Source organism: Colias eurytheme, chromosome 18, assembly GCF_061535395.1.
Source record: "Colias eurytheme isolate Ceu_HAF_F1 chromosome 18, ilColEury1 Martin Lab GWU primary, whole genome shotgun sequence".
NCBI lineage: Eukaryota > Metazoa > Arthropoda > Insecta > Lepidoptera > Pieridae > Colias > Colias eurytheme.
In genome coordinates this window covers 404,448-526,343 of record NC_142997.1, presented here as the reverse complement: position 1 = coordinate 526,343, position 121,896 = coordinate 404,448, and the positions used below count along the sequence as shown (strand labels likewise).

General features: G+C 32.5%; 1 protein-coding gene across 1 annotated transcript; it reads right to left on the bottom strand.

Annotated features, from left to right (window-relative positions):
• Nucleotides 1-1,242: 1,242 nt before the first annotated feature.
• On the bottom strand, nucleotides 1,243-83,406 carry LOC149900413 (neural cell adhesion molecule 1-like). Its single transcript, XM_090112487.1, has 17 exons — nucleotides 83,046-83,406; nucleotides 46,469-46,601; nucleotides 42,096-42,304; nucleotides 34,090-34,200; nucleotides 30,116-30,319; nucleotides 26,023-26,174; nucleotides 19,375-19,516; nucleotides 17,046-17,176; nucleotides 14,531-14,684; nucleotides 14,027-14,174; nucleotides 13,293-13,432; nucleotides 10,912-11,054; nucleotides 10,275-10,428; nucleotides 5,232-5,364; nucleotides 4,553-4,704; nucleotides 3,426-3,529; nucleotides 1,243-2,996 (listed from the first exon to the last, which is right to left on the bottom strand). The coding sequence occupies exons 1-17, from the start codon at nucleotides 83,191-83,193 to the stop codon at nucleotides 2,910-2,912; spliced, it is 2,445 nt and encodes an 814-aa protein (XP_089968613.1). The 5' UTR covers nucleotides 83,194-83,406; the 3' UTR covers nucleotides 1,243-2,909.
• Between the last annotated feature and the right edge of the window lie 38,490 nt (nucleotides 83,407-121,896).

The following is a 121,896-nucleotide window of genomic DNA, read 5'->3' as shown; positions in this document are numbered from 1 at the left end:
CCTTTGGAATAATTACAATAAAATAATACTGCATATCCGCGTAAAAAATAGGTCGTAATAATACAAAGGAAAAACACGTAAAAATATTTGTATGAATAATTAAAGTTCACAATATTTCAATTTGTAATATTATAATATGAACACAGAAATAATACCGTTTTCAAACAAACAAAAATTAGAAATTTTGTATTATACATTAAAAAAAAACCTTTTAACTCCACTTTGGACGCACCGACAATATTTAAACAATTCATATAATTATTAATTAAAATTGACAACGTGCAAGCATAACCTAAACATCTCAATATTCAAACAATGACTTAATATTATACACAATAACATATATTATTATATAAGTAATAAATAAAGGGAAAATACATACAATTACATTCATTAAAATCGATAAATTCTCACACATTGAACAATTATTAACAACGTCAATTGATATCATTGATATTATAAGAGCATTCAATTCTTATTTCTAGATAAAATATTCACATTACAACTGATTTCTTAAAATTCTTCATTAATTCACTTTACCTTAAATAATATTCAATTAAATGCACAATGAATAATTACAAAACTATTAAACTATAATAAATCAGCCTTTAATGTATTAAAATATATAAACATAATACGTACATATAACAGAAAAAGACCTGTGGCAGTCGTAGACTGCCGCGGTAAAGCTATTGCATAGCATAAAAAGTATCACCGCTTTGCCGGTCGGAGTGGGGAGTGTTAGGTTATTTCGTTACGGAATTTTTACATTCGGTCGCCGCGCTCAAGGCCCACGATAGAAGCTATGCAATAGCTTAATATTGAACTAAAATCTAATTCACAATCGAAAAAGAATTAATCGAATTTAGAAAACCTATTACAGTAGGCGCGCGATAATCCGGCGCTCGCCAATCCGGCACGCTCAGTAGTCCGGCACTTCGGGACTCAGAGAGCCCGCTCTATAATCCGGCATTTTACATAGCTGAACGCCGGATTACTGAACGAAAACGTCACAAATGATGAACCTAATATGTAATTTTAATACTTATTTAATTAATATTTTAATTAATTTATGTATTTTTTTATAATAAATTCAACTTATGTATTTTAAACTGAACTGTACTTACTTATTTTAAATATGAAGTCTTATTTCCTATACTAATTCGATAATCCGGCATTTCCGACAATCCGGCATAGAGGAAAAATCGCCGGTGCCGGATTAGCAAGCGCCTACTGTATTTTGAATAAAAATATTTTTTAAATGAATATACTTAGACCATTTATTTACATAATATATATACTATATAAATTGCCTATCTATCTTAAATTCAATTGTGAAATTATAGTTTCTTACCAACACAGTATGAAAAACTTGGACTCTTGATTTTTTGAGATTTCATCAAGAAAGATACATATTGGACATTGGCATTGCCATTAACTAATTTTGAAATACATATATACGAAAAAAAAAACGACAGGTTGTAAAAAAATGGGTAAAACTAGTTTTATCAGAAAAAAATACCAGAATTTTTTTTAACCCTATAATGCCGTACGCATTAAAAATTAAACATTTTATTTTCGACATTTCCTGTTTAACTGTATTTAATTATTTTGCTATTACCTTATTGCTTAATCCGGAAGAGATCTACTCGTATTAATTTAACCTGATCCCAAATGTTTACGAAAATTTAATTTCCCTAGAGATATTAATAGTAAGATTTAATATGCAATTATAATTATTTAAAATCTATCCCTTTGATATCTAGCTCACTAATACATCAAATTTAAAAGAAACCGCAAACAATAGGTAATTGACAAAATTAATTTGTTTATGAAATATAAGAGTATTTAAGCCATTCTTTTTAACAATAAAACTTAATTATCATACAATAATGCTCTTAAAGAAAAGTGATATAATTTTTATTCTTAGTGAATTTTTTCGCTTATCTACAAATACTATTTACAAATTTATCGAATAAAACAGAATTTGTAATTATTTTAATTTGTGTACTTATACCTGAATACATTTATAATATCTATAATATACTTACGTTAGAACCATGTTTTACATTTTGGCAATTCGTGCATGATAAGATAACACCTTTCTTGAGCAATTACAATCCGTGCATAATATGAAACTCCATGTAATCTATTTTTATTGTTACAGTTAAAACTCATTTTTCGTAACAACGCACTTTCCCCAGTTGGAACTAGTTTTAACTAGGCAAAATGCGTTTTAACTGTAACATATAGAAACAATCATAATTCGCATACATACATAGATCTTGTATGCTATGACGTCACTTAGGTTAAACTAACTTTACATACTATCATAACTACTAATGTACAGAATGTAGTTTTATTAAGTAGCGAGGAGGTAGGAAGGAGGTTAGGTGTGAATGATTTACAGCAACAGTACTGTACATTTCAAGGGAAAACGCACTTGAAAATTACAAATTACTTAATGGCAAAATATATAACACGAATTGATGAAAGAATCAAAATCACAAAGTCTTTCAAAACTGATATCAATAATCAATTCATGTGTACTATAATATAATATATCCCTATACCACTTTCCACATTTCCAATCCACGCTTCCTTATAATATGTTTCCTTTGAAAACTGCTATCAATATCCAAACCAGTATCTATTTTCCCATATTGAAAACCGTCTTGATTTTACTTTCGTAAGTTCCAGCCCAAAGCTTGCACGTAGTTGTTTTTTCTTTCTATCTGTACATATTATATCTTGGTAGGAATCAGGAGGGACCAATCCCATTTCCAAATTTTCCCATATTGCAGCAGTATATAATCCATATGCAGCTTTGGACAGGACCATCTGTCTGATATATAATGTTTTTGTATCTTTTCCCCATAATGTAGCAGTAAATCAATGTATAATAAGGTCTATATGCAGCTCTCTCTCACAGCAGGCAGAGCTGCAGCAATGGCGGCCGCTCGGGCGGTCACTCCGCGGTTCACTACTGATATGTTCTGTCGGAGAAATAGGGTTATGTTTGAGAATTAATTATTTGTAAGTTGTTAATGAACATAAATCATATGATACATCATAAAAAATTAAGCAAAATTAAATTAAAAGTTAACCCAATTTTGTGTATCGGCCATCTTGAATTTGACATAGTTAACAGTATATAAATAGTGAAATTCGTATTGATAAAATATTTAATATGACATTTTGTGGTGATCGCCATTTTTGACTGAGTTTCATCAAGCATTGCGATTAATCACCACATGCAAAATAAATCGGCCCATTCGTTTGAGAGCTACTACGATTGCACAGACAGACACATATTAAATATTTTGAAAATAAAATTTCTTATATATCTTATAACTTTTATTTCGCTCACTACACATACTACAGCAAATAAAATTAATTAACTAGGCTTAGAATACAATACTCACATAATTATTAGCTACACTATTAAAATCTCGATCGTTGTATATCCGCAACGTGTCGCTCTCCACTACACACGTCTTGTATTCTTCTATTTCTATTCTCTTCTTATCTATGACAATATTCATTTCATTAGAGCATTAATTACAAATTAAAACATATTCTAAACAGAAACCGATAGAGCAGTTACATCTAAACATAAATAAATAAAAACTAAAAAAAAAACGATCCTCAAAATTTTAAGTTATGTATGTAATACAAAATTGACTCATTCTGTGATCAATTGCCTATATTTTCATAAAATATGGCAAATTACTATCTAGAGTGTCATTAATTTTAATCATCAAAACGACATTCAAATTAGATCCATTTATTATAATAACTATAAACAATAAAACCATCCACGATGATACTTAAGAAGCTAGTATTAATTTAGGTTACCGCAATGCCCATATTCTATTGAAAAGGCCCTAAATTTCGACAATATTTGTTATCAATAGATTGTGTTATCCAAAAAGCTTTTCCAATTCAATTTTCCCCCAGTTCAATACTCTCCACTTTCTAAACGTAAGCGATACGCAAAAAGCAATCAAAACATTAATTGGCTATTATCTAGATGACCGCCACTTTGATTTATTCGTTGAAACGTTAGATTTACAACACTGGGTAAAGTTAAAAAGTTAAACAAATAAATTACAGTTTGATAAACACTTTTGATCAATTTGTTTTGAAAAATCTTTGGGATAAAAAATTGGTCTAATGCCAATCATATATTTTAAGAAAATTAATGGCAGAAGTTTTGAGGTTCTTAGTAGACATTGATAAGTCTTTAGGAAAAACTTTAAGGATTGACTATACGATAATCAGAAAAACTTAACATAAGAAACGCACATCAATTTATGTCAAATTTTCCTAGTTGAAAAATTCATTAGTAATACTACTACGACAAATTTAAATGTACCGTCTGCCTACCTTATAAAAATATTAATACATATTTTGCCTTATAATTTACCGGAACCTTCCTTTTACATAAGAACCTACGAACCTCAACCGGTTCGAAATATCGAATAATCAGACGAACCTACGTCTGTTTTTGGTAGAACAGAACAATTATAAATTTCTTATTACATCTTACCATAATGTACAGGAATGATATCAGGATCTTCATCCGGATCCAATTTGATCTCGAACTGGCTGCTGTAGTCGATCTTCGGGGATGCTGCGTACGAGTTGATGTGATCTCGCTTCGGGAACGAGTCGATACTGTCCTCTGTGTATAGCGCATTGCTGGGAGAGACAAATGTGAATTGGTATTTGGTAGAAAGAGGTTTATTTTGTATTGAAATATTTGATAGTATAACTATGATGGTGGTATTGGGAAGAATAAACGAATATATTCTAACCAAATAATTGGTGCCCTAATAACAATGTAAATTTTATGAATAATAAAGGAAATTAGGATGCATTGGAAACTAGTAGAAATAAAATTGCAAAGAATTTAGTGCTATGTCTGACTAAATACGACCAATTAAAAACATTTTCAGATTGAAGTTATTAGACACTCAGTAGCAATTAATCCTGTTACAATCAATAATATTACATTCCAAGCATTGACGATATTACGCCTATAGAATTGGATCGCGGACAAAATGAAGTGGAATGTATAAAGAATTGACGAAAGATATAATGGAAACGATTGGGAAAGATAAGGAAAAGGATACGGGCCTTTAGTATGTTTGTGTGAATGTGCTGTTTCGAGCGTTTTGTAGAGACTTTGGGTACTGTTCGTGTTGTGTTTACTGTGTTACACTCACTCGTTGGGCGGCTTGTCCCGCGCGCGGCGGCGGTACGCAGCAGCGAGCGCCGCGCACACGGCCGCGCCCAGCAGCGCGCTGCTCGCCAGCACACACACCACTACAGGCGAGAGGGACAGCGGGAGAGCTGTGTCTGGGTAAAAGACATTTTTTGTGATAAATGGCTTCATGGCTATACAGCCATGTAGCCACACACAGTTTCCTACCAATAATGTTATTAGTAGGAAACTTATGGCTTTGTCGAATAGAACGCTGCGCTACGGTGCCAGTAATGTACCGACAAATAAGCTAGCGACGTTACAGCGCCAGCAGGTTTGTAGGCAACGCTAACGCTCTTTTTGACGTGACAACGTCTTATAATTCGATAAAGCCGGATGCACGCACGAAAAAACATGACTCATGCTGCGTTACCTCGCTCTGAGGCGTTCCATGTACCTAAGGCTTAAAGTGCAAGCGAGAGCGCGGAACGAGCGATAAAGAAGCACAATCGGCCTTAAGACGTTGTCACGTTCAACTATCGTCAGTAAACCGACTTTACAGATAACCAATTTTTTTTCTTTATAGCTCCGTTCCTATTCCTATTTATGTTAGGTTGTGTCCTCGCGTTCTTTAAATAAATGAAACTAATCACACACTAAAATATTGTTACAATTTAAACTAACAGTTCCAGATAACCGCATTTTTCAATTAATCAATTAGTAGAGATAACTTCAAAAACGTGTGAAATTAAATACAAATTTGGATTTGAGAGAAACCATCCGTTTTTTGTTAATTTTGTCGTAAAATAATACAGTGTTTAATTTGTTTCTGAAAGAAATAACTTTTCCCTAAAAATATTTTTTAAATCCAAATAAAGTCGCGCGTTCCCCTTGGTACAGAAATAAAATTAATATACTTATGGAAACTCATCGGAAGTTTCCCGCTTAACGCAATTAATCCATATTAATAGCATACATAATACATTTAATATCCCCGTATCAGAATTTCATAAATATCAATTAATTTATGTAGATTTAGTCTCGCCTTAAGATGGCCGAGTGGAGGCCGAAAGGTCGGGAAAATTCCCCGACACTTTATATTTCGGGAGAAATTTCTAAATATATTGTTTTATTTTTATCTTTGCTGTTTATTATGTGTAATTTAATATTATGCTAATTTTTGCTTGTAATTTCCGGTGTAAAGTGGATAAATTGGATGAGATGGATGGTGAAACAGTATATTCGTTTTTTTAATATTAGATTCATTTATATTCTCAAAAAAAATGTTTGATTGGTAAATTTTCATATTGCGTATATTTTCTTGTATGATAATTCAGACCTAATTACGTAATAGGTACGTGGTGATCTATGTACATAAACTATGTGTAAGATTTCTATTCTATTTCATCTATATGCTTTAGCTTTTCATACCCTGCAAGCTGCAACACGGTAAATACCAATTCTTTACAAAACATATTTTAACAGCATAAATTATTATTATTTGACCCGAAAACTTAACCAATAAATCTCTCTCAAGCAAGTTATAGATTAGAATTAGATAGTAACACGGTTGAACCTCTTCAATATTTATCAAAGCCGAAACTCAAGTTATGATGTAAGCATCAAGTGGTTCAACTTAGTTCAACGATTAGCAACTCCTAAGTGCGACCAGCTACCAAACTTGCACCGTAACACAACTTATTCAATTTAAGTTTAGTTGCATTGAGATAACTTGTAATATCTTAGATTAATTGTTATAACATAAGTGTTAAGTACTATTGTTGTACTTAAGTTGGGATTTTTCAGTTACTTTCCGACAAATTTCTAAATGTTATTTCTAGATATATTTTAGACGCTATATTAGTTAACTCGTAACGCACATATTATAACTATATTCAGTTATTACAAATTATTTTTAAAGATGAAAAGGGAATGGACACGAATAAAAAGCATAATTGTAAAAAAAAATAACATTTACGAATTTTTTTAAATCACACACAAATTCTTTTGGAATATAGTTTCGACAACGTTCATTCAACTAACTACACTCGACCAAAATCATTAAAAACTATCAACCCAACAGTTGAACAAAGCCATAACAAAACTATATCCAAATCAAATTTTAGTTACATCTCCTAACATATATATCGCAGGCAAATTTTTTCCGTCCGCGTAGGCCCCCAGGGACTGCGCTACGCTTTGCGACTAACAATGGAAGAACTTTCGAGGCTTTACGTCCGAAATTCACACGCTATTGTTTTTATTCAGCTACCCGCTTTAAATTTATTGAAAAAACTGTGGTCTGTAGTTTGGAATGCATGGGGTATTGGGTGTGCCTCTAAATACACAAACAAAGCCTTCTTCTCTGATATCATTTTTCGCAGTTTCACTATCGTAACTCTGGGGTTTTGCTATCGGTATTGAAAAAGAAGTTATTTTAATAAGGACAGCTACTGATTTAAAACGTTATTTATCCATTATTTTAATGTCGATGCTTATTAGGCGATTTCATAGTATTGTTTATGAAAGCGCCTGATTTTTTATTTTAACTATTTTGAACATTTATTTTATTAAAATATGACCTATAATATCATGATGATAACTTGTTCTAAATAACCACATTTGTCCCAATAAATTACCCGCCGAACATACTTATGACAAATATTATTACATCATTATAGCCATTATTCTCTGGCAAGAAATCTGGTTTCAAACTAAAACCATACTCTTTAACTTTAATCCGCGGCAAAATGGCGCACGAGGGATAAATTCCGCGGACGGCATCAAGCCGGAAATCATGTTGTAATGAGATTTTATGAATACTCCAAGTGCTGTTGTTTATTTCATTTATCTATTCTTTCATCTCAATGTACAAACAACTAGCTCTCAACTGGATTGCTTCTACGAAAACGGAATGAATTTCAATTCGTTCGGAGAATTGGTAATTCTGTATGGTAAGTGCAAGTCGATGTAAATAGATCTGAATCTTGTTTGGATGGACTAATCAGTAAATATTATACATGTTAGATTTTGTGATTTCTTTTTGAAACTAATATAGAAAATGGTACAATACAATGCAAACAATTGAAAAGTGATTTATAGATTACTAGCTTACCGCCCGCGGCTTCGCCCGCTTTGTCTAAAACCTAATAAATTATATACTAAAACCTTCCTCTTGAATCACTCATTCTATTAAAAAAACTGCATCAAAATCCGTTGCGTAGTTTTAAAGATTTAAGCATACATACATAGGGACAGAGAAAGCGACTTTGTTTTATACTATGTTGTGATATTTTAAAGTTCTAAGTTAAATATTAATATAGCAACTCAATAAATTATTTATTTACTGTCATAATATAAACCATAACAAAAGCAAATAATAAGCAATTCAAGACTAAGATTGACAAGTTTCCATTAATACACATTGAATTTTACCAAACCGGAATTTCCGGGACAACTAAATTCACTTAAACATTACAGAACAATGAATATTTTACTTGATATGATAAGGATCGATGGAAATGTTTAATAATTAAAATGGGTAAACTAGATGCGTACCTAATAGTGAACAGGAATTTGCGAAACGTCTTAATAAACAGGAATTATAGCTTTAAACCGTTCTAACATTAGAAAATTTTTAGTTAGAAATAGATTAAAGATTAAACTAATTGTAAAATAAAATAATTACTAAAATTTAGTACCACATTTTATGCAAAGGCAACAAACTTTGAGATCGAGATTTTTGTGATAACAATATTATTATTTTGTGAAAATAAACTCTGGCGGGGATGATTTCATTGTATACCTAAAGGTTATTAAAAGTTACTTATGTTGAGAATTTGAGTAATTGATATGAATATGAAATAAAGCTTTTTTTACGCGAACGAAACACTTGCAATAATATGTCGAGTAGTTTTACAGAAGAAAAAGCTCAGGCTGCAGGGTCAGGAAAAAGATAGGGTTGCCCCAAGCTTTAGGGTTTGTACTTTTAAAAATTAAACACGGACAAAGCCGCGATCGTTCACTATTCATAGATAAGTTAAGAGGAAATTGAGGTATATTTAATCAATAATCACTCCTCGTGTGATCCATGAATGTAACCACACCATTACGTGGTCGCGTTATGAAACCGACGAACTATTATCGCATGTAATAAATTACGGTTCGGTTATCCGTAATATATGGTTTTGCATTTTGTACAGAAACTTGTGATTATGTGCCGGTGGTTACGGTTAAATAGATCAAAAGTGGTTTGATTCGTCATTTACAAACATCCAAGTTTTGTTAGATGAACGCGGTCCAAATGATGGACGACAAAATAATAAATTAGTATATTGATTTTGCAAATGATCACACACATCACACAGGCGATGCTATTTATAGTTTTTCTGTGACCATTTCATTTGTGACTGTCATTAGTGATATAATATCATTGATGTATAACATTAATTAAACTATCAGTGGACGGTTCAGAGCTGAATATGTTTTATTAAGCTAATATCTGCAAGTTAAAATACCGAAAAAAATATGGAAATTTACGTCAAAAACTATCAAACAGTGGGTGTTTGATAAGTCTACGGAGGCACATGTAAAACTTTCAAAATATATAAATCGGTTCACCCAGTTGAAACTTCTGAAGTTACAAAAATCTGTCAAATCGAGAACCTCCTCCTGTTTATGAAGTTGATAAACAATTAACATACCTATAACAAAGCTTTTAAGTAAAAAATATTCATCAAAATCGGTTCACACACTCAAAACTTCTGAAGTAACAAAACCAAAAAAAATACATTTAAAACCCTTAGTTAAAACCTCATTTTTGAAGTGAAAACTTCTTTAGCGGCGTTGAGCACTTTTTCTGTAATGGGTATAAAATCTTAAACTCGCGTCAGGACACGTGACCTGATCGAAAAAGCGTAAGACGGATACCATTCCAAAATATCAAACATGCTCAACGTTAATAATCAAGTTTTCACTTCTGCCGGCACTCCCCCAGTGCAACCCGTCTTTTTTTTAAAGTGAAACTTCTTACCCTCCTTTTCATAAAGTCGGTTATCAAACTCACCAGTATATCTATCAGGTGACACCACACTATACAAGGACAGCACTTCCCCGCGCCCCGCGCCGTTTGATGCATATACTCTTAGTAGCAGTCCCCCAGAAGTGGACAGGTTGGACACTGTGAATGTCGGCGTGTTTGATGTTATGTTCGCTTGTACCTGAAGGGGAAATGTTTGTTATTAAATTGTCGTAGTCGAAAATTTTATACAGGAAATACGTAGGTACCCACCACAGCAAAAATTGTTACGGGCATTTTAATCAAAACCGTATTTTAAATATTGTAAAGCTCACTGTAAATACAGATAAAATGGTGCCAATTTATTTTTCATAAACTTGACCGCAATTCAAAATAAAATATGAATCTGTAAATTTAGCCCCGTTGCTAACTATGCATTACGTTTTTACATTTTTACTGGGCTTTAATATCCAGTTAAATGTAATAAAAAAAAAACCATAAGATATAAATCCATAAAGACTTGTCAAGTTCTCAATACCGTTTGTCCAAATGTGACCATCATCCCCATACTAACAACGCTCCTAAGCTCTTGTTCACCATAGAGCAGTTGTGAAGCGGTGATATACCTTGGGGAAAAGATAAAGTTCCACCCGGAATCGACACCAAACATCACCCCCATACTCACAGTGAGCGTGTGCAGGTCCAGCACCTCGAGGTGGAAGGTCTGCAGCAGCCCCCCCCTACCGTCCCCTCCCGCGCCGCAGCGCACCGCCAGACCCTCCGCGCTCTGGTTCAGCACCGAGCAGTTGTGGAGCGGCTCGGGGACACCTTGGGGAAGGTTTCATATGGAGACAATTATTAAAGTCCAAAAAAATAAGACGTGGGTCACTCGGGGACTGCCGCGGTAAAGCTATTGCATGCTATGCCTTCAAGCCACACCTCCGTGCCCGTCAGAGTGGGGAGCGTGAGGTTTTCTCGTTACGGAATTTCTCGATTCGGTCCCCGCACTGAAGGCCCGCGATAGAAGCTATGCAATAGCTTAAAAAACGGAAAGTGATTTTTTTTTAAGACTTTAGACGTGACAGCAGCGTGGCAGTTGAACGCAAGGTTGAACGAATGTGGAGATGTCTAAATTTCATAGATGAGACGAAGTTGCGAGCGCAAATAAATATAAGAAATATATACATTTTTTTTTCTTGATTATGAAAGTAATCGAATAATTACTACCTACTGTTAAAATAATTACTACCTACTGTTAAAATAAGGATCGACAATGGAAATTTTGAAATAAATGTGCCACTCTGTTCTAACTAGAGTGCGCTTATCATGGTGAAGGAATATGTTTCTGCCCTGCTTCAGCTGTCGCGCTGCTCACATTGTTATAACTACAATTACTTTTTGTTTCAATTTACATACATAATATTTTGTTTTATTCTTTGTAACTTACTGCTTATGTCAAAACCTTTAAAATGTAAATATCCCACTTATTTTATTCATATTTAATCCGAACATTAAGTCACATCGTTCATTCGCAAAAACAGTATGTGGGTGTTACATTAAGGCACAAACGATAAAATAAGCATAAAATGTTTATTGAATATTTCATGTAATAAATCGAAAGCTTAAACAAAATGGTTTATCATAAATAACGCGCCATAAAACATTCAGATATCGCTTATATACAATTCTGTTTACTGCAACAGCACAAAATTAACTAAATAGAAGCGAAACTTGGAATTTGAGAGTGAAAACTATCTCGCAATTTGGACCATCTAGAAACTTTTATAATAAGTAGCATCTCCGCTATCCAACTCTTTTGGAAAGCATTTGAATTGTAATTTTTGAACAATTTACCGCAGTCGAGAAGTTGGCTGAGAATTCGAGGGAATTCAGTAAGAAACTTTACCTCAGTTGATGTATGCCAGAACTGTTATTGGAAAATGATAGTAATTTATACAGAAACTTCGATGAGAATCTATTGGGATGATAATGTTTCCGAATATTATAGTTATGTTTTTGAATTCAAGCGATGCGCTCCGTTTCTGCTACGTAAACAAACTTTTGTACTGTTAAGTTGTCATTCAGATAATTCAATGGGATGGTTAATTTTAGAGGTCATCAGCAAAATACGTTGTTTGGGGGGAAAATGAAGTTTGACGATTTAAGATCAGTGTGGAAGCGATCATATTTATACTAATAAGTTCACCGCGCTGTCGCGGCTTCAAGCCGTCGGTCTCAACTCTCAACTGCTTGCAGCGGGCCGTGTACGGCCGCCCTTAGCTCTACGTTGAATAAATCGAAAAATATAAAACAAAAAACTGTCAGTCATCCTACGTATGCCAAATAAGATTAGCTTTCAAAATAAAATTTCATTATGCATTCTACCGTAAAAACAAGGAAAAACCTATCCAACATGCATCTCTTTGAATATCTTTTCATTCGACCAAAACCAATAGAATATTCCTTTACAATTTCTGTGAATATTTATTTTATGTGAAAAATGTAGTGTAGCGGTCAGACAAATGGTCGCCGGCAATGAGGCGGGACACAGCTAGCGGAAACTATTTGTACTTTATTTTTCGTTTCTCGTTGGAATTATTTTTTGGTGGAGAATATGTTTTTTTGAATACTGACCATTAAACTTTGTTACAATAGGAGGATCGAAAATATAATCAGTTATGCAGGTAATTTCAAACTAAATAGGTATGTATGTAAGATTCAACTGAACCGTTGAAGTGAGATTTCTGAAGAGACAGGTAATTAAAAATAAAAGATATTGATTGCCAGAATAGTATATAGATACACCATACAGATACATAAAAATATGGTATCTACATATATTAGTGTCACGGAAAATTATAATACAACGAACTTAAATCTCGATATGTGAAAGGACAAACAAAGGATACACTTTCGCATAGTATTACTAAGTAAAATATTAGTCAGGAAAATATTAGTATAACTAAGGATAATATTAGTTATTAAATCGCATTATATTACTAAAGATTTTAGTGGTTACGAAAATTTAAATAAAAATAATAGAAGTAATAAATAAAGAATACTCACTAGCAGCCACAACACTAAACCAGCAGGGTTCACTCTGCACACCGGCCGCGTTGGTTGCTAGGCAACCGATAGACCCGAAGTCGGTCGCAGATCGCGGCGTGTAGCGGAGTGTCGATGTGTGACCCGATTGCTGGGATAGGCTATGGGAAATATAGTTTTAGTTTTAGTTTTTTTAGTTATAATTATTTTATGCAAAAAAAAAATAAAGCGAAATTGAATCGGAAACGGTCATCTTTCAAATAAAATTATATATATATATATATTATTATGTGATTTAAGTACATAATTATTTTGTAAACTAGGTTCACTCAGTCAATTATAGTCGATTATAGTGAACTTTACAATTTTCAATTATCAAAATAACTAATGAAACATTTTTATAATACCATGTATCTTATTAATTCACTTAATTAATATCAAGAAGATTAAATTAGTAATTTACATCCAACAATAAGCCAACAAAACAATCCAAAGATCAACCAATCAAACAATTTCACCAACCAACCAATCAAATTTTATTACTTCTAACTTCAGTATACCTACCAAGTACCAACAAAGTTTGCCTGGAAAAGATCGCTGTTTAGCGATAAGGCCGCGCTTCTGTACGTTTTTGAATTGACTGTGTCTTTTCGTATCGTTTCCTTGTTTTGGAACAAATAAAGTATTTTCATTCATTCATTCGACCAACTATTCACCAACCACTTCACCATAATATAACAATTAACATCACTTACCCAGGATCTATCTCTCTCCCCTCTGTACCATTAAGTGTCCACACAAAGCGAGCTGGTGCCGGGCTGCCGTCCACAATGCAACTTAGTTCCACTACATCATTGAGAACTGCTCCATATGTGTGGTTTGGTGACTTGCAGGAGGGGGGATCTGGGTGGAATATTTGTGAATCATTTTAAGAGTATGTACCACTAACACAGGAATAGTTAATGTGCTTGCTACGGGTGTGTTAGACTTGCCGAATAGGCATATAAACTTATTTTGATTATGATTCTGATTCTGGTTCGAATTTTGATTAAGGTTCAGATTAGTTTTACTTTTAATTCAGATGCTGATTCTGATGTCTATGCGTTGTTACGCAAATGTAATCCCCATCAGCACTACATTGTACATTATAATGCACCAACTTCTGTTCCAACTATCCCAACCCTGATATTTTTCCCCACTAACATAATCACTAACCAAATATCACTGACTATACTAAACTATAGACCTCTAGCACTCACACGCAACCTGCAAGCTGACAGTATTACTAGCGCTGCCTTCCTCATTACTTGCAGCACACGTGTAGTCCCCGGCTGCACTGCGCTGTACATTGTGAAGTACTAGTCTTTGTTCCCCAACTATTAGCCCGCTTGCGTTGTGAGATAGTTCTGTACCCTGGAGGAAAGAAGTCTTTTTGTAGGTATGCTTCGAAAAGTGCAGTGAAGAATTGGGATTTATATGTTTGTTCTCAGTCAATCTATTATCTACCTATCTGCATTAATTCTTAAAATTAAATAGATTGGATTGTTGGCAATATTTTAAGTACCTAATCTCTGGAATAACTAAACCGATTGAAAGAAATAAAAGAAAATAAGGAGTGTAGCTAGTGACATAAAGCAAAATTTTTCTTGTTGAAAATATGATAAAAGCGTGTGAACGCAGCGATAATTTAAAAAGTTATTTATTTAAGCGAGAGAAAGCATGGAAATTATGAAAATATTCTTCTGGAAAAGCAAGATTTAAACAATAACAACTGACAAACTTTTAAAGTGAATTCTTTTATACAACATAGGCATAATAATATATTCAAAAGTGCCAAAAACCAAATACTAAATAATAATTAATTTACTTATAACTTGAACTTGAACTCATAAAATAATTGTATTGTCACTGATCCCTTGATAAGTGGACAAAGTTTTAATTAAATCTGCCCTTTTCAAGTGGTATCACATACAAACAAACAAGTGAAGGTAACATCAAATAAACCCATAATGTTCTAATTCTAAACAGCGCAAGAAAAATCATAGAAGAAAATATCATGCACATTATAAAACATGAAATTTAATATTGTTATTATTTCATTACATTGGTATACTTTTGCTAAAAGGTTCTAGAATAAATAGTAACCTACGAACCAACTTTTACGTACATATCGTGTGGAAAGCTTTTAGCCAAACTGTAAATTGAATATAAGTACTGTGATAAACTAAATCAATGATAACATCTTTATTTAATACTAGCTTACCGCCCGCGGCTTCGCCCGCTTTGACTAAAACCATCTAAAACCTAATAAATTATATACTAAAACCTTTCTCTTGAATCACTCTATCTATTAAAAAAACTGCATCAAAATACGTTGCGTAGTTTTAAAGATTTAAGCATACAAAGGGACATAGGGAAATAGGGACACAGAAAGCGACTTTGTTTTATACTATGTATAGGTAGGTTTATTTTTATAATAACTTTATTATAATATTATTTTCCCGAAGCAAAGTTTATTTTTATAACGAAATTTTCGGAAAGTTAGAAAAATGTAATTATATATTATTAAGTATCGTTATGAACTTTTTTATCAGTTGAAAGAAAAATACGACACGACATTATTATAATATTCGTATCGTCCTATTTTTGTTATTTATAAGAAATATATTCGAAAGATATGAGAAATTTTTAATATTAATTTGCTTACGTTCTGAATAATATTCTATTTGTTCTTATATACTTTACGTAAATACAAAAATATAACCACTCTTCCGTTACTCTTTAACTTTGCAATATAAACCGGTAACCACTTACAGGTTACATCAATTAAAGGGTTAAAATAAGATAAAGGGTCGTTTATCACAAAGAGTAGTTGAGTGAAACTAAATCCAAAATATTGTATTAATTACAACGTAACTGTAGGCAAAACACGTGTTAGATCAAATAATAAAACCCATATGTTTATTTTTGTCCTTATCTCATAGAGGAAAATAAAATTCTCATGTGACAGTGTAAGTTGTCATAGTCGTACTTCTCGGAAACGGCTTGACCGATTTTAAGGAAGGTATATTCGATAGTTCTAAGAATATGTTGTAAACTATGGGTGTCCCTAAGTGACAAGTAAATGGCATGCCTAAAGTTTCCGGTTCTATTCTATAAGTGAATACCTACCTTACTTCGTTACATAATATTTTAAGGGGAAAGATTGTCAATCTGTCTGTAATGCTTTGACCACTCTACCACAGCTTCGGTGTGGTTGAAATTTGTATTAAAAATAGATATGATTGCTATTGACTTAAAGAGGACCTAAAGTTTTTCCTTTATTATTATAATTTAGCTTTAGTGCAATCACAATACATAACATTACTCATAAATTACGTTACGTGTTATTAGTTAAGCCTTCCATTACCAAATTTATAATACTCTAGAGAGTTCGTGCATAAAACTAAATATTATACTTGATTATTAGAAATTGAAAACCATTATGGATCATTGTTAATATGTTTTTTCTTCATTTACATAGAATCGTGCATATTTTATGTGTTTCTATTTATTGAGAAGTGAATGAAAGTTTTTTCTAAAGACAGTCCGTAACCAATCAAAAGGCTATGCAAATTTTATTTGTAGTGTTTCTTCAGCTACATAATATTGTGCAAAAGAACTAGAGAATGTTATGCTACGATAATTTGTTTTGTATGGTAAATTTGATAAACTTTTGGGTTAAAAAATCTTTACAATTTTTGTAAGTTATTAAAATGATTAAAATTAACTTACTTGTTTAAACCAAGTAAACTTATCGGGCCGCGGGTTTGCTTGCGCGCTGCATTCGAAGTAAACATCGTCTCCCTCCTTTATGTGTTCCGGACTCAGGTTCGATCCCAGTTTGAGACTCACGATTGGCACATCTAGGGAAATTATTATACAGATAAAACAAAATAAAAATTATACATATTTATAATAACATGTTTATACATTTAATTATTTCAATAAAAAAAGTAGTTTACGTTTTAAAATAGGGAAAAAATGGTATCTGTGATTTTATCACAATTTTATTGTTCAGCCTATTTGATCCAAAAATCTTTTTTTAATTAACAAAAACATAATAAACTGAAAAAAAATTATAGCAGAAAATACACTGAGAAAGTAGAAAATCGTAATTAATAGTTCTGAAACTTAAAATATTTTAGTATAAAATGATCGTATAGTTGCTTTTTATTTTTATCGCATTTCAACCCAGAGGCTACCGGGGCTAGTTGCTAGTACATTACACGAACACAATACAATAAGGATAATTTAGCATAATGCTACGAATGCAGCTGCACGTCAGAGAACTGTCGGAGCGACAGCTGCTGAATGCTGCTGACGTTTGAATGGCAATGTTCGGGAATATACATGAGATTCGTACAGTTAGCTGTGCTGGGCGGTTTCACCTGCGGGCATTACATGCTAATCCGCATTAGTTTGTTGATTTTACTGTTTATTGCGCGGGCCAAAGATTGAATTATTTCCAAACCTTTTTGTTTTCGAGTGGTATTTGAAAAATAAGAAGGCAAAACCAACAGTTATTACTTATTTTATAACAAACGTCAAAAAACAACATTTCTTGAGCGACCCATTTCAATTGTCCATTTATTATCTAATGAAGTAAAACAATGTTAATCTCTCTAAATTTAAACATAACTTCATCATACAATACACAAACCTCATTAAAACTAACAATCCACAAACCAAAATAGTTCCCCACAAAGTAAATACCAACCAACCAAAAATACCTACGGTTTATAATCATTATAGGTTCCCCCAAACCTTAATTATCGGCTGGTCGATTAGAGCCAACGTTGATGGACAGTTTCCCCCGACCTCCCCTCTCAATATATTGCAATTATTTACTCCCAATTTTGCTGAGAGCTTTCATCAAATGATATCGGTAATGGTATTAACTATTCAATATAGCGGTTTGCTTGTTATATTGAGCTTATATTTTATTCTTGTATAATTCTTAGTTACTAGCTGACCCAAGACCCCCGGCGGTATAAAAACGTATAGAATATATAGAAAAAAAAGGAACCTACGATGATCAAAAGATATACAACATAGAGAAGACAGAAGATTATGTTGCAGATTGTATTAATAATTTGCAAAAGGTGAAATAGAGCATGAGTGTCTATTAAGTGGGGTGACTAAGAAAAATAACAAAGGAAAAGCGCAATTAATCGCTGTCTATTAATATTAATAACAACAAGAAGAGCATTTATTAAGTATGTTAGTAAAACTAATACCCCCTCTATCATAATTTATTTCCCTAATATTATCCATACATAGTATTTAAAAAAAAACACATGTCAAATTGATTCACTCATTGTTTATTTTTTTCATAATTTACTTCTGATACAGAGATATTAAAAGAAAAAAAGGAAGATAGATTACTGTATCTATATTTTTATTACTCTGAATAAATATAATTTCTCATAATCGCGCTCTCTAGTAACCGCGAATATACAGAAAATCATCAAGCTTCCACGTGTAGCAAACTCTTTGATATTTATATATTTGTTGCGAAAATAATATTACATTACAAGTCAATTCCGTTCACAATGCCTTGAAATATAGACTAGTTAAATGTTATTTTCCCAGGCCTTTTTGTAGGGCAACGACCCTATAGAATTCGGATATTGTCTTCATTTGAGGCCTCAGACCGATATAAAGTATGCTCTTTTCATGCGGATATTATTAATTTAAATTTTACAATTATTTTTGACACATAAACCGGTTGTTGATAATTGAGCCTAAAACCACCGCCTTCTGGACACAGATTTTCAGCTAGTTGTTAAATGTACATTATGAGAAATAAGCTATAGCAATTTTGCCTGTATGATTGATTTCCAACTGTATTAATAAACTAATGTACCTATTATTTTTTAAATTGAAATAAAGAGTTTCACTTAAATTTTCATTCTCATCCTCAAATCTTCATCATCATCCACATAAAATGAACTAGCATTCTAACAAAAAGCAATATATATGTGTGTGTATGTGCGTTTCTTATTGAAATGAAATGAAAATATGTTTCTTATCGTAAATAATATCACTATATATAACTCACAATGCACATCCATCTTCCACGTATCTTCGAGCACAGCATCAGAAAGCCGCGGGTTCTCCGCGCGACAGCTCAGTTCAGCGCCATTATCCCGCGCTTCGGGGACGAACTGCAGCATACTGGTTGTGGAGTTGCTGTCGGAAAACTGTAGACAATGTTTGATATTAATTTTTAACACAGTTTTTATTAATAACGTATAGACAGGACACAATATTGTATATTGTATTGTTATGATATTAATTGCTGTTAAATGGCAATAATGTTATATATCATGTTATAAATAAATAATATATATTGTTATAAATCATGACATACAGATCTGTATTTGATATATTGAAGATTGATTATGAAAATATATCCCAGATACTCAAACTCAACCTACATAATTAATATTCAATTCTGGATACTTATATCAACGCTATAAGAAATAATAAACCAAAGAATATGTAATAATACTTCTACTCGTGTTACGTAAAGAATTAATGGACAGATACATCGAAAATCAATTAACCTTGACCTCAAGAGAGTAAACAAATAGATTATAATATAGTACACGTTTGATTAAGTACTTTGCTAGAAAACCCACGGTATAATGTAGGTTCAGCCTACTAAGTTTTAGTAGACAGAGATTAATTATTTGATTATAATCAAAATTGATGAGGAAAATAGATAAATCTCTCAGAAATTCGAAGCCTTATTTGTAAAGCTCAATATTTGCAGTACCTATACAAAACATATCGTATGCATAAGGAACTAATTACCAACTAATAATAAATAAAGGATAGCATGAAACATGAATATAGGAGATCGAATTCATCTCATTGGCGCAAACTTTTTTACAGTCTGTAAAACTAAAACAAGCCAATAAAAATGTACTAGAACTTGATATTATTAAATTTTTCAGTGAACTGGTGCATAATATTCTAAAAACTGAACTAAAATGTGGGTCGTTATGATACTTGAAATATTTGAACGTAAATTTCACTCGACGCTAATTTTAAAACCTCGTTCAGTCGTTCACGTCAGTTTTTGGCGCAATTTGGACCAATTTCGCTTCGAATACAGGAGTTTATAGTTCAACTTATATCCTTTTTGTTCCCGGAAATTAGGGGACATGTTCAAACCAGGGATGTAACGGAGGTGGTTTTATCGGAACCGAAATCGGAATCGGAGTTTTCAAATTTGGTTTATCGGAATCGGAATCGAAATCGGAATCGAAATCGGAGGCAGGGTCAGTTTGTTTAAGGACAAATAAAACATGATTTATAGTCAATTCTTTTCATTTTTATTTTTTATTATAAAATAAAAAACAACTGTGAAAAAAAATTGGCATAATTCCAAATGAACAAAAGATAAAATTAATGAATCTGTCAATTTCCTTAGATTTAGCATGAGAAGTGCACCATTTTGTATGCAAAGCAAAGCAAAGTTCAGCAAAGTTTCTTTTAAAGTCATTTGTTTTTTAGCATCCTGAAGGGGCGTCGAAGTCGAAGGCTGTACAGTATCTTTTTTTTCAGTTTCTGACTTAATGAATTCTTCATATTCAGTGGCATGGACAGACTTCAAATGACTTTTTAAGGACGTTGTCGTACCTCCCTTTCTTGAATACGTCTTCATACACAGTTTACACTTTGCCGAATCTGAATTAACTTCATTGAAGTAGTTCCAAATACAACTGGACTTAGGTTTCATTATCCTACACAAAAACAGATCACTTTCATTGACAATAAGCCGCAAAAATCAAAACAATTATCTATAACCTATAAACGTGTCTTGGGCGTAACAAATAATAACAACTAACAAGTGAAAAAATAATTGATGATAGAGTGCACGTAGTGGGGGTCGGGGGATTCCCCGCGCGACATGTATGAACCTGTTCGACACAGGCCGTCGCGCGCCGCCCGCTTTGTTTCGTTCGACCTCCGATTAACATCCGATACAAAAGTATCGGAACCGAAGTCGGAACCGAAAGTGTAATAATAATCGGAAGTTCCGACTTAACGGAACCGGAATCGAAGCTCCGTTACATCTCTGGTTCAAACTCACTGCTTCGAATATATTTTTCTCTAATTTGTATGAGCGCTCGCGTAAACTGCAGTTTGAAATCTCAAAAGCAAACAAATTAATACATTAGAGGAACTAACAAGTTTAGCTGTGCAACCTGAATTTGTCCGACACTTTTAATTTCAGATGGTTTAAATTGAAGGGTGAATAATTTAACAAATAGGAAACGGTAACTTTTTGGACAGTAAAATTAAAGAATGACAAACTCCAAGACTAACAAGTATTATTGAGATTTTCGAAACATTACATGATTGTAATTAATTAAATTAAATTAATTTAATTTTTCTATATATATGTAATATGTACTATATATTATTTATTTTAATCTCAGTAATCCTTTTATATTTAAGTATTATGCATATACAAGTAAGTTTATTATCTACATATTATGGATTGCTAATTTTAACTATCTATATAACATTTAATCACCTATTGTTTTTTCTTTTTATACTTTCTAAATTATGTATTAGCTCTTATAATTTAACCAGCCAGAAGACCGTTCTGATGCTCCAAGCGTAGCAAGTCGAGGGGACTACTGAAAACCGGCGCCTCTCCTCTAATACGGAGAGGCAAATGCTGAGTAGTCCACCTAATCACGAATACGTTAATAAGATATTTTGAATGTATTTATTGTATTTTAAGATTTATTTTTTTCCATGTAAAGTGTTTAGTTATAAGTCAAAAATTTGTAAAAGTATTTGTGATTAAACGTATTTTCTTTCTTTCTTTCTTTCTAAATTGATACTAGTCCATTGAAAAGTTAGATTTGGGGTTGCATTTTTTAGAGGACGCAATTTTATTTTTTTGATGTGTAGGGGGGGGGGGGTCAGTGTGAAGCTACCACAAAGTTTGTGGGGTCGCCACCCTTGTCCCATGGCCGCCATCTTGAAAATAGCGGTTGATATGGTTTTTACTTTTTACTATATATCTCATAAACTATTTATTTGATAAAAAAATTGCAAATTAAATTTTCTACAACTTTGGTCCAGTAACTTTTTGTCGTAGAACTATAAATAAAAAAGTTATACTTAAGCGAAAATGTTCAGAAATTAGAGATATTAATTATATGTTTCAATAAAACTTTTTTTTATATTTTATGAAGAAATGATATCAGTACCTCAATTAGAAGATCTTTCAATCTAACAAATAACAAAAGGAAATACTCGGAAAACCATGTTCGTAATACGACACAGATTTCCAGAGACAAACTACAAAAGTCCGATTAGGTACAAGACAATTTCACTGCTGTCCATTGTAATTATTTTCCAACGTAAACAAAGAAAGTCCCTTTACTGTCAAACGCAAAACGAACTTTCCAAAGCTTTTTACTTTTATTTACGCACAAGTCGATATTGAGCGGCACCGGTACAAACAAACATACAGCGTGAACGCTATCCATTTTTAAACCATTGAAGCAAATTCAAACACTATTGATTTCTTAATTGAATTCCAGGATATACTATCAACACAAACTGTATTTGTCTGCGGTAGATACGATGCTTTTAGTGAACTATTTTTCCTTTTACATCTTGTTTAGCTGCCCGCTGTAGTTAAGCATTTTTGCGTGATGGTCGAATGCGCAATTTGAAATATAGGTGGATTTTTAAAATGTTACTCTGTTGTATCTTCAATGTTTATATTGAAATTCATGTTTGTAAAACTGTATCTATTCTAAACTCTACAGGTAGCTTTAAGCAGGCATTTTTTTTATTTTAGCAATAGGTATCTAAATAATACTCTATCGATTAATTTGAAAACAAAATCTTTACCGTGTAACATAGGCTAGTATTAAGCTCAGTCTCTAATTAATTATTTGAATAAAAAAGCTTAAACGATAAAAAGTTTGTAAACAAGACGCTGAATAATAAATAAATATGCCGCGCCCACTAAAAAGTTTACCCAACCATACCTGTTAACTATCGACAATTTCAACCATAATTAAACACGCCTTTGCTGTTAAATAATATTATTCCACCATTATTTTCGATAACTTTGATGTACAGGCTTCGATTACCCGCTTCAAGTTTTCCATTAAAGCGGTAAAAATACAAAGTCATTTCTGCAGTTAATCGCGCGTAACTCACCGCATGTTTTTTTTATTTTAAGTATTCATTGTAATGGCCGATATTTAAATCATACGATATATTATTATGTAAAATAATATTTTTAAATGTGTTCTCATTTCAATAAAATACGTTTTTGAAGGACTAAAATATCTGTTTTCAATATAAATTTGTATAGGTAGGAAATTTTACTACCTGCAAGTTGTTAAAAATATGTTTTACAAGCAATATTATAAGAAATTATTAAACTCTAGCAAGAACCCAGTCAGTGGATGATGGATGAGTGGATGTTTCTCATTCACAAGACTTATATCACGTAACTGTCAATCTTGTGACTCGATTACGAAGGTGGTTACTAATATGTTTACTAATAGACTGGGGTAGAAGCCTTTAAAAATAATGAAAAGATAAAAAAAATCGCAGTCGGATGAAACCCATTAGAAAAGGAGGGGAATATGATGAAAATAAAAGGAAAAATAAATTACGGTCAATCCAAGTTCGGGAAGTGGGAGGGGGGAGCTTTTAAGAGAAAAAAATGGTTTCTCCTGATTTCCGACAAAACTACAAGTCCTATAGAAAAAAGTTCAATCGCAAAGTTGTAGGTAATTAAAAGTTCTACAACTTTTGTATTCACAATTTTTTCACATAACCTAAAAATTTAGGTGAAAAATTCAAAAAACCAAGTTTTTGGTCTTTTATTTTTATCTACTTCAAAATTTATTTATTTTTCTACGAAATTTGGTGGAAACTTACTTTATTATGTCCCAAATACACTGTAATTTATTTGATTGAAAATATTTATTTTTTCGCCTTATTTTGAATTAATACCAAAAAAACAACCTAATTTTCAATCGAAAAGTCACCCGTCAAAATATCAGCTTTTTTCAAAAACTTGGGGTACCTTTTATTCATTGAAATCTCTACTTTCATATGGTGTAAAAAAAATAAACACCACCATAGTAAATGTTCTCAGGAAATGCATACAAACAGTGTGATAATGAGCTTTTACTAAATCAGGCACACTTCTTGAACTCTATATCTTCTCTTGTATCGGCTTTTCGGTAATATTTCAAAAGAAAAATAATTATCTGTTCTAAGTTTAATATTTTACAGTATATTCAAAAGCAAAATGATGTCGATAAAAACATTTCAGGTAGTTCGAGAAGTGTGCCTGATTTAGTAAAAGCTAATTTTCACACTGTTTGTATGCATTTCCTGAGAACATTTACTATGGTGGTGTTTATTTTTTTTACACCATATGAAAGTAGAGATTTCAATGAATAAAAGGTACCCCAAGTTTTTGAAAAAAGCTGATATTTTGACGGGTGACTTTTCGATTGAAAATTAGGTTGTTTTTTTGGTATTAATTCAAAATAAGGCGAAAAAATAAATATTTTCAATCAAATAAATTACAGTATATTTGGGACATAATAAAGCAAGTTTTCACCAAATTTCGTAGAAAAAAAATAAATTTTGAAGTAGATACAAATAAAAGACCAAAATCTTGGTTTTTTGAATTTTTCACTTAAATTTTGAGGTTATGTGAAAAAATTGTGAATACAAAAGTTGTAGAACTTTTAATTACCTACAACTTTGCCATTGAACTTTTTTCTATAGGACTTGTAGTTTTGTCAGAAATCGAGAGAAACCATTTTTTTCTCTTATAAGCTCCCCCCTCCCGCTTCCCGAAATCGGATTGACCGTAATTTATTTTTCCTTTTATTTTCATCATATTCCCTTCCTTTTCTAATGGGTTTCATCCGACTGCGATTTTTTTTTGTTTCAAAAATTATCTACTCTAGTCTATAAAGACATTTTTTGTTTGTTTATTGTAACGTTTAATGTGTGGTTTAATGTAGCTTGCCTCTTTGAATTAAAACGATAAGAATTAAAACGTTGTTGAAATATGAAAATACTTAATTGAAACCTAAATAAAATGGTTGTGTGCTAATCATAACAATTATTTGAAAAATTTTGAGCAAATGCATCAGGAAGTTTCATTATAAGAATAAAAAAAACTAAAAACACACAAACATGTGCGCACGCACACTTTTACATAGACTCCAACTCAGACTAATACGTATGCCATTATACGAGATATTGAAAATCGCGATGTAAAAAAATATTTATTCGAGAAAATTAACGTATAACAATAAATTACAATTTAATTATAAATTTTCCGCCAACCGTACTGCATGAGAATTGGGAGTGGACTGAACTGGATAGATATTTCATTAGACAAATGCTGACATAACAAGAAAGGAAAGGGATAAGCAATACATGAGCGGTATAATATAACAACACGTAAAAAAGACGTGTGGCACTCGGGGACTGCCGCGGTAAAGCTATTGCATGCTATGCCTTCAAGCCACACCTCCGTGCCCGTCGGAGTGGGGAGCGTGAGGTTTTTTCGTTACGGAATTTCTCGATTCGGTCCCCGCGCTCAAGCCCCGCGATAGAAGCTATGCAATAGCTTAAAATAACCCAACACGTAAGAACACAAGCACATTATAATTCCACTTACATTGTTAACATTCTTCTTAACGGGTTTGTCCCCCTTCCACCACGTGACCACAGCGGGCGGTCTGGACCCCGCGCTGACGCAGCGCAGCTCGTAGCTGCGGTCCGCGGACAGCGGCCCGCCCGGACCCACGATTTGGACGCTCAGTGGTTTTACTGCGGGGGATTCACTTGGACGTAGAGGGTATTTACTCAAAAACATTTATAAATTTAATAAGACTTCTAAAAGCTCTTTTGAATAGTCACAACATAGTTTTACCCATGTTTTACCATTTCCCGTATCATATTTTTATTTCACTTCACATATCTGCACACAGTAATACATATTTCAATGAGTATCTATTAATAATAAATGAACCTCATAAGCATCGCATCTCATGTGCAATTTATAATTAAAACTTCTTGGAACCAATAAGTGTTGATGATACCTAAATATCTTACATCTTATAAATACTTAGGTCATTGATATCAAAAACTTTAAAACTCTCGCGAAATAAATTCAAATACAAACAACAGATTATCATTTCGTTTCACAAATACACGTAATTAATACGCCTATTAATCATGTTTCGTTAGTTTGTTCACTTCACTCTAAAGCCAAGTGTTGACAACTTCAGAGTGGTCATTAAATATTATAACAGCTTAAGTTTAAATTGTAAACAAAGTATATCAAACAGCATTTTAACTGAAGTTTTTGATTAAAAATAAATATTGGATGAGCATATCTTTTTAATTTTTGCTATTTTATTATTTTGAACAAGCATGTAGCTTTGTCGGTATAAAAATATTACAAATATAATACATTTATAATAAATCGAGCGTCGAATGTCGAAATCGATTTAACAATTTTAGTATTTAAATTGAATAAAATACTTGCGAAGTGAATTTAACAGATTTTATGCATTCCTATAACTGTGTCATCAAATTTTATATACGTTTTTAATGTTAAAATTTCAACGTGAGTCAAAAAATAAATTATTTTTAAAATATTTAATAAAAAATACGTCATTTTATTTTGCAGGTAATACTTTTTTTAGTTTGCAATTAGTATATTTAAAACAATTTTATTGAATTTATATTTTTGGTTTTATGGCATTCAAATGCTTTATAAATATAAATTTATAAAGAATAGAAAAAATTCGATCCAATTTTTTCTATTCTTTATAAATTTCGATCGGATCGAATTTTTTCTATTCTTTATAAATTTATATTTATAAAGCATTTGAATGCCATAAAACCAAAAATATAAATTCAACAAAAAAGGTCGTGTTCCATCGTTACAATATTGTATTCACTGAAAAGTGCTTCATATTGGTTGAAATGGTTGTTAATCATCTCAATAGATGGCGCGCGGTGTGTCCCTTCAGACACATAAAACTGAAAGAATAGAATAAATTCGATTGCTCTGGCGGGTCACGAGTGGCTGAGTTGGTCAGGCATCCGCCCCGGAATGGCGCGAAGGATGCGGGTTCGAGTCCCGCCTCGTGATCGAATTTTTTATAACAATTTTATTTTTTAACAACATCAAATAATATTATTGTTTTGTTTTATTAAGGCATTAACATCGATAACGTTTTAAAAATAGCTCCAATTACGGAAAGCTTTCCTAGAATTTGAATATTGTGTTAGTTTTATATCCAAAAATAATATAATCTCTATGAGAGAGACTAGCGAGTGATGTTCAGATATTTACAAATCAAATCTCGTACAATTTTGCCGTCGGTTGTTATATTTTATAAATTGGATCCGTTAGTATGTTAGTGAACTTAGCAGATCATTTTTAGCAGATCAAAAAAAATGTGAGTTCTTATCGCGTGCAGTTGAGTTCTACAGTTCCTGATACTTTTTAGAAATAGTTCTGGCGTTTTTACCTTAAATAAAACCGGCCAAGTGCGATTCGGGCTCGCGCACAAAGGGTTCCGTAGCAGCAAATATAATAAATTACAGTTAAATCAACCTATCTCAAAAACTATAAGAGATACTTTGATCAAACCAAAAATCGTTGAAAGAGTTAATTAGCATGCATCACCTCTATTTTTTTTAGAATTTTATACCCCGTAGTTATAAAAATAGAGGGGGGGGGACATACTTTTTACGACTTTGAGAGCTGATATCTCAAAAACCGTTCACTTTAAGAAAAATGTTTTTTAGAAAACTTTATATCATTTTAAAAGACCTTTCCATTGATACCCCACACGGGTATGTACATCGAAAAAAAAAATTTCATCCCTCAGTTACATGTATGGGGGGCCCCACCCCCAATTCTTTTTTTTACTATTTAGTGTCATATTTTTGTAGCGGTTCATACAACACATATTCCCATCAAATTTCATCACTGTAGTACTTATAGTTTCCGAGTAAATCGGCTGTGACAGACGGACAGACGGACAGACGGACAGACGGACATGACGAAACTATAAGGGTTCCGTTTTTGCCATTTTGGCTACGGAACCCTAAAAACGACATTTGAAAAAATGATCTGCCAACTTCCCGTAGCAGATCATTTTTAGCAGATCGAAAAAAAAATGTGAGTTCTTATCGCGTGCAGTTGAGTTCTACAGTTCCTGATACTTTTTAGAAATAGTTCTGGCGTTTTTACCTTAACAAACGACATTTGAAAAAACCCGACCTGGACCCAGCTTAACGTGATGCTAAGACGTAATGCTACGACGTTATGCTACGACGTGATGCTACGACGTGATGCTACGGCGTGATGCTACGCTGTAATGCTACGGCGTGATGCTACGGCATGTGTTACGGCGTGATGCTACGGTGTGATGCTACGGTGTGATGCTACGGCATGATGCTACGGCATGATGCTACGGCATGTGTTACGGCGTGATGCTACGCTGTGATGCTACGGCGTGATGCTACGGTGTGATGCTACGGTGTGATGCTAAGGCATGATGCTACGGCGTGATGCTACGGCATGATGCTACGGCGTGATGCTACGGCATGATGCTACGGCATGATGCTACGGCGTGATGCTACGGCGTAATGCTACGGAGTGATGCTACGGCATGATGCTACGGCGTGATGCTACGGCATGATGCTACGGCATGAAGCTACGGCATGAAGCTACGGCATGATACTACGGCGTTTTGCTACGGCGTGATGCTACGGCATGATGCTACGGCATGATGCTACGGCATGGTGCTACGACGTGATGAAATATGACATAAATAAATTTTCTAGTGTTTCATTTTACGCGAGTATTTCTAAAAAGTATCAGGAACTGTAGAACTCAACTGCACGCGATAAGAACTCACATTTTTTTTTATCTGCTAAAAATGATCTGCTACGGGAAGTTGGCAGATTATTTTTTCAAATGTCGTTTTTTAAGGTAAAAACGCCAGAACTATTTCTAAAAAGTATCAGGAACTGTAAAACTCAACTGCACGCGATAAGAACTCAAATTTTTTTTGATCTGCTAAAAATTATCTACTACGGCAAGTTGGCAGATCATTTTTTCAAATGTCGTTTTTTAAGGTAAAAACGCCAGACCTATTTCTAAAAAGTATCAGGAACTGTAGAACTCAACTGCACGCGATAAGAACTCACATTTTTTTTTGATCTGCTAAAAATGATCTGCTAAGTTCACTAACATTCCGTTAGTCCCAAAATAATTGCTATAAACTTTGTCAGCTAAGCCTTTTACTGAAGAAATTTGTTTTAAAACATTTGTGTGTATGTGTGCACAATTATTATTCGTTTACAATTTTACAAATTTGATAAGTTACGTCAATTGACTCCAAATAATTTTCATTGACTTCATTTTCAACTTCTTATTAAATTATGTTGTTGGAACTGTTTACTGCTTTATAATGACAACAAAAATGATGGTCATAATTTGTAATTAATGGAAACTAACACGTATAAATTAATGTTATAACATAGTAATTTTCAATTTTATTCGTCACGGTAAGTTACATATGAAAAAAGAAACAATAGAATTATCAAAACGACGCGAACGTTAAGTACCTACGTCAAAAACACTTTGTCGCATTCTATCAATTCTTAGATAAAATACATTTCAAAATAAATATTATGCAAAAATACAACACCTATTCATCTTATAGTTACCGAAAAATACTTACAATTAATATCCAAAATGAGCAATTTACTCTGCGGCGGGGCCAAGTTGGTATTCGACGCTTGACAAATCAACCTTGCGTTGAGGTGCTGTCGTCCGACGCGCGGGAACGTTAGCGTGTTTGTCGTCACGCCGTCGTCGCGCTGCTCGTACGATTCGTCGATTATCGTGTTCTCTAGATACCAGATTACAGATGGTCGTGGGTCGCCTGTGTGAACGGGTGGTTTGTTATAAAATTTAAATTTAAGCAGATTAAAAGATGACTAATACTTCCGAGTTAACCAGGGCAAATAAAATAAAAAATATAGCCTATCAGTCACCGATAACGTGGCTTTATGTTGGTAAAAAATATCGGTTCATTCGATGCAGATATTACCCCTTAGAACGTCATATAAACTAACAAACTTAACTCTTTATAAAAACAGTAGGTAATAACTAATAAGTATAGATGTGAAAGCCTGTCTGTTCTGCGTACTGTATTTTCTATGCTACGTTTTCATCATCAAGCCAGATTTAGATGAAATTTGGAATGAAAATGATTATAATAGAAACACACTTTTTGTTTGAATGAGTCGCGAAAGTTATTAACTTTTCGTGGAAAAAGTATTAGGATTAACGCAAAAAACTTCAAATTAAACACGTCTCCTAATACCTACTAATAATTGCGATAGCTATTCCATAACATTGTTAATCCAAATGTTTGACATTTAAATGTTAATTTGCAGAGTCGTTAAGCCAAAAACAAATGAAAGGCAAGGCCTGTTCAAAGCTTTCCCAAGAGATCGAATTTCAGTTGTGTGTCGACACCGAATCTCGTCGATTCCTAGAATTGAATTGTAGGACGAATTCGCAACGTTATTCCGCCACAAACCTTGCTGCGTATCGCTTTATGTAAATAAGAAACCCACTCATAACAAGCAATCAAAAAATAGATCAAACCAAAACGTGAAATTCCGTAGCTCTATGTAACCTTAATTGTATAAGAAATGAACTCTTCAGAATGTAGGTATCTATGTCTATAGAAAAAGATTTCCAAATTATAGTAAGATAGCGTACACTCCAGGGTACCTATGTGCCATTTTCTAGATTTGTGAGTAATATATCTACTAACAAATCTATAAAATAGCATCATCACCATGACCCATTATTTCAACATCCAATTACCACTCCACATTTTATTTAAATGCATAATTATATGATATATCATTAAATATCATCCAAAAACACACCGACAAAGCTGTCGACTCAGAATAATTTGTAACAAAACTCCAGCAGCAATAAATAGTTATTATTTAATGCATTCCCTGTGCGGTTAATGTATTTTCAATATCCAAGAGCTGAAAATAACGAGATATGTTGATATAACTGTTAACTTTTTAATACGCGCGCGTCGTTTTTACTCATTTTGTACGAAAAATTGTTTATTTTTCATAATTAAAGTTTACTGATGCGTGTACCGTATACCGCTGTGAAATTTCCTGACGACTCTTGATGGGGATTCTCTGGTGGTAAGCAAATTTTATCGGATTTACTTATTAATATTATATTTACTTTGCAACAAAAGATTGCAAATTAATAATTCAGGATAAAAAAAAGAAATATATACAATAAAATGTTCACTTTGCTCCCTCAAACAAATATTTCTTTCAAAGTACCTACCTATATTATCTACCGTCAAAACAGGCATACAAATTTGAGTTTAGTTCTTACGTAAAATAAGGAAAGACAGCTAACATCGTTATAGAAGATTTAGCGGATTTATCTAAACGCGCTGACGTAAACTTCTGCAAGATTCAAATTGAGATATGCACCACCCGCCGTATCTCAAATCTGTCTATTTCACTGTGCAAACCTATCAACGTAAATAAATGGTTATTACAATATCTTATAATATTTTCTATAATATAGAATTCTATAATAAAATCGATTACTATTAAGAAGCAAGAAAATCGGTCTTTCAACCTGGTGAATTTAAAAAGGATAAAGATCTAACAATAATCTTAATGAATCATAGGAAATTTATATCTTCCAAAATATAGAAAAAATTCGCATGAATTCTCGCTTCTTAGAAACCAATGGACAGATTTTTAACCGACTTCAAAAAAAAGGAGGAGGTTATCAATTCGGCCGGTATGTTTTTTTTTTTTTTTTTTTTTTTTTATGTATGTACACCGATTACTCCGTGGTTTCTGGACCGATTTACGTGATTCTTTTTTTGTTCGATGCGGGATGGTGTCGAATTGGTCCCATAAAAATTTTATTCGGATAGGCCCAGTAGTTTTTATTTTATGAGCATTTTTGTCTGTATTTGTAAATGTTGCAAGTGTAAGTTTGAAGTCGGTTGTTTTTAACGCAGTTATTGACTTGTCAGCATAATTATTGTGCTTCGTGTAATGTACAATACATACAATGATATCTAATGGATAACTTTCATTATGAATTAAAAAGAAAACTGTATTAACCGCGTAATATATTAAAGGTAAATGAATAAAGAAGAATAACTAAGAAGTTTTTTGCCAATTTCTCTGTTATTGCAATTTCAAATTTTAAAATCGTATTGCTGTTTTAAATTACAAGTTAATTGTTTGTTTAGATAGTTTCATTACAGAATAAGACTACTTTCAGCATTAACGAATGCTCACAAAAAAAGTTGTCATGAAAAATCACAGTTTTCATACAATTTTATTATTTTGTTCCATATTATGTTTCAAACAGACATTAACAACAGAAAACAAGCGCTGCAACTGTAACATCAGCTTTCCGGAATTTAGTTCACTGCAATTTTGCGTAATTAGTACATGAAATAAATGATTTACATAATTTACTAGCATTTCACTTGCGGCTTTGCTTTTGCGATATTGATTTACAATTTCAAACTTTGTAATACATTAGGTTCAATCATCAGTAGTCTCACACACGGCATATCTAATACTAAATTTCCTCCCGCGGCTTCGCACGCGTTTTCAAAGAAAAATCTTATTCTGGGTCTTCAGCTAGGTTGCTGAAGACCCAGTATAATAACATACGAAATTTCATGTTGGCGATTCAGTAGTATTTGCGTGAAAGAGTATCAAACATCTATATATCCATCCATCCTCACAAAGGAATCCTCCTTATCCTTAAGCCATAATATCTGTAATTCTATGTAGGTTTTTCTTCACTTATATTAGAATTAGGAAAATTCCCAGAATTACTGTAAACATCTGTTGATTAAAAGAGGGAAACATTTCCATCAATAACAGATACCAAAGTTCCCAAAATAGCAAGAGATAGGGATAAGATTCAGGGTAAATATTATTTTATTACTGAGCATTTTTGCGGGATGAAGTGATATTATCCCAATAAATAAGTATTTGACATCGCCATTGTATTCAACTGAAGAATATCACGCGTAGGCGTTGACTTTAGGATTTCTCGATAGAATATATGGAAAATAAACAGCGAAATCATATTTGTCCTACATACGATATTATTGAAATAATATACAAACAAAATATAGGAAATTGGCTACTGAATAACAGACACGAATGTTATTATACATCGTAGCATGAGTTGTTTTGTTTTTGTCAGAGATGCATTGCTATACACTTCATAATTGCAATTTATTATTTTCTTGTAAAGTAAACTTATAATAACAAGTAATAGTTGTGTCATATCCTTATGAAAAATATTTATATCCGATATGATAAATTGTGTTATATTTTACAAAATTTCAGTCTCAGCTTTGCTCGCGCGTACTTTTCATTTTGCTTAAACATTCAAAATTACTGCGACATTAAGTATCCTATAATAATAATTTATTTATATTATTGAGCATCTAGAACTCTACTATTTAAAAGCCATGTTTAAAATCCATTAAAGGTAATTAACATAATATATAAAAGTTTTTAGGTAATAGTACTTAAAGTTAAACTTATCCATTTATAACATTAACAATTAAGGTCTCATCAAATAAATTAACAAAACAATGGCCATTACCTCCAAACACTTCACAGAGTAACTCCAAAGTGTCTCCTTCGTTATACGGCTGTAACAGCCGCGTGTGGTCTCGGGTTCTGGCGTCCATTATTGTTGGCCGATTCGCTGGTGCTGTAAGAACATAAATATATTAATATTTAAATTATATTACTTAAATTATATATGTATTATACTAGCTGTGCTCCGCAGTTTCACCCGCGTTGCTCCGCTCCTGTTGGTCTTAGCCTGATAATAATTATATAGCCTACTAGCTTTCCGCCCGCGGCTTCGCCCGCGTTTTCAAAGAATAACCTGTTCCCGTAGGATTTCCGGGATAAAACCTATCCTATGTCCTTTCTCGGGTATCAAAATATCTCTATACCAAATTTCATGCAAATTGGTTCAGTAGTTAAGGCGTGATTGAGTAACAGACAGACAGACCGACAGAGTTACTTTCGCATTTATAATATTAGTATGGATTACTTTCGCATTTATAATATTAGTATGGATTGCCTTTGTCGATAAATGGGCTATCTAACACCGAAAGAATTTTTCAAATCAGACCAGTAGTTCCTAGTCAATGACACGGAGAAAATATTAAAACTGGAGTTATATTGCAATCAGAACTGAACATTATCACATAAAAATTTAAAATAAAAGAACAAACTCCAACTCTATCAAGCTATAACATTTCTTCTAATTAATGTTTCCATCTGCAATATTACACGGACGTAAAAAACTTTATCTTTAATTAAATAACAAGGATATGATAAAAAAGGAACTAGAAGTGATCGGAACAATAAAAGAAAGCTGTAATTCCCGCGGCAGCGTGCCAACACGGAATGGCGGCTCAGGCTACGAAGGGTTAACTTGTAAACAATTTTCACAATATCGAAGTACCTACTTTTATGGATATCTAAGAAACTAACTTGTCAAGTAACTGAATTAGTTGGTTGGTTTACTAAGAAAGGAATTGTAAGTATATTTCGTACAAGTCGCTTGTAACTGGTTGATAATGCGATATTCAGCATGCTAGTGATAGTTTTTTTAAATCGATTCAGTTCTTTTTGAGTTATTTCTAATTGCATGCGGGTCAAATCGTGAGATGGTTTATTTCACCGATTCGAAAATTTAGTCATATGAGCAGTAATTTGAGCAATTTTATACGGTTAAATTTAGCGAAAATGTTTTAAAAATTCATCCATTTTAAGTTAATGAAAGCCTTCTTTCATTATGAGTGTTTAATCAAGTCCAAAATAATTGTTCAATTTGTTACTTTGGTCGTCATTTAAACAATTTAATGAACATTAATTAGAGAAAAAGCGATATTTCCAGAAACTCTTGCTGCCACAGATACACAAAGACAATAAAATTAACACAGGCTAATTCAATTCCAACATTTTTACATTCAATTCGACTACTCGGCCAAATGAGTTTGCAAATGCCGATACTGTTACATAAAAGCTAAAAGCATCGTTTTCATGAAACTGCGATAAATTACAATAAAAGAAAATGGTTTTGGAAATAAGGAAATTTGTAACGTGGAATTAAATTTAATTGCGATTTCTGTTCGATGTTCATAATTATAAATTCATGGTGTTACTGTCAGATATCAAATTGAATAATATTTATCAACTATATATGATATACAATTTCTATGTGTAGATATAGAATACGTACCTATGTATGATCCGATTTCACGTAGAACCAATTTCGTGGAATTTTACAGTTAAATTATATCTTGGAGATGCTCATTGAGCATTTAAAATATGACAGTACCTACATGCAAAAATATTACAGTACATGCAAACCTGTATGGACAGTTAGCTATCTCATTTAAAAATGATTTATGTGTCTATACTTTTACGTACAATGGTTTTCAAAATTGACATAAAAAGTTATAAATATTTTACATCGCAGGCAACGTACAACTGAAATGCATTTTACAAAAGCTGCATTATCTCACATATTTCTGACATTTCGTTAAAAATAATTGAAATATACCAAAGATATTATTTTTATTCGGAACAGTACATAATGTTTACATTTCTTTCCATTGTATATTCTTAAGGGCTTGGTCTAGTAGTGCAAACAAATGCATCCTGTCATCCTATATGTAAATAATACAAATATACTAAGGGAAAGTTGCTCCACTTAATTTTTAAAAATTAAATCATTCGTATGCATAATTTAATATTCGTAATAAGTACCAAAAATGACAATTTGAAACAATTTTCGTGAAAATTACACCGGGTGATTTTTTTTTATCAGTACACAAAATTTGCGAATACTTTCTATTGATATCTTCAACTTCATGTTTATATAACTGATCAACTTTTACAAAGAAATTTGGACGAAATATAAAAAAAAATAAGCTTTCCATACAAAATGCAGAACTCTATACATTTTTTTCGACCTAAGTTTCTTAGTGAAAGTTGTTCAGTTTAACTAATAAAACGGATAAACAAATTTTGTATATAATAAAAAAAATGTAATGTTTTATGTTAAATGAAAACAAAAGATATTTATTTCTGACTAGCTTCCGCCCGCGACTCCGTCCGCGCGGATGTCAGGTTTCGCGTCTTCTACAGATTTATTATATTATGTGTAATATATAGATTTATATTGATAAACCTAATAAATCTTTTGCTAACATTCTGATGCTTTATCGGTTGCACTGGATTTATCTCTTTTTTTTCAATCGCTTGAATGATATAGGATGGGTCCTTGATGGGCATCGAATGCTGAAGTCTCGAATCAATCAATTCTGACAGTAGGCAATTTATGTAAAATCTTGATAATGGTCCATCATTTTATTTTGCCTAAACGTTACATACTTTTTTATATATTCTATTTTTAACGAATGATTCACTCCAGTCCAAACAGCAAATAAGCAGACTTCTGCTTCTGCAACGTTTAGTTGTCCCTGAATTTAGAAAAAATAGATAGATATATTCTTATAGATAGATTCTTATCTATGACAAAAGTGTTATTTTTTGCATTGTATTTCAAATATTTAATTTTTTTTAACCGCATCTTCCGCATTCATGTCTTTTGCCGGAATTAGACATTTAACTTCTACTAGTCCCATTTTCCCTTTTTGATATGGGAGTGTATAAAGTAAATTTTTTAGATATTTCTCGTTATACTTTTAAAAAGTTATTATTGTCATTTTGCTCATTAGGTAAAGTAATTTCGATATCAGTTTTAAGTTTTTTGATACCTGCAATAATAACGTCATAATCGCCTGCACATACTTATCGATTACAACCTGTATACAATCCACCATCCACATTCATAATGTTTTCCTGTCCTCCTCTCCTTTACGCTGTTCACCGATACATTTGAAATGAGTAAATCTGCTACCACTGAAGGATGTTTCATTGTGATCAGCAAATTTTCACCACTGTTGTCGATTATTTGTTTTTCATTTTTAATCAGCAATTGGGAATCATCAGTTTTGTTTTTTGCAGATTGGTGATGTACCCTAACAATACGTCGAAAAGGGAAAGCATCAACGAATTATCGTTTTCGTCCTCTTTTTTTATTCTTCGCGTGTCTGTTACTTCTGTTTGTTTAGTTCTTTTAATATTGGTACTTAGAGTTGGTAGACTAAACTAGAAATGGCGGACTAAATTTGTCAGCGCGTCTGTAAGATCAGAATATAAAACCAACATCCTGTATTTAAGTTACAAAATTAATAATCAAACAACATGCCGCTACGTTGAAAATGACTAGAAGAAAAAATTAAAACACCTCGGATCAATTTTGGAGTAAACAAATCATTTTCCCCGTATGGGGATTTCTCCGGATGAACTTGGGAAGTTCAAGTTCTCAATACAAGTTTATATTATATTTCATATTTCTCAAACGAAAAATAAACATTTTTGGAACTTCAAAAAAATTATATTATAAGAAAATTTATGAGCTTACTTTAGTTTTAAAGAAATATACATCCCTTTACTGACACCCCGTTAAATAAAGAAATTGTTGCGAATCACCTTTGCAATCTATTTGGTTTCATTAACTTTATGTTCGAAGATAATTTTTTTTTTCTAGTAGTTACACGCGTATTTTTTTCGTTTATTTTCCATATCGAAATCAAATGTTTAAAAATACGAATATTTGCACAAAACTAAGATAAAAATAATCAATTAACAAAAATATTAAATTTAATGAAGTAGAGCAACTTTCACTTCGGTATGAAGGAAAATCGAGCGTAGAACACACGTCAGAACGCTCCGGCCCAAGGAGCGCGACTAAAGAAATTCGCTAGGATTTTTCCTAATTATTTTAAATATTTTTTTAATATTTAAGGAATTATCAAAATTCAAAAAAAAATTTTTTTAAAGGATTAATACTCATTGGTCTTCAACCAACTCGAATAAATTAATGGAAAACATAACTTTTAGCAGTATTTATCAATAGATTTTGTAAGGCAAAAAATGGGAAATTTAATGAATTTATAACGTTCTAATTAAGAAAATCATAAGTTTTTCGGCAATTGTGTTCAGCAGTTTTTAATAACGACTATATAAGGATAATAATGCGCTGATCAGATTGTGTAAATTGTAATCGGTTGCAACGTAGTGAGTGCACAAACTTAGCTCGAAATGTCTTTGGGGGAAATAGACTTATCTTGAAGGCCTGATTAAGGTAACATAAAGTAACTTTATAAATGTGAAAAAATTCACGCGCATTGCGTATATAACACTAATTGATAAACAAGAAAAAAAAATTCAGTTTATCATTTCATTAGCCGGGAAAAAATTTTCAAATAACTTGTTGAAAACGCAATTTTGCTAGACTGCAGCCTGTAGATTTTAACGTGAAACAAACATTCTACAATTTTTTTTTTTAGTTAAGTATTCACTAAATATAATAATGTTATTTCCATTAGGTTAGTATTTAAAGTGGTTATTTTACTATGATACGATACGCGAAATAATACAAATACATATAAAACAAAAAATATCAAAAATAAAGAAAAACATACGTAAAATCAATACTATTTCTATCTTGAAATATACGTATCAACGTGCGTGCCCGAATTTCCCTAAGAATGTGGAGTTTTTCCCAAAAAATTCGGGAGCTATGTAAAACCTAACAAATTTTATCACACCCTGGATTATCGGAGGTTGCGGAAAAAGGCAACCGTAGCGGATCCCTCAAAGAAATACGTGTCGGTATACAATGTATCGATTTAGCAAACTTGTACATTACACTTTTTTAAGGCTCTTCACACACCGTGGCAATTTTGTGATGCGGTCACGCTGCTGTTCATTTTGTTACTTTCAAAAAGCGCAATAAAATATCTTAATAAGTATAAAATTATATATTACATTAATTTATGTAATATATCTAAAACATTACTCTACTATCTACCTGTATGTATGTATATATAGATGTTGAATTCGCCACTTAACCACACAAAGCTGACTGCTGAAATTTAATTTATCAAACCGTAATCCCGCTTTAATTATTCACATAACACAATGTAATTCCAATTCAACGCAATATCCTAAAAACACACGCTAGACATCATTATTTTACTCTTCGTATTTTTTAAAATTTGTATAAAAAGTGACATCATAGTTATTCAGGTTTTTATTCCTATATTATACCAAATTTTGTCTGGAAGAAATCTATCTAAGCGATAAGACCGCCACTTGTACTTAGTTTAAGCTATTTGCAAGTTAATTATTGTTTGTAGTGATGAGTGCAATAAAGAATGAAGAAATGAATAAAAAAAATGCATATTTTATTCTAAGCCTCTTTAAATTTTGCGATAAAATTCCCTACTTGACTTTAAACGCAGTGTGACTCAAGCCTTACCTCATTGGGTTACGAGGGTCGGGCGGCAAGGTCAACGACATAAAGACTGAGGTGTTAAGACACTGGGACATTTTACTTTTTCCAAACCCACGTAAATAAGCATTTAGTTTTGTTGGGTAAACAAGGTTGGGTGTGTGTTTTACGGACAGAAAAGAGTCGGATAAGTTGAAATAGTTTTTGTACTGGTGGATGGTATGAAATAAAAGATATTTATGTTTCATGTGACGAAAGATTTATCAGTTTATATAATTTTTGTGTAAGAGAAGATAATATAAAATTTAATGCCCAATCTGTTGTGATTACTTTTACTGTATGTGTAATGTAAATATACAATCAACATCATAAAAAATGTTTACAAAACAAGAGTCGAAGATAAATTATTATTGTAGATTGGGCTATGCCTAAACGCTATTAATATTTGGAGTCAAAATAATTATAACCACTTTATTATTTTACACTTTACCTTCAGTAAAATATAGATAACCTCTTCATACAAAATTTTGAAAATACATAATATTAACAAAGATCATTACTTTATTATGTTTTATACAATTCCAAGATGTCAAACACGTGTAATTTCACGAAAGCATCTGCAATGGCCGAACTATTAGCATTTCTCGAACATTCTGCACCATCTCGCATGACAGTACTCAAAGCTAATGTTCCAAAGACGGGAACTCCTTCCCCTTAACTAATTATTGCTAACTATATGCAGATCGTCTTTACTTCTTGTTACAACTGCAATTGGATAATTTCGGGGAATAAATTTCAACATCCATATATTGTAGTAAAGTTCCAATTTATTCCATACATACGTTCTGTTATAAACGTCAGTAAACGTCGATGTGAATTTGGATGTATTTTGATATGCAGATAGATGAAAAGTTATAGAAGATGGTGATGTGATGTAGGTTCTATTCTAAATACTATATATTGAAATTACTGCTGAGACTAATAGTTCTTTAAATTGATAGTGATATACGTGTTTTAGCAGAAAAACAAGAAGATTGATATAGATAGATAGATATCTAGGTTCTAGAAAATTACACTCTTTTACTAATTCATTCATTTTAAAATATGCCTTTACAAAACTAATTTATTCAAAATCTGACATAAAACAATAACCAAAAAATCCATAGTCCATTTCAGAAAAATATCATAATGTCCCATCTCCAATACATAAACACATAAACACACTATCCAAAATAGCATAAATAAACATGACAGTGTACCCTACTGTGTAGTTGTGTACAGTACACAGTATAGATCCTTCGCCAGTACATAAACGCAAATCCCCGGTTTGAGCGACACCTCTGAAATCGGCAAAGCTTACGCAATCAAACTCAGGATAGATTTCAACTAGCAATCCACATGGGAGCGACTGTTTGTTGGATGTGTGACGTGTGCTCGCATGTAATAGGAAATATACCTCATGTATATTTCCTATTACATGCCTAATTTCCGATCATGGCTATATGTATACTATATAGCCATGATCGGAAATTGTTACCTAACACAAAAATCAGTGACTCATTTAAAAATCCCCCTCAAAATTAGATACGGTATTATCAATTTTTTATTTCAAACGGTTTTCTATTATCTTAAATGTGACAAATAAATACGCATAGATACCTACTCCTACTTAATTTTTTTTTACTACCCACCTTTTTCTGTTGATACAAATAACAAACTAATTTTATTTTCTCAGATTCTTCCTTTATATTGATATCAAAAATAAAATGAAAGAGTGGGTAGATTATAGTATGTAGGTAAAAATATATAAGTTAAAGTTCAATGAGAAAATTACAAAAATGGAATGAAAATTAATCCGGCATAGTAACGAGTGGTAACGGTTACGTTTCGTGAAACAAATTTACAAAATATTTAAAAGTTGCTGTTGAATTTCATGCAATTATTTATCAGACGGAAAATTTATATAGAGTTAACATATTTCAAAGCTATAGGGGCTTTCGATACTATTTGCAAAAGTTATTGAGAAATCAGACACGAAAGTGATTCGTGAACAGAAAAACATACCATTTCAATATATTTTTACATTTCGGTATACCTAGTTCTCAGAATTATATTGTTCTGTTTTTCGTTTAAATGAGTCGAGTGTAGAATAGTACGTGGATATATTATTATTTTTTCTACCCACCAATCTATTCTTCTACAACAAAAATAATACTCACTTATAACAGTGAAGTTGATCCTCAGATTCCTCGTCGGCGAATTCTTGAAGTCCACCCTGCACCTATACACCCCGCTATCCGTAGTAGCTACACTATCCACTAGGAGCGTAGCAGGTGACGCCGTGGCGCGGAAGTAGGCTCGTGTGCCGAACCCAGTGGGCGACGACCATAGCTTCGGCTGGTAGATGGTCCTGCCGCGGACGTCGTAACTGAGGAAAGGGTAATGTTATCACAACTTTGTATCAGCAGAATTTAGGACTGCTTACTTTTTATTTAGAGGTAGTACTCGCTTTTTTTTTTATAGTGGGGAAATCTTCCAAAGATACCCACGGCCCCCGGGGATGGAGCCAAGGGTTATGTCGGATTCTTACCGACTAAAACCCCACTGTGTTCCGTCGAGCCGCGCAGTTAGCCGGGGCCGCGGGTACTCTTAGAAATCGTCCACGACCCTGGCAGCAGAGGTAGTACTCGCTGGCCTATGGTTTCACTTGCGTGCCCTTGCACGGGATAGGGCTAATAGATTTTTGGAGCTAATAATATAAGTCTTTAAATTTTATGATATTTGCAATAGACTGAGATTTTACACTTATAAAAACGTAAACGTTTCTTCAAAATAGAATAGAATAGAAAACACTTTCTTGTACAATGCACACAAAAACAGAATTAACAGAAACGATATGTAACATAAAATAAATGTACAATTTGGCGGCCTTATCGCTTAAAAGCGATTTTTTCCAGGCAACCTTGGGATATAGGTAAAATAAATCAGTTAAAAGGTAGATAGTGCATAAGTACATACATATATAAAAAACTGTAATTATATTATATAGATAGATAACTTAAGAGTCAAATAATATTATACAAAAACAAAGGAGAAATGAGCAGTATAGGAATACAAATATTAGAAGAGAGACATCATCACAACATTTTTCACAAAAAATGCATTATTTGCTTAAAACCTTCTTTATATACAAAATAAACTTAATTACCTAATACGAACTATATAAACGACATACGATTTAACAATCCTGTGTAAAGTAATAACTCTGTGTGCTCTGACCATTTAAACTCATTGCTAATCTAAAAGCTTTTCATTTAACGAATTCTCTCATTAAACCTTTATTCCTGCAGGTTGTGAGCGTGGCCATAATGTTTATACGCAGAGATTTTAAACTTAAAAAGAGGTTATAATTCGACTCGTTACAATAAGTAGGTATATGTGTATAGATTCATAATATTTAATATTGCATTTGTATTACTACCTTTATAATACATATTATGAGTTTCTGCAGAACAATCAATTTAATTCATTTTTTTTATTATATACAATTAAGTAAAAAACGAGTTCAAATAGTAAAAAATCTAACTTATTAAGCGTAAATTCTCCTGAAGTATCAATCCAGCGAAATTACGGTGGGTTAAAATTGAATCTAGACTTGAAATTAAATCTTAGATTAAATAAGTTTAATATTGTAGATGAAAGGGTTTATCACACTACAGTTGGCTATTATTAAAATTTCCAAAGTCTCATCTTAAGTTCTGAATAAATGAAAATATTAAACGCACTTCACACACGATGAATTCACAAACTTTGTTGTGAATTATACTTGGTGTTAGTTCTGTTTGAACTAAGATTTAGCTTCATATATCAGAATTGTTTGGTTAAATTGCTTAAGACAATTATTTGGCAAAGAGTTTGGCGAATACATGAGGCATAAAAATCGGCATGAAGGTATTAAGTAGATACTATGAAGAAAACGTATGCGTGGTTAATAAAAATGATGATATTTTATGCAATAAAATATAAAGAAGTTAATTATAATAAATTAAACTGAGGAATCTTTTCCTCAATTTAGACTTCATAAATTTAGCGATTATTACATTCTTAATTAGCAGCTAAAAAAATTGCCGAATTTAGTGCATTTCACAGTTTCTGATACAGCAATTTATATCGGTTAGTTTCTTATTAAAGAGTACATACGAATTAAAGAGTACATACGAATAAAACCATTATCCTTCACTGGATACCAAGATGCATTTCAATCTGTTAAATTTTCTACCCTGTTCTAACCGACAAAGGCCTTTGAAATTGTCCGCCGAGGATGATCCAGATTTGAATGAATTTGAAATATAGATAGCTATCTTGAAGGACATAGGATATTGTTTTCTTGTGTTTGGTTTTAACACGGTAGTGTCTCACTCACACAGTGTTTGGTTTTAATACAGTAGTGTCTCACTGGTTATATGATGTTTAAGTGTGGACGTATGTTTCTACGTTCTCATTAGAAAGTACCGATAACCTTAATAATAAGCTTTATTTTAAAATTCGTACTAGCCAATAGATGAATAGAACATAATTAACATGTAATCCACCCAAGCAGTCACAGGCGGAAAGCTAATTAACTTATAAAACATTAAAGTAATAGGTAGGTACATATTTAATCTTGTTGCGACAGTCATCAATAAAAGCATTGTTGACCCAGTGTTCATTTTCAGGTCACATCTATAAAACACTAGGATTATACTTTATACACAACAGAGTACAATATAATGAATACCGACGGTTTACGCTGCAAATACTTTGCAGATTTTTTTATACTAGCTTCAGTCGGTTAGATATTTTTGGTTGTTAGGTATATAAACTATATTCGAAGAGCGACTGCACCGATTATAAACTGTTTTCACGGACAGATAAATAAATCTCTTTATTTGCATAATGTGTGTACAAAGATAACAAAATTACATAATAGGTCGAATCAACACATTAGCCATAAATGGCGTGCAAATTATATCAGCTCCGCAACATTTGTGAACAATCAAATGTGATAGATCAAAATATTATCAGAATTACTAAGTCTAGTCACTAGGCACAAAATGAATACTTTAAAATTATTATGCCTTTTTTCTTGTATGCATGCAGTAAACCACAATGGCCACCACCTACTAAAAATATTTTACTATTAGTCAAATTGTTCACAAATGAACACTACAAAGCTCCTAAGCGACTTTACCCGTTATTAATGCCGGGGTCATTCGACTAGTAAATTATAATGGTCTTCTGTGAGAATCACAACCCAAATCACCCAAATCCCAATTAACACAATATCTTTCCAGATCCAAAAAAACATCAATTAAGACACAGAGGGCTTGTTTGTAAAGAAAATAAATCTATGAAACATATATGCGCCTTTCCCACACCCTACAAGGGCCCGTCACTTCTCATGCTTGTAAACTAAATTACTTGAACCCTATAAATTGGTATAATCGTGACAAAGGTCCAACCTACATCGAGCCTACACCACAGGCTGTATCGTTTATTATAATTACTGCTCCTACGTGGACTAAATTATTTAAATTGGACAATTTCACAATATATATTTTCTAATTAAATTTCAACACTGCCATAATCACACTGTCGCTTTTAACGGTAAATAATTAAAAATTACTTTTTATGATATTATGACACGAAATTAAAATTGTATTCTTCGATAATTGTGTATTCTATTTTATATCCTTTTATGCTTATAATTCATTAACATCCGATTACAATATGTAGAATGTAGATAAACTGAAATATCAATTTTATATTAAGTTTGAAATCAGAGGCCTTTACCGCTGAACAACCACTACCATATTAACAATTAGCATACAAGATTTAATAATTAAATTTGCTTTTGCCACAAGTACTTCAAAAGCCTCCGCTCACTTAACTACCATTGAAAGAACCATATCTACAAAACTATCTCCATTAAACAAAGGTGAAAATTCATATCGATATAACTTTATCGTTTCACTTTAAATCAAGATAAGCCCATCCAGTGATAGTTAACCAACGGTCCCCGGTTGCTTTGAATCGACGACCGTTTCCAGATGTTACCAACTTGCTAGAATATTCTATCAGATTTATAAGTTTTGATTGCTAGTCGGCGCAAACTTTGTGAGGCTAATTTTTATCTAGAGACCATAGTATGCGTGTGTTATCGAATTTGGTTTCGATACATTTGTTTGTTGTTTTTTTGGATTTAAATCTCTTCTATCAGTGTTGTCTGTATTTTTTAACTACTGAAAATTGATTTTGAAATTTAAATTCCCTTATTCGAATGAAGAAATAAATTTTTAAAACATATTATACTAGCTAAATCGCGCGGGTCTGTATAATATATTTGGCGTTGTAATCTTCTAATATACATACTGTTTAACACATTCAAATATATAGGTTGAACAGGTGTATAATATATGTATCTGAATGCCATAAGGCATAAATCATTGCAATCATACATATGAAATTTCTTTGAGATCTACAAATTAAAATATCATCTAAATGATGCATTTCTTCTTTATATCATAAATTTTACCGCTATTTATTTACTCACCTATACAGTGGTTCCCAGTCCGCCTCCTTGAACCACAGCACCATCGCGACTCTGTCGTCAGCTGAGAGAGGCTGCGTGTCGCACGGCAGCGACGCCTTCTTCCCGAGCACGCCTGTCACGTGCGCGGTTGGTACTATAAAAAATATATTATGACGTTAGTTAAATACAGCAGAAGGATTTTAAACGCGATTTATTAATTAAATTCTGATATTTCGCACACTTTGCAGCGAGTGTGGTCACGGGGAGGAAATCAAACAGAAGGAAATACAAAATACAGCAGTTAAGAAGAAATTTTTTATCTGCAAACACAGGCCATACTGGTCACATATCGATATCAACATGTTATCTTTGAAATGTTTTAGCTTGTGATTGATCATGTCCTTAGACAATTTCAGCCTTTTATTTCATGCGTTTTCCAGATATGAAAAATAATTTGGAAAATCCAAAAGTGCACGCCTCATAATTTTTTTTTAATAAATATTTATTAATTATTATTTTTGTTTATTTAATAACAATTAAACCACATCGAATCAGACCCTGAAAAATGAAAGGGTTCTATTCCTGAGCATACTCAAGCGTAAGAGAAAAAAAAAGACTCGATTAGTAAAGTATTTCGGTCGCTATCGTGTTAACAAGAAAAAGGATCCGCACATACAGACACACGGACGTCCAAGACAGAACTTTTTTAAACTGTTTTTTAACTAGTTTAAATAACAAAAATGACATCAAAAATATCATGAACGTTAAAAATAGTGTTTTTTCTTAATATGTGTGTGTATGTATTATCTTACAAGTGCAATGTATGATACATAAAGACATTTTAAGTTTGAAAAATCAGATGTTTTGCGCGAAGTGACAGTAGTACCCACCTCAACGCTTCGCTTATGAGGCGTGCAATTATGTAAAACACACCACAAAATAATAATAAATATAGTTTAAAAAACTATAAAACACGCATTCAGGGTATCTACCCTGGTATCTACCAGTAAAAAGTAAAAAATAATTATTCCTCTTATTGAACGATCTGACGATTACATCTACAAGAAAAATAATTGTTTGTTGATATTTCACTATCATGATCATGTCAAAGTTTGGTTAATAATGTTTTATCGTCAGACAAATTTGAGTTTACTTTAACCAGTCAACCAGCCAACCAGCCCACCAGCCAACTCACGCTCACTCACGCTAACTCACGCTAACTCACGATAACTCACGCTCACTCACGCTCACTCACGCTCACTCACACTCCTTAACTCACGCTAACTCACGCTTACTCACGCTCACTCACGCTAACTCAGGATCACTCACGCTCACTCACGCTCACTCACTCACGATAACTCACGCTCACTCACGCTCACTCACTCACGATAACTCACGCTCACTCACGCTCACTCACGATAACTCACGCTCACTCACGCTAACGATAACTTAGGCTTACACGCTGACTCACGCTCACTCACGCTTACTCACGCTCACTCACGCTCACCTACGCTAACTCAGGCTCACTCACGCTACCTAACTCACGCTAACTCAGACTTACTCACGCTCACTCACGCTCACTCAGGCTCACTCACGCTCACTCACGCTAACTCACACTCACTCACGCTAACTCATGCTCACTCACGCTCATTCACGCTAACTCAGGCTCACTCACGCTCACTCACAAATCTCATAAAATTATTGTTAACTGTAAAGTCACCAATAATAATTGAAGTGTACAAATTTTTAATTCCAACTGACCGTTTAAAGTGGGTTGAAATCGTGTGTAAAGAAGTCGGTTAGTTTACGTAAGGAAATATTTAATCCCGGCCATCCTTATAAGGATAATAAAATAAATGTATGAAATTATTCTATTGTCAACGGTCCTTGATAAGTGTACAAAATTTGAATGAAATCCGTCGGCTTAAAGTGGGTCGAAATCGAGTCGAAAGGAGCCGGTTACATACAAACATACAGGTGAAGCTAATAAAAGCGTGTTAAAAAAGATTTTTACAATGTATAACAGACATGTACGTTTTGACAGCCCTAACAGTAAGGTCACGATTCATTACCTACCAAGAAGCATCCCTAGAATTTCAGCAATATAATAACACAGTAATTTACTTTGTTATCATCACCCGAAATAATTTCGTATTCTAATGCAAATGAGCGCCATAAAATTACAGCCCGGAGATAATAAGCGCATAATTAACCAGATAATTTAATACAATATTCTAAAATTCATTTTTTTCCCGATAAAAGTAACGAATATAATATTTCCTCGGCCGTATTTCATTTAAAATGAAAATGTTACTTTAGTATGGGTCAATCAATTTCCAGAGAATTAAAAAAAACATAATTATGTGCTATTACAAATGCAGGATACACTTTATTGGCGTTCATTTCATTCGCTAAGCCATTGAAATGACTGGCAGAAGAACCATGCAAAACTTTAATCCGAACTACACATTATAGACTATTCTTCACAAAGGCAATGCTCATCTCAATTTACAGTTCAAGCGCACTCAATATCATCATTCATTCGAATCCCATCATCATTGGCACCATACAAAATGTTCAAATGAGCCACGATGAATTATAAACGATCAAAACGTGTTCGCCGCACTACAAATTACTGCTTTCATGATAAACAACGCTTTTCATCAACACTTGCTCTGTTAACGTCGAGTTTCAAATTTCATGAAGATCAAATCGTGGCTCAGCCAAGTTTTAAGTGCATTAATTATACTTCGAAATTACTTTGTTAAGGTTAGGATGCATTGATCACATTTATTTATACTTGTTGTGTTGTTTTACGAGGTATAGTAAACTTCATAGTTAATCATCTCGATAGATGGCGCGCGGTGTGGCCCTTAGACACATAAAACTGAAATAATAGAATAAATTCGCTTGCTCTGGCGGGTCACGAGTGGCTGAATTGGTCAGGCATCCGCCCCGGAATGGCGCGAAAGGATGCGGGTTCGAGTCCCGCTTCGTGATCGAATTTTTTCTATTCTTGATAAATTTAAATTTAAACTTCATAGACATAAAACATGCTAACCTTTTTGGTTCCGTTTGCCTTTTTTTTCTATTGTTGTTGTCAACATACTTTTCGCAATATAAGCGATAAGTAAAATTTATTACCTACTAGGTTTCCGCCCGCGGCTTCGCCCGCGCAGTCAATGAAAAACCCGCATAGTTCCCGTTCCCGTGGGATTTCCGGGATTGCGTTATTTTCCCGGGATAAAAAGTAGCCTATGTCCCTTCTCGGGTATCAAAATATCTCCATACCAAATTTCGTGAAAATTGGTTCAGTAGTTTAGGCGTGATTGAGTAACAGACAGACAGACAGAGTTACTTTCGCATTTATAATATTAAGTATGGATTTGAACCGATCTCGAGTACTTTAGTTTTATATTGTTTAGCTATATTTTAATTAGCTCACCAATATATATATTTTATAAAATTTAAAGTATTCCAAGAAGAATTTAATTAATCCCCTTCCGCCCTCGTTCCGAATAACAGTTCAGTGGAATCCATTTCACAATGAAAACAATTAGAGGTTGATCAAGTGTATTTGCGATAAAAATATACTATACCAATATTTAAATGTTTTAGCTGGTACGAGCTGTTAGTGCGAAAGTTTGTGAGGATGGATGTATGTACAATTCTACATGACTGTATTAGGAGTGTTTTGCCCTTTCAAGCGAACACCACTATATGATGATATGTACTTGACAGTTGGTAGTGATGTACCATAATAGTTCTAGAAATACTTGCATTAGCCCGCGAGTTCGCACGCGGGTGCGCCGTATACTAGCTACTATTAAGTATTCTGTGCTGTATAGCTAGTATAAAATATAATTACCTGGTGATCCACGGCATAGTCTGTATATTATACTTGTCAACAAAAATCACATCACTAGTGTGATTCACTAGGACAAACAAGGAGTGTCAACGACCGATCCGACACCGTGACGATCTCACGGTATCGGATGTCTTGCTCACATTACCAGCTCCACTCTTGTCTACATGATGAACTGTTGGCCGAATGGACCGTGACTACAGCTGATATTTAATCGTGGCTGTTTTATAACATACGATACGATGTACGATACCACTTCCGATATTTATTTAAACTGGATGGTTTATGCATGAAATAGAATAATTTAGTTTTTTATAATTAGATTAAGTCTCACTTTTCGGTTATTTATTGAAACATCATAGTATGTATAAGAAATATTTTATATTCAACTTAAGTATTAGTATAGTTTGAATGAGTGTTATAAAATTTTACCCATCACCAATTTTATCGTATCGATACCATCGGATAGTGAAAAAGCGCTCTTAAGATGGCTAAAGTGTATATACTACTATAGTTGCTATATAGTTACACGTTTCGAGTTTCTTGGCTCTTTTCAAACGTAATTTCAAAGTGCATTCGCCTTGTAAGGTCATATTTCGAATTTATAATTTTAAATTGTTTAATTAAATTTTGTTGAAAATTTCTTCGTGTTAAATATCGTTTCTCTGCTTTAATATCACATTCTAATTTCTGCTTACTTTCTTAAGTCAACGGAGTGAGGGCTGTCGGGTTATTTCGATGACTCATACCTTTAGTTAGATTTCTGTATGACTATGTATATTCATGCAAAATTAATATTCCTGTTGAAATTCCTGATGAGACCGAAATATTTCGTTGGATTAGTGGGATAGTATGCATAATTGCATAATGTATAAAAAAGTTCTATTGATTGGCATGTTCTCTCTCTATTCATGTTTTTTCTTCCGCACATACTTAGATATTATGTCCTCTCTCGCACAGTTGCCTCTGAAGAATTGTTGAAAGAATAAAAATTTATAATTTGTTTCGCAATCGGCCGAATAATCTATAGCGGACAGTCCATCATTTTTATTATTAAATCCAAAAACTTAACCCACAGAAATGTACAGATCTCAGATACCGTATATAACTTCACACAGTGTTATCAAGTACGGTCTAGAACTCCCAAACACACGTTGGAATCAAATATTAGACAGGCGTAATATTTTCGCTATGTAAGCCCTCACATGATTTAGGGCTACATTTATTCATTTTCCTCTACATAATAGCAATATAGGTCTTCATTTGAATGAAATATTTGCCTCTTGAATGACTATTTATTACATTAACGTTGGAATACGTTGTAACTCGGCATGACAAAGAGATTTTTTATTTCAAAATTAAAACGAGCGCTGAATTAAAAGGTTTTATGGTATCGCTTTTAATATTTTCTGTTTTTGTATATTGATAATTTTATTTAATACTTTTGAAGTGAATTTGAATTTTTAATAAAAGTAGCGTGAGTTAATCGTAACAATTAAATATCTTTTTATTGTAACAAAAAATCAAAATTTGAGTATAGAATATAGATAATCGCGCTTTAAAACCGTCGCGTCGTATTCATTCCTAAACACAGATGTACGTACATTTGTTTATTTACAAGTGTATTGTAAATGTCTGGTGGTCTGCATGTCAGGATAATAAACAAATATGGGATTCGAGACAGGAGTTCAAGCGATAAACTGTATTTATAGATGTGGTTTTCATTTAAAAGGATTAATTGCAGTTTTTTCACAATCATGGAAAATATTTTTATTTTGTGTGGGCATTACTATTTTTGTAGCGTTCTTTAAATTACGTACTATTTTGTTTCGATTTACGATTATAAGTATATCATTGTGCAATATAAAATGAAACGTAAAAATATTTGAATCTATGACACTAAACTTAAAGTATTGAATACACAATTAAATGACACTTGTTGCTTTGGAAACTCGTCAAAACTTTGATTGGTTCATTTATCCGACTACGCAACAAATAGTGTTATGTATTCATACAAAATATGTAGCTATTTAGTAATATATTGTGCCAGTTGCAGTATTATTATATAAACAGCAGCTGTATAAAATTCCGCATTTTAACCACCTACAAAGGTTTGAGTGTAAGTTCGTCATTTTATAACAATTATGAAAGTGACCCTTAATAAAAACGCATCCCAAATAATCAAAGTACGCTGAAAAAAAATTGTTTGTTTTAAACAAGCTTTATCTCGTCTAACCACAACTGTAACACATGTTTTACAAAGGGCAGTTGTTTGCAACTGTGTTTATTCTGCCCTTCAAAGGGACTAGTTAGAATCGATCTACTGATTGACAAGTTTAAGGTACGCTTCTCGATAATTTGGAGTTTTATCGAGTGATTTAACTGTTTTCGGAATAGTTTAATACGGTTCGGTTTAGTACAATCAACTGTGTAGTATTTTATTATATTTGATGCGACGCGAGTATTAGAAATGTTGTAAAACGAATTTCAGATACTAGAAATAGTTTTATTTTGAAAAAAAAATATAAACTTGTTTGTATAAACAAGTTGGATGAATTCTTGGAAATATAAATGTTTATACCTACTCATACCTATCGTTAATCTTATAAGTAGAGCACTATCTTCCCTCATATATTTTCCTCTTTTTGTTCCAACTTGTTGCTTCTAACGAGCAACAACTTGGCTGCACAGCCACAGTATTATTTTTCTTATATCCATCGTTTATTTTTAGTAAAAATAAACGTGGCACAAACCCTCGAAAACAATACCAGACAACATTAAAAGCGGCCAAAGCCTCAGCCACTAGTATTTCAATAAAAGTGAAACAGCAATTTAAAGTGACATAGTTAAAGTGTTAGAGTTCAATAACCCCTTTGTACGGATTTAATCGATTCACATTGGACACATAGACCACAGAGAGCATTCCCGTACTGTACGTCAATCTAGAACCTTCCACAAATGACCAACCCGCGGTAGATACGTTCGTAAACATCATAAAACATTTCAGTCCGTGACCTCGCAAATATCTATAAAAATATACGACGTAGCTATTCCAACACTGCAGAATAAAGTTGAAAAAGTTGCGAGTTTGAAGTATCGGGCTCGATATTCGCGTGTTTTGATTCCTATGTGGATAAATTTTGGTTGGAAACGAGTCAGCCACGGTAGTCAATCTCGAGTAACAAATATTGCAGGTGATATAGTGTATAGACCGTATGCACACAAACAAAAGAGTCGTTTTTATGTACTTTTGATGGTATGATATGATTTTCCGACATCTTAACTAAAATATTGCAGTCTATGAAGTTATAAACGGGCTGAAACAGAAGATTGAAATGTATCAAGGAAACGTCTGCTATACTTACGGCAAATGCGGTAAACCCACAAGCTAGTAAATTACATTTAGTGGAATAATAAAAACTACTCTACAACAGTGATATTTGAGTACATCTAAAAAATATTAAGTTTACGACTTCCTTTTCGTTACACGTCCATGAAATCCCCTTTTATCTACTTCAAAATCCACTACTAGATCCGCTCAACCTCATCAAAATCCAGTACTGGATTTCTTCACCTTCACCACAACACCTTTAAGAATCTAATAAAGACCCCCACAACACGGCGAGCTCACATTAAACTCCTCTCATTTCCGCGCACTTTGTTTTTCCGTGACAAAGTACAGATTATATATAAACAAAGACGCCCGCCGGTATTAATGGTGAGACAACAGAGTAAATTGCGGACACGTGAATTATCATGCTTGGTATATCAAACAAACATTCTTATATATTTTAGATATATGTACAATCTTCATACCTAATAACTAGTTATGTTCGGTACTTAGAGTTTTAAAATATTTGTTGACAGCCCTGATTCAAGAGAAACTATGATATTATTTTAAAAAGCGGTATATAATGAAGTACGTAGTAAACATTATCCCATCAAAAACATCCTGTAAAAAACCCAAGTCTCGCAGCTCAGTCTTTCTACCGTCAAAAGTTGTGAGATCCATGTAATACCAAGTCGGTTAATCTATTTAGTGTCTACTTGAAGGACCTTCTGTCTTAAGTTATTACATAAGTTATTATCATGCCAATATTAAAAATATTTAACGTTTTAAACAAATAGATCGACTTGGACATCGCTTGATTTGATTATTAGTATGTATCACACTACACAGCACGACGGGCCAGCGACCAACAGGAACGAGAGTTTCAATCGCGTGAGGCGCGAGAGACTAAAGAATCTAATATAATATTGTAATATTCATTTTGTTTTCATGCGATGTCCAAGTCGATCTATTTGTTTAAAACGTTAAATATTTTTAATATTGGCATGATAATAACTTATGTAATAACTTAAGACAGAAGGTCCTTCAAGTAGACACTAAATAGATTAACCGACTTGGTATTACATGGATCTCACAACTTTTGACGGTAGAAAGACTGAGCTGCGAGACTTGGGTTTTTTACAGGATGTTTTTGATGGGATCTCACTTCTTTTTGTAGAGCCTTTCTTTTTGATACCACCACCAACCACCAACTGCATAAATAACTTTGTAATCCCATATATTTATATGGGATTACAAAGTTATTGATGCAGTTGGTGTATTTGGAAAACTGGACCGAAATTACAAAATATTTAAGTTTTCCCATGATTAAGACACTAAACTCTATATGTATTCCAAATATGAAGCTTCTAAGTCTGCTAGAAGTGCCTTGGACTTTTGATGATCGGTGAGTCAGTGAGTGACAAAATTTAGAAACTTTAACAAGTTGTCATTCTTAAACTACTGGTTCAAATTGACTGAAATTTTAAATATTCCGTGTTTATACAATGCCGGATTAGTTACTGAAGATTCAGGTTTCTTGCTTTATCCACAACCGAATTATAGGGGGTCGAAAAAGGCCCGAATTGCTTCGAGAAAAGGATGGTACGGCCGTGCCGCTTTTTTTTTGCTCAACTTGGCGGGGGCACTGCCGTGCCCCCAGATAAAATGATACGACTTTTATCTAAACAGTCTTTTGTAAGTCTTGTTTATTCTCAATGCTATCAAAATAAAAATATTTTGAACAATGGGGAATATTCATGTTTTTCTTTTTTGTCTTAAATTAATAGTTTACTATTCTATAACGTAGAAAAAAATATTAATGGGCTTCAAAATACTCTAGATATTTTTATAAATGAAATTTAAAACTTTTTAAAAATTTAAGCAGTTCAAACGCTGCCATTTTGCGCGCGCTTTGCGTGACGTCACATGACACGTCCAGTGGGTGTTCACCTTAGTGTTTACTGTGGAGTGATGAATTCAATGTCTTGTCAGATGACGTCACATTTCGTTCGACCAGTGGTGGCGCGTTTTGGAAGTTTGAATTTCGCTCCCTTATTTTGCACTTTTTGAATATTATTTTAGGGGTTTAAAATTTAAATAATAAGTTAATAAAAAAAATCCTTTTCATTATAATATTACGATAAGTATTCGAGAAAAATATATTTTAGGCCATTTCAAATTTTATGCATATTCCCTATTGCTTAGGTACCGTACATTAAGAGGTAAGTATTATTATAACTTTAATTTAACTTTTCTATAATTAAACACATAATAATATTATATTGCACCACAGTATTGCACAATCTAGTGCATTTAATGTGAAGTGTGTGATTAAAAACTGTTCTCTCTCCGTCTAACTTGTGACAGACATTCGACATTTATTGAGAAAGTTAAACGTCAACCTAGGACGTTTAAATAAATGCTGCATTATTAAATAAATTCACTTATTTCTAGAATATAGCTAATTTTGTATATTGTTAGAATACATTTTTACTACAGAGCCTTTGATATACAAGAGGCTCATTGCGTATAATAAAGTAGGGCGGGGGAAGGTTTTTCAATTAGTTAATAGTGGGTAGAAAAGAGAACTGCAATAATGAATTGAACATAATGTAAAATTAACATTACCGGTAAGTGTATAATTAAGTTGCAATTATTAAATTATACAACATCCATATCATAGGTATAAAATAAAAATGTGTAAAGCAAAGAAAAAATACATTGCACAACAATACTTAACAAGGTTTAACACTGCGTGGTTTTGTATTAATAAAAGTCTTTCTTTACTAACTTGACTTGTTATTCCAAATGCCAATTTCACAGTTTCCATCTAGTATGTAACTTATCAGACAGTTAAAATAACAAATAATGTAATTGAGAACTTACCTGAATTTAATTATCAGAAGCTCTAAATTCACAATGTTTTCATATTAAAAAGAAAGAAAAACATTAGATTTAACTAATAATAATATGTTCGATATTTTTCCACGAATATTGGAGACCTGAATATTGCAACTACGGCCAGTAGCGCAATCAGGAAGCGATAGACAAAAGCTAACCTTTGTTCAATCTCACTATAGGTATAGGTGCCTGTAAAGGATAATTGAGTTTTGTGTCTCCTCGTTTTAGCATTTTATTTAACACTTCTCTATTTCTATGTCTATACGTGCGTAGGTATGTACATTGTACCTACGCATAAAAAAATCAATTATCGTTCAATTATTTCGCTAAAACTCGAGTGGGTAGACCGATTTCGCTTATTTACAGTCTTGTTTTCTTCCGTAAACATTTACTATATAAACCCAATTTCATTAACAATCTGAACACAATAATCTCATAATACTTACATAGAACAGAATCTATAAATATATTCAATACAATGAGCACAAAGTGGAACTCTTCAATCTAATCAAGCGTCCATCAAAATCCCATAATAATAATCAATATTTAATCAAATTAACTAGGAGGCGAACAAATCGAAAATTTCCCAGCAAATATCGGCCATGAAATACTGTGATGTTATTTTGTACAAATAAGATATTTTCATTAGCGACGGAAATTGGTTCTTCCAAACAGAACGTGGGTAATGTAATCAATTATTTAGTAATTATTGACTTGTTTGTTGCCGTGCCTTGCGGTTGAGGTTGTATCCTCAACGTATAGTTAAGGGTAACTAAGCTTATCGGAATTGTTAATTTTATAAGCTGCTTTGATTGAATAGTTTTGTTTTAAAAGGTTCATTCAAAAGGACACGTTTAGATCGTTGAACAGCGAGCGTGGTCACGGACAGACAATGCTGTTATGTCTTGATGGAGATAAAATGTGAAACTACCTTCGACTATAAACCATTTTCGCTGTATCAATTGGAAACTTCCCGAGATGGTTATCTTACTATATAGATTTATATTAAAATTTGCACATGTGTGTTACACCGTACACGTCCTGTCTACCTATGTGAAAAATATACGTGTTCATTTTTAATCATAATCTGACTCTGATTTCAGTATTCATTTAAAACCACTTACATGTATTAATGAAACGCGTTACACATTTATGCATCGAAAATTATTTATATATTCTTTTCCAATATATTATATAACTACTAGCGGCCCGCCCCGGCTTCGCCCGTGGTACATATGAAAAATAGATGTTGGCCGATTCTCAGACTTACCCGATATGCACAGAAAATTTCATGAGAATCGGTCCACCCGTTTCGGAGGAGTATGCAGACTAACATTGTGACACGAGAATTTTATATATAAGAAGATATAGCTAAATGAAAATATAAAAATGTCACAGCAAATCCGTTCAAAAATTGTTCAAAACGTATATTGCGTTTTCCAATTTAATGTCGCTAGTTGTGCGTTTGAAGTATTTAAAATTTTATTAGTTTGTGTTTTGTTCTATAAAGCATAAAATTATTTGTAGTGTATATTTTTATACCAATCCATACTAATATGAAGGTAGAACTAGTTATAGATAAACTACGATAACATGGCGCGCCCCTCCAAAATTCAAAACGTTTGAAAGTATTTGTGAAATTCATAATAAATAATATAATAATATCATATAATAATAAAAATTAATAATTTAATTATTATATTATTATAAATAATAATAATATAATATTTAGATATTTGTATTTCACTACACACATTGAAACAGTAATTTGGAGGGGCGCGCCATGTTTTCGTAGTTTATCTCTACAGCTGTATGTTCAAGTAATTTATTCTTTCACGCTTATACATCATTTTAAGATAATATTGAAACAGGAGACATCATTACACATCGAATGATTCGTGTGCTCTAATATATTTTGTCCTTTTGTATAGTCTCAACAATCGTACTTTCCGCCATGACCAAAATTCGGTCAAGTCTATAAATATTAAAACCGGAAACCGATCTGATGTGAACACACAATCATGTTAAGGTTGAAGCGGCTTGTCATTATAATAGCGTAATTATCGAGCAAATAATTTATGAAATGTTGGTGTTGTACCAATTTATATTGCTGCAATTACAACGGACAATTTTATTCGATTTAACGCAAATATTGTTAACTTTGACGAATATTTTATAGGGAATTGGAAATACGCTTTGTTTGTATAGGTTGTTAACATAAGTGGCTAGCAAATATTCAAGAACAATTTATTTTATCAACAAAATATCGAATGTGTACAACAAAATGTATGCAAGAACTAAGAACGCAAGCAAATATTGTGTAATTTGCGCATACGCTTTCTAGTAGGTACCTAAAGTAACTGAAATCACATTAAAAAAATAAACAATGTGTTTTAATTAATTATGAAAATACCACTAGGTACTTCATGTTACCACAAATAGTCTAGATCACGCACGCAAACCGGATCAAACTTTGAGGTTTCCTTTATATAAAATTGACTGCTTCATTAAAAATTTTACCCTTTACATCCCTTAGCAACAGAATTAGTGTTGCTAAGGGAGAAAAGCACCTTAATTGGTGAAGACAAGAGCAAAACACAGAAACTTTCGCAATTATTTCTGCGGAGTCTCGACCGATCGAATGAGGGACTTTTGTCAGTTACATACCTGTTATTCTGGATATAATCAAATTATTTGTTAATAGGTACGTCTGTAGGAACCTACACAATAATTTTAACAGAGCAAATGAACTTTATCAGATTTGATGTTTTGACTTGTTTTTCCGGTGATGTTCTTGATATTTCAGTTATCTCAAATGCTCGTGGGTAATGTAAAACATAATACTGAAATCCACCTGTCTGCATATACAGTCTTGTATTGTATCTCAAATTAAACTGTAACAAATATTATTCGAATAATTCCCCTTATATACTAAAAATAACTATTCTTTATTAGGACCAAACAATGCCCTCCCACCTAACCTATCAAAATAGTTAAAACAAAGGATGGCCAGAAAGTGTTCACAAAAGATAATATATTTTCAGTGTATAATTTTCCAATTTGCCAACAATATAAAGTGGTAACACCGGCTAGTCACGCTCATTGAGCAATAAAAAAGCGGAGTAATTTATAAGTTTCTAGACGGTTCTTTAGAGCTCTCGACATTCTGACGGTCTGAGCTTTTCGCTTCTACTGAGTTACGTAAAGTGCTCTTGTGAAACACGATATTATATTATTTAAATTCAATTACCCGCTTTAAATAACATTTCTTAACACGTTCACTGCGGCATGTCCAGTATCGGGCCATCAGCGACTACACCACAGTGCGGCGCCCAAAATCGCAGTTTTCACCGTGGTGCGGCGAGGTTTTTTATATGTTAATCAATGACGAGAAAAGAGACAAATATATATTTGTGATCACAGTTTGAAGTAGGACTCAATTTCGTTTAAAAATCGTATGGCAAAATATTGGACACAACGCATAGAAAAGAAACCGTTTTTTTTGTGTGCGGCATGTCAAATATTTTGCCATGGACAAGCACCTCATGCCGCACTGTACTGCGAGCGCGCCGCGTGTCAGTCTCGCATAGTGATGCACCAGGACCGAAGCACTTTTCTTTTGAGTTTTTTTAATGACAATAATACCTTAGAGGCTTTAGTTTTTTTACTTTCTTTTATTTCGTAGCATAAATGAAAAAATGTGATGACAGTTGTGAAAATAATATAAAACATTAAAACAAAAGTTACTGAACAATTTCCTGATAGTACTCTATCAAGTACCTTGTTTTATATGTGTTTTTTTTTGTATCGACGATCTCGTTATCTGTTAACAAACATACTGAAATATACAAAATTGATTTATATCGATATCGATGTTTTATTTTACAGTGTTTCCCATCGCTATTACTGTAAACATGCCGTATCAACGCAGTGCGGGATGGCAAATAATTTTTCACAAAATCAGGGGTTTACATTTTCCCTCATATCTTTTAAATTATTGGGTCAAACTAAAAGCTATTTATGCGGTATATACTAGACTATATATACTATTATCTGAAAAAAAAAATTTGGAAATATCTTGAAATTTCATGAAATTATTAACCTTCAAAGTCAGAAGGTGCGATGTGATAAAAATGGCTCATGACGCACAGTGGTGAACTTGCCGATGTGAAGTATGGAAGACATGCCGCAACAACGGTAAGTTTGGCATTTTAGGTGCCGCAGTGAACGTGTTAATCAATTAATCATCTGTTTGTAGCAGATTAAACCACTTCGTGGAATCTACTTTGACACACGTAAATACTAACTTATTTGTACATATAGATTGGAATTTTTAAATTAATTGTGAAAAGTTAGCGCAAAATGATGTCCCACATAATTTCTCAAGCATGCAGATACTCATTCAAAGACAACATAGGATAAAGCTCAATCAAATAAACTAAGGCCTATTAACGCATTACTAAAACCTAAATCTAAGAAAAATAAGTAGAAGATTAAACGAATAATTTAATTTATTTGTGGAAGAGAAACCTAACCTACAAAATTTGTATTGAAGAACCACCGTGAAAACAAAACGTTGCTATTCAAGAATGGTAATACCTAATACAAAAAATAACAGAAAATTGCAGCTTCTTGCATTTAATAGCTTAGGATTTGAAACAACGGCTTAATTTTGAACTGCCACTCACTTCATTTCACTGCAAAAACTCTGTAAAGAGTATCTGAAATATATGGCATATTCTGAATAAGTAATTATCAAACTATCCCTTACTATTGCGTGCTATAGCGCACGAAACTATCGAAATATCAGAATACCTGAATAACGAGCGCAAAACTAACCCGTTATCACAAAAAGTAAAAGATAAACGTGAGTATGAAAACACGAAACGTAGCAACCATTATAATAAGACCTTTGTCTCTTATGAAATAACATACGTAATAGAGTTCAAGCTCTACCAGTTCATTTACAAATTCATTTTGCAAATTCATACATTTGTTTATAAACATTGAATAACAAAAGTAATAAATAATTGACAAGAAATGTATTTATCGTTAAATTAAGACAGAATAAAATACAATGAATTATTATTTATTAAATAATTATTTAATAATAGGTATGTGGACTACCTGTACTGTGTTCCGTAAAGCGCTTTCAGTTGCGGATTCGTGGATTTATAAATTCATCCGGGACCTATAAGACTACCTTTCAGGTATTAGATAAATTTGCATTCTAAAAAAGTAATTTCCAATGTACTATAACACTTGGATATTAGGTAATCTTAAGCCATAGTCTGCAAAACCCGAAACATACATAAAACTTAACAACCAGTAACTTGAATAAAATAACATTACAAAACATTAGCAATTCAATGTCCATTACGAGTAAGCTGTAAAAATTAAAACAAAAGCAACATAATGAAAACAGCGGAGCATAATTAAAAAGTACTAGATAACATTGGAACAATTCAGAGCACAAAACCCTATACTCACCTCTCATAAGCCGCATAATAACTTGAATTTTATAAACGCATGAATACCAGGTCGCACTTGATTTTCAAATAAAGTTTTTCAACAATTTTCATTTAAAATGCAGATTACGAGAACAATTTTTCATTTAATTCCAAATTTAAATATGCTGATTTGCTTTTGATGAGTTACAAAGCGTTTATTTCATAGTAAAAAGAGTTTTAAGTATTATTATCACGTTTATTTTAAAAAAGTAATATGAATGGTCGGTTGAACAGCTTCTGAAAAACATTTGTAAATATAAAACTTTTTATTAACAGCGAAGTGAGAGCCTACCTACAGTTGCAACTTGCAAGTAAGCATGAGCATTTATATGATAAATTGTATAATAGATATAATTAGATACAATCCATAAATATTATGGATTCGTCACTCCAGATTGCTCAAGTAACTTTTATTTCTAATTTTATAATATCAAAGCGAACATTTCATGCACATTTCTTAATCGCGCTCACAAAAATAATTTAGCCAAGTCCATTAAATCCCATGACAGTCAATACAAACATAACCTCACTTCCAGAGACTTAACCGATCAAATATTCAAACTTTGATTAGATTTCGTTCAGCGTGCCAGTCATTTTAATATCGACTCACAAACTAGCGCGATAAAATCTAATTTACATCGACTGGGGGGCGGCACGAACTTCGAATAACGTATTTTGGCCACGGGGAAGGGACGCAATCCCAAAAGACAAGTGTAAATGTATTAAGTCAGTATCTTTTATAATATCTCGTTACGGGTTGTCGCCGGCGGGAACGGGCTTTACACTGGATGAACCAGAATTACAGCATTACACCCATTTTTTCGTGCGGAAAAAAGTAAACTTAATAAAAGCGTGACGCAATGTGAATGCTTTATTTACGTTTCTTTACTTTCACGAAACTGTTACACTCTGTATCTAATCCTAATACTGAAAGCAATAAAATATTTGAATATTTTGAAAATTTACGTATAGTCGCATTGGTTTGCATTGTCGCCTATCGTCTTAACTGATTTCTGTGAATTCTTATAAAGGTGAGTGACGTCGAGATAAAAAACAAGTTTGATAAATATTTATCTTATTTATTGCAACTTGAAAAATTACATTACCGAAAGAGATTAAATTTAAATGTAGATACCTAACAAGACAGCAAAAAGCGTTGCTTTATCTACTTTATCAATTAATTTTTTATACAAAATGTTTTATTAAATTCATTTAGTAATATTTCCCTTTATTTTTACAGAATCATACTTCTACTAGACGTTTAAACTAGAATTGCCCTCTGGACAAACCGTAATAAAACATACATAACATTCGACAGATCACCAAGATTTATCATAACGATATATGGAAGTAAGTAATGCCTAAAATACGTTCGAGAATACGATCCAGTACCTATGTATTATTTATATGACAATGTTAAATTACGATACAAGGTGAGGTAGTTTGTGAAATGTAAACTGTAGACGGGTAGGTAATGGAGTAGTATATTTTTATTTCAGTAGTGTTACGTCTGCGGCTTCTCTTCCTTCAAATCATCGTAATCAATACGTAAAAATGTTTGCAATTCGACAAATTAATGCTTGTTATTGAGATAAAAATAATTAATAATCAATTTTACGAATACATAAACCTATAATATGGTATATAATGTATCGAAATTATGATATTCATCCCATAAATCTATTTCCCAAAAAGCTTGGCCTCTATAACGTACGCATTTTCAAACTGAGAGATCTCTGTACACTGGTTCATGATTTACGAACCTCAGTGAAGAAGGTTCCGTTGATCTCATATAACGCTACATTTGTTTATTCCGATTATGATAAAACCATCAACCGGCTTAAAGAAAGGTTATTTTTCATATAGATAAAACCATAGTAAGTATATAAATCAGCTGAAAAATCTGGTTGTGTTTTTTATTATTATTGTATAGTGGTTTATATTTTTATATTTATCGGAATAAAATGGTTCTGCTTTCATTAAAAAAGAAAGCCAATATTTTGCAAAGCACACGGCCGGCGTAACCTTCTAATTTCGATTTCGGTTTAAAAAAAGGTTTAAAAGTAGGTATTTTATTTTTAATAAAAAATATTCATATTTATCTGATCAAAGTGGCTAACAATATAGGTAAATCTCAATAATAAATCCATACTAAATTAGTGATGTCTATTCTTTAATACAGCTTACATATAAAACGTATGCGATCCTTATTTATATTATTCATTTCTTTGTTACATACAAAGAAATGTCAGTCCAAATCAACTTTGAATGTTGATTCAAATTGACAGCTGCCAGAAATAATTTTTATGGAATAAAGTTACTTTTTATCACTTCACATACACGTGCGCTATAAGCATTTTTTGGTACGTTTATCTTACAAATTGTAATGGACTCACCAGTAAAAACATAAAATCTTATCTGCATAGCCGGCATACGGAAGATGAATATTTTCAACTTGTTTCTATTTACACAAAACACATAAAACTAAAATTATTTCATTCATTTAAGACTTATCATATTTACATTACTTTCAAACTACGTAAAATAGAAAAGTGATGATAATAATTGGAGGCAAAATCGAATTCAAAATTCGAATTTTGTTACTGCGCAGCGTTGCAGTTGGCTTGAAAAAAAAGTTATTTTATGCCGCGCCATTCACGATAAAGATTCTATTCACGGGCCCACGGGGTACGCTATTATTTAAAATTAAATCGTTGGATAGTTCTAGTTATTGTAATAAAATTATATTCCGTAAAGCTAATTAAAATATAAAAAATATGGAATAGAATATATTAAAAAATAAGATATGATAATTATCCAAGACATGATTCCGGTTCCAGGCACAATTTGTAAAAAATAAATTAATCTAAAATATGATTTAAGTTTTATTTTGTACAAAATAATGAATGGCTCTTACAATTCATTTTTTTTTTTTTGGCTAAAACGAACGGTAGTCTATACTTACAAACCGTTTTAAATAAATTGAAATTTAAAAAGACGCCATTCGCATTATCTGTTGCTGGCCATATATACATAATTTGAAAAAGATAAATTAGTGTGTGGTGTGTGATGGCGGGAGGTGGCGGGCATGTGGCGGGATAAAAAAGATCCAAATTCAAAATATGCACGGTCGGCGGTCCTGTGGCTAAATAAGTAAGTATAAAAATATTTCTCATCCCCTAATATAAACTTTATTTTCTATTTTTTCTATAGGAATTATCTTTTCAGAAAGTTTTGGTAAGTTTTGGTTTCTTAGAAATATTTTCTGGCTAAATTAAATATCCGTATCACATAAAACGATGATGAATGAGCAAATTAGGGTCAATACATAAGCTTCTACGTCGAAAACATATTTTCTTCGCCGTTACCATGGCAACTGGGAAGGAAATAATTAGGACAATCCAGCCATGACTTAATTAATTAATTGTACTTCAAATTGTGTGATATATTGTTTAATTCTATGGGATTTTAAATCCTTCTGTACGTTCTAACAATCCGCTCACGAATATTTGGAAGACTGATTTTGGTAAAAATAAGTCTACAAATGTTTTCCCTAATTTGGTCATTGAAGCAAAATATGTAGGTATATATAAATAGAGTTTGAATATTAACGAGAGTATTGTTAAAATAATTTGGAAAATCCAAAAGTGCACCCCTCATAATTTTTTTTCAATAATCATTTATTAATTATTATTTTTGTTTATTTAATAACAATTAAACCACATCGAATCAGACCCTGAAAAATGAAAGGGTTCTATTCCTGAGCATACTCAAGCGTAAGAGAAAAAAAAGACTCGATTAGTAAAGTATTTCGGTCGCTATCGTGTTAACAAGAAAATCCTCCGCACATACAGACACACGGACGTCCAAGACAGAACTTTTTTAAACTGTTTTTTAACTAGTTTAAATAACAAAAATGACATCAAAAATATCATGAATGTTAAAAATAGTGTTTTTTCTTAATATGTGTGTGTATGTAGTATCTTACAAGTGCAATGTATGATACATAATAGACTGGGGTAGAAGCCTTTAAAAATAATGAAAAGATAAAAAAAATCGCAGTCGGATGAAACCCATTAGAAAAGGAGGGGAATATGATGAAAATAAAAGGAAAAATAAATTACGGTCAATCCGAGTTCGGGAAGCGGGAGGGGGGAGCTTTTAAGAGAAAAAAATGGTTTCTCTCGATTTCCGACAAAACTACAAGTCCTATAGAAAAAAGTTCAATGGCAAAGTTGTAGATAATTAAAAGTGCTACAACTTTTGTATTCACGATTTTTTCAAATAACCTCAAAATTTAGGTGAAAAATTCAAAAAACCAAGTTTTTGGTCTTTTATTTTTATCTACTTCAAAATTTATTTTTTTTCTACGAAATTTGGTGGAAACTTACTTTATTATGTCCCAAATACACTGTAATTTATTTGATTTAAAATATTTATTTTTTCGCCTTATTTTGAATTAATACCAAAAAAAACAACCTAATTTTCAATCGAAAAGTCACCCATCAAAATGTCAGCTGTGTTCAAAAACTTGGGGTGCCTTTTATTCATTGAAATCTCTACTTTCAAATGGTGTAAAAAAAAAATAAACACCACCATAGTAAATGTTCTCAGGAAATGCATACAAACAGTGTGATAATGAGCTTGTACTAAATCAGGCACACTTCTTGAACTCTATATCTTCTCTTGTATCGGCTTTTCGGTAATATTTCAAAAGAAAAATAATTATCTGATCTAAGTTTAATATTTTACAGCATATTCAAAAGCAAAATGATGTCGATAATAACATTTCAGGTAGTTCGAGAAGTGTGCCTGATTTAGTAAAAGCTTATTTTCAGACTGTTTGTATGCATTTCCTGAGAACATTTACTATGGTGGTGTTTATTTTTTTTACACCATATGAAAGTAGAGATTTCAATGAATAAAAGGCACCCCAAGTTTTTGAAAAAAGCTGATATTTTGACGGGTGACTTTTCGATTGAAAATTAGGTTGTTTTTTTGGTATTAATTCAAAATAAGGCGAAAAAATAAATATTTTCAATCAAATAAATTACAGTGTATTTGGGACATAATAAAGTAAGTTTCCACCAAATTTCGTAGAAAAAAAATAAATTTTGAAGTAGATAAAAATAAAAGACCAAAAACTTGGTTTTTTGAATTTTTCACCAAAATTTTGAGGTTATGTGAAAAAATTATGAATGCAAAAGTTGTAGAACTTTTAATTACCTACAACTTTGCCATTGAAATTTTTTCTATAGGACTAGACCGCCGACAAAAAGTTGCCGACATACAGTGGTGGTCACATAATTAAAGACACTAAGAGCATTTTATACTACACAAGACACTTCTCTCAACATTTTTTTTTACACTACCATTGGAACTTGTTAAATAATCTTAAAATATTCAGGTATGTGTTGTCTAATGCTAAACTAAATTTTATCTACAAAACTTGTCGGTTTGTTAGATTTTAATCGGTTCATCCTTACTACTAGCAGTTTTAACCTAGCAAAGGTCTGGCCATATAATTAAAGACATAAGACTCGCTTATGAGAAATATAATTTTTTTTTATTTTAATGAGATTATTTTTCCAACAAAAAATGCCTGACGTATTTACAAAACATTTTTACACTTTTCAATATTTGGTTGCATATCCTTTGGCAGTAATGACGATTTACATCTCTTGGGCATTGAAGCAACTAATTTTGTACAAGTTGCATCACTAATTTGGTTCCATTCTTCGAAAATGCTTTGCAAATTTAGTCGACGTTTGATGACCGCTTTGCCGCGACTTCTTTCTTTCTTGATTCCATAAGTTTTCGATCGGATTTATATCCGGACTGTGGGGGGGAGGGCAATCCAAAACAGTTACAGATTGGTTCCTTAACAAGCACTTCACTACTTTTGCTGTGTGCTTAGGAACATTATCGTGTTGAAAAGTCCAAACAAAAGGTAAAATTTCCTCCGCATAGGGCAGCATGGATTGCTCTAAAATATACTTGTACTGGAATTTATCCATGTTGCCTTCTGTCTTTTTGACAGGTCCAACACCAAGTCCAGAAAAACAGCGCCCACACATTGATATTTCCACCCCCATGTATGACTACTTATTAATGAATCTTGGATCCATTTCCTTATTGAGATGGCGTCTTACATATTGTTTTCTGATAGAATTAATCCTATTAATCTTAGTTTCATGCAAAAACAGCACATGTTTCCATTCTCGTTCAGTCCAGTGTTCGTATTTTGTAGCAAAGTCAAATCTTGCCTTCACATTTTGTTTTTTCAAAAGTGGTACTTTCCGAGATACTCTTCAGTGCAAGTTTTCCTCACACATTCTCCGTCTAATTGTCCTTGCAGACACCCCCTTCAAGCCTGCTGCACCATACAACTCTGAACTGTATCAGTTCCGACACTTTTAATGGATCTTTTTTAGCCAACAACACCATTTTTGAATCTTTCGCCCGAGTAGTTTCACTTGGTTTTGCTTTTCTGAGTACGTTTTCGGTCGTGTGGAACATCTTGACATGTTTTATAGCATTCATAACCATATCCTTGGAACATTTTAATTATCATGGAAGTTAAAAATAATTTTTCTTGTAGACGAGTCGCAACTCTTGTTTTTAACCATAATAATTGATATTAAAACAATTAAACATATGAATTTTAATTTTAAAAATTAAAAATACTCAAAGAAATTATGGATTGTCAACGATTTATGAAATTACGCGGCAAAACGAAGAAAAGCACAATGCTGTTTCTTTTATTTAAAAAAAATTATAACTCATTTCTTGTTGTCTTTAATTAAGTGGCCAGCTACACGTACGGAAACAAAGTTTGTGTTAAATTCCCACAGAGAGCAAGTGCCGAAACTAACAAGGAATATAACTATTTTTTATCCCTCATTTTAAAGAACATATTGGCTTGTATGGTTTAGTAAAAATAATACTAGATTAAATACCTTTTTCAGGTAATTGTACTTCCTAATGTAAATCTTTTATGGTCAATTAGGGGGTGTCTTTAATTATGTGACCACCACTGTATGTCGGCGGCCCGGCGGGCTCAATGTGTATTGCGCTTAAATACTACTATAAACTCTTTATTTTTTCCTTTTTTCGTAATGTTTCTTCTCTCTCATTTATATATTCTAAACATGATAAAATAATATTACCCACACTTTTTTACTTAATACACTTCATTTATAGTTTAAGACAAAAATTAACTAACCTCAAACACGAACTGAAACCGCATTTCACTAAACAGAATAATTTATACCACCCCAATTCCTTCGAGAATGTTCTAGAGTTCCACATTATCAGATCAGTATCGAAGTATATCAAAGTTTTAGCTCCTGTCACAGGCTTTGTTTTCACAAACTCGCTGTGTATTCCTGTGAGGTATACTGGCTTTGGCTTAAACGTCTTTTATAAACTTTTATTTTCTTTGAAAGTGATAGAAAGGAAGTGGGAATTGCTCTTAATATATCTAGGTATTATAATGTAGTTGAGATGTGCTATTGTTTTGAAGTTAGCCGTTTAATTTATGTATGACTTAGTAGTACCTAGTAAGTACTAGTTTGTTTTATAGCCAAAATATTTAAATTTATTTTAGAAATACATTTTTTCGTCGCCTACTATGGAGAAAATTTTAATTTCTCACCTTTAGATACCTATACAATATAATAATCTTACCAAAAATAACACAATAGTGTAACAATTAACCCCATTTACATTCGCGCCTTATTCGCGCCACCAAAAGGACACCATCTTGAATTCAGAATTACGTAACAGTGTTTATAGGACAGCCAAGACCTGTGTTGCTAATATTGACCAAATATTAAAACGAATTTGATAAGGAAAAATCATAATAAACAATTTCATAGCACAACATACAAATCACAAAAACACCTCATTCCGATTCGTTCGAATGAACACGTTTACCGTGCCTCAGCCATGCCATTAATAAACGGGGAAAAAACAGTAATTAAAAACACGTTCATTTGACATTAATGAAGGTAGGCATTGAATTACAACCAGGTCAGCACAAACTGTATGCACCCATTTGCTAACATTAATTAAGGCGTTGTAGGAAACCAGTGACCGTCACTATACCTTTAGTATACCTTGGAAGCTGGTAAATTAAAACGAAGAAAGGCTGCAATTCTTAAAAATCTAATTTAATTTGCGCTGGCGCATAATGAGTCACTTGAACACTAATTTTGTATTTTTTTAAATTACGAACTTAGTTAATAATTATGGTGATAATATTGTTATATTAAAAGACATAATAGTAAGCTTTGAAGAACGTGTAGGTAATAAAAATTCAAAAGTAAAAATATCAGATCATTAGGTACCCATTTCAATTCAATTTGAACAGTTTTTTTTTATATAACAAACTCACAAGGACGTATATTACCTGTATTAATTGTTTGACACAGTAGTTTTTCCAATAGACTACTAATGGACATATCAAATCTATTACAAATAATATCCAATGATAATTAATCCAATATCGGCTTACAACTGTATCAGTTTTCAATTAACAAATCAATCAGATTTTCTGATTATCTACTTTAATCTAAACAATACGCTTTTGTTGCGTGAATACATTTTATCTGCCGTTCACGTTGTTACAAAAATCAATAATACTAATTGTCCATACAATTAAACCTCGTTTAAATTTAAAGTTGATTTATTATATTAATTAACACACAATTGCACTAGTATAATTTTATCACCATATTTAAATATGAGGTAGTTAGTTAAAAAAAATATAAAAATCACACGTAGGTAAATGATACCTATCAAAAAAAAAATATTAGGGGCTAATTCCGTAGCCGCCACAAGTATCAGTATAAACCTCTATAAACGTGATATTCAACTAAGTGCATTCCGATTCAATGAAATGTTTAAAATATTAAATGTTTCAATTATTAATTAAATAATTAGTAGTAAACAAATCAATGGCGCTGAAAAGTACCCACAATACAAGGCGCGCAAACTGACAACGCCGCACGCAGCCCCCGATGGCGGAGCGGCAACGCCAGCTTTTTTGTTTGACCATTTTCTTAGATAAGAAAGGATAGGAAAATTTCCAATTAATTTTAACTGAGTCACAAACATAATAATACTTTAAAAAAAATCAATGGTATTACAAGTAAAGAAAAATACTCAAGATATTGATGTTTCCTTTAGAATTAGGTAGGTATATTAATAGTTATGCAATACTAAAGGCCCTGGCAACTAAATATTCATAAAGATTACTGAATAGTGTGTGTCGTAATTTAATTGGAAATTTGCTATAGCTGTAATAACTAGTTCGAGCAAATAAATCACGTGCAGCAGCGCAAAATGACTAAATTTCAATACACTGGATTGCAAATATTTTACATGGGTACATTTAGTGTCTCGGCTTTATGAATTAAAACCGATTATTAGTTCCATTTACCAGGCTGCGCCATTTTGAATCGTTGTGACCATTAAGGGCAGATATGTTAATTCCTAGGAACATTCTATAACTTTTTTAGACTTTTAGTTATAATATAAATGTGTTAAAATTCTACAAATATATTATAAACATATACGCATACAACATTCACAATATTAGAAGTATAAATGAGATATTAAGAAGATATAGATCTTAAACTTACTAGACCTTCCCCAAAGCGATTGTTACTTTAGAAATTAGAAACTCACATCAAATTAAATTATTCTACAAACTTCGGTCTATATCTCCCAGTACAATTAATCTGAAAAATATACCTTCACTCTCAAACTTTTGGTTAATAGAATTGTATAAGACCTCCTTCAGTTACTGGCAAACATCTCATCTCCAAAATATTTGTCTTGACAGGATCACGTATACCTCATAAGAGGCCTAATGATCGTTATATATGTAGAGATTTCCCAGTGGATTTTAAAGGTAAATTTGTAAAAACATTGCTCTTTTAGTTTGGAAATACTGTTTTTCTTGATAGTTTATTTACTAACAACGGCTTTCAAGCTTAAGTCACAATAATAATTAATAAATAGTTAAATAACATAAAAGAGAACAATACAAATGTAAGACGCAAGAAACTAAACTTCATTTACTTAATTCCATCGTTTAGATATCACTTACATGAACAATTTCAGAACACCATTCAAACCTATAACATAAGTAATAAACAAATATGCAATAGAAATAATAACAAACCTTCTAAAATTATACTTTATATAAACAACAAATTTAACCATTACTTGTGTTATCATAATAATAACAGTAACAACAGGAAAAAAATCCTCAAACGTTGAACTATCGATATAAAAGATATTATTATTTATAGTTACAAAGGAATTGTGACACAAACACTCATAGTGAACAATGATACAGGAATCCCACGTGCATTTTATAATTAAAAGCTATTCTCGGCACCATTATAGTTATTGGATAACAACGTATTGCAAGAAGAAATAACTATGAGTTGAATTCAGGGCAAGCCTAAGGGGCAAACACCTTACTAAGAACTAAATATCTTAGTTTGTAAACTGCTCCATTTGATAATTTCCCGTTATGTGCCAGAACACCAAAAAATAAGAAAATTATAAAAGCAGTAATATGGAAAAGAAAGGCAGCAAATTTCTAATTGATGCAATTTTATTAAAATTAAGAACACCAAATAATTTTAATTCCACTCGTAACATTACAAAATCCTCACTTATCTCGCAAATAAACCGTACAAAATACGGATCTCAACAAATCATAACTTCAACATATGCTAAAGTTCATAACAGTTATCTATAATGATGCTTATCTAAGTGCAGAAGTTTTAACATTTCCGAGCGAGCATTAGCATATTATCAGGCTCCTGGCCCGGGGCCGCTACATTTGTCATCATAACTGCGACTGTGTGAAAAATTGCTCAATTCAAATCAAGACTCTATTGTCATACGAGCAAGTGTTATAATGAAAAACACGCGTTTAAATTATGCACACATTTATGGGAAATGAATTGTTATATTTTTGTGCAGAATTGTTAAAGTAATGAGTTCATTTGCTGATGTGTTCAAAAGAGATTTCGAAAGTAATTATTTTTTTTTTAACTCTCTTTGTATGACATGGGAAACAGCATATCTTATTTCACATCCTACTCGTTCCGAATTTTTCAGTATGTATGTTTGTTGACACTAACTGTAGGTATTTTTCACGAGCGAAGCCGCGGTGTGAAAGTAGTAAATAATATAAAATAAGACCCTCCATACACATAAAACCAAGACAAGAAACTCATGATTCCATAATCATATTTGGCAACGCATAATATTTCATTCATATTCATTCATGCATATTTAATTCGCTCGTTTGATTATTCATTCATTCACGACAGCACTTTATTTGTTGCAGTTATGAGAAATGTAGCACTAATACAGTATATAATTTTTTTCATCACATTACTTTAAGCTTCTCTAACTAATATTAAGAAGAGGAAAATTAGATTTTTTGGTTTGTTGATTATGATTTAAAACAAAAAGTGCATGTACTAAAACGATTTAAAAAAAAGACGGGTTGCACTCCAGGAGTGCCGGCAGAAGTGAAAACTTGATTATTAACGTTGAGCATGTTTGATATTTTGGAATGGTACGCTTTTTCGATCAGGTCACGTATCCTGACGCGAGTTTAAGATTTTATACCCATTACAGAAAAAGTGCTCAACGCCGCTAAAGAAGTTTTCACTTCAAAAAATAATTTACTACAAGAGGTTACATTTTTAACAAAGTTTATTTTTTATACAAAGCTAAGCCGGGAATTTTCTAAAAAGTGTAAATCTTGAAGGAACCTTCGACAATGATAAAAAGTCAGAATGTTAAATGAAGTTGGATCGAATGTTTCATGTAAATTTTATAAATAAAATTTTACTTTAGAGAAAACATAATTGCTTTGAGTTCTAATGGAAGTTGGATCCATCACCGCGTTAAGATATAAAGTTCCCGTAATGCTCTTTTTATAGCGTCTAGCTTTACCTGTTTTTATACAATGTACTATTTAATTGTATTTAGTTTAAACGCGTTTTGTTTCTGGAGTAATGGCTTCGTTATTATGAAACAGTTTGAATACCTTATGCATATTCAGTATTTACTAATTAATGTTACCGTTTACATGATAATTAATATTATTGTAAGTAATACATTCATGAGATAATATTCAATTCATCATCTTAAGAGATCGCGGGTTGACATCACTTTAATTAAAATTGCCAAAATATATAGAGCGAATTAATATTAAACAGTTTTCTTTTGTTCAATTATAAGTGTAAGCTAAGGATTAATATCAGGCTGTCTGGCCTTGTATTATTACTATCTATAGTGCTCTAAATTTATCTTCTGTATAGGGATTTCGTTTATAAATCTATTACATTAATATTTAATGATTATACATCTTATTTTATAATTAATATTTTTGACTTATCGTTATCATCTCTAGGACTTAAAAAAAACTATATAAAATATCAGATTAGCAATAATGTCACAGTATTACAATATCTATAGCCCGTCCGATTAGGGCCCTTCTGGCCTTCTCCACTCAAGCGACAGCCCAAGCCGAGGTTCGAGATCCCCGTCAAGGGGGGACGCCCTTGTGCATGTCGCTACCAGGGTGAACCTTCAGTTCACCCCCGCGTCCGCGTTAAAATGTAGAAGCCCTTCTGGCTAACATTGAGAAACACCACACAAAAAAAAAAAAAAAAAACAATATCTATAAATATTGTAATACTGTGATAATGTTGTGTGTAATTATCGAATTCAAAATATTACCCGTAGAATTGCCTAATCAAGGTATGATATTTGTTTGTAAACATTAAATTCTTCTTTCTAAACTATATTCATTTCAGCATATACTCCGAAAATAACAAGGAAAAACTTTGAATGACCAGTACCAACTAATATAGTATACTTTAATATCCAGTCTCACTAAGCACTCAATATTTATATTGGAGAGTATCACGACATCCTGATGAGGTTTTCATGTTTTTATCGTGAGAAACATTGCCTGTAGAACGTTAAAGAGTACATTTGTTTATATTATTAGCCATATTTTTAGCTCGTGTGATGTTATTATGTTAACTGCGCTTTTTTATTTAACTAGCGCAGCGTGTCAGATGATGTAAATATTTTTAATGTGAATGTAATGAAAATGTTTCATTTATAATTAATATATTTTTCTCTTTAACATGCTCTGCTCTCTTTGAATTTTGTTGAAGAAAGTAGCTGATGTCTTTTCCTGGATCTGAAACTACACTTTCAAATTTCACCCAAATCCTATTAATATTATAAATGTGAAAGTTTGTATGGATGTTTGTTACTCTTTCACGCAAAAACTACTGCACCGATTACAATGAATTTTAGCACACATATAGAGGGTAACTTGGATTAACACATAGGATAGGTTTTATCCCGGAAATCCCACAGGAACGGGAACTATGCGGGTTTATCTTTGAAAATGCGGGCGAAGCCGCGGGCGGAAAGCTAGTTGGTGATGTGTTTAAGCCATGAAAACTAAACATATAGCAAAACAGAAAGGCAGATTTTCGCATAACTTAGTATGGATAATAAGGAACTTACTACTCGTATAGGTGATAATAAATTAACCATTGTGCGTTAGATTGGAACAGAGCTATTAAGAGATGAACTAATGTCTTTGAAGCGAATTCCGAGGTATTACAGGTTGAGCATCAGTTAAACGGTTGTTGGCATATTAAGCCAATGTTTATATGCAGTTAATCTGTAGATTTATGGCGTTTTATTTGAAGTAAAATTTAAATCGTAGTGATATTCAGTGAAGTTCTAGAAGTTTCTGTTCTATTCTGCAATACCAAACAGATTTTTCATGACGTTACAACCCCAAGTATTTTTGAACTGCTTCTAGTGTTGAAACTTCTGCTCTGTACATACATCCATTCGATATAATACACATAAAAGTCACAACTAAAACTCTGTTTTTCTGTTTGTCTACCTGTGCATTCACGACATAATGGAACTTTGATAAGGAAATACCCGTTTTGTCCCAACGAAAACTTGGACGGGAAATAAGTCTCTTGAAATTTATAACGTGAAACGATATCCTTTTTTAACCGACATTAATATTGCGTTGGAAATTGCATCCCTTGAGAACGGATGGACCAATTTTGTTATTTGTCTTAAAATTCGTTTTCAAATTAGGTTTTTATGGAAATAGAAAAAGTTTAATGGAACTTTGAAAAATCTGAACAAAATTGTTGTTTAATACTTCACCACTTTGAAAATGAAAATTTGAGGTTTTATAATTATTTTATTAGTATTGATTAATTAAAAAAAATAAGTAGATTGAAATTGCAATCGTCAACCCCTTCGTGTCGTGCATATCTAGACTCATTTTGAGAGCTCTACCGGGAATCGAATCCCAGTAACGTTTCTACACTAATAATATAATCAGCAGTTCTCGAAATTATATCATAAATCTTGTTAATTTGTAGATACGTAGTACCTACTGTTACTAATTTGATTAAAATTTAAATTTTACACGAATTTCTGATTATAGTAAGCTTGTTATTTCAATGGATTTCAATGAAATGTTTAAACCTGAAAAAGAAGAGAAAATATAAAACAGAATAACATACAAAAATACTTTTCAGTGATTTCATATTTTTGATATTGATAGTAACACGAGTTTTATCATCGGGAAAAACAGAATTTACAATGCAATTTGCTTATGCACCTACCTTAATATTTTGTTTTGTTTACAAAAAACATAGTGGAATCATAGATTACAAGCAACACAACATAATTATAAATTCACAGCAATCCGAACAAGATACTTAAGAAGAGTCGTGCAAACTTCGCCTATTATATTATCCCGGATCGAAGTTTATAAACAAAACATTAAGGTAAGAGTGAAACTTTACATTAGCTAGCCGCAGAATACCTAACCGTGTTCTTAGGAGTTTCACTTAAAGTGGCTTGCAGTTGGCAAGGCAAGCTTAAAGCTCCCGTACACAATGGCGTGTGATGGACCATACAATGTACAACTGTAGGCCACGATCACGTGATCACACAATGGCGCATGGCTTGTTACTGCTTGCAAACCACTTGCGATGGACGTGGATGTAAGAAGTATAAAATATCAAAAGCACACAACGAAAATTCACTATCCCGCAATGACCACAAGCAACGCTGCGCCACAATTGAAGTATGTCCGAAAAACCGACATCACGATTGCGTGCCACGCCTGACAATTGTACGCCACGATATACCATTACCCCCTGTACACAATGGTTTGCCTGAAATGGGCCAACATACGCCGTTGTCTACTGGGGCCTTTAACGATGCGATGCGTTACGGCGCCGGTTACGGCATAGTTTGCGGTGCCGTAATTCCTTCATAGTGTGCGTAATGGGCCAATACAGGCTCGTCTTGTCATGATTGCATATTACGTTAACGTTATGACTGTAACAAATTTCATCTTGGATTGTATAGATAGCAGGGTATCTTGATTTTGGCTATCGATTTCGTAATAACTTTATGAAAATAATTCAAGATAAGATCCTATGACATTTGGTGAAATGATGTTATTACCTACTACGTTTATGACGTAGTAATAATATATGTATGTCTTTTTTTTACTAACTAACTAAAAAGAGCTAAATGATTCTAATAAAATAAATCATACGCCTATGGGCTTGATAATTCCAGATTCCACTTCAATGCCGTATATTTTTAGTTTTTACGTTATATTGAACTAATTTTAATTATACATTCCATAAAAACTGCAAGAGTACTTGCACATCCAATTAATAAAATCAATATACATGTTTTTTGAGTTTGATTAAAGGAAAAATATAAATAAAACAAAAAACTATCGTTTTTAAGCAAAACATATGATACGGTATCTGCTGATACTTTATATAGATTTGTATAAAAACTTTGGTCTGGAATAACATATTATATTGCAAAAATCCGTGTACCGAAGGTAGTTTCACAAAACTTATACAAGTTATGCAATTTTTCTATCAATTTGCGCGACAAGCGTTTACTAAAACTTCAATTTCTTGAAATCCACTCGTCGATACATTTCTGCATAAAAAATAAAATGTTGAAATTTTACTTTACCTGCACTCTGCGTTGTTTACCACTGCTTCTGGAAAATATTGAAGTAAATCCGCCATGTCATAACAACATTCGTCACCATCACCAACCAACCTTAATATCTAATAAGTAGAGTATCTACGCTAATAATAAAATAAGCTAAAATGATTGATAATAGTGATGTTGTAAGTGATTGTGGTGATCATGTTGAAGGTAATAGCGGTGATGATGATGAATAAAAAAGTTGTTTTTGTGTGAGTATGATGATTATAATGTTTATTTTGTTTATGATGATTATGATGATGATTGTGCGTACAGCAACGGTGAAAAAGCGCTAAATTTCCAGCCTCACAAGAAACAGCAACCCAAAGGGATTATATAACTAGAAAACAGCATTACATTGTGCACATCCCATCCGCCAACGCAATGCGTATTTGAAACACAAACAAACTTAAAATTCACAAACACGAGGCAAAGCTGCTTGCTGCCAACATTGTGTGCGATGTTTATTAAAGTTTTGGATTTGTCGTGTTATTTGTAACAGCATATCCCGCTTTTATGTGTTTCCAAATTAGTCATAAACGGCTGAACGAATTTGGAAACCTTTACTCTCGATTTTAGTTTGCTTTCTTGCTTAAAACTTTATAAGGAACAAGTTGTTTTACAAAGTACGACGAATACCTAATAGAAAAATAAAATGCATACCTTTTACATTATTTCTGACAAATTCCCAAAAGGGCTGATGGACATAAGGGACTTTCACTTGCAAATCGACTCATCATGAGAAAATTAACTGAAATTTCTCCAAATAAATACAAAAAAGAAATTAGGTTTGGGAGCGAATATATCTAACGTAATAAGTAGGTACAGGTACTTTGCCGCAAGCATCATATGAAAATTTATCTCCTCAAAAACAAGTCAAGCGCGGGTCGGATTCGCAACAACAAGGGTTCCGTACAATTGATAGGCTAAAGAGCAAGCTTAAAAATAAAATGCATCATATATTTTGGTATAGCAGCAACAGATATTAAATCGTCTCTTGAGCATATAGAGCATACAGCCTCACGATAGACGGACGGTAACAGTCCTGTTTTTCCCTTTAGATACGGAACTCTTAAAAACCATTACCTCTTGATGCTTAATAGTACCTCAGGGAGGTATTCCGCACAGATTAACTTAAATACATAGGTTAATGTTAAAATTTTGCTATATTATAAAAAAACATGGTGATTTTTAAGGTGAGATTTTTTAACAAAGGGTAGTCGACAGTCGACACGCATGTTTTATTCTGGGGTTAATAATAATTAATGTATCCACTTATAATTGTTTGTTTAGACTCGCAGAATATTAAAATGAGTAATTAAATAAATGCTAGAGCTTATTTTAAAAGAAGAACAATTATTAAAAACTATAAAATACCTACATGTGTCTTCTGTTTGTGTCGGACAATATTCAAACACAAATAAATCCTATTAAATCTCAATGTACAAAAAAAAATATAAACAAATATATGAAACTAAAAATAGATGACCAATTTGAGTCAAACGTGTACAATCCAAATGAACCAAATAATAGTTATTATTAAATATAAATAACATCATTTTAATTCACAGTAGAAATTATATGCAAATATAACAGACAATTATAATGCTAATTTGACATGTTAATAGGGATCAAAGTGCGTACATAGATTGTAATTAACGTGGTTCATTAGGCGAGCATGCCTTCCACGCTAGCTCTAGTTAACACATCCTCATGATATTTTAAAGATACATAACTTTGTAACGAGCAATGATTAAGACGCATAACTCATATTAGCATATTTTAAATATACTTGGGTTTTGATAGAACAAGGCTTATTAACAAGGAATAAATAAGGAAAGATCTGTCTAACTCTAAGTACATATTATATACGAATGTTCGATTGTTTGTTTATTTGTCTTTCTCTGATGTCGCATTTTTATTATATTATAATATTATGATAAGGACTGCGTTATGTTATAACAACAGAAATATGTATAAAGTGGAATACCATGCAATAGTATGTTACATCTGTACCTACTTATTAATTTCTTAGAATCAATCCAAATAGAATTATGAGCGTAGGCGTGAAAAAAACAAATATAATACCTTCACCTTTACTCTCTCTTATAATATTAGTAGGCACGTACTTCCAAGAACGTGTTACATCTTTCTCCTCAATATAATCTCATCCAGCATCACAAATCCCATTTGATGAAGCCATAATCCCGCTACAGGCTGTATTAACTTCGAAATTTTGTCATAAAAACATTACCAATTTTTACGCACATACAAGCACTACTGAAACCATTTGCTTTTTTTTGGTAACGGGGAGGAAATCTTCAAAAGATACCCCCCTTGATATTTTCCCTTTTGGGGGAAAAAGAGAGCATGTGGAATTCTTACCCACTAAAACCTCCTCGACGGCCAAACCCAAAGCATGGTAGCGGGGACTCCGGGATCTCTCGCAGAACGCACCAGAGCTCCCGCAGCTATATGCCAGACTACGTGGCTTCCCTGCCTCATTATCGACTACCCAGAGTGGGTAGGACAGTCACAGGACCGGCAAGATGTTATAGGCGGCTCAATACCCCCTTGAACCGCCCTCAAACTACCGTCTAACCGTCTAAACTACCGTCAAACGTTGTTATAATATTTATAACAACGTTTGACGGTAGTCTTGTAGTAGACGGTAGAACATCAATTATTGATGTTCTATAAACAGAGGTAATAGAAACTCAATAACTTTAATAATTATAATGCTAGTAAAACGACAGACTATAATGCTAGCTAGCTAAAACTATAGGTGATGCTAGTAAAACTACAGACTGAATATGTATAGCCTACCTATAGCCTTATCTGTTTTTAATAACCGAGTAGATTTAGTACCTATATACCTACAAGTTTAATTTAATTCAGAATGGATAGCGTAGGTACTTGTGTAAAGCTTTCATCATAATTTAAATAAGTTAAAAAACAATTGTGAATTCTAAACACTACTTTCACCCCACGGCTGCTCCTGCGTGGTAGGTACGTAAATATTATGCAGATTTATTAAAGTAATCTTAAATTGGTAGCTGGATGAAATATCTCAGGCAAAACGGCTTAGTAGGTACCTAGGTAGTTTTTCCTTGGAAAAGCAACAATATCGTCCTTTACTTTTGGATTGGCTTTTAGTACCTAGGTATATTGGTATTGGTATTTCAATAATTAGGTAGGTAGGTAGGTATATATAGGCACGCAACCCATTCAACTCATTCATTTTTGCGAACGCTGCTTAGTTATCAAAAAAAATCTCAAGGACCCATTTATTAACAGATTGGTTTAAAAAGAATTACAATAAAGGGTTGTAACTTGTAAGTTTGTAACACCGTTACGAGACATTAATTCTCACGTTTTTCGGATTACTGCCTCAGAAAACACCGGAAAAATAAAGTTTACGACACGCCCCGCGGTCGCCACTCGCCGGTGGCTCCACAATCTTCGACCTTAATTAAATTGCTCCTAACTTTTATGCGGCAGGCACAAAGAGATTTTGCAAAACGCTAGTGACGGATCGAAACGCTTGATTCCATGAACAATAAATTCAACGAAAATTTCACTAAAAACCGTATAAATTGAACACGCAGTATCACTTTTAATCGTTACAATAATATAAATTGTCGAACAATCCTTTCGGAAAAGCTACGACGCGAATTCAGTTGAATTTCTACGTTTGATAAAGTGTCGCGATTTTTCACGAGGGACTTTTTGTGTCGTAATATATCATGCTTATGTATGATAGCGGCAGTACACATGGGGCCAAGGCGTTGGGCCAACGTGTTGGGAAAAAATGAAGTTTCCTGTTCACACATTGGCGTACAGATCATTCTGCATTGGCGATTCAAGGATGGACGTAGTCCGTAGAAGTTCTTGCAGCCGCGGCAATTTATTTATACAGTGCGTTTAATTATTACGTACATGTGCATCAATAACAATGAATGTACTCTGCCGTCTGCGATGATACTCTATTGTCCTTTTTTATTTCTGTATAAATACTTATAACATTATTATGTTTAGATTTTTTCAAATGTTTAAAATGTGTAAATTTTACACTTAATTTAATTTTAATTACCTATAAAACGAAACTTTAAAGATTATAATATAATATTATTATATTAAATGATAATATTATTTATGTAATAAAGCACAATTTGATCAAAACCACGCTCATTGTATATTGTTATTTAATTTTTAAGAACAAGTAACTTTTTAATACTATTTTACTCTTTTTATAAATATATTTTTTTTTTATCGCATTGTATGAAAGTGAGATAAGAAAAACATCTAGAATAATATAATAAATAGAAAATAAAACATCTGATTTATTGAGATTGGTTTTTATTTTTCTGTAGTTCATGCCGTGGATTCCAAATTATTCCTTCATGTCGATACAATTCTACGAATTGTTATACCTCATTGCTTGTCCACATCGGCGCCTCGGGCCTCCATCGCTATTGGAACATGGTTAAACGTAAATTTCATTGACGCGCAACGATACTGTCTCCGCTGACGCGTAACAACAAACTGAACAAGACACCAACGTGTGAACGCTGTTTGCGGAGCGCGCCAAGATCCTTTGATGTGTGCACAAAAAACCGACAACATTCGGTTGGCCTGCCAATATTGGCGCCAACTAGGCTAATGAAGCCAACATACCGCCAAGTAGCTCTCTACACGTTGGCCCAACCCGTTGGCCCAACACGTTGGCCCAATGTGTACTGCCACCATGAGCTGTGTGTGGAAGGTCAGTGCGCTTTACATATCCTTGGTTTTATATTTTTAATTAATGGGATGATTGTATTTCTTATGCGATTTTAATGTGCAAATTTCCACACTTACTTGGCATGTCTAAATCGCTGATAAACTCCTCCGTGTCCACGAAGCCTCGTCCCATGGTTGTCATGGCAACCAGTATCACCAGGGTCTGCATGTGTGCGACTCCGGGAGCACCCCGCTGTCGATCTTGAAAACTCAGTAATTGCTCCATAAATGCACTTTAACAGCTAATAAACACAAAAATTCACTCATCCAAAAGAGCGAAATGTTATCTCGAATTTAGTTTACATAATTTACGTTCATCCATCTTACACAGCAACACATGTCATTCCAGCGGGTCGTTTATAATTAGTTTCTAAACAACACGTGTTTATGTAAACAATCCGCCGGGAGGCACACGTGCGTACGGCGAGGCGGCGCACGGCGAACTGATCGGAAAACGATAGCACGCGGTGAACAAACGGTCAAATTGAAAATTGGATCGTGGAAATTACGAATTTGGAATCAAAATCAAACGTTTAAAAGTTGTGTGCAGTGGAAAGTTGGAGCAGCTGACGGCACGCGAGTGTCGCTTCCGCGCGCCCGAAAAACAACCACCCGAGCGTCGGATTAATCAAAGGTCCGCTTCGAGTTTTCATACATTGTTTACGTAAACAGAATTATATCAGCTTATAGAAACATCCGAGCTTAGGACTTCACCTGCTCCTCTTTATTTGCTAACTTTTATAACAATAGCGGGATTTTCAGAGTGATTTTCAAGGAGATCACCGAGTGGCCTGAATTTCATTTTAACTTTTGTTTTATGAGTCTCGTTTATTTTTATACTCTATAAACCGGTGTTAATGTTAATGTATTTCTTTATTTTATTAAGCTTTATTAAATTCTTTGTGAGATATTTAACGAAAATAAATAGAAATCGAAACCAGAATACAAAACATAGATAATATCTGAAACATATCAGCAATCATTATTGTCCACTAAAATTAGGGACAAATCCAATAAAATATATCAACTACAAGCTACGTTTTATGTTCATTACGTTTTATGTATCGTTTGGCCAAACAGGACTTTAACGATTGCGTCGAAACTTCGCGAACGGGCGGACATAATTCAATCTAGATAAATGTCATCTCAGGAAAATTCTTTGAGAACTCAACTTTGTAATCAGTTCGTTTAGCTACGCTGAATATAAACAGATTTGAATTATATTTCTCATAATAATCTGTAGACTGTAACCTAATATAGGTAGTTTAGTTCAATGTTAGGTGGTACACGCAAAAAACTTGACCATTCATCTACTTTTAAAACAGGTGATGTATGAATATGCTCTATACATACCTCTAAACATTTATATTTAACGAATTTTATCATAATTTAAGAAATAGATTTTTATACGTATAAAGTGGTGAAATAATATCCTATTATTAGGAAGATCCAAGTGAAGCCACGTGAACCAACATATCGCATATTATTATACTTGTAAAGAAACACATCAACACACAGTATTACGTGGTATTGCACTATAAAATCACCTGTATTGCTTGTATCTGTTGAGAATGGCCGCCATTACCGAAACGGGGTCAAAAGGTTATTACTTATTTTTATTACTAAATGTCCTCTTTTATAGGCGTTCATACATTTATGAGAAAGATTGGAATATGCCAGTTTTTAAACTGTATTATGAATGATTGTATTTACAAAATGGTCAACTCAACTTTGACTTCAAACATTTCTTCATTAAACTATAATAATATCTTCTAGATTCGCTTTTGAATCGTAATTTTATACAACAATTAGCACCGGATCGAAAGTAGTTTTTACAGAATCAGCAAGATCTCTCTTCTCTAGCCTATCCTATTTTTTCAGTCTGAAAGAACAATCAAACTGCCGCGTCGAGCGACCAGCACCGCTCATGAACATCTTCAGGGGACCTTTGCAAGTAATGCTTGTTCAGGTTTGATACAGATTTATATAATAGGTACATATTGCAACAACCTATAAGCTTTTTCGCTGAAATGTAAACATAACCTAGAATTATACAGAATTGCGTTATATTTTATTAACATGATTTTATTTATACAGAAAGACAAATCCATACTCTCGATACTGGCATAAAGTTTCTATTTACATAACAACAAAATACTTGAAAACTCTAACGCTTATGCTAATTAAGTTTCATTTCAAACGCTCTGTGATCAAATTTAATTATTTCCGCTTAAATAATGCCCGTTAATACAAATTACTGGCAACACTAAGTTTCACAGAGCAAACAATTTAATCCTACTTAGACGTGATGTTAATTCGACTGACTTTACTAAACTAGTTAACTGAAAATTAGGACCCGTAACCTTTGCCTACCTGGATGCAATTTTGTTTATATTATAAAGTATTAAATAGTACAAATAACTAACTAACATAGACTGTTTTTTTGTCTAAAAATGTATCCTATTTGAATAGAATTTTACATGTCAAATTAAAAAATATATTCTGAATAATAAATATCTTTATTTTAACAAACAGTTGTAAATTAATTAAATAAAATTACAAACATTTGTGAGGTGAAATCGGAAATTATATGAATAATAATAATAATAAATAAATAAATCATTTATTTGCACCATTAGATATATCTTACAAAAATTTAATGAATTTTTATGAATACTAGGTATATTACCTAGTATTCATATAATTTCCGATTTCACCTCACAAAGTCACAGTCAATTACATAAATTTATATTATTCGCATTCAATTAATCATAGATATTTTGGCTCAAAGCGATCTATAATTAAATTTATATTGGCTTCATATATTTTTATTTTAAATAATTAATGACTATAGCATATCAGTAACACGATATTTAGGCTTAACTAAAAGCTTTTCAAAACACTCCACGACTAGAAACTATATTTTTTCTCGTGTCGTTTATAGAGAATAAATTTTTGTCTTAATAATTATTATTATAAATTTTTGTTATTATAAAACATATATCCATACGTGCAGGTGATGAAAAAACTGAAAAGCACACTTTTAACTGCATTGCATTGATAATGGCGTTCACAATTAAGCCGCACGCAAACCATTAAATATTTATCCAGAGCTAGGTAAAAAATGAATCACGCGGTTTCAAAGAGACCAAACTCTAGCACAATACTTTGAAACAAAAAAATCAAAACCATCGCCAACAATACAAAACTAACAATGAAATCTAAAATATAAATTCAGCAAGTTATCCATTTTACAAACAGTTGGCAAAAACAGCAAAGAAAATTGTATAAATTGAATTCGTTCAAACCGGTATTATTGTTACAATTAGAAGTTCCCGAAGATTGAGTTATGAATGAATTATTCAAAGGCCAGAGAGGCGATCGCGGAAACAGGTCAAGCGTGATCTTCATTCACATGCAGGAACTATAGCTGGCGTCGCTTCGGACATTATTCAAAAACTCGAAGAATATACTATGTCTCAAGATATACTACATTCCGTCGATTCTTGAATATTTTGTTTTGGATATTCGGTTTAAATTTATGAAGTACTGCGGATGCCTGATGCGGCGTTTTGGCAAGGAGAAACTTTTTACCTGGATCAAGGTAATCAATAGAATTACTGTACAAGCTGGTCAGGTCGGCCGCGCAATGTTAAACATGTCCTATAATCGAATGAGACCTAAGCTGTTGCTTCTTGATTATGTAGAGATAAATTATTATGATAATGTGAAATTTAACAAAAAATAAATTTAACTACCATTTGCTCATTTTACAAAAGATCCCTTGTTATTATAAAATAACAGTTACGTAAGGAAACCTCTATTCAACATTCAGGCATCTAAAATAAAAATTCTTAAAATGTTACCATTTTTGTATCGACAATAAACTAGCGTCGTTTCACAAAATCCCGAAGAATACTAGGTTATAACTTAACCCTATCTGCTGCCTATGGATCCGAGCTATCTACGATCGGTCTGCGGAACCCTACGTGGTGAGATTTATTAAACTAGTAGATTGCGTCGGTCACGTGTTGGATAGATGATACGCCTAAGCCGTCTTTTGTTTGATTCCCAGTAGAGCCGTGTTCATTTAAAAGGAATATTGTGAAACATTTTGCAGAATGATAAAATTACATTCACATAGTAAAAACAATGATTTATAGTAGCGTTTAATTTACACATATTATGCGATGTTAGGCTTATGGTGTGTTTATGGGAAACCAGATTTTCTAGGTACAATTATTTAAGTACATACATTTTGTACGAGAAAAATAAAAGGATCTGTGAAAACTGAAAATGATGATTGTAATTTCCTATTTTTATTATCAAATACATGACAAATGAGTGTATTTATTCAGTACTCAGATTAAAATCGAATGTCTTTCGGAATGATTCGACTTAGAATTCTTGTTTCGATGGAGAGACCTCTAAAATTGTAATTTACTTATTTGTTTAGGTCCCCATCCGAAATATTTGCGACGAAGTCTTTTCCAATTTCAATCTAATTTGTCTAGAAAAAGTTATTTATGAATTTAATAAATACTTTTATGTACGAACGATATTTTGTGTTCTGTGCATTTTTAATATTAAGTTTTTCAGAACCAAATTTTCTTAGAAAACAAATTTTAACGTTCTTTTTCGTTGCTAAGTTCGTTTTTATTTAATCGGATCCTTGAATGAAATGAAAAATCTGACAAAAGTGAAAATAAAAGAAATCATAATATATTAGATAAAATTATAGTATAGGTAATATCACCGATTGTTATATGATAAATTATTATTTATTTAGAATATAAAGTTTTCAAGGCGTATAACTTAACAAGTTCTACTAAAAATATCCTGCATAAAAACAACAGCGCACAACGGAGAAATTAAGACTTCCGTAATAATCCTATTTCCGTTACCAAGTCCTCCTAATAATACATAGCTAAAGGTATTTATATAAATTCCTAACGTCATCGCTCATAACACTACATTATGGTATTTACCATTGGAACATTCATCAAAAACACATGATGGAAAGGCAAAGCTAATAAGGCTTTTGACATTTCGTCTGCGGATACATTTCAAGGGTCTTATATATGAAGCCGGGATAAAATCGATAGCATTGTATAGCGTTGTCGACTTGAAATTACTTTGAATATTACAGCTTTACTGTTAAAGGGCTTTCCGAAATAGAGATTTAAATTCCTAGAATTCACTAGGTTTGCGTCTAATTTTACAGGAATTTTCACTTTTGATTCGTTACTTGACTTCTGTTAGACGCGACGGTTTTAGTAGAATTGTTAAATTTATTTATTATGTTGGACGAAAATTAATTGTAATATCTTTATAACTTTAAAATAAGAGTGAATAAACAAGATATTCCTTTTAGAAAATACGTAAATATATGATTTGAACCCGATATAACATTTAGATTCAAAAAGAGTTTCTCGAAGTTTCCCTCCCCCTTGAAATGTTAGCGTATTCAGTTTTTAAGAGATTTATTATACCAGCCAGGTATTGCTTATTCACCGTGTGATATGAGATTAAAAACACAGCTAACTTTTCCGTTGAATACTGTCGAAAAATATAAATTGAAACTCGAAAACATATTCTGTTTAACAACACGAGGTATTAACTAAAGTAAACAGCAATCAATCAAATAAAACTACAATTCAAACGAAATAAAAATGGCGATGATTTATCGCAAACTGTGCTCATATAACGCGCTGCAAATTATGTCCAGCCATTTTAAACGCTCGCTGATAAAAAATGTATTTTTTAACGAAATAACTTCGCATGTTTTATTCAAAGCAGAAGCTTTTATGCGCGAATGGAGTTGTGTTCTTGCACTAGTATAAAAGCGTCGACATCACTACATGTATAAAACAAAGTCGCTTTCTTCTTTAAAACTACGCAACGGATATTGATGCGGTTTATTTAGTAGTTAGTGATTCAAGATAGAATGATTCAAGTAGTATAAAATTTATTAGGTTTTCGACAAAGCGGGCGAAACCGCAGGCGATAAGCTAGTGAAGAACGTAATATACAAACACTTCACAGTTTACATGTTAGTATCAGTTATTACTTCAGCTATTGAAGTTACGGAAGAAATGTGCGAAGTGTGACTTTTAGTTTTCTTTGCTCGTGCATTTCTTTCAGGAGTATATTTTATAATGTCTACTAGATAATATTTGTTCAGATAATAAACATGCCTTTATAAGTATTTTTTTTTATAAAATCATTATCCATAGAATAGTTTTATTATTAGATACATTAGGTTTCTAGTAAAAAGTTGTTCATGAACCATTGAGATATACATATGGAGACGAAACCGCCTACATCACTTAAGTTCCGCTCAACATACGCCATATGGCGTAACTGCACGCTCATTTTTTATTTGTTTTAAAGTGAAACGCATCAAATATGCCTTCGTGTGTGTTACGATATTGTACAAATAATACGGAAAAGTGCAAAGGAATAACTTTTATCGGTAAGTACCTAACTAGATAATAATTTTTAAAACTTAGTTAGAGCAAAAAAATGGCGCACAGATTTTGTTCGTGGTGTCTCCTCCATAATGTCTTAAATTTAAAAAAAATGATTGAAAATCCTTCAAAAATGTAAATTTTCATCAGCAAAATCATACTTAAACTGATCACCATTCTAAAGATCTTGTATACATGAACAGGTGTTTTTTTCCATTTTCTCGGCTCGTCACATCAGTCAATAAACAACGCAACTGACATGAATCCTCCTCAAGGGAGGCGTTTGATCCTCACGATGGGAGGTTTACACTCTTAAGACCTAATTCGAAATAACTCTAACACAATACATCACGTATTTAGGATTTTTTTTTTTTTTATTTTTGTTACCTAGTAAGGTAAAGATAGTTTCAATTTTTATTGGTTGTAGTTCTCATTTCAAAATATAATATCACACAACGTGTAACGGGTATATAATATTATACCACATAAAATACTTTTTGGTGCTTAATTATTCGAACATTTTACTTTTATTTTAAATACTACTTTTCCGTTATCTATCATGGTTTCACGCACACATATAAACCGAATTTTGATGAATTTTGTCGGAGACGTAGTAGACCGGGAGATACTGACACAAAATTTCGAGTCATTTGTAACAGGATGGCGGTTCTACAGGGGTCTTAGTACGTAATGACAAAAAGAAAAACGATGGTGTGAACACTGGTACCGGCGGCTTAGTCGCGTGGGCGTTAGTCGAACTCGTCGTAAAAATAGCGAAAGTCAAACGATTTGTAACACAAAAATTTTAGAATTTACCGATAGCCCATAAAAAAGAAGTAGGCGGTAGTGTCATGCCATACTTTTCCGGTGTGACTTACAGCCCGCCATACCGACGCGAATGTGTTGATTTAAAAAAAAACAATTCAACCATTTGTACCAGGCTAACTTTTGCACAGGTAACCATCGTCGTGTAGCTATTTACGAAAATCACCATACCATACTTTTCGGACGATTCCAAATGGTCGCCATACCGCCGAAAATCTGCAAAAATTTTTTTTTTTCGCCAAACTTTTTGTACCAGTATTGCATTTGGATTTTTGGAGAGTATTTGATAAAATGTGACCATTATTATATTTGCCATACTTCTAGTAGGGGGAAAAAGTGCTGCCATACTTCATAAATAAATTTATTATTCATTTATAGAAGTGAAGATTTCTACCACCTAGATCTTTGAAGTTTTGTATTTATATTTGTTGAACCTCAAACTTATAGGAAAGAATAATGCCATACTGTTACAAATCGTTCAAAATACGAATAAAATCATACAATAAAAAAAAATCTTATACACATTCGCCACCTCCCACAGGTATGGCATTATCACACTTCTATTTATAATCATTCAGGAGTTGTTGAAAAAAAAATTTAGGGTGTTACAAATGGTTCGGCGAAAAAAAAAATTGCAGATTTTCGGCGGTATGGCGACCATTTGGAATCGTCTGAAAAGTATGGCATGGCGATTTTCATAAATGGCTGCACGACGATGGTTACCTGTGCAAAAGTTAGCCTGGTACAAATGGTTGAATTGTTTTTTTTTAAATCAACACATTCGCGTCGGTATGGCGGGCTGTAAGTCACACCGGAAAAGTATGGCATGACACTACCGCCTACTTCTTTTTAATGGGCTATCGGTAAATTCTAAAATTTTTGTGTTACAAATCGTTTGACTTCGCTATTTTTCCAACGACTTCGACTAACGCCCACGCGACTAAGCCGCCGGTACCAGCGTTCACACCATCGTTTTTCTTTTTGTCATTGCGTACTAAGACCCCTGTAGAACCGCCATCCTGTTACAAATGACTCGAAATTTTGTGTCAGTATCTCCCGGTCTATAGATATTATTTAACAGATTAGCTAAACTCTACTATACATATTGAAGCGTTTAGCTTGGAGAGAAAAACAAGGTTTTAATAATAACGTTACATCGTTAATTATGGTGTTTTTAAAGAGAAAACTTAAAGCTTAGTGCACACAAAAACTTATAAAATTTTCTAGCTCTTGTTAAAGTTTGTGCCTTGAACTTTGCGATGCTCCTATTTCTTGCTTGTTTACTTACAAACTATCCAATTCAAGGGAATGAAAATACATTATCTTTTATACGAGGATTAGTAGCGTGATAAGTATTTTTATTAACCTCAGGACAAGCATCGCATGATGTCAAAATCGTTTTATGTAGCCCTTTATGAGTTGTACTTAATAATTTTATTTTATGTATATTTCTGTAAACATAGGTACCTAATATTGTACCTATATGAAAACTGAGGGAACATAACATAAATGATCTAACATATTCTCTTAGATCTGTACGAATTTTGATTTCATGTGAATCCAATAACTTACTTATAAACTATATTTTACAGTCATATTTAAATATATATATTCCCAGTGTCTTTGATACATTAACTCTAACGCAGAAGTTTGGACCGAGGAACAGAAACTACAAAATTATTGTTAAATCAAAATGTTTTATATATATATAAGTACCGCAAAATACTATCTACAAAAAAGTATATTTTTTGTTACACTGAATTATGTTTAGACGTTTATAATATATACACTTTTCATTGCTCTGCTAACTATTGATTGTACCATCATGCTATGTCTAATGAAACAAAAATTTACACAAATGAATTTTAAAAACTAACCAGTAGTTCCAGAGATTGCACCACCAAACAAACAAACTCTTCAGCTTAAACTGGTATAGGTAACATGACAGAATGCCTCATGAAATTGCCTATATAATAAGCTGTATATTTCCAATTAATTTCTTAGCAACACATAACGGTTGGCCGGAGCATATGTACACAATATACAAGCACATAGGTATTGCCTGCATGCTCCAACAGCCCCCAATATATCCGATATTGATCTTGGTTCAACGCAATTCCAAGATATAATATTATATTGTACCATTAATTCCATCACATAACGTCCAATTAGTGTAAATACGTGTTTATTTATGGCGAAACAAAAATGATTTCTACGAGCTTTTAACGCGCTTCCAAAAAATGCAGAGGTTCTATGTTAGTTTGTATGTATGTACATTGAATTAAAGGGAATTTATTAGTTTATTTCGATAAGAATAATACCTACGTTATGGTATATGTAAAGATAAATGGTGGTAGAGTTTTAAAATTTTAACATGTTCTTTCGAATCATATTGTGTATTTTAAGTAGTAACACTATTATTCTATCTATACTATCTTCTATACTAATATTATAAAGAGGAAACCTTTGTATTTTTGTATGTTTGTTTTTAATAGGCTCAAAAACTACTTAACCGTTTTCAAAATTTCTTTCACCATTACTTAGAGGGATTCTTCAGAATCCGTATAGGCTATATTTTATCCCGGAAAACGTAAATATGGACCACGGGCGAAGCCGGGGCGGCCCACTAGTATTATATAAAATGTTAAAATGACTGATAACTGCAACTAATTCATGTTTTATAATTGTAAGTTTCATTGATTATTAAATTCTGGCACACTACAATTTAGGTAATACAAAAGTATCAACTACTTAATAATTTTACCCTGTTTGTTATAAAATTATAACTCACAATTTTTCAATTTCGCTCCTACCACACACAAGGCCTTAATGAAACTCAGTAATAATTGAGCAGGCTCGATACAGGCTTTGCTATTAAATTGTTCAGGTCACAATCACGTAAAGATATGCATGTTTATAAAGCCATTGTGTTTCGCAGGTGAATAAGGTTAGAAGCTAAATAATCAACGATTCTGAAGCTAATAATTATTCAGTAGGATCCCTTTAGACCGGGAGATACTGACACAAAATTTCGAGTCATTTGTAACAGGATGGCGGTTCTACAGGGGTCTTAGTACGCAATGACAAAAAGAAAAATGATGGTGTGAACGCTGGTACCGGTGGGTTAGTCGCGTGGGCGTTAGTCGAACTCGTCGGAAAAATAGCGAAAGTCAAACGATTTGTAACACAAAAATTTTAGAATTTACCGATAGCCCATAAAAAAGAAATAGGCGGTAGTGTCATGCCATACTTTTCCGGTATGACTTACAGCCCGCCATACCGACGCGAATGTGTTGATTTAAAAAAAACAATTATTCAACCATTTGTACCAAGCTAACTTTTGCACAGGTAACCATCGTCTGGCAGCCATTTACGAAAATCGCCATGCCATACTTTTCGGACGATTCCAAATGGTCGCCATACCGCCGAAAATCTGCAAAAATTTTTTATTTCGCCTATCTTTTTGTACCAGTATTGCATTTGGCTTTTTGGAGAGTATTTGATAAAATGTGACCATTATTTTATTTGCCATACTTCTAGTAGGGGGAAAAAGTGCTGTCATACTTGAAAAATAAATTTATTATTAATTTATATAAGTGAAGATTTCCAGCACCTAGATCTTTGAAATTTTGTATTTATATTCGTTGATCCTCAAACTTACAGGAAAAATAAGTGCCATACTGTTACAAATCCTTTGACTTTCGCTATTTTCCGATGAGTTCGACTAACGCCCACGCGACTAAGCCGCCGGTACCAGCGTTCACACCATCATTTTTCTTTTTGTCATTGCGTACTAAGAACCCTGTAGAACCGCCATCCTGTTACAAATGACTCGAAATTTTGTGTCAGTATCTCCCGGTCTACTTGAAATTCGGCTTTCTAACGTAGTAACATTTGACAAATGTACATTGTAATTTCTTTTCGAATTATATGCGTGGAACTCTCTGAAATAGAGCAAGATTCAAAGCAACTATGTATTTAAACATAAATTATATCCTGTTGTTATTTAAGTACATATTTTGTGTTTATAAATGGATAATTTTAATAAAAAAAAAAACAATTTTAAGCAGATAAATATATTAAATATATATACCATAAGAAAGTTTAGTCTACAAGCATAGAAAAAAGTAGTATATTTATGACGTAACATTAATTAATTGTACTGTATTTTTAACATATACCTCGGAACCTCGGAACCTATTGACATATTATTGTTTTACAGTAAGCTTTATACGATAGGTATATTTTGTTCTAAAATAAGAATAAGGTACAGACACTCATTATACTCAAACTCAGTTATCACATAGTACTTTATAAGAGACGTTATATTTCCTACTATTTTATACCACAATGTATATATAATATAATTTAACAAAGAGAAAGCATGTGCGCAGCGGAGTAAAATCTGCAAATTAGTTTATCCATATGTAGTGCTGTGTAGAAAATTTATGTCGCGTCGTTATGTATGTTTGCAGCTCTCTACATTGTTATTCTAAACTGTACTATTATTTCACACTTTATTCGTCCATACTTAATATTATGCTAGAAATGATATAATGTTCATCATTATATGAGTTATAACTACGCTTTAGGTACCTGCATTTCTTGGCTCTACTAGGGTTACTTAGCAAAATCAGCAAAATAAATTAAGTAGTAGGTTTAAAGTTTATTTATTGAAAATCAAATAATAATATCATCCCAAAAACTCTATATAACATTTAATTCAATTACTATGTTTTCAAACGCTTTCCACGAACAAAAACTCAAATTAAACGGTTTAAAATAAACCCTGATATTCACATATTTAGTTGCGGATTTTTTAAAATTTTGCCTCACAGTTGAACACGAAACTTAAAGCGGCTTTATTTATTGTAAGCGCTATATTACACACATGGTCAACTATAAAACTTTCAATGCTATTATAGTTGAAAATATCTTTTAAAAAAAACCCTTTGTCTCAAAAACAATAAGTAGGTACTCATTTACGAAATTTTCAATGATCACAATCCAAAAGGTGAATCATTTTACGTATTCAATTTTTAATTATTAGATACTCTCAATATATTCAGAAATAATCTATTCTGGATTTGTAACTAGCATAAACTATAAATTACCTTATTAATTAAAATAAACAAAAAATAAAATGCCATTCCAAGGCCATGTAGTCTTATCTATCTATACATATATAATAAATCTGTAGAAGGGTCAATTCTGTACATTGAAAATATTGAAAAAATAAATAGCAGGGGGTGTTACTGGATCGATACCAAACCCAAATATGTGATAAAAAAAATTTTTGTCTGTCTGTCTGTCTGTATGTGAAGGCATCACGTGAAAACTAACGGTTCGATTTAGATGAAACTTGGTATAATTATACCTTATTATCCTGGGCATAAAATAGGATACTTTTTATCCCGGAAAAATACGTAGAAAAAAATAAATCTTAATTTTTCCGCGCGGACGGAGTCGCGGGCGGAAGCTAGTTGCAAATAAATCTCCATTCACATGCTTTATCTTTATCTTTAATATTATATATAAATCTCGTGTCACAATGTTTGTCCTCAATGGACTCCTAAACCACTTAACCGATTATAATAAAATTCGCACACCATGTGCAGTTCGATCCAACTTGAGAGATGGGATAGTTTTTATTAAAAAAAACGTAAACATGTAGGTACCACGGGCGAAGCCGGGGCGAACCGCTAGTTGTTTATAAAAACATATATCTCATACCCTTGTATAGTTTTAAGAGCAAAAATATTTGAATAAACTTTCTCTTATTTTAGACTGACTATACAGCTGTCAGAAGATTATCAACGTCGAGTGACACTTGCAATGCCAGCGCTATGCCACTGAAATTCAGCACATATAGCACGTATGTCGGGAGATAATACCATACAAACAAAACCGCAACCCATTTATAACATTACTCTCCTGACGCGTATCGCGTAATGTGGCGGCGTCATTCGCGTAAATTACAACTCGTAATGACGACATCATTATAATGAATAATGATCTCAGACGTGATTCCATTTGTATGGGAGCTCATTACCATCGTCCTCGCGTTATGACACTGCATCATTGGTTTCGGATTTAAGTGTTGTGGAAGTATGCTAAGCTTTGTCTCGTAGGCAGAGTTGGTATTATACTCTTAGAATAATATAATTCTAGTACCTATATTTTTATAGAAGGAATAATATTTATGTATTCACAAACGCAATTTAGCCGTAATTTGTGTAGCTTGTTGCTAAGTCTCTCTTAATTAATATGAATATCTTATGTGTTACTTTAACTCCACATAATACAGATTATGTGGACAGAGCATTTGTAGTGAAACAAAGTAAAAACTATCATTCATATCTATCTTTCTTTAGAAACTCATCCATACATTTTTACAACCATAAAATCCATCATAATAAATACAGCAAGCAATATTTGCAAACCATATTTTGTAACTAATAACTTAAACCTCGCCACATCCAAATAATTAATTATCGAAAATATCAAATTATTTTATAATAATTCATCGAAATTAATACAGATTATTGAATTAAATCGGCTTCGCTCACTACATTTGACTGATCTCGTGTGGGTTTCGTTTCATTTGAACAAAACATAACAATTTTATGAAAAAAATATCATATTTTAATCAATTAAAAAAGTGGTCAACCTACCAAATTTCATCGTTATTTATCTGTCAAGCCATTGCATAATAACATAGTTACTTACAAATTTCTGAAATATAAAAGCGCAAAAACCATTAAACGTCTTTTAAACTTGCTTTTGCTAGTTTCAATAGACATCCCTAGACTTTATTTTTTACTTGGTTGCAGGGTGCATCCCTATGCCATGATCCCTATTACAGACATGATACTGTAGAAGATCTCTTCCATATAATATATGGCTGATAACCGTCCGATTATAGATATATTATGGCTCTTCCTGACTTATACATACTAATGCGATATTTATATCATATAAAAAATATTTTATTGCATATGCAATAACTTGGAAAATTTTGTAATATATCCGTGTTCGTCGGCGAAATAATAATGAGTTAACATTATGACTGTATATATTGTTTTTGAAGTGAAACTTCTTTATCGGGGTTGGAAAAAAATTTAGTGTAACATTTTTTCGTTACACGTGACATTTTTCCGTTACGCGCCATCTTTTTCTTATCCCTACCACGCGTGATTCGACGTATTTCTTTAAAGTTGCATATAGTAAATTATTTTTTGAAAAATAAGGTCATAAAGAAGTTTCACTTCTTACGTGTGTACACTAGTACACGCACACATTTTTTTTTGTATGTAAAATTCTAATTTATATTCTACTACTAAATAAACTAATACAAATTGAAGAGGCCTTTTAAAACGTCATATTGTATTAAAGTCATTTAGAGCTATATTTGTCTCGGTAATAGTTTCCGTCCCATTATTTATTAGCCGATAACAACTTCTCCATAGTTCCATATCGGTTTTCCGTCAGCCATTGTAAATAAATAACGCTAATTACGCAATTTTGACAGCTTCGCTTTCAATTGTCTCACGCCAATTAAAAATAATTTTCCGCTAAATCCTTCAGTAAGCGAAATAATTGGTACTTATTATAGAAACTTTATTCAAAGACGAGAAAGCTTTGCGATTGTACGCTTTTAGCATTTTATCAGTTTATATTTTAAACCTCCCGGGGCCCTTTACGTGTCTAGAATAAATTTGCACTCAAAAAGCCGCTATTTACGTTGAAAATAAAAATCTTACAAAACAGTCCGGAGCTCTTCTTTTGCGGCAAAATGGAGCTATGTTTATTTTATGTTATAATTAATTCTTTCTTAGAAATTACGGTGCAGACGTGAACCCGCCTGAGATTAACAATATGAAGCCGGTAGATTTATCAGAAACAGGTAATTGATGTAGCCCTTCATAACTACACAGAAAAAAACATTCTTACTGAAGGATTCATGCTCATGTAAAAAAAAATTGACTTAAACAATTAAAGTATACAAACATTCAAAAAGCGACCCTGACCTCCCTACTAGTATAAATCGTAATTCACTTACTATCTTAAAATCCCGCTATGCCTACCTTTCATGTTGGTAGCACGTCTACAAATGTTATGAATACAGATGAGTTTCAAATATCGCTTACCTCACACATGACTACTCTTCTACGGTCTAAAGTATTACCCTTTTACCTTAAAAATCACAAAAAACCACATGATAAACCTGTGCCACAGACCAGTAAATTTTAATCCCTGCGCGGCGTTTGAAATTTACAGGAGTAGAGTCAGTTATTATCACGTGTTTTATTGAAAGATTAAAGGCTTCTAGCGATAGGGCACAGATATAAATTAATTGACAGCCAAAAACACACCATGTATAAAAAAAATAAAAGGGCACACAAAAAGAAAAATAAATCCTTTCAACTGATTATGGTGTCTTGTAAATTGTTGCTGCAAAAATAAATACTTTTGCTATCGGTGGTCAAGGGGTTAATAAGATCAAACTTTACAATATACTACAGCCAATCAAATCAATATTAAAAAACTAATTCTCTATGAAAGTATTCCTCCTCTTTATTTAATTGGTCAGTGTTATGCGCAAGGTTACATATCCCGAAGCCAACATTCAATAACGCATTTCCGTAGCTGTCACATATTGCATAATCGAACCGGCACTGAGATGCGATGACGTGACGAATTATCGACAGTGAGGTAGTGATGTGATACCTGTTACTATGTCGATAAAATTACAAAGCTATTTAAACGAATATTGTATTATGTTTTGTTATCATACCAATTAATAAATAACTTAATTTTTACGTTAATATAACAAATATTTAAAAAATACAATAGATATAAAATGGAAACTTACACCATAATATCTACAATCCTAGTAGGAGAGATTTGCATGCAATTTTACAATTGCATCAATCTCAAATACCTCAATAATATTTTCACTAAGTAATTGTTATAAAAGCTTATTGTGGGCGAACTGCGCTTTGCACTATTATAAAAAATAACAGAGAAAGTATTAGAATAAAAGCAGAGTACTTCACAAAGCACTTTAGAAAGAGATGCCGTTTATCTGAAATACCCCTAAAGCGGGAACAAAACTAAACATATAAAAAGAAAAAGCAAGCTGAAAATTTTATAGAAATAAGATAGACTGAAATGTGTCCACTAATGAAATAGAAATGACGTCATTGCATCCAACTCAGATAAAGGCACGGAATTGAATTGAATGGACTTGTTGAAAACATAACGAGGGAAAATTTCTTTCAGATTGCCTTAAGCAATTAAAAACAACAAAACAAAACAAAAAAATTCTAGTATGAAAAACAGGTATATTTGTCAAATTATAGTAATTTAACGCGTCCGGCGTCAACGATTTTAGAAAAAACTTTTTGATATTGTTTATTGATGCGTTTTGTTCCCAATTTTTTTATCTTATTTTCATTTGATTTGAACAAGATTATTTTGAATTCTGATTCAATAGCAAAAGCTGCGTTTTGTGAAGCTATTTTAAGACGCATTGAAACATTGGAAACTAAATTACACGATTCAGCGTCCTTGTAAGTCCATTAGAACCTCTACAACACTTCTATTCTTTTCACGTAGTTTTCTTTTAGAACAAGGTCAACATTCGTTTTTTACCTTTCTTTAAAAACTATTAAGTAATACAGGCTAGGCCCACACGCTTAACCTTACTTATGTAATAATATGAAAGTTCGTGTGTTTGTCTTTCCTTCATGTGTCACATGATTATGCAATCTTACATACAGGCTACATTTTACCGACGTGAAAAATCGAACTCCCATGGGAATTTCCTTTGATCTTGACCACCCTTAACTTCATCCAGCAACTTTCCTTCGTGCCTTGCTTTCCACACCGGTGGTAAATGGTGAAACTATGTTATGGCGATTCAAAAGAGCATCTAAAAGAAGTCTTATTCAATTAAGTTTGAGTTTGAGTTTGACAATTCGGGTGAAGCTGTGGTTTAAAAGCGAGTACATCTATAATCTATATCCATTGAACAACAATGTCAAAGATAGTAAGTGAATTAGGGTTGGGCTGATGAAAGCGCTGGCGATGATTATGGAATGTAAATCAAATTGTAAGAGCTCTATTACCGGCTCGAACAAAGGAACGGATTGAATATCGAGCACTTCTCTAACTCGAATTGCTTTAGAACAATAAATATGGGTAAGAATAAGTTTTGCGCTATATCGAACTAACCGCTACCGCTACGTAGAGAATTATATAATATAAATGTACGATTCGTTTTATTAAAGTGATCTTTATATATCTTTCAATGTATATTGCTTCACAGAATTAGATATCGCTATATTTTTCCCGGTAAGTTCTTGAATATCACAATTTGTGTTTAGTTTGTGTTCTGGGTTGGTTTTATTGGAAGCAATGCGTTCTAAAATGAATACTATAATTAATTAATGTTATTGAAATTCCAAAATAAGTCTAGTTCCTATTCGCCATGTTTCTATTCTTTAAAAAAAATTTCATTTATAAAAACATTTGAATGCTATAAAACTAAATATCAATTGCTTGAGATATTTAGTTAGTCTTATGACTTTCACTTTCACGTAGAATTTCACAACATTTCATCGATACACAAAATCGACACATGCACATCACTACACCTGTTCCCGTCACTTGTCGATTGGGCAGACATCTGTCCGCTCTAGTGCAGTCAGTCACGCTCGACGGCCAGCTTCATCCGAATTGCTTGGGTTTGCAAAAAGTTCTGCCAATCATGCAGTGTAGTATTCCATGCTTATCTTCGATGCGTTTGTTTACAGTGACTGTATGTACAAATTAGTTGTATAAAGTTGTGTAAAATTTTAGACTTAAACGCTTTTTTAACACGTTTCTTTCTGAGCGTGGACATGACCAAAAAGTCACTGTAAAATATTGTTGTAGTTTATTTTTCTAGATATAAAATCAGCGACTTTTAAGTGAAAAACAAAAACCGCATGAACTTATTTGTTTAAAAAACTACCTATGCTAATAAAACATTCACATTTTCTTTTCATTTTCATATATCTACAATTTGTTATCACTTATTATCAAGTGATGAGTTTTTAGGTAGGTATCAAAGAATAAGAAAAATATACTATCCTAGTTTAGCACATCTCTCATACATTTATGAAAATTATTATTATGTTTGAAAATTTCAGAATAATATCACAAAAGTTGTAACATAAACTAATATGAGCGTCGGAACTAGTTTACCGCGTATATTCCATTGGTACTGTACTCATGCGATAACGTAAAATATGTATAACTCACGAGGCATGAATATTGTGTTATGTTGACCTTATAAAAATAAATAATTCCTAGTCAGTAATAGCCAAAGAAACATGCAAATAAATAATATAGATGCCAAGACACAGATTTTTCATGTTATTCTAAGTAAGAAAGCTTCAAAATCAAGGTACGTAATCTTTAGAAAGGCTCGACAAATTTTTGGGACGTAGAATATTGATAGAGCTGTTTGAAGCGCAATATAGGTAAACTTTCAAGTCCCAGGAATAGGAGACCCATGTTAATAGAACTTTCGCTGGACGAAATTTTAGCTCAACATTACATTTAACAGCATACAACTTGGAAGCGCGCTCAACCAGTAACAATATACTTTCTTAATTCCGAACACTCAACAACGAATAACTACGAACAAACACCAGTATAACAACGAACCATTACAATGATTACGAGCTGCCAACTGTCGCAAATTAATCCGTCATGTCTGTTAACATGTAAATTATTGTTGGAAGGTTCAGAATTAAAATCAATGCCTTAACTAGGTTCGTCAATATTGGCCCGCTATGTCTATCATGCTTGTTTGTTCACTTAAGTGCTTACAAACACCCAACAACACACTTTCTTTCTTACTTGTGCAATTATTAACAAGAAAATATATTATATACTAGCTTCCGCCCGCGACTCCGTCCGCGCGGATGTCGGTCTTCGCGTGGATGGTTTATTTCTCCATTTTGAGTAACTCTGACAATGACATCTTATAAATATCTATTGTAAAGACCAAATACGGCTCGACCTATAATAATACGCAACGTGTGTTCGCGATTCTACAGAACAACGTCTATGGATAAAACTGAAAAATTAAGATAATTTTTTTTCTACGTATTTTTCCAGGATAAAAAGTATCCTATTTTACGCCCAGGATAATAAGGTATAATTATACCAAGTTTCATCGAAATCGAACCGTTAGTTTTCACGTGATGTCTTCACATACAGACAGACAGACAGACAGACAGACAGACAAAAATTTTTTTAATCACATATTTGGGTTTGGTATCGATCCAGTAACACCCCCTGCTATTTATTTTTTCAATATTTTCAATGTACAGAATTGACCCTTCTACAGATTTATTATATGTATAGATACTATTAATAAGTTATTATAAAGCTGTAGAGTTTGTTTGTAAGCTAATCTCCGGAACTACTAGTTTGAATATGGTTTTTGATAGTATAAATTATTGTATGTTGCCTTATATATTTGGCGAAGATTAACTATTAGGCGAAGTAATACCACGCCACAAACAGCGCATCAATGCAACAGTAGAGCATCAATGAAATATGTTGAAAACTTGTGAAAGTATTTATTAACATTCCTTTTGTTATTTATTATTCATTCATTATTTTAAACGAGTTACTTAATCTTTATACAATATAGCTATTAATAAAACATTAATTAAGTAACACAAATAAACACATAATAACAATCAACACAATGTTTCACTTAAGAATGAAAGGGATAAAATAGAAATAACAACAAGTCTAATTTTGGATCAATTATGTAATTTGCAAAGCATTGTAATTGAGTTTAGGCTGCTCACTCAAATACAATTGAAACGCAGCGCTCACTTATTGTATAGCACACGCACACACACACAGCTGTTGTTCTGTTATTGCCCTTCTTTCCGTGTTTTCTCTCCATAGGAACCTTCCTTATGCCTTAAAAAAACATTCATTTTTATTTTATAGATAAATAACTAACAGTGATATCGTGAAATTTTACATGAGAGAATAACGTTAAACTTGTTTTACAAGCCTGAATTTAAAGGTACATTTTTTTCATTTCTTTCCAATCCCACATGATGTTTCATCAAAAATTAAGAACTCTTTAAAAGAAAATATCTCAATATCTAACACTAAAAGCAATTCCCAGCAGGTAACCTTCCGTCTATACTAAGCCTAAATGTTAATTAAATTTGATGAGACGGCAACAAAATAAACAATTGTATCTCATTTCATTGTAATCGTATCTGATAGAATATCATTGTGCATATTTAATTATTATAAAATAAAACATATTATTCGTTATAAGAATATAAATGTTAAATGGGGATTTGAACATGAAATAATGAACCTTTTAAAATAAAATAACATAGGTTACAATTGCAGAGCTTGTAACTTTAAAACAGCTAAATGGATTTTAATTAAATTTGGTTCGTTGGATTTTTTTGGATTTAGATAATAACTTTAAATTTAATTATAACTTTTACTTACTATAAGTAATTTTACTCGTACTGTTGTTATGTTGTGTTGAAAATTTTATTATGTTGCTCATGAGCGACCAGCCACTCGCCCCGACTCGGTCCGTGATGTAAATATAAGCATTTTTAAGTTCATCCATTATACGTATATTTAATATATTTCCCTGTGTTAATCTAAATTAATGCAGAAAAAATACACCTATAGACAACCTTAGTTATGATATGTTTCCTTGTATCATTTTTCTAATTAATTACATGGGATGTGAAGGAATCTCTTAAGGAAGTGATTCTTAAGGACATTAATTAAGAGAAGCCAACCATTCACAGCTTCTTCTTAGTACCTTCACATTTTTCTATGAAACTTAAGTAGTATATAATGAAAAAGTATATTAAAAATAAAATGGAACGTATAAGTATTTCAATTTATTATTGAAAGGCATGATAAATAATTTTTTATAACAATTTAAGGTATTTAAATACATTAAGTTCTTTGTAATATTTCGGGCGAGAGGGAATTTTCATTGCGGCTTTAAAACTAGCGGAAAATGTAGTTCTTTGTGTTATTAAAACAAAATATATGTATGCATCAATATCATAGTTGGCCTATAGATCGTTCACACTTTCGCAAACTACACCATCTTGAATTAAACTAGGCATATCTTATAGGTTATAACAACAAAGATTTAAACGTAGGTACCTACAATAAATATAAATCGATGTCTACTCATCATCAAACAAAAAATCTGAAAAAGCCTTTACACCCATTTATATGCATTCATATGGATGCAAATATTAATAATTAATAACATTAATTCAATGATCAATCATATTATTTTCCATAACAGAGCCAATATATAATCATATCGTAAAACCGTTCATTAATACATAATTATTAACTTGATATAACACGCCTACAAATACGTCTTATACATAATATTATAGGGTCATAAACCACCGCGTTACATAGACATTTAAGATACAATTAAGATAGGACCGCTGCAGCTGTTTGCGGAACCCCAATACATCTCTGATATAAAATATAACAAATGCATTGTTTCCCGTATTGATGTATGTGGCAAATTATGCGGCCATTTCGCATTATTGCGAATAATATGTATTTTTTTGTTCAGTAGTTTTATGGATTACCTACTCTAGAAAGCGTGATGATGGCTTAGTGGCGTGTGAATAAGGAATAATGGCGAATAATCTGATATTTATATTTAATTTTCATGATAGGAAGAATATGCACTTCATGCTTTCAAAATCTTACAGCATACTAAGTATTGGTTCAGATATTTGGCAAAACAAATTCATGTCAATAACTAAAGTTACAGAAATATAATCACACTTATAAAGTTAGGGTTAATTTAAACTATTACACTTGCTTATGCTAATTTAATACAATAAGAAATATACATATACGAAGTCTTTTTTGTAGCCTATAAATGTAAACAGGTATCTCGTATATCCCATTATAGTCATTTTGAAAAGACAAATCTCAGATCAAGTTGTTGAACTACTGATAATTCTATACGAGGATAGATTGTCCGAATACATGGTTAGATAATAAATTATGATTATCAACATACAGTCGTCAAGAGTCTATAGGCGCCCAGGGAAATCTGGTAGGGCGATAAAGTTAACAATTAAACTTTGTTCACTCAAAAGTACCAAATAATTTGGTAAAAGTTTACAATTACCGTGGCTGCGTCAACCCGTCTCGTCCCCGGGGTGATATCCTTACCCTGTAAGATCGTCTTATTACCTTGCTAATATTATAACGGTACACTTCGTCAATATTTTAACGTACGTCATTTTAGTCAGACCTGTCGCGATTAAGTGTCAACCGACTTAGTGAAAAGGAGGGTTATGTCTTTGGAGATTTTGTTTATATCTTGCCTTACTTATGCGCTCTTTTATGCACCGACGGCATATGGACTATAAGGAAAGCTTTTGTTTAATTCATCTTAATTATGAGAATGATACAAAATTGTGAATTTTTGGCGCCAAAAATGTTCTTCAACAAGTCCTTATTGCTCAGTTAAAAATCATAATGTTGATACCAGAAAACACATTATTTTATGAATCAATAACTTCAAATCGTTTCATTATCTTTTATTCAGATGTAATTTAACAAGTAAAGAGTTTTATCGAAATCCATAAAATTTAAGTGGAGCCTCCACTTAGTGAGTAAGGAATAAGTTTTGTAAGTTTAGTAATAAAGAAAAAGTCGAACCTGAAATATTTTCCCGAAACTGTTATTTTTCATAATCCTTGGATTTACATTTCAATAAGTGATATCGGTAAATTTTACGATCCTATGTAAATGCTGTATAGATCGTATATGTCTGTCCACTTTTTATTTAGTCTAATACTTTACAAATATATTATACTTTACAGATTACATACTTTCTCAAGAATCACACTATCTGTATATCTATTGGCGACAACAGAACGAAAACCAGGGCAGTAGTTTTTAAGTTAATCGTTAACAGACTTTGTTGAGTAATAAAACATGAAGTTATAATATATGATGAATACCTTTCGTTATAATAAACTTACGATAAAGTCTCTTCAAAGAGTCGCTAAACAAAGCAAATAATCCCAATAAAAGACAGGTCATTAAAACTAGTGTTGTTGTTGTATCGAATAACAAGATTATGAGTTCGTAACAATCCCGGACGGCGGAAACTTCGGCAATCGAGTTAAAACAAGGGAGTGATTTCTTGTTCCACCTTATTTGAAGTTTTTCCAATAAATATGGTAATTTTACGGAGGTAATGATGATTGAAATGGCTTTAGCGCGTGTTACATTCTGTTGTTTTCAATGGAAGCTAGACTGCTAGTTAGAATCTTTAATATTTCGGTTTGAGTTTAAATGTTTGGGAATTTTTTTTTTCATAATTTATAAGTAACTAGATTTCCGCCTGCGGCTTCGCCCACGTTTTCAAAGGAAAACCCGCATAGTTCACATTCCCGTGGGATTTCCAGGATAAAACCTATCCTATGTGTTAATCCAAGTTACCCTCTATATGTGTGCTAAATTTCATTATAATCTGTTCAGTAGTTTATGCGTGAAAACCATACATACATACAAACCTTTCCTCTTTATAATATTAGTATAGATTTATCGTAAAATAATTAACTTTACGAAAAGATTTTACATCAAATGAATTAAGTTACTAATAGACTTTCCTATTAAATCTGCCGTCTTGAAGATGATCTTATTTAATTAATTACTTTACATACAAATTTAGCTCAAACAATTTTCCAATAGGCTTTATCGAACGTAGCCAATCATAATACTAGGTAAATATAATACTATAGTATAATATGTACTTGGTAACCACTCTTCCAGAAACTCTTATCACCTTCAAACCACTCACACCTAAGAAGCTAAACCCATTAGCATAATATAAACCTCTGCAATACATAAGCCCTGGATCAGGGTGTCAGTAGTTATCCCGGTCAATTTTCAGCTCCGCCGGCGCCAATAGCCGTGCTTTCCGGGAAATTATCACCCATAACCGCCTTCGCGATAAAGTGGCTCATTGAAAAGCTTCAGCGACGTTGTAATATATTTTCAGTGGGTACTCGGAATTTTATCGCTTGGCCGCGCTCCATGGATGTTTGACCGCGTGTATGATTAGGTTAACTTTTGCAATAATATATAAACATTATTTATTTATTTAAGGTATTGAAAAAGAAGACACGTCCGCTTTGTAGTAATAAATTAGTTACAAATTACAATCAATGTTAATTTGTAGAATATCATAATATGACTGGAAGGTTATTCTTTTCCAAAATAATTCGTCGAAAAACGTCGAAAAATATTTTTTTCTTGGAAAAACTATTAGTTTCCTAAGATAAATATCGTCAAAATTACTTCTTATAGCACGATATATGAGCTAAGTACTAATGAATCCTATTCATAGTACATAAGTAGAGATTATTTCTCAAGAAATATAGAGGTATCTACATTTTTTATTGCTGTTGAGAAGAGCCTTGGTAAGCCAATTTTTCTAAATGAATTATTGTGAATATAGCATCACTTCGTACTCGTAACGCAGGTTTCAAAGTACCTCTTCTTTTTCAGATGTCATGAAGAAATTACCACAGATACGTAATTACAATTAGATACCATGTTACATAAATTGGACAAGTAGTTAGTTATGTCAGGGGATATGATATTTTTGTTAGTTAGTTGTTGTTAGTCTTATTAGAGAGAAACATCGACATCATGTTTCTGCAATATAACGTTATATAAGAGAAGCGGATGTTTGTACAAATGCCAATCCAAAGAAACAGCCACTCATTATAAAACAGGAAATAAAGTCCCTTGTCAATTCAGGGACTGCTTACACGAGATTGCTATCGATAAACACGAAATGAGAGTAATTATCACGAGGAAGGGCCCATAAATCCGGAGTGGGTTCCACGGTGACCCGCTTTAAACTATAGCGGCATTATGCCACAATACCGGCAGCTATTACAAACTGCTGTGCTGTGGGGACGCTGTGACAGCGGGAAGGTATTTTTGGGCACGATGAGACAATTAATTAATTGGCATGATATCGGTGATATAAGGTTCATATTCACATACATAGCATGTTCTTTTATTCCTAGGTTTATTTTACTCATTATTGTATAGCATATTGAGAAGTTTACATTCAAACGAATTTATTTAAACGTATACAGCTGAAATGATTTTATTTGTATAATCATAAAGTAATGTAATAGAAGTGCGGTACGTAAATTAATATAATTCAATTGTCTTTACATGACATCTGATGAAAAAACATTAGCTCTGCTCACAAAATCCTGTATTATAATATAAATACACAGTGTTTAAACAAAGCTTCCCTTAACGAAAGTTCATCCTCTTCTCACCAAAATTGCGTCTGTTTGCATAATATATTGCATATTATACATAAAAATATGAGGTGTTACCTAGTAGATATAGTATTATATTATCCGTGGTGTATTTACTTGTACTATATAAAAAAGGCGTAGGAAGAAGCTTTAATCCAATTTTATTGAAGATTTTTTTAATAATAATCTTATAATACGCCTCCGCTCCATCTCGCACTGTGGCCCCAACCACCGTACCCAAGTAGTAATTAAAATAGAAATACGATATCGAGTGGGCCTCTAGAGGCTTAACCAATAATTGGACGGCGACTTTATGTCGGCCACGTCACTGATTCATTGTAATAACTTATGAATATCTAATGTCGTGTGACTTTGCTGTGAGAAATGAGACGGTCGTAGAGGACGTTTAGAAGGTACTAGAATAGTATTATAATATTATCTGTGGCATTTGCTAAAGATTTGTGGGTTTATGATGAGTGCTCGTTTATTGGGTGTAATTGTTTCCAAAAGGGTGAGATTTACCAATCTACTGAGTTTCAGTTATATAAAAGTAGTTTAATTTATAGTAGATAGTATAATGTAGAGAATAAGTATAAAGCATTTATTAAAATAGCATGTCCAATATACATATTGTGCATTCTTGGTTCGCTAAATATCAAAATTCGATTGACTCACTCTAACGACTTCCACCTGCGTACCACTGCATGTATTGCATTGAAATATACATTTGGAAACTTGGAATGCATACGGATTACGGTAACACAACACTCTAAGATATGAGAGAAATACCTAAATCTCTTCATACATCAATATAATTGGATTAAAAGTAATGTTACTGAGCATTTTACCAATTTTGTAGAATTCATTTTTATTCTATACTAGAGCTGCGTCCCGCGGTTTCAGACGCGTTACTTTTTCTTTTAAATCCTAATGTTCGTTGAAGCTACGATTCCAAACATATTTTCGTAGCAACAATAGCTACGTTCAATATCTAGTAGGCTTACAACACAGAAAATCATAACGTTTTTTCAACACTTGCACCTCTTCGTATAATGTTATATTTTCTCAACAAAGTTTCCGAACATTCTTTAGATTCTTGAACAACAATAAAGCAGACTCATTAGTGCGGAAGCTGCACCGCTCACAGCATCCAGCGGGTTAAGAAATTGACTAATTACTTTACCATTTATAACCTAGTGTTTCCTGTGAAACATTTGGCAACGTATATTAATGGTCTAGACTTGGCGTCTTGTGGCTAGATCAAACTGAAAATTTAAACCAAATCTTCATATTTATATAAACTTTTAACGATTATGAATCTATACTTAATATTATAAAGCTTATGAGATTGTTTTTTTTGAACGCGCTAATCTCGCTAACGCTAATTTTATGCCAAATAAAAAATAAAATTAACGAGGAAGGCGTATATTATTCGCTATACGATTATATAGGCTACTAGAGGTCCGCCCCGGCTTCGCCCGTGGTACATATTTCGCAATAAAAGGTAGCCTATGTCCTTTCTCGGGTATCAAAATATCTCCATACCAAATTTCATGCAAATTGGTTCAGTAGTTTAGGCGTGATTGAGTAACAGACAGATAGACAGAGTTCAAAAAATCAAAATCAAATAATTTATTTATTTCTCCTCACAATTCCCAATCACATAAATTAATCTACATGCATACAAAATTATCAAACAATTAGCTGGAGTTGGAGGAGCTGGTGTCTGAAATGGGTTTTAACCGGTATCACAGATCACCAGATCCCCGCCCTCGGAACAAAATACAATTACAAAAATATGTTTCATACAACATAATTCAAAAGTTTGTGGTTAGGTAGTAAGAACGACATAAGTTTATTGTTATTTAAAATTTTAAAAGATTTAAGTTACTTTCGCATTTATAATATTAGTATGGATCGCGCTTTGCTCCTGTTGGTCTATACATCACGCTAAGACCAACAGGAGCGGAGCAATGCGGGTGAAACCGTGACGCACAGCTAATTGTAGATATTTTTAAACTACCAATGCCAATCTGAATGTTTCCATAATAGCACTGTTATAAAAGTTACTTTTGTAATAAGATATATAACTTGTAAGAAGTCCTGGAAGACAGGATATTCACCTACGATCGATCAATGAAACAGGTGGCACTACATCCGCCCCATAACCCACGGGGAAACGAGAAAGCACAGTATAACAAATCAAATAAATAGTACTGATAACTGAGGTCATGTTCTTAGAAATAAAAAATACTACCTTTTATATTATTAAGACTAGTTCTTATTAAATTGACCCACGCATGGTCCAAGTTCTAGTTAAGATCGTTTTGAAAGAACTTCTGGGAAAATCCATACAAAAACTAATTTATTTGTAAGTTAGCACTGATTTACAATTATTATGATAAAAGCTATTGCTTTAAGATTTATTAATCTAACACATTTATTACCTAATATAATATTCTAGTGAATACACACGCTCCTGAAATATTAAGTGATATATAATCTGTGTAGATACTTGCTATGATTAATTATTGCTGAAGAGTTCTTAAACTCAAAACTCAAACATTTATTTATTTAATTAGACTTCTTCGAGAAGCACTTTTGAAACATCAATACATATTTTTAACATTTACCACCGATTCGGAAAGCAGTACCAATGGAGAAGAACCGGCAAGAAACTCCATAGTTGCTCTTTTAAATCATTTCAGTATTACAATTAATTTTACAAAATATGTAACTGTATTAAGTTACTTAGTATAAGTATTAAAAAAAAATTGGATGTCTGTATAGTCGGTTTACTGACGATAGTTGAACGTGACAACGTCCGATTGTGCACTTCAAGCCTCACATGGAACGCCTCAGAGCGAGGTAACGCCGCATGAGTCATGTTTTTTCGTGCGTGCAGCCGGCTCTATCGAATTATAAGACGTTATCACGTCAAAAAATACCTTTAAAGTCGCAAAAATGAAGACAGTCGTTTTATAACATAGGTGTAGATACCTACGTTATATTGTATATTGTAACATAAAAAACTTAACACTTTTTCGCGAAAAATACTGCTTCGTTATCAAAAATTACAAATCTACAATTTAAATTGCTCACATCTCCACACAAATCTATTCAGTCTCACCCGGAGGAGGCGCTTCAGACGGCACAATATCGCGAAGATAATTACGTAACATCATTATCCGTCGCACTCCGCGCGTGTGAAAACGCCCTAACCCACCTCTTTCTATTTTTTCGTTTGACACCGCGCTCTTGGCTGCGTATTTTTATAATTACTGGGCTAAAGACAAAGCTAGCTTTTAAATGAGTAATTATTTTGATCGTTAGCGCTGCGGCTCCATCGCTGGAATAATTTACGCGGGAATTTAGTTTGCGGTGTGTTTGTTTGGTGGATGAGACTTTACAATAAATAGGTTTAATTATATACTTCATTTTGAGCTCGTTAGTGGTGGATTTATTTTTAGTAGATAAACTGTTTATAAACTGCAATGAATAAAATAGTTGACATTTCTACACTGTGAATTGATATTGCCAAGTCGAGTGAAACCTAAAATTACATAGACTAGTTATTCGAGTATAATAATATAACTAAGCACAGCTGGGCAGTGTCTAAAGACGAGCCGAGAAAGCATCAAGTTTCGTACGACTTATACAAACTCAACATCTTTCATTAATTGTTTTAACAGTTATTATTACAAACTCATTTTCTTATTGATTTGCTACGATAAAATATTATATTGTGTACTAATATGTTGGTCACATCATAAAATGCGACTATTTCATAAAATGATCAATCATTTCATGAAATGATCAAATCTACGATATGGCCACGACATATCAAAAAAATCACCTATCAAAAGCCTTTCATTAATGATATCTAACACTTACAATACCCATAAACACTGTCCATCTAACACCAAAGACACGCTTTTCTTCCATGAACAAAGCTCTACACTACAATAGCTTGAAGTACAGTCAAGCGCAATGAGGCGACAACGCCACGGTATTTGTAATGAAGTGACGTGCGCATTGTGCAGCCGACTGTACCGCTTTGTTACCTCCTCATTATTGTACATATTTAGCCGTGGAAATTATTCCCTATGATGTATTGCGTTTGAATCCGTATGGACAGGCCTTTATGATAGTGTTTGTACAAACTTCGTATTTCGAAGTATTTCGGCCTATTTTGGGTTCAAATCAAATTATACAACTATTTGTTGGATCTTTCTTAATGAAATTTCTTTGGAGTTTATTATCCCTTACGTGGCCAAGTGTGGGTTGGTAGATATCACGTGTCGAAATTTTGGTTCTGTTACATGGCTGCTTCCTTGCGAAATTTTATTTCATTATTATTGATGCATTAGTAGAATGTAAAATATAAATAAATATATAAAAACAAAACGCTCTGAAATGCAAATGAATCAAGTCCTTTAAAATTTAGCTACACAATTTTCATAACAAAAAACATACCTACACAAGTACCGTACTAAGTACTTTCGTACGGTCTATCATCCTTAATACATTCTAAGGCGCTTTTCAGCTTACTTTTATATACCCAAAAGATTAAAGTAACAAATCTGATCAAAAATCGACTATTTTACAAACATATCATAGCTTCCAAGAATCAAAACCGATACGCGGTTTTCAATATCACTCCGCGTAATGAGTTATATATGTAAAGGTTGTCTGTATGTTGTCTGTATGTTGTCTGTGTGTTGTCTGTGTGTTGTCTGTGCCAATCGAAGCGTTTAAATAATTCATGTATCGGTATTCAATAAGGCAGCTAGGCAAGCAATCTAGCTGTGGGGATCCCCCAGGATTTGTGGTGAAACGTGCGCAATGAATAAACATGGTCGTTTTAAAATAAACTTTATTTCAACGCGCATTTAAATGAAATTACAGATGTAGTGTTGGCAAATAATTATGCTAATTCGTTAAAGGAAACTGTCTAGGGACAAGACAGTCCGCATTGTAATTTTCTCATTGATATTGTTTTGCGTTGATTTTATGTGAGTACTAGCCTAGTACTTTTCTACAAAAAAGAACTTGTCCAAATTTCATCTACATCGGTGTTGTGATGTAATCGCAAACAGAGATATCTATCACGTCTATAATATTCTCACATTGATTTTCAAATTTCTGTTCTGAGGGATTGTTGTTGACTTTATTAATTTTGCTGTAATTTTTTATCTAATCCACGCATGTTCCAAAATACAGACCAAGCAGAATATCGTGTAATAAAAAACAAAAAATTGTTCATAATATTTTCCCGGATCGAAATGATAGATGAAAGAGTGTATAGAGTAGACTCATTCATCTATATTGTCAATCCTACTTAATATTTTAAAATATAGATTAAAGCATGGCATCTCTCGACTAATAACTTGATACCCATAATGAACGTAGAGTCATATAACAGAAAGTTCTTTTTACACTGGTTAGGTTTAAGAAATTAATCTCCTGGTGGAACTAAAGTGAAACGAGAGTTACCTACTCTATATAAAATTTACTACGCTCTAAACTGAGCTATAAAGTTTTATGGGCAGAATGATATTCTTTTTCGATGTATTGCCGTAGAAATTCAAGAAATCTTATATCATTTATACGTCGGTTATAACATAAAACTAGTTATTTGTTATTTCCGCCTAGACTTTCATAATATCATCAAGCGAGAACAAAAAATATTCATAAATCTGCAACGGTAAAACAGAGAGAAGAAAAGTAATTGAGAATAACAATATTACTATTACAGTAACAACGAAAACAATATAAAGCTCACAAAAAGCTCCTAAACTGTTTGACTTAAAAGTGGGGTGACTAACCTCACTAGGTTTTATATTAAAACTAGCGGTCCGCCCCGGCTTCGCCCGTGGTACATAATATTTACGTTTTCTCTACATAAGAACCATCCTCGTACTTCAAGGAATATAATAAAAAAAGAATTATCGAAATCGATTCAGCCGTTCTCGAGTTATGCGCTTACCAACACATTTTGCGATTCATTTTTATGTATAAGATATAAAATTATGTACATATTATTCTAACAATTAATATAAATGTGGCTTGAAACCTTTTGCAAAGACCATTTACTCACGAATATGCTGTTTATTAGGGAATAAGTGGTAAAACTAAATAAAACACATAACTCAGCATTAAAACAACAAATAATTTAAATGCCAGATTGGTTAAGACGAGGCAGTGCGACACAAATCCCGTAAGCCTGAAAACTGGCCAAATGCGGTTGAATTCGCGTCGGATATTACTTTATATGTTTTATACATTTAATAAAATATGAGTTTGCTAAATAACTAAATTAAAATTCGTTTAAAATTTCCATAAATTTTACTCCACCTTATAATAAATGATTACATTTTTTAATATTCCTACTTTATATAGGTATTTGGGGAGAGCATAATTTTAATATTATCGAAAATTCAAAACGCGTGTTTGCATTTTATTTCCTTTTTTCTGACCATTCAAAACTTACTCCTTCATATAAAAATAAATTTTTGTTACATAATTATATGAAATAAAATGTTCTGGACACTCGTCTCCACATTGATCCAACATCAACAGGTCAAATATGTTGCGTCAATAACATAATTATTGTTAATTAACAATATTTTCATATTGCGTATGTTAATTAACCAAATTTAATTTATTAAATACCTTTTATTTTATGTAAAGCTCTGACTCAAAAAGAGGACTTTCACTAGTGACCATGTTAATTAGTCACAAAAAAGTGTTATCTTTCTTACAGCCGCAATAATTCTTCTTTAGTCTGAATTGCGCAAATTAAAATTCTATAATATAGAGTATGTCATAAAAGTTACTTGATTTTATTTAAATCCTTGAGTAATTTATTATCAAACGACTACCATGTCTATCTATAATGTCTATAATGACTAAAATCACTTAACATGTACCAAAAATTAAGACATATCGAATACCCAAGCCCGCAATAGATATCAGCTGAGCCTCTATCCATCAGCCAGCAGCAATAGATCGCTTCAGCATTACAGTTATTGAACACAACCATTCTTTGAAGAAATTGTTCATATCAACCAGTTTACGGCCAAGCTTCCCAATTCCGACGATACCCTTATTACAAGTACATAGAGTTGAAATTCCCTCTTTAAATAGCTCAAGTAATACTGCTCAAGGTTTTCAATTGTGATTTATCATCGATACAAGAAAAAGGAATTCGCTTATATGCGAAACATTCCCGAAATTTATGCTAATGTTTTGCGGTGATTGTTTTCATGTTTTCGCGTTGTTTTCACCGATATAAGGGTTAGAAATGCAAATAATAAAAAAGATTCATCGTATGATTTTGTATTATCTTTTGTGAGTATTTTTATTTTATTAAATCACTAGCAGTGCCCCGCGTTTTACCTGCAGGGCTCCGCTCCTATTGGTCTTAGATAAATGGGCTATCTAACACCGAAGGAATTTCTTAAATAGGACCAGTAGTTCCTGAGATCAGCGCGTTCAAACAAACAAACAAACTCTTCAGCTTTATAATAATAAATTAGTATAGATATGTTTTTTGGCATACGAAAGAAAAGATTTAATAAAAGATACATACCTATCAAAATAAACTTACTTAAAAATTTAAATAAAAAATAATTTATTTACTTTCTGTACCTACCTTGTCTATAAAATACTTCATTGGTGCATAGCGATTCTGTCTTAGTACTTTGACACTGTCTAATTGATATCCGAGCCAGCGCCCCGCTTAGTTAATAGCCCCAGTGACTGGCTATGATTCGTTATCAACTGACTACCTCAATTAGTGTAGATTCGCAATACTATTGTATTGTATTCAACCTAGTTTTACCCAAGTTTAATTCGAACAATATATAATGGAAAGTTATCTTGAAACTATAAAATATAACAACGTAAAACTATTTAATAATATGCAGTTCACATATAATAATATGATGATATAAACTTCGCTAAGACGAAACCCATGGGCCAGACACAATATGAAAAACACTGTATCCTTTATTTTCGTCTCAGATGGTTATTGGTTAATACACATACTCTCGCACTTCATAGTTATAAAGTATTGTGATGGTATTTAAAATTCACTTCAAATTAGCAACATATTCAAGAGTATCTAGAATATTATTTGATAAATAATATCTCCATTATTAAAAGCAAAAAAATCGGAGGCCAAGACCCACTTTGGGGTCACTGCGCCAGATAGTAAGTAAGTGAGTAAGTAAGTATTAAAAGCAAAAGGCTTTATAGCCAATCATTTATCTATAAAAGATCTAATTATGATATCTTATAATGTTTAAATCAAACATTCAATCTTAATTTATGAAAGTGATGAACATCTCAATATTTATATTATTACTTCATGAAATTTACGACTTATTACAACACAGATTATTATTGATATAACAAAATGCTAAGGGCAATTAAAACTTTATCTTTTACATAAATACATGAATCGCTGTAATAAATTTCAGTCGTAGATTGTATCGTATCATAATAACTTAGAACATAATCTACAATATTACGTTTCAGTCAAGAAATCATGATTATTTCAATTTATTTTAAATAATTTATTTGTGTACAGAAATCAGCCATTAAGGCTGTTAAATTAACAATGATTTATTTTGTTAAAATTGTATTGTATGAAGATCGCTAATCAACACGTAATAAAGTAAACTTCTCTTTAATAAAGTAACATTCAAATCACTCACAAAGACTATTAAAAGGTTTCCAAATTCAATTGTTATATCTCACCCAGCTTCAACAAGATACACAGACAGCTATATCTTCCGTTTTATTACACCAAAACACTTATTTAGACATTAAATAAGAGTGTCCTCATGGCTGCCATTCACGCGTATTATCCTCTGACAAATGGGCCCCATAAACGGGATTTATACGCCCTCACACTGTTTATCCGAATGGCTTTATGATGCCTCCCTCTACAGATATTGCCTATGGGTTTAGGCGCTTTGCTTTCTCAGTTTAACGGACTTAGACGCTAAATGGTAGTTAATAAGACGTTAATTATGGTTTGTGAGGTGGGAATGGTGCAATCATTTGTGAAAGTCATGTTTTCCTAATTGTTCTCATTGCTGAGAAATATCTATACAATCGATACGACCAAACTTTTGATGCGCTTTAAATTTATTAGACTCAAACAATTAACTGTTAATAAATCTTGAGATGTTTTATTTCCGTTTCCCAGGCTACTTTTTTTTTTCTTTAATGTTTAGTTTACCTTTACTACTTAGGTTTAGGTATACTTGCAGAGGATAAAAATTCCTCAAAAATAGCCAGAAAATCACACAGCATCGTTATAACAAGACGTATACATTCACCGTTTACACAACATGAAAACTGGGATCAAAGGCAGTCTCCGATCAATTCGGCTTACAAACGCAAAACGAATTGGCTGATCGGCAGCCAGAGCCGTGTGACCAGCTTAGTGTTATCCGGTCTTTCAGGACTTCAATCTGAGCTAAAACGGGCTTTTCACTCGTGATCCGTTTATTGAAAAAACGAAATGTCACTCTGTGTATCATTTTTTGTAGTACCTACGTGCGTTACGGTTGCACCTTTGAACTTGCTATTAATTGCAGTAATCGATTTATGTTTAGCGGGATAGACTTTATTTGGTGGAAAATGTGGATGTTCATTTCGTTAGTGAAAAAAAACAAACTTTAATTCTTATTTTCACTTTTGTCATACTAACAGCGTAGGTTATATATGACAATCTGCTTTAGATTATTTATTGGTATAATATGCTAATTTTATACAATACTAGCTTTCCGCCCGCGGCTTCGCCCGCGTTTTCAAAGAAAAACCCGTTCCCGTGGGATTTCCGGGATAAAACCTATCCTATGTGTTAATCCAAGTTACTCTCTATATGTGTGCTTAATTTCATTGTAATCGGTTCAGTAGTATTTGCGTGAAAGAGTAACAAACATCCATACATACAAACTTTCGCCTTTATAATAGTATTAGGATTAGATATATAGCTACCCAATAATATATTTAAAATAATTTCTTTATGAATAAATAAACGTATACTCATTAAAAAACTGAGAGAAACATGAAATAGAAGTAACGCCTTAAAATGAGCATTCAAATTGTGTTCTCCGAAAAGGTCTTTGTTCAGCATAATGTCATGATTCCAAGATCATGACGCTCTGCAAAGCCTTTATTTAGTGTACATAATAAACTCATTTGTTTATGCAATATTACTATTTATAAGTTACATAATAAATTTGAAGATGTAAAAGTATAAAAAAAGACGTGTGGCACTCGGGGACTGCCGCGGTAAAGCTATTGCATAGCATGCCTTCAAGCCACATCTCCGTGCCCGTCGGAGTGGGGAGCGTGAGGTTATTTTCGTTACGGAATTTCTGGATTCGGTCCTCGCGCTCAAGGCCCGCGATAGAAGCTATGCAAATTATAAATTGCCCTAAAGCTAAATTGAATGGTTGTCTTTAAATGTCAGTCAAATCATGTTGTCGAATGTAATCATTCGTTCAATCTACATAAATGAATGATTCAATAGCTTTTAATACATCGTCTAGCTCACGTCTCGTCTGCATTAATACACACGCAATAACATCAATGCGTATTCAACTTATAATCGGATGGTAAGAGGTAATTAGTAAACTATTTCACAGCATCGTTAGCAGTACAAGGGTTAACTTTAATTGGCCCCAGTAAAGTTTAATTAACCAGTTAAAGGCTGCACTTACGTTTGCAAGCACGCGTATTTATCAATACAGTGCTGTTCGTTCTGCTCTTTATACGTCTCATTTCATGTGCAGAAAACTTGGAATCTATTTTATAAATTGTGGGGAATATGCTTGTTACCCAGAGTGATAGTCCTGTAGTTAGCGTGCTCTATATTTTGACAATTAAGTTTAACAAGGTGACGAAATGGGAGTTTACTCTAATGGGACACGTAGAAGACCTTGCAAAGCCTCCTGCGCTGCTAGATGGATAGTTATTTTTATCAGTCAGTTCAAAGCCATTATGGGTGTAGTACCAAGGTTCTATATTGGAAAAACTACCACGTATTATTATTTACAATGTTGACTGGTACTTATTGCAAGGTTATGAGCTTTCGAGCTGTTTATTTTATGTACAATTTTGTAATCATTTAAGTCTTGCTTTGACTTCATTTATTAAAATATTGCATATTCTATACGAATTATAAATGAATATTATCCATATAACAGTTAACACCTATTCAAAACCTTTAACGAAACATTACTTAAATTCCACTGATCCCCACGTCAAATGTTAAAAAGCACTCGTAACGAGTAAGAACACAAATTCAACATTAACAAGAGAAAGCGCCACGACGCCGGTACAAAGAAATGAAGATAAATTACATGTACCAAATATAAGATCAAACTGACGCCCGCATCATCGTTCTAATATAAATATACGGTGAATAAAGATACGTAGATCTGCTGGAAGCAGCCCCTAGACTGCACGCTTCGTTCTGAAGACAAAGAATATTTGGAAATTTACATATCTAAGTGTTCAGTTATATTGCACTTAACATTTACAGTGCTACAAGAAAGGTCTTTGTAATACGCAAAGCGATCCAGACAGCCTTGCTGTAATCATTGTTAGTTATAATTGTGAATTTGTATAATACAAACTGCGGGATAATTATAAAGTCTGCTTCACACTAGTAACACACCTAACAAATTTTGTAGTATAAGTTCTCTAATAAAACTAATAAGCAGGGATACACAGACCAGAGAAACAATGTTTAGTGCCCTACAGGTTACCTAAATTATACTATAGTGTTCGTAGCTGCTCAACTAGTTACACCATACCATGTCCGCGTCGGTTCTATGCTCGAATCTTTGCAGCCACCTCATTATTTTCGCTCAAATCCCGAACTCGTGTATAATCCGGGATTAACGTCCCGCGCAAATGAACCGAGAATTTCTTTCTCAAATCATTCGCCATTTTGCGAAACTCCATCCATTGTTTATCAATGAATAATGGACGCATTTAAAAGCTTCCCAATTTAATGCATAAACAATGAAGTTTTTCAAATTCGTCTGCAATTTGCGTCGTGAATGCAATTGTGATTTGTTGGCTGCGGATTTAGGGAGTAGCTTTATTGATGGTCAATGTTTAATAAAAGATGCATTATTTTTGCGTCCTAAAACTATTGGCCGGAATATTGTTGTGTTTGTTTATTTTAAACATAGTTCTCTGGATGAACTGACGTTTTCAACCAATAATAGTTTCTTTTAAAGCAATAATTCTGTGATATAGTTAGTAAGTTTTCAAGCTCAAAGGTGCCACATTTCTGCGTGAATTTATTTAGAATTAGAAAATAAATATTTTATTGATATTTATACAGCAGCTACTTCCATGAAGTCCATTTAGGTACTTGTAAAAGAAAACCTAATGTATTATTCATGAGTTTATACGTTTTATCTAAGCTAAGCTGAGAGTATTAAAACATGTTTTAGCTGTCTGCAAATATTTAGATAAGTTTTTTGTATTTTATACTAGCAAATACGTGATTTTGTTCGCGTAAAATGGCAATAGAAATATATCAAAAATCTAAATTCTATACAAATAAATTTAAACATAGTAGTTGCTTATTGATGAGTCAAAATTAAAGTCAAATATTATATTAATAGTGTCCTTTTTTAATTCATGAATTTTAAATTAGCCTTTTATAAAATCTCATCAGCTATAAGCATAAGAATGCTTTATATTTTAATCATTCTATTTGCTCCTAGTTCCCACCAATAGGAAAATTAACCATAACGTATACCTAGGTACTGTTTGTTTGTAAGTTTGTGTGTTAATAAGATTACAAATGTCGGTAACAATTAATCAACAAAGCTTGTTCACGAAAGTTTTCACATATTCAGAGGATAATCCCTTTTCGTATTAATTATGTTTACGAAATATTAATGAAAGTAGATGAAATTTGATTAAAACACGACCGCTTGAGCCAGCGAATTTACGTTACAATAATGTAGACTTTCATATGATCCTGTAAATATAATTAGTGTTAAACATGTCTTACTTTAAGGGATTCCGGATTTTTGGTTTAATAATAATTAATTGATAGGAGGATATTTTTTGTCTTTTATTGTATATTGTCAGTTAATAATCTATCTTTGTATTTTATTTTTCAGTAAAAATCTTGAAAGAAATGTAAATTGAAGAATGGTTTATAATTTACAT

Bases quoted from the DNA above. Each gene is read 5' to 3' on its own strand.
- LOC149900413 (XM_090112487.1), bottom strand. From the start codon at position 83,193: ATGGAGCAATTACTGAGTTTTCAAGATCGACAGCGGGGTGCTCCCGGA. The intron at 46,602-83,045 runs GTAAGTGTGGAA...TATTTTTTATAG, and splicing joins CAGCGATTTAGACATGCCAA to TACCAACCGCGCACGTGACA. The intron at 5,365-10,274 runs GTGAGTTTGATA...TCTTTTACCCAG, and splicing joins GTCACCTGATAGATATACTG to ACACAGCTCTCCCGCTGTCC.